Source organism: Hylobates moloch, unplaced genomic scaffold, assembly GCF_009828535.3.
Source record: "Hylobates moloch isolate HMO894 unplaced genomic scaffold, HMol_V3 SCAFFOLD_23, whole genome shotgun sequence".
Lineage (NCBI taxonomy): Eukaryota > Metazoa > Chordata > Mammalia > Primates > Hylobatidae > Hylobates > Hylobates moloch.
In genome coordinates, this window is record NW_026652298.1 from 33395138 (window position 1) to 33533224 (window position 138087).

The 138087-nt window shown below is 47.3% G+C and overlaps 3 protein-coding genes and 1 non-coding gene across 11 annotated transcripts in view; 2 read left to right on the plus strand and 2 right to left on the minus strand.

Moving 5' to 3' along the window:
• PMM2 (phosphomannomutase 2) overlaps nucleotides 1-7287 on the minus strand; it is a 55874-nt gene extending 48587 nt beyond the window's left edge. For all 5 annotated transcript variants that reach the window (XM_032145337.2, XM_058433790.1, XM_058433789.1 and 2 more), the window contains exons 1-3: nucleotides 7176-7287; nucleotides 3218-3329; nucleotides 296-372 (exon numbers count right to left, since the gene is read on the minus strand). In XM_032145337.2, the coding sequence (XP_032001228.1) occupies nucleotides 296-372; nucleotides 3218-3329; nucleotides 7176-7241 (255 nt within the window). In that variant the 5' untranslated portion in view covers nucleotides 7242-7287. The remainder of the gene's footprint in view (nucleotides 1-295; nucleotides 373-3217; nucleotides 3330-7175) is intronic.
• A 197-nt stretch (nucleotides 7288-7484) lies between these two features.
• TMEM186 (transmembrane protein 186) lies at nucleotides 7485-11031 on the plus strand. Its single transcript, XM_032145141.2, has 2 exons — nucleotides 7485-7512; nucleotides 8529-11031. The coding sequence occupies exons 1-2, from the start codon at nucleotides 7510-7512 to the stop codon at nucleotides 9165-9167; spliced, it is 642 nt and encodes a 213-aa protein (XP_032001032.1). The 5' UTR covers nucleotides 7485-7509; the 3' UTR covers nucleotides 9168-11031.
• Nucleotides 11032-17621: 6590 nt separating this feature from the next.
• On the minus strand, nucleotides 17622-117456 carry ABAT (4-aminobutyrate aminotransferase). 4 transcript variants are annotated; one of them, XM_032144645.2, is made up of 17 exons: nucleotides 83665-83682; nucleotides 82704-82911; nucleotides 61610-61720; nucleotides 50840-50937; nucleotides 48942-48971; nucleotides 46875-46992; nucleotides 41676-41725; nucleotides 35027-35107; nucleotides 34356-34448; nucleotides 32981-33043; nucleotides 30121-30184; nucleotides 29405-29553; nucleotides 25972-26109; nucleotides 23874-24041; nucleotides 22643-22789; nucleotides 19532-19643; nucleotides 17622-17844 (listed from the first exon to the last, which is right to left on the minus strand). In XM_032144645.2, the coding sequence occupies exons 3-17, from the start codon at nucleotides 61677-61679 to the stop codon at nucleotides 17723-17725; spliced, it is 1503 nt and encodes a 500-aa protein (XP_032000536.1). In that variant the 5' UTR covers nucleotides 61680-61720; nucleotides 82704-82911; nucleotides 83665-83682; the 3' UTR covers nucleotides 17622-17722. The 4 variants fall into 4 exon arrangements, with proteins under 4 accessions (XP_032000536.1, XP_032000533.1, XP_032000535.1 ...); XM_032144642.2 differs by lacking the exons at nucleotides 82704-82911; nucleotides 83665-83682 and adding an exon at nucleotides 117345-117456; XM_032144644.2 differs by lacking the exon at nucleotides 83665-83682 and having other exon boundaries at nucleotides 82704-83579.
• On the plus strand, nucleotides 86591-86652 carry LOC116462811 (U7 small nuclear RNA). The gene has a single exon (XR_004246466.1). It is a non-coding gene; the product is annotated as a U7 small nuclear RNA (small nuclear RNA).
• Nucleotides 117457-138087: the final 20631 nt, after the last annotated feature.

Sequence of the window (138087 nt, forward strand, 5' to 3'; positions counted from 1 at the left end):
GCCGAGATCGTGCCGCTGCACTCCAGTTCCAGCCTGGGTGACAGAGCAAGACTCCGTCTCAGAAACAAACAAAACAAAATAAGAAAAGAGAGAAATATTAGATTTAAAAAGTATAAAAATTTAGTTATCAATTTAGAATATGTAATAGTCACATGGTTCAAAATGCAAAACAAAAAATACAGAGTAAAGATTCATTTCTACCCGTTCCTCATCTTCCTAGAGGCATTCATTGTGAAATGCCCTTTTAGAAAACACTTTTAATAGTATATAGTAATTCAGATACTCAAGAACCTACCTGTTTACACAAGAGTTTCCCATCTTTGTATGCTACCAAGCCATTTTCTGGAAACACATAATCGTATTTTTCAACCACTACAATCAAAACCAAAAAAACACTTAGAATGCAAAGAATCAAAACCTGTGTTTTTACTCCTTGATTAACAATGACCACCAATAAAACTGCTAAACTCCAGCAAGGACTGTGAAAGACTATCTCATCTTATACACTAACAGAAGAGTATGGAAAAAAGTTCCTTGTTTTTTTAATGGCTCTTTGTGGTTACACATTTAAATGATGATGACTGGGCAGGAGATTAGGGACTTGGTGACAGGTTATCTTATGTCCCTGACTTCAGCCTGCCTGTAGAGGAAGATGCTCGTTCATGATGCTGATGGTTCACCAGCAGCAACCAGCGCAGTGTGAAAATGCAGATTTCCAAGCTTTGCTCTCTCACTTAATGAATCAGAATTGCTGAGGGACAGCCTAATATATTTTTAAAAAGCTCTTTGGGCTGGGTGCGGTGTGGCTCACGCCTGCAATCCTAGCACATTGGGAGGCTGAGGCTGGCGGGGTTTTACCAGGTCTGGAGTTCCAGACCAGCCTGGCCAACATAGTGAAACCCCCATCTCTACTAAAAATAAAGAAAGTAGCCGGGCGTGGTGGTGGGCGCCTGTAACTCCAGCTACTTGGGAGGCTGAGGCAGGAGAATTGCTTGAATCCAGGAGGCAGAGGTTGCAGTAAGCCAAGATCGTGCCACTGCACTCCAGCCTGGGCAACGGTGCAAGACTCCATCTAATGTCAAAAAAACAAAACAAAACAAAACAAAACAAAACAAAACAAAAAACCAAAAACCAAAAACCAAAAAACAAAGCACTAAAAGACCTTTGGTGGCCAGGCACGGTGACTCACGCCTGTAATCCCAGCACTCTGGGAGGCCGAGGTGGGCAGATCACCTGAGGTCGCAAGTTCAAGACCAGCCTGGCCAACATGGTAAAAGCCCATCTCTACTAAAAATGCAAAAATTAGCCGGGCGTGCTGGTGGGTGCCTGCAGTCCCAGCTACTTGGGAGGCTGAGGCACAAGAATCACTTGAACCCAGGATGCAGAGGTTACAGTGAGCCAAGATTGTGCCACTGCACCAGAGAACAAGACTGTCTCAAAAAAATAAATAAATAAAATAAATTTAAAAAGCTCTTCAGTGATTCTTATAATCAGTTTGGTTTGGAAACTATCCATGTTGTCAACCTTAATGAACGGATTATCAAACTTCAGGTACCTGTTAAAATACAGATCCCCTATGTGTTGGGTGGGGACCCCACACTCGTATTTTAATAAGCTTCCCAGGTGATTCTGATACAGGTGGGCCTTCAACTGTCTTTTGGCTTGTGAATGTTTTGATTCTATTGTTGTATGTCTCTGACAGGTGCAGACACTATGCTACACTACACAAAACTTCTCTGAGCAAGTGGTTAAATACACAACTAGACACAGAAAGGGCGATCATGAGCAGGTAACAGGATTTTCAGGTCTTCATGATCCCCAGTATGTGGTTTATAGCATTTCTAAGTAGGAGATCTACCAGGAAAATGAAGAGAGAGTTTTAAAGAGATTGCAGAAATTACTCTTCTAGTAATGGTGAGCCAATAAATACAGTCCATACAGATTTGGACTGTAAGATATTACATCTTTGAGAACAGTAGTTCTCAAATGGGGGTGATTTTACACAGAGGTCATTTGGCAATGTCTGGAGACATTTCTGGTTATCATAGCTGTATGTGTGCGTGTGCGTATGCTGCGGGCATCTAGTGGGTAGAGGCCTGGGATGTTGCTAAATACCCTACAATGCACAGGACAGCCTTCATAATGGAGAACTAATTGGTCCAAAATATCAATACTGCGAAGGTGAGAAATCTTGCTGTAGAGGAGCTGGTTCCAAGATATGAGGACTCTGGGGACAATAGGGGTTAAAAGAACAATCAATTCATCCACCTCTCCACTTATAATTTTTTCTTTCTCCAAGACGGAGTTTCGTTCTTATTGCCCAGGCTGGAGTGCAATGGTGTGATCTTGGCTCACTGCAACCTCTGCCTCCTGGGTTCAAGCAATTCTCCTGCCTCAGCCTCCCTAGTTAGCTGGGATTACAGGTGCCCGTCACCACTCCCAGCTAATTTTTTGTATTTTTAGTAGAGATGGGGTTTGATCATGTTGGCCAGGCTAGTCTCAAACTCCTGACCTCAGGTGATCCATCCGCCTCGGCCTCCCCAAGTGCCGGGATTATAAGCGTGAGCCACCGCGCCTGGCATCCACTTACAATTTCTTACAGGCCAGGAGGCCCTGGGGTTATGTAGATGAATAACCCATACTCCTGCTCTTCAAAAACATATAATTGGATAGTTTACAATAATTACAGAATGCTACATTAGCAAGGTTGTACACTAGAATCTCTCGGAGGTACTTACTAAAATAGGATTCCCAAGCTCCGTAGACCTATCAAGTCAGACTCTCCAGTGAAGGGGCCAATAAGCCTCTCTGGTTTTTCGGGGTCCTGTGCTGGACATTCTGTTTCAGTGATGGGGAGGTGAGGGGGGCTGTCAGAGGGACAATATGAAGAACAGTCTGACTGGGACTAGAAGGGCAGTGAACGGCTACAAGCAAGAAGTATTCCAGGCAGAGAGATTACCATGTGCAGACACAGCCACTGATCTTTCTAGGTGAATCTGCTCACACATCTGAGTACCCAGTTCTCCATCAGTAACTCCAGAAATGTACTGGATTAAAACCAGAGGAAAAATAAAGGCCAAGAAAATGTTTCCCAAACAAGGAAGCAGAAAGTCTGCCACATGGGGACAAGGTTTTAGGGCAGCCTATGATACTTGGCAACAATATCCTCATAAGAAGTTAATCTTTTAAAAGATATAATTAGCAACTTATCATTTACCATCATTTCCCAGTTGCTCCTGCACTTTCTCAAAGTCCGATCCGCCTACCACTCCGATTTTGATCTTCTGCCTCAATTTTTGCAGGAAGTCATCCATTTCTTTGGTAATTTTCTAAATTTCAAGAAGGAAAATACAACAGTCATCAGCCACAAAATAATCAGGAGACTAAAACTCTAAGGGTAACACAAGTACACAAGTCTTATTTTCTTATTTAAAAATTAAAGAAAAAAAATTTTTTCGAGATAGGGTCTCACCCGTCACCCAAGCTGGAGTGCAGTGGCATGGTCATAGCTCACCATAGCCTCCAACTCCCTGGGCTCCAGTGATCCTCCTGACCTCAGCCTCTTGAGTAGCTGGGACCATAGTTATGCGCCAGCACACCTGGCTAATTTTTTTATATTTTGTAGAGACAAAGTTTTGCCATGTTGCCCAGGCCAGTCTGGAACTCCTGGGTTCAGGAGATCCACCAGCCTTGGCCTCCCAAAGTGCTGAGATTACAGGCATAAGCCAGGCCTATAAGCCTTATTTTCATACATGCCAATTAAGTTACCAGCTCTGTAGATAGTTCAAATATTTTAGTTGTAATTGGGGGGGCATCTTTACCAGAATAAACTTAAGTGTTATTTTTACCAAATTTTAAACACAGGTAATATATTAGTCGCTGTTGTGCACTGTCCCAGCTATTTTTCTATGCATTTATACACCCATCTATGGGTACATACACAAATAGGTCTTATTTTTGAAACACAAATGGAATCATGTCCTGCGCAGGGACTTTGCTTTTTCAGCACTATGCTGTGGTGATCTTTTCATGCCAACACAGATCTAGCTCATCATTCCTTTTAAACGCTACAATATACTCCATTTATGGATTTAAGTTGTTGATTTTAAAACAAAACAACATAATGAAATTAAAGAGGAAGCTCAGAGCCAGGCATGGCGGCTCATGCCTGTAATCCCAGCACTTTCGGAGGCCAAGGCAGGTGGATCACCTGAGGTCAGAGTTCGAGACCAGCATGGCCAACGTGGCGAAACCCCGTCTCCATTAAAAATACAAAAATTAGCCGGGCACGGTGGCGGGCGCCTGTAGTCCCAGCTACTCGGGAGGCTGAGGCAGGAGAATCACTTGAACCCGGGAGGCAGAGGTTGCAGTGAGCCGAGATCGCACCATTCCACTCCAGCCTGGGTCACAGAGCGAGACTTTGTCTCAAAACAAAACAAAACAAAAAAAACAAAAAACAAAACAAAACAAAAAAAGCTTAGAATTGATTTTATTGCAATTACCCAAAACAAAACAAAAATGTAAAAGAGTAAGATGACTAGATTTTTTAGTCTCTTCTAAAAGCAAAGCTCCTATCTAGAAAGAGTGGTCTTAGTGGTATAATCTTACGGTAAATTCCAAACTGTGTGATAATTTTTAAAAAGTTATAAACCAAGATGAAAAAATAGCCCTACATTAAGATACATCACAATGTATTTTTACAAGTCTTATAACTCAGCACTTTGAGCAATCTTAGTTGTACATTTACACTGAATGTCTTTTTTTTTTTTTTTTTTTGACATGAAGTCCTACTCTGTCACCCAGGCTGGAGTGCAGTGGTGTGGTCTCGGCTCATTGCAATCTCCACCTCCTGGGTTTAAGCGATTCTCCTGTCTCAGCCTCCCAGGTAGCCAGGATTACAGGCGCCCGCCATTACGCTCGGCTAATTTTTTTGCATTTTTAGTAGAGACAGGGTTTCACCATGTTGGCCAGGCTGGTCTTGAACTCCTGACCTCAAGTGATCTGCCCGCCTCGGCCTCCCCAAGTGCTGGGATTATAGGCGTGAGCTACCATGCCCGGCTGAATATCTTTTTTAAAAAGTTACTAGAAATTTAGAAAATACAAAAAACCATTTAATTCAACCTCAGTATATAAACACTTGGAGTTCAATGATTTTTCTTTAAAAAAATTTTTTAGAGTAATACATGAATCTGATTAAAATTGTACAGAGAGGTTTGTAATAGAGTGCAATCTTTTCTACTCTCACAGTGGAATCTGGACCTATTAGATAAAATCTAGAATTGCAGGAGCGGCCTTTAAAAGTCAGAATGCGGTGGCTCACGCCTGTAATCCCAGCATTTTGGGAGGCCGAGGCGGGTGGATCACGAGGTCCAGAGATAGAGACCATCTTGGCCAACACGGTGAAACCCCGTCTCTACTAAAACTACAAAAATTAGCCAGGCGTGGTGGTGCGCACCTGTGGTCCTAGCTACTCGGTTGCCTGAGGCAGGAGAATGGCTTGAACCTGGAAGGTGGAGGTTGCAGTGAACAGAGACTGCGCCACTACACTCCAGTACACTCCAGTCTGGTGACAGAGTGAGACTCTGTCTCAAAAAAAAAAGAGAACTGAAAATCAGAAGCACTTTCCTGAATGGCATACCCAGAACAGCTTCCACCTTAGCACAGATAGGAAATGGCAAACTTGACAGGAACCAATGTCCTAAGGCCCAGAGACTTGTACCAGGTTGTCTGTGTGAAACTGAGGAGGTTGGTTCTTCACTGAGTGTGTTTCCTTATGTTTAAAACGGTAATAACAACTATTCTACCTGGGAAGAAAGATGGAGGAAGGTTGACAGGGTCCAGTGATATCATGATGAAAAAGGGTGGCAATGTAAACCCTACACCGCTATGGCCCACAGACCACACTGGGCAGCTATTTGTTTTTGTAATAAATAAATAGAATTTTATTGGTACACAGCCACTCTGTATTTATACAGGGTTTATGGCTGGTTTTGCACTAAAGTTGAGTGGTTACTATAGACTATACGGTCTGCAAAGACAGAAGTATCTGCTATATGGCCCTTTACAAAAAATGAATTGGGGACCAATTGAATTGGGGGCTTTTAACAGCCCCCAAATGTGTGATCACTGAATTTCAGAATCAGAAAAAGCCTTTGAAGAACTTGGAAGTTGACTGTCATCACTAGGTAGATCAAACCTGTGGCTGAGAAGGGCAAAATGATACGTCTAAGGTCACACGCATTTGACGTGGACTTCTGGAGCACACTATTGTTAGCACCAAGCGAAAACTACGAGGGGTGAGGGTAGAAGTTGAGGATAGTGAGACCATTGGGGTCCAGTCTCAAGTTGAAATGGCCACTGTTCCGTGGCCAATTTCTGAAAAAGGGACAGGAGAGCCTCATCTCAAGGCTGATCGTAACTGAAACTTATCTTAGCAGCAAAATCTGAAAGTGGAAAGCAAGTTTCCAAGGGCCCAAAGAGGCTCTCAGCGGGCAGCCTGTAAAAACCTAGGGCTCCTCCATCTCCCTAGTCCATTGCAGGGGCTGGAGATGGGTGCGGTGGAGGTGGCTATTATTTATTGAGGCCTAGTGTGTTGTGCGCAACATACTTTCAAGAACTTACACAATCTCATTTGATCCTCGTAGACACCATATGGAACAGGTAATATCCCCATTTAAAGCTGTAGATGCTGAGGCTCAGAGAGGTTAATGATTCGCTCAAGGTCACACAGATGTCAAGAGGTGAACATGAGACTCCACTAGGTGGGTTTGACCTGGAAACCTATTTTTAATATCATGACTCACGGCACAGCCCATTGGTTACAGGATTGGGGCCGACACATAGCCGATAAGGGGGCCTGATCTCGGGTTCAAATCCTGGTCTATCAGTCCCGAGGACTAGAGTGAGTCCAGATTACACTTTCCAACCTAGCACAAGTTTCCTGCTCTTAAGAGTTCTTCAGCCCCGTCTCATCTTTCCAAGCACCAGAGCTCTTGAAGAGCTGGTTAGGGCCTCCCTCTCATTCCTCCAGGGCACCCAGAATAGGGTTCAGCCCCCGTAAGGACGTAGGCGGTCCTTAGCCACCCCTTGGCGCCTATCCTGGGTGGTCGATAGCCCCAACTGGGAACAGCACGGACTCCGCGTCCGCGGCCACCAGCCCGCCGGGCGCCACTTACCTGCCGCGGGGCGGTGAGGGTCCCATCCACGTCGAAGAGGCAGAGCGCTGGGCCAGGCGCTGCCATGTCCTCAGTGTCTAGCCGCACCTTACAAGACTCGTTGGCACCAGGAACTCGGCCCGGAACTTCCGGGTTCGGCCCCCGAGCCGCACGGCACGTCGGGAAGAGGCGGGGACTCCGTTGCCACAACGCCTGTGACTAGCGCCAGCCACGGTTCCTGAACCGCAACTCCCAGGGTGCAACGCAGATCACGCCCGCCTTGTACATTCGAGCATGCGCTCTTAGAGGTTCCGGGGGCCGGTGGGATTTACTTCCGGCAGCAGGCGGTAGGGCCATGGTAAGGAGGCGGGTGGCGACCCTTGAGGGGGTGATGCTCTTTGCGGGTCGGGGTCAGGGCTGGGATGGGCAGGCCCGACGCCCGGGTTTCGGACTCGGAGAATCCGTGGGAGGAAGCTCTGGCATGGGTTACAGTTCGCCTTTCCCGGGCTTTCTCTGCCCTCGTTGGGTCACATGCGTACAGTAGTAATAGCTAAAACTCGCCGAGCTCTCACAGTGCATTAGGTACTAAGTTGAGGGCTCTGAAACCATCTTCTGGTTCACTGTGTTCTGAGTCCCCATTTTGAAAGGCGAAGAAACCGAATCTCAGGGGTGTGGAGTAATTTGCTCACAAATTACTGTTGGAGCTAGAATTGAAATAAGAGGTTTTACTGCTTCACTACCCACCTAATAATATCCCTGTGCTACGTGTTGGGGCCTCCCTGCCTCGCTGCTTCTCCTCCGCTGTTTCCCCTTCCCCAGACTAGGCTAAGAGAAAGCAGCAGTTCCCTCCAGCACCCAAGATAACATATGAATCAAACAGAATTAGAAAGTTTATTGGAATAAATATCTCACAGATTTGTTGCTCGAGTTCCCCACCAAGATATTGATTATTTAGTTTCCTGCTGGGGGAAATGTTCACACCCCCTTGTGGATACATTGTCCAGCCCGGAGTTTGTCCTCTCTAGATACGTTTTGAATTAATGAAGGCCGCACCTCCTTTCCTGTATTTATTTGGAATTGCCTGGTGGAAGGAGGACTCTGCTGCACTCACTGACTGTGTGTTCTCTGGTAAATATCTTACCCTCTCTGGGCTTAGTTTCCCTAGTGGTAAAGTGGAAATAGTGATAACTATCTTAGATAGCTGTTGTGATGCCCACATGAGATAGCATCTGGCTTTACCTTTCCCACTTCTGGCAATAATGGTGACCTTGCAGGATTGGCAGAAGCCTTGGAGTATGGTGCTTTGCAGATGTTCACCGTGTGATTAATGTGGTTGAGTTCCATGAGAGAAATGGTCTACTGTCTCCCTTTCAGGCTGCCCTTCTGCGAGCTGTGCCTAGGTTTTGGGGAAAAGCTGTGTGGGAAAGGCCTCTCCATAGGCTGTGGTGCTGCAGTGGGCAGGAGGATCCTAAGAGGTGGGTGGGCAGCAGGTCACCCATCTCGAAGGAGAAACCACCGAACGCAGAGACTGAGAAATTCTGGATGTTTTACCGTTTTGATGCCATCACAACCTTCGGGTTCCTGTCTCGACTGAAGTTGGTACAGACTGCCCTGACAGTGGTAGCTTTGCCACCAGGCTATTACGGGTACTCCCAGGGCCTCCTCACTCTCAACACCGTGTGCCTCATGAGTGGGATATCGGGCCTTGCCCTGACCATGCTGTGCTGGATGAGCTACTTCTTACGGAGACTGGTTGGTATCCTGTATCTGAATGAGTCTGGCACCATGCTGCGGGTGGCCCATCTGAACTTCTGGGGCTGGCGGCAGGACACATACTGTCCCATGGCAGATGTGATTCCCCTGACGGAAACCAAGGACCGGCCTCAGGAGGTGTTCGTGCGTATCCAGCGGTACAGTGGGAAACAGGCCTTCTACGTCACCCTGCGCTATGGACGCATCCTGGACAGAGAGCGTTTCACACAGGTGTTTGGGACACATCAGATGCTCAAGTGAACAACTGGGACCTGGACCTCTGGGTAACCCTGGGTTGCCTGGATTAACAGGAAGGCTGAGGGTGTGGACAAGGCTGAAGAAAGGGGATTGGGTACTTGGAGACTTTGCCTGGGCCCCTGGGAACATATGTTTTGTAGTGAAGAAATTCACAAGGCAAGAGCTGGTGTCCAGCTTTAGGAAAAAGGCTCTAAGCAAGTTCTTATAGCACTTGTTTGTGACATTGAGTCAGATAATGGCCAGAAGTTTTTGTTAAGAGCCAGTTCTTAGAAGAACCTATGCCAAGGTCACCCAGAGAGTCCATTGGTGTGAAATCGAAAGGCAAGAGGTGTGGCGGGGGAGCGTAGGATTTGGAGTCAGAAGTCTCAGTTCTGTCACTTGTCCTGGGGCAGGTTACTGAGTCTCTTTGAGCCTTGGTTTTCACATCTGTAAAATGGAAAGTCCTGCTTGTTTCATGGGATGGGTGTGGGAATAAACAATAAATGTCAAACGTGTGGCAGACTCAACAGCCTAGAGCAGATATTATTAAGCATTTGGTCAGAGGTTTTAGCATGGAGAAAGGCTTCGAGCCGTCAGCGGGGACTTCCAGAGCCCTGTGCTGTGCCCCTCACATACCCAGCGGCAGAAAGGTCTGCCAGGATGTTAACTACACATCGACAAGCAGAGATGTCGTCCAGGTGAGCACGAAACCCCAGTTGAGATTTGTTCACCACCCAGAGGTCTAGAGGCTCTTGCTGTGGATGGCCCTGCAGTGTAATAAAGCCAAATGGACCGGATGCTGGTACATTATTTTAGAAACGTAAGCCAGTTTTATACATTGCCCCACATAATTAATACTATATGTTCATTATACAATTTGTAACACAGTAAAGAGGAAGGAAGGCATGATCTTTATTATTTTGCCACTCGAAAGTCAATAAGAATGTTTTATCGCTGGGGGTGGTGGCTCACACCTGTAATCCCAGCATGCTGGGAGACCAAGGCAGGCAGATCACGAGGTCAGAACGAGACCATCCTGACTGACAGGGTGAAACCCTGTCTCCACTAAAAATGACAAAAAAATTAGCCGGGCGTGGTGGCAGGCGCCTGTAGTCCCAGCTACTTGGGAGGCTGAGGCAGGACAATGGTGTGAACCTGGGAGGCAGAGCTTGCAGTGAGCCGAGATCGCGCCACTGCACTCCAGCCTAGGCAACAGGCTGCACTCGTGCCACTGCACTCCAGCCTAGGTGACAATTAAAAAAAAAAAATGTTTTATTGTGTAGCCTTCCATTTTTCTTAAGCGTACCAAGATACACCTAACAAATTTATCCTTTTAATCATTTTTAAGTATGCAATTCAGGGACATTAAGTATATTAACAGTGTTGTACAGGCTGGGCACACTGCCTCATGCCTGTAATCCCAGCACTTTGGGAGGCTGAGGCGTGTGGATCACTTGAAGTCAGGAGTTCAAGACCAGCCTGGCCAACATGGCGAAACCCTGTCTCTACTAAAAATACAAAAATTAGCGGGGCATGGTGGTGGGCACTTGTATTCTCAGCTAGTTGAGAAGCTTGAACCCGGGAGGCAGAGGTTGCAGTGAGCCGAGATTGCACCCCTGCACTCCAGCCTGGGAGACAGAGCCAGACTATCTCAAAAACAAAACAAAAAATGTACAACCATCACCACCATCTATTTCCAGAACATTTTCATTATCCCAAACAGAACTAATATACCCATTGAACAATGATTTCTTTCTTTTTCCAGCCCTTGGCAACCACTAACCAGCTTTCTGTCCCTCTGGATTCACCTATTCTGGATATTTCATATAAATGGAATCATACAATATGTGACCCTTTGTATCTGGCTCTTTTTTTTTTTGTTTTGTTTTTTTTTGAGATGAAGTCTCACTCTGTTTCCCAGGCTGGAGAGCAGTGGCGCGATGTCCGCTCACTGCAACCTCCGCCTCACCAGTTCAAATGATTCTCCTGCCTCAGCCTCCCAAGTAGCTGGGATTATAGGTGCCTGACACTAAGCCTGGCTAATTTTTGTATTTTTAGTAGAGGTGGGGTTTCACCACGTTGTCCAAGCTGACCTGGAATTTCTGACCTCAAGTGATCCACCCACCTCGGCCTCCCACAGTGCTGGGATTATAGGCGTGAGCCAGCGTGGCTGGCCTGTATCTGGCTTCTTTGACTTGGTGTAGTGTTTTCAAGGTGCGTCCGTGTTGTAGCGTGTGTCAGTGCTATTTCTTTTTTATGGTTAAATATATCTATGGTTGCAGTGTATATTGTCTGTATATGCCACATTTTGTTTGTCCATTCATCTGTTGATGGACATTTGAGTTGTCGTCACCTTTTGACGATTAATGAATGAACATTTGGCTATTGCTGTGAACACTGGTACACCAGTATGTTTGAGTCCCTGCTTTCAATTGTTTTGGGTACATACTGAGAAGTGGATTAACTGGATCCTGTGCTAATTATGTTTATTTTTGAGGACCTGCCACTTTTCCACAGCAGCTGTGCCATTTTACATTCTCACCAGCAATGGACAAGGGTTCCTGTTTCTCTACATTCTTGTCAACAGTGGTTACTTTTCCTTTTTTTTTAAATTTGAGATGGAGTCTTGCTCTGTCACCCAGACTGGGTTGCAGTGGTGTGATCTTGGCTCACTGCAGACTCCGCCTCTCACGTTCAAGCGATTCTCCTGCCTCAGCCTCCTGAGTAGCTGGGATTATAGGCACCCACCACCACGCTCAGCTCATTTTTGTATTTTTAGTAGAGACAGGGTTTCACCATGTTGGCCAGGATGGTTTCAAACTCCTGGCCTCAAGTGATCTGCCCACCTTGGCCTCCCAAAGGGTGGGGATTACAGGCATGAGCCACTACGCCCGGCCACATGTCAGTTTTCATATGGCCACCGTCCACACATGAGGTCTGCATCAACTGGGGACCTGGTGACGACGCTCCCAGTGTGCACTTGGGAAGCACAGCCCAGTGGTAGCTGTTGTCCTCCTTCCTATGCTGGTTACCAAAAATGAGACTTACCTTGTCATAGGGCCAGATGTCTATGGCATCCCCCACCCCATCATTACAGAACCGTGTTTAATGCGCTCCCCGAAGCAGATCTGGTGGGCTGAGCAGCTTGCAGGGGACAGCCTGGATGAATTGCCCGAAGAGCTAGAGTTGGGAGCATGCTTTATGTTGCTGCTTTATGACTGCAAGGCTCGTGAGTTCCTAAATAGAAGGCAACAGGGTCCCTTTGAACTCCAGGCAGAGTCCAACTTTTAATGGCCTTGTTTTGATCCTGCGCCATTCAACTGTAAAATCTTGCCTGATTAGAGTCCATCAGGCGAGGCCAATACCATCTGGCCATGTTCATACCAACTCTAAGGACAAAAACATTCATTTTACTGATTAACAGTTGAAATACACTCTCAGATTCAGTTGGGCTTGCACCTATGGTGTGAAGTAGATTTAATATTTACCAGTGGGAAGTTAACTCTCACAGAAATATAATATTGCCTTTTAGAACTATATATGAGACACACTCAGCTATTCATGGAGAAGAAGCAGTAAAACACACCAGCATGTATTAAACGCCTACTGTGTGCTGGGCAATTACTATATGATTTCATTTAATCTGCCAGCAACACTTTGAGTTGGAGAACCCCAGAGAGGTGGTAGTGTTCGGGTGAAGCATATGGCTTCTGAAGCCAAACTTCTCACCTGCTTGAATTCCAGCCCTGCCAATTCCCAGCTGTGTAACCTCTTTCTGTGCCTCAGTTTCTTCCTCTGTGAAGTGAAGATAATAACACCACCTACCCAGGATTGTGGGGAGGATTAAATGACTTACTACATGAAAAGCACTTAAAATAGTGCTCAGTCCAGGTAAGCACTCAGTAAATGTTAGCTAGCAATACTATAATCATCCTTATTTTGCAGAGTAAGGTTCAGAGAACTGAAGTGACTTGCCCACGATCACCCATCTAGAAAACAGTAGAGCTGGGTCATTCCACTGCCTCCCCAGGGGAAGGACAGAATATAGAAAACAGGCCGGGCACAGTGGTTCATGCCTGTAATCCCAGCACTTTGGGAGGCCAAGGCAGGCGGATCACCTGAGCTCAGGAGTCCGAGGCCGGCCTGTCCAACATGGTGAAACCCCATCTCTACTAGAAATACAAAAATTAGCTGGGATTGGTGGTGCATGCCTGTAATCCCAGTCACTGGGGAGACTGAGGCAGGACAATCACTTGAACCCGGGAGGTGGAGGTTGCTGCAAGTCACGATTGCACCACTGCACTCCAGCCTGGGTGACAGAGTGGACTCTGTTGCAAAAAAAAAGAAAGAAAAAGAAAACTATGACTCTTTTAATTTTGTTTTGTTTTGTTTTGTTTTTTTGAGACGGAGTCTCACTCTGTCACCCAGGCTGGAGTGCAGTGGTACGATCTCAGCTCACTGCAACCTCCGCCTCCCGAGTTCGGGAGATTCTCGTGCCTCAGCCTCCTAAGTAGCTGAGACTACAGGCATGTGCCACCACACCAGGCTAATTTATATGTTTTTAGTAGAGATGGGGTTTCACCATGTTGGTCAGGCTGGTCTCAAACGCCTGGCTCAAGTGATCCACCCGCCTCGGCCTCCCCAAGTGCTGGGATTACAGGAGTGAGCCACTATGCCCGGCCAGTGCTTTATAATTTTTACGACAGATGGGTGAGGTAGGTACAGTAAATCCTCATTTAATGTCATCAGTAAGTTTTGGGAAACTAATTATAAGTTAAATGACATACAATGAAACCAGTATTTTTTCCTCATCATCATAAGATGTTGAAAGAAACAATGTTATAACAAGACACCTTTGAATGAAATGATGGTATTTGAGGACCTACCATCCATTTCCAAGAACCTGCCCATGACATTAAGTGAAGACTCACTATTTGTATACTTTTTTCTTTTAGAGACAAGGTCTCACTCTCGCCCAGGCTGGAGTGCAGTGGTGCAATCATAGTTCACTGCAGCCTCAATCTCTTGGGCTCAGGCAATCCTCCCACCTTAGCCTCCCAACTAGGCACATGCCACCATGCCAATAAAATTTTTAAAATTTTATTCTTAGTAGAGACAGGGTCTTGCTGTGTTGCTGAAGCAACATTCACTCATGTTTCTATTATAATTTTATTTAAGAATACACAGGAAACAGATTTAATTCATGGAATTGTGCATATGGTCATCAGTTATATTGTGACAAGTTAATTTTTTTATCATTTATTGGCACTGTCAACAGATTACTCATAAACAAGACCACTTTGTATGCATAAGTCTGCGATGCTACTTAGCTATGGTTTTCTACCATGAGCTGATATATAGATAGGTATAGGTATATAGATACATTAATGCTATACACAATTTTGCATGGTTACTGAGCGTCAGTAAAAATTATAAAAAAACACCCATTTATAATAAAAGTGAGGATGTACTAAGACTTGCTATTACTGGACCTTGTTTTCTGTAAAAGTGACGACACTTGCTGGACAGTTACTAAACTCTATGGCACTAATGTATGATGGATTCATTTCCAGACTGTCGGCCACGGAAGCACTTCTTCATAGCCTCAGCCCTGGGCAGCAACCTGTCCTCCGGGCTCCCCATGTTTTTACCAGCTTCTGCTGAGTTTCTACAATCTTGAGCTCTGCTGAGAATTCTTTTCCTTGAAATTCTTCTAGCTAAAGCCCCACCCCCCAAAAGAGGATGTCTCAGGAACTCATTATGCCCTGAGTCAACAAGAACTTGTTGATAAATGGCTTAAAAGTTTTTACAAGAAGTAACTTCCCTTGGTAAGGAGTAAATAATAAATCTGGAATTTTCCAGATAAAACGATTTCTTTTCTCTGTCAGTGCCCCATGGGGAGAGAATGAAAATATTGGAGCCCCTCTCCCTACCAAAGAGAGCCAATTTGCTGGTCGTGCCCTGGCTGAAAACCCTTTGGACTCCGAGAACCATACTGAATATTTGCACCCAATGCTAAAGTTTTCAGGAGAAAGCATACTCAAGCCAACAAATGAATAATGGTTTGGCTGGCATTTTGCTTGCTTGTTAAATAAGGCCTTATTGAACCTTGGGATACTGCCTGTGGAATCTGGCTCCCCAGTGAAAGATGTGATGCCATGAACTGATATGCCTTTGCATATGCTGTTCCCTCTCTGCAACACCCTTCCTTGCCTTGTCTGCTTGGTGAACTCTGGCTCATTCTGCAAAACACTGCTCCAATGATACCTTTTCTCTGAAACCTCCTCTGACCCTTGGGTGAATTGTGGTACCCCCTCCGATTTCCTGATGCTCTTACGCGCACCTCTGTCATAGCACTTGGCGCCTGCTTGAATTGTTAGTTTAAAAAGAGTCTGTTGTTTCCAGTGGCATGTGAGCCCCCGGGGGCAGGGACAATGTTTTATCTCATCTTTGTATTCCTGATGCTCAGCACAGGGCCTGGGATGGTGCAGGTATTTAATGAAAGTTAGGTGAATGAGGCCGGGCGCAGTGGCTCACGCTTGTAATCCCAGCACTTTGGGAGGCCGAGGCGGGCGGATCACGAGGTCAGGAGATCGAGACCACGGTGAAACCCCGTCTCTACTAAAAATACAAAAAATTAGCCGGGCGTGGTGGCGGGCGCCTGTAGTCCCAGCTACTCGGAGAGGCTGAGGCAGGAGAATGGTGTGAACCCGGGAGGCGGAGCTTGCAGTGAGCCGAGATCGCGCCACTGCACTCCAGCCTGGGCGACAGAGCGAGACTCCGTCTCAAAAAAAAAAAAAAAAAGAAAGTTAGGTGAATGAATGAATGGTGAATAAATGAATATAAAAATGAGGAAAACCTTGCAGAGAGTGGGAGGCATACATCACCACTTAGCTGGGAGTGCAGGTGACCTTAAACCTGGCAGAACTCCTGATTAAGAACAACAGATTAGCACTGACTGCAGGAATGCAAAATGAACAAGAATTCACGAATTTGTATATGTTAAACTTGTCATTGCCTTTCATTCCTCAACAAAAATAGGTCGATGACCAAGTCTGCGGAAGAGTGGAAGCTAAAAAAAAAACCCTACTTTGAGATCTTTGGACGATTTGTTATTAAAAGAGCAAAGTGCTGAATCAGGAACCTTGATACGCCTATTTCCAAAATAGTCAACCAAGGCACCAGGAGATGAAGAGGCTTCCTTTTGGACAGATAATACAAGCTAGGCTTTCTCCGACTCCCCACCAAATAATACTTCATTGCTGTCAGGCTATCACATTCTCTCTTAGGAGCATTTGAGGTCAAATCAGTTCCCAGTGTCTCACCTCCAGCAGAGATGCTACAGCCTCAGCCACAGCCCTGTTAAGCATTTCGGTATCATCTGCCTGGTAATCTCCATACTCAGTCATCTCAGGAAAATCTCTCATTTCAGGAGGATCAAGTACAAGGAAACCACGTTGAACCAACAGGCCACTTTTCCATGCATGGAGCTCTGGCACCTTTAATTCATGGTGCTTCCCTCCAGGAGAAATCCAGTCCAGCAATGATTCCCTCTGCTCTGGTGGAACAGCCAAGCTGTTCCTGGGGGTCTGCTCAGAAGTGGTGTGAAGGTGGATGAGCAAAAAAGAGGAAGAGCCTCTCAGGGCGAGGGAGCCAAAAGTCAGACCTCAAGGTGCCCTGGGAAACATGATGCAATGGCTCTGCTGCCCCAGACCCTGGGCTTTTCCTCCTGGGGTGACAGGCCTGTGCTTCTAGCCCTGGGGTTCATGTGTCCCTGTGGGCACTCAGGCTACGGTTTCCTCCCACCCAGGTCCAGGTCTAGGTTGACATTTAACAGGGAGGAGGGAGTTTGGGGAATGGAGGATGCCGAGTAAGAACCACGGGTGATGCCACCTGGGGATCCTCCAAGGGCAAAGCCCTGTCCAGGGCAGAATTCACAGTTTAGGGGGATCCCCAGGTGCACTGAGAGGGATGATTCTCATCTTCAGGGGGCCAGAGGGCCTCTTCCCTTATCCCTGAGCTGAATCCTCCTGTCCCCACTTTACGGCCTTCCTCAAATCTGTCCAGTCCCTCCCTGCACCATGCGTGGGGCGTGCTCAGAGCTCCGGGGTCTGGGAGAGGAGGTGAGAGTGTGTTTGCACAGGGCGAGGGGGAGCCAACATCCGTGATCACAGAATATGGCACTTGAGATGGACTGGCACCCAGGAGGCCCAGCTGCCAGTCCCAGGAACAAATGTAATGCCCTTGACTGGCTTTTGGAAAAATTGCTGGGGTTGGTCAAGGTTGGACAGAACTCTAGCCAGGACCTCCCATGGCCCTTCCCAAGATGAGTCCAGGGCTCAAGCAGGATCTCTGGGCTTAAACCAATGTGCACCACTGGCTCTGCAGGGAGGAAAATCAACACCAGCCCTTCCCTCCCTCCCCTCCCCTGAGACCACCAAAAATGTTCCCTCCCCACAAATCACCCTTCACTGTGCATTCACCTCTGATACTTTTAAGTGAAAACATGAATTAGGCAAACTAATCAATTTGACAATTGTTGAGATCGGGGCTTTCTCACTGTAGTGGAAATGGCTTCTTTACTTGAAGTCTGCTAAGATGTCACTGAAAATATTGAGGAACAGGTGAGCGTGGTGATCCCTGAAGACCAGCGTGGGACGGAAACGAATGGATTTGTCACCGCAGCCACCCAACACCACACCTGTGAGAAGAGGCAGGAGGTAGGTGAGGAGCGTGGTTTCTCAAAGTCACGTGCTGGGAGAGCTAGGGGGAAAGTGATGCCCATTGGCGACGCTCATCCATCCATCCATCCATCATCATCCATCATGGAAGCCCAGGCTTCCATCTGTCCTTCCTACCACCCACCCATCCAGCCTTCATTTCCTTTCTCTCTCCGCTCATTCATCTCCTCCATCATTCTCTTCTTTCCTTCCCTCCACCCTCTCTCCTTTGAGTGCCTGCTTTGCTGCCCCTGAACTAGGTCTGGTGATAGAGAAATCCTGAGATAAAGTCCTTGCCTTCCAGAAAGTCGTGGAAGAGTGGGAAAAGAAAATAGGTAAGCAAATAAGTTGCAAAAGCACAGGCTGAATCGGAAGCACGTGTGAGGTGCTGAGCTATCACGGAGGAGGGACAGGCTCTGCTTATTTTAAAGGGTGACTTCACCAGTTACAGCTGGTGTCCTTTCCTTGTCGACGCTGTTTATGCTTTTTTTTTTTTTTAAGAGATGGAGTCTCACTCTGTCACCCAGTCCGGAGTGCAGTGGGCAATCTCACTCACTGCAACCTCCACCTCCCGGGTTCAAGCCATTCTCCTGCCTCAGTCTCCCAAGTAGCTGGGATTACAGGTGCCACCACCATGGCCAGCTAATTTTTGTAATTTTAGTAGAGATGAGGTTTTGCCGTGTTGGCCAGGCTGGTCTTGAACTCCTGACTTCAGCTGATCTGCCCACCTCGGCCTCCCAAAGTGCTGGGATTACAGGCATGAGCCACCACACCCGGCCTGTTTATGCCTTTGAGACCACGTCTTCTCATTTTTAAAATGGAGGTTGATTATCCCTGCCCTTCTGAGGCTGCTGCAAGGATTCTATAAGATGGCACAAGAAGAACTGACAATGTGCCTGACATAGAGTACATGCTCTGATCTCACCACAGCATCTGCCCTTACTCCTGCCACACATGTCCTCAGTGGCTTCCCACAGCTCCTAGGATGAAGTCTGGAGTGCTAAGCCTGATCTGCAGGCCCATGCCACCCGGGCCTGGCCTGTCCTCGCCTAGCTTCATCCCCTCCCAACCATTCGCCTTCACCCCCCCTTCTTTCCCTTTTACCACCTCTGTAAGCTCCATCCCACCTCAGGCCATCACATGCACCCTTCCCTCCGCCCAGAATGCTCTTCCTTACCTTCTTCACATGGTCAATCCCTGTTCATCAACACTTAGGGTAAAATGCTACTTCCTCAAGGGAGCCTTCCCTGATTTCCTACCCTCACCAACTGCTGCAGCTATTTGCTCTCTTAGCCGCGTTTTCTCCTTCCCAGGACTTAAAATTGCAATGGATTGTTTGTGAAATGCCATGTGGAAAGCCATGCCTTCCTGCTACACTGCATGCTTCCTGAAGGAAGGGGCTCTGATGGTGTTCATCATCACTGTAACTATCTCCAGTGTCCACTTACAACTCACCTCCTCAGTGAACACTTGCTGAGTAAATAAATGGATAAAGAAATCCCATTCATAATGTTCTCTTCTTTGGAGAAAGAGCATTCAGGCTATTTTCAGACCTGTGTACCACCTGCCCCCTACACAAAATACTGCTGAGTACCTAGCAACATTTTGCAGCTACAGCAGGAAAAACTGGATGCTGATGAAACTCAGCAGCCACTCCTGGCCCCTTACCTTTGTTCCTGGCAGTTAAAATGAGCTTATTCCGTATGGAATCATCGGGAGTATCGAAGGAGCAAAAGGTGCCTCGTCCTCTCACCCTGCTGATGTACTGGGGGTACCGGGCCTGCAGTGGGGGGAGACAAGGCTGGCGTCAAAGCCCATCACCTGTGTACCAGCTGGGCTTAATGGCTATGCTTCGTCAAAGGCCTCCCATGGTCCAGCCTTGGCCTGTGCATGGACTGGCAGGACCTCCAGGGGGTTAACAGCTCTGGTGACATTCAGGCCTGGGTTCAAAGCCCAGCTGTGCACATCTGTGTTGTGTGGAGGAAAAAAAACCACCACCACCACCAACAACAACAACCAAGCCCAGCTCTGTCTCTTTCTCACTGGATAACCTTGGGCCACTCAAGTGCCTCTGTTTACCCTGCTATAAACGGAAGGATTTAAATGCTGTTGACCCCAGTGGGGCTGTGGTGGGACTTTAGCAAGATAAGGTTCACATGTTAAGTCCTAAGCCCGGGGCTGGGCACTTGGTGGGTGCTCCACAGGTGTTACTCATCTCTATTGTCAGCTCTTCTAGAAAGGTGGTGGTTCTTCTAGGAGAAGAAATGTCTGTCCTCCCTCAGGGCTTTGAGATTGGGAGCTATCCTGGATTCAACAGTTTCCTCCCACTGCCCCTGAAATTCGTGTTTATCTGGAACCTGTGACTAGGACCTAATTTGGAAATAAGGTCTTCACAGAAATAGTTAGGTTAAGATGAGGTCTTCCTGCATTAGAATGGCCCCTAATGCAATGACTTTTTTTTTTTTTTTTTTTTTTTTTTTTTTTTTTTTTTTTTGAGATGGAGTCTCACTCTGTTGCCCAGGCTGGAGCTCAGTGGCACCATCTCGGCTCACTGCAACCTCCGCCTCCCGGGTTCAAAGATTCTTGTGCCTCAGCCTCCTGACTAGCTGGGATTACAGGCACCTGCCATCACACCTGGCTAATTTTTTTTTTTTTTTTTTTGTAGTTTTAGTAGAGACGGGGTTTCACAGTGTAGGCCAGGCTGGTTTCGAACTCCTGACCTCAAGTGATCCCCCTGCCTTGGCCTCCCAAAGTGCTGGGATTACAGGTGTGAGCCACAGCGCCTGGCTCAATGACTGGTATCTTTATAAGAAGAAGACAATTTGGAGACAGACACAGGCACAGTGGGGAGAACGCCAAGTGATGCCAGAAGCAGAGTGAAGCCTCCACAGGTCAAGGAACATGAAGGATTCCCGGCAGCCACGAGGTGGAGAGGGGCATGGAACAGATTCTCCCCCAGAGCCTCCAGAAGGAGCCAACTCTGCTGAAATCTTAATTTCAGACCCTGGCCTCCAAACTGTGAGAGAATAAATTCTTGTTTTAACCCACGCAGTTTGTCGTGATTTTTTACAGCAGACAAGGAAACAAATGCAGGTGCCTAGTCTGGAGGACTCTGATTTCACCTTACTCTCTGCTATCCATATGAAGGACAGCAAACAAGGGCTTGGAAAACCCCAAATAATTTCAGGGTACTGGGGGCTGAGTTGGGGGAGCAAGTCTTATTTCACGGCAGCTCCTGGGTAGAAACTGGAGACATGGTCCTATTCTGGGGGTGACAGAGCCGGGCACTGTGTTAGACACTTACATGCACAATTTGTTTCTTTCTTTTCGTGGAGGATGGGTTCTCACCGTGTTGCCCAGGCTGGTCTCAAACTCAGCTGAGCTGAAGGCAATCCTCCTGCTTCTGCCTCCCTAAGTGCTGGGGTTACAGGCATGAGCCCCTGTGCCTGGCAGTGGGCACACTCTTGAATCCCCTGCCAGTGAAGAAGGGCTCACTTTGGTCTATACAGATAAGGAAACTGAGGCTCAGAAGTCCTTCCGGCACTTATTCTAGCATGTTCCTTGCACTTGTCGACTGCTGGGGAGCTGGCAGTTTGAACACACCCCTCCATCTCCCACCAGAGTGTGTCCCTGGGGTGATTTAGAATAGTCTCTTCCATTTAGACACCCCTTCAGGCCTGCGTGCCACACTCACACACACACATCCACACACCTCCTTACGGTTAGGAGTGACCACGTGACTGGCTCTTAGTCAAGTGTTAGAAGTGTTATGTGAGATTTCTGGGAAGGCTGCTAAAGACAAGAAGGGGACCACTCTGTCCTTCCCTTCTTTTTCCTTCCTATTGCCTGGAATTGAGATGCAACGGCTGGAGCTGCAGGAGTCATTTTGGCCCATGATGAAAGCTTGAGGGTAGTGAGTAATCCAGTCCCAGCAGTGGAGGGCAGTGCTGCCGAGTGGTGAGTATGCAACAGGTTGCACAGAGGAGGGAATAATGAACACACCAGAGGGGGTGAGAGAGGGAGTGCTTGGGGGCCTCTCAAAGGGGGGATGTCTGAATTTGGTGTCAAAACATAACGAGGGCCGGGCACGGTGGCCCATGCTCGTAAATCCCAGCACTTTGGGAGGCTGAGGCAAGCGGATCACCTAAGGCCCGGAGTTTGAGACCAGCCTGGCCAACATGGTGAAACCCCGTCTCTACTCAAAATACAAAACAATCAGTAGGGCGTAATGGCACATGCCTGTAATCCGAGCTACTCGGGAGGCTGAGGCCGGAGAATCTCTTGAACCCAGGAGGCAGCGGTTGCAGTGAGCCGAGATTGCGCCACTGCACTCCAGCCTGGGTACAGAGCAAGACTTGGTCTCAAGAAATAAATAAGTTAACAAATAAAATAAAATAAAATAAATGAAAAAGATAACCAGTGCCGGCAGGTGCTGCCCAGCACTTTGGGATGCTGAGGTGGAAGGACTGCTTGAGGCCAGGAGTTCAAGGCCAGACTGGCTAACATAGCTTGACCATGTCTCAATATTAAAAAAATTAAAAAAAAAAATAAAAAAGAAAACCAGGAGTTCAGGAACAGGGGTTGGAATGCGATGGAGGGTTGGGGAGGCATCCCCCGCAGAGGACACGCACGTGCAAAGCCGCCGAGGCTAGAAGCAGCACAGCCCATGATGAATTGCTGGAACAGCAGGCCGAACACCTTGCTGAAGAGCTCCAGTGTCACCCTGGAGGCTGCGGAGAGCCATGGGTGGTGGGGGCGGGGCAAGGGAGGGGGTGTTACCTGGAGGTCCAGCAGTCCTGTGAGCAGGGCCTTCCCGGCATGGGCTGCGTTATTTAGCAGGTCCTCCCGCTTGATGATGTTGATGACCTCAGCCAGCAACAGGTTCTTGGACGGGTCCCCCAGCCAGGTGTTGAAGATCCGGTAAGGCTGGAATGAGGAACGGGTGTTGGAAGGGTTCACGCACATGCACACCCTGCAGGGGTCACTTCCCCCAGGCCCAGGAAACCAAGACAGTCGGTTCCTTAACTCCTATAACCCTCATTTTATACAGGGGGAAGCTGAGGTTCTGGGAGGCTAAGTGATTTGTCCAAGGCAAAAGTAACATACAAGTGGAGTTGGAACTGGATTGCCAGCAGTGACTCTCAAAGATCACCCACTTTACCCCTCCATGAATGATTCAGGGTGGCCATGCGGCCAACTAAAACACCCTTCCCAGCCTCCCTTATGGCTAGAGGTGGCCATGTGACTGGGTCTTAGTCGAGTATTGGAAATAGACATATTATGTGAGATTTCTAGAAAGGCTGCTAAAGACAAGAAGGGGGCCACTTTTTCCTTCCCTTCTTTTTCTTTCCTACTGCCTAGAATTGAGATGTGATGGCTGGAGCACCAAAAGCCATTTTGGACCATGAGGCAACCTTGAGGGTAGAAACTACATGTAGGAATGGTGAAAGGACGTTGGCCCCTGATGGCTGTGTGTGTGTGTGTGTGTGTGTGTGTGTGTGTGTGTAAATCTGTATGCACATATGGCAGTACACAGTGTAGTGGGTAAGAGTATGGGCTCTGGGTTGGAATCCCAGCTTTGTCACTTAACAGGCTGTGTGACCTTTGACAAACTACTTAACCTCTCTGTGCCTGATTCCTCATTAGTAAAATGGGGACAAAAATAACACCGACTTGGTTAGATTGTTCTCAGGATTAAAAGTATTATGAGAAACACTTAGAACTAGGCACAGAGCAAATGCTCAGTCTGCTGCGGCAGCTGTTGATATTATTGTGTGCACACAGAGAGAAATCAGGAAAAGGCTGATGGTGGACTGTTCCAGAGTCGGCCTTACAGAGAGAGCTGGGAGGGCACACCACTGCTAACTGCATTGATAAGAACTGGGCCTTAGAAAACCTGCGACCCAGTAGGTGCCCACCCAGCTCCTCGATGGTGAGAAAGGAACAGTTAGGAGAAGAGGATGCTCCCTTCTCTGCCCTGGATGTAGAGAGAAGGCTGGCTCCAACTCACGGCATTAGGTCTGAACTCCTCCTTGTGGAAGAAACCCCCAGTCATCATCTTCTTGCTGAAGGTCATCACGTCTGCTGGGTCATCCAAGCCCCAGTGCTCATGGGCCCAGAACTTGCCCGTGCAGCCTCCTCCGGTCTGGACCTCGTCCACCAAGAAGGCGCAGCCATGCTGGCCGGAGAAGAGCGAGGAGGGAGAAATAAACACCCGTGGGAGGCCAGAAACTCATGCCCTCCACAGCCAGCCAACTGCCAAACCCTGGGTCCACACACATCGTGCTTGTTTTCTGAATAGCAAACCAGCCCCACGTTCTTGAGCTGTGCACAAAAAAACTAATCAAAACACTTAAGATGAGTAGTTCCAACCAGAGCTATATCTGAGTGTTTCCTAAAACTGCTGCGCTGGAACAAAAAAAACCCAGAACATTAAATACTCCCTGCACCAACACAGAGCAGCATGTCATCTGGCTTCAGTGTCGGGTCTCGACCTCGTCAGAGGCAGCTGTGTCCAACAGTGAGGCCTCGAATGTGCTTCCCAGACTTCAGCTGCCATGTTCTGCTTGTCACCAGGGCTATTTCTAACTCAGCATCTGTGTTAAGCCAACTCACGTCTTATAACTTTTATCTCTGAACTTCTCGGTTAGATTGCCAGTTATATATGCAGAAGACATTAAAACAAACACACAATATAAAGAAAGGAAATCAGTGTTCAAAGAGATACCTGCACTCTCAGGTGTATTGCAGCACTGATCACCATAGCCAAGATACGGAATCAATCTGTCCATCAGTGGATGAATGGATAAAGTAAATATGGTACATATACACAATTGGCCAGGCGTGGTTGCTCTCGCCCGTAATTCCAGCACTTTGGGAGGCTGAGGCGGGCAGATCACCAAAGGCCAGGAGTCCGAGGCCAGCTTGGCCAACATGGCGAAACCCCATCTCTACTAAAAATACAAAAATTAGTTGGGTGCGGTGTCGTCCACCTGTAATCTCAGCTACTTGGGAGACTGAGGCAGGAGAATCACTTGGACCCAGGAGGCAGAGGCTACAGTGAGCCAAGATCATGCCACTGCACTCCAGCCTGGGCAAGAGTGAGACTGTCTCAAAAAAAAAGAAAAAGAAAATATGGTACATATACACAATGGGATACCATTCAGCTGGAAAAAGAATGAAATTATGTCATTAGCAATGACGTAGATGGAACTACAGGACATTATGTTAAGTGACATAAGCCAGACACAGACAAATGTTGCATGTTCTCATGTGGGGACTAAAAACATTTCCCTTATGAAGAATAGAGTTGAATGACGGCTATCAGAGGCTGGCAAGGCTAATGGGGAGGTGGAGATAAATAGGGGTTGGTTAATGGATACAAAAGTACAGTTAGATAGAAGAATAAGATCTAGTGTCCAGTAGCACAATAGGGTGATTATAAATTTATTGCATATTTCAAAATAACTAGGAATGGATTTGGAATATTCCCAATACAAAGAGATGATAAATGTTTTAGATGATGGATATCCAATTACCCAGATTTGACCATTATGCATCACAACTATTATGTATCCATAAAGATTTTTTAAAAAGATTTTAAGGCCAAGCGCAGTGGCTCAGGCTTGTAGTCCCAGCACTTTGGGAGGCAGAGGCAGGCAGATCACCTGAGGTCAGGAGTTTGAGACCAGCCTGGCCAACATGGCGAAACCTCATCTCTACCGGAAATACAAAAATTAGTTGGGTCTGGTGACGTGTGCCTGTAGTCCCAGCTACTTGGGAGGCTGAGGTGGGAGAATCGTTTGAACCTGGGAGGTGGGGGTTGCAGGTAGCTGAGATTGCACCACTGCACTCCAGCCTGGGCAACAAAAAAAAAAAAAAAAAAAAAAAAAAAATATATATATATATATATAAAATATAGTAGTTTTAGGGAAGAATCCCCATCCTTTCGCCAACCCCAACTTCTCCACCCCTAATGCTGACAGACAGCCTCTGCAGGTCTGGAGGTTGACAGAAACTCCAAGGCAGAGGTGCTGCTGGCCCTTTACTCTGGGAACTCAACCCAGAAAGCCCAATGGCTCCATCCAACCTCAGCCCCGTCCACTGACCTTCCTGGCGATGTCTCTCAGCTTCCGAAAGAAGTCATCGGACGCGTGGTTGTCTCCACCCTCGGACTGGATGGGCTCCACGATGATCCCGACCACCGTCTTCTTCTTTTTCCGATATTTCACAATCAGATCCTCCACCTGGATCCCAAAGGGGAAAGTGACCACCGCTGGCAGAGGCTTGTGACCAGTATCCGTGGGTGGGAATCTGGGGTTCGATGAGCCCCCGTGCAATTTTATTGGAAATGTGTTTGTGTGCATTTCCTAAGACCAGTGAAGCCTCTGTTAGAAGCTATGTGTGTGGATGGGAATGTATCCTACTTGAGATCGGTGCTAGCACCTGGGTGGATACAAACGAATAACTTGGGGCAAGGAATTTAGCTTCAGAAGCCTCACTTTCCTGTTGTGTTATATGGGCACCCTGACAGAATCCACCTTCCAGGGACGTGGAGAGGACTGAATGACAAAATATAGCACTACGAGTTGATTGCTGGGCCAGATGTTTTAGCTGTGGTTCTGCCTCTGTTTTACATGGAACATGCACCTGTCGCTTAACCTTGTTATGTGGGAAATAGCTATATCACAGGTATACTGAGAGAAATAAAGGTGAGAGCATTCACACACACACACACACACACACACAGAGAGAGAGAGAGAGAAAATACAGCACAGAGTCTGGCACACATAAAGTGGTGGCTGCTACTATTACATTAGCACGACTATATTATTATTGATTATTATTGTTCCTATTCTTACAGTATTATTGCTATTACTGGTGTGAGAATCCTTTTGGGGCAGAATCGGAGATATATCCTTGGTTAAAAAACTGTTCTAAGGGCCAGGTGTGGTGGCTCACACCTGCAATCCCAGCACTTTGGGAGGCTGAGGCAGGAGGATAGCTTGAGGCCAGGAGTTTGAGACCAGCCTGTGCAACACAGTGTGGTTCATCTCTGCAAAACATTTAAAAATTAGCTGGGCATGGTGGCTGCGTGCTTGTAGTCTCAGCTACTTGAGAGGCTGAGGTGGGAGGACCCCTTGAACCAGGACTGTGAGATCGCAGTGAGCTATGACCACACCACTGCACTCCAGCCTGTGCAAGACAGCAAGATCGTGTCTTTATTAAAAAGAAAGAGGCTGGGCACGGTGGCTCACAGCTGTAATCCCAGCACTTTGGGAGGCTAAGGCGGGCAGATCACTTGAGGTCAGGAGTTCCAGACCAGCCTGGCTACCATGGTGAAGCCTCATCTCTACTAAAAGTACAGAAATTAGTTGGGCATGGTGGCACACGCCTGTACTCCCAGCTACTCCAGTGGCTGACGCACGAGAATCGCTTGAACCCAGGAGGCAGAGGTTGCAATGAGCCGAGATATCGTGCCACTGCACTCCAGCCTGGGCAACAGAGTGAAACTCTGTCTCAAAAAAAAAAAAAAAAGAAAGAAAAAAAAAAAGAAAAAGAAAAACCCCAAACCGTACATCTAGATAGACTAACAAGTGAAAGCTTTCTTTGTTATGTACAATTAAGGAAAAGCCTCTGTGTGGGTGATAAGATTTTGACCTTGGTTTCCACCAGTCACCCCAAGGAAGCTCTGAGATACTTTTCTTTCTTTTTCTTTTTCTTTTTTGACATGGAGTTTCACTCTTGTTGCCCAGGGTGGAGTGCAATGGCGCGATCTTGGCTCACCACAACCACTGCCTCCCTGGTTCAAGTGATTCTCCTGCTTTGGCCGCCGGAGTAGCTGGGATTACAGGCATGCACCACCATGCCCGGCTAATTTTGTATTTTTAGTAGAGACGGGGTTTCTCCATGTTAGTCAGGCTGGTCTTGAACTCTCGACCTTAGGTGATCCGCCCACCTCAGCCTCCCGAAGTGTTGCAATTACAGGCATGAGCTGCCATGCCCCGTTTTTCTTTGTTTTCAGAGCATTGTGCTGTAAGTGTAAAATACACACGGTGTTTCAAAAACTGAATACCAAGGCCGGGCGCGGTGGCTCATGCCTGTAATCCCAGCACTTTGGGAGGCCGAGGCGGGCGGATCAAGAGGTCAGGAGATCGAGACCATCCTGGCTAACACGGTGAAACCCTGTCTCTACTAAAAATACAAAAAATTGGCCGGGTGTGGTGGTGGGTGCCTGTAGTCCCAGCTACTCGGGAGGCTGAGGCAGGAAAAAGGCATGAACCCGCGAGGCGGAGCTTGCAGTGAGCCAAGATCTAGCCACTGCACTCCAGCCTGGGCGACAGAGCGAGACTCTATCTCAAAAACAAAGCAAAACAAAACAAAACAAATGTGACTCCTTGGCAGTTTCCAGACAGGGTGTAAAAATGAAAAAAAAAAAAGGTAACTATTGGAAAAGCTATAATTACATATGTAGCTTGCATTATATTTCTATTGGACAGCGCTGTACGTGATGCCATTATCTTGTCTCTTCTATTTACCACTGAATACCCAGCACCTAGCACCTTGATTGACATCTAGTAGGTGCTCAATAAATATGAACTGATTGAACATGATGATGTGCCTAAGAAAAGCCAGCAGCCTTATTTGAGCTCAAATCTATACCCAAAAAGTGATATTTTTTTTTCCAGCTGCAGATTACTTCTAATGTCTTCCCTGGAACCCCCATATACTGAGTGGATCTAAAGAGGGCTGCGCTGGATGATGTGGAAACGTGGGGTGGGAGGGTGCTGCCTGTCCTCAGCCTCTCCCATAGCATCCCCCGACCCACAGCAACTCAAAGCCCCAAGACTTGGGAGAAGACAAAACCAGTGGTTTAGAGGATCCTGTGGAACCATTTTTTCCTGTGGGATATCCCATAATCTTTCTTTCTGTCTGTCTCTTTTTTTTTTTTTTTGAGACAGAGTCTCACTCCATTACCCAGGCTGGAGTGCAGTGGTGCAATCTCGGCTCACTGCAACCTCTGCCTCACGGGTCCAAGGGATTCTTGTGCCTCAGCCTCCCTAGTAGCTGGGATTACAGGCATGTGCCACCACACCCGGCTAATTTTTAGTAGAGATGGGGTTTCACCATGTTGGCCAGGCTGGTCTCGAACTCCTGGCCTGAGGTGATCCACCCGTCTCGGCCTCCCGAAGTTTTGGGATTACAGGCAGAGCCACTGCGCCTAGCCCCATATTCTTTCAACAGACCTATTTTCTCTTATTTTAGGGTGATTGACTCTTATCTTCCAAGAAACTTAAGTGATACAGAAATTGGTATCAGAGTTGGGTGATGGATGCTGTGACAGAAACAGTGTGTCTCACACAAACTCTCCCAATATGGAACATTTGGGACGCAAGGACTCTGTGTCCCTGCTTCCCCCTGGGGGAGCACTGCACAGATCCCCAGATAAACCCTTCGTCTGTTTCTCTACTCCCCAAGTCTTGGGGCGGCAAGAGCAACGGGACTGGTGGGTGGGGAGGATCCGGAGGGTATGAGCATTACCTCTTCCAGACAGCGCGCCTCCTCCTGTTGGTTCTCTTTCACAAACTCTTCCAGAGGGTATTTCAGCCTTGGGAACGGTGCAATGGGCCAGTCAAAGGAAGGGATGTCGATCTTGTGAATGGCTTTAGAGTGCGTGGTCGCTAAGCAACCTGAGTTCAGCAAAACAGAAAAGCAGCCGCTTGGCTTGGGGAAGCAGGCAGTACTGTCTTTGTAAAGGAGACGATAGGCTTTTCAGCGTAAGGCTGTCAATGGGCAGGGAGACCTGTTGCCTGGGAGACCCCAGTTGTTTTTATCGTTTAATTTTTAATTTTTCTGGGTGCATAGTAGGTGTATATACTTGGGGAGTACATGAGATGTTTTGATAGTGAACCCCAGTTCTCATCCAGAAGCTGAAGGGGAACACTCGAACCCTTAATTGGCATGCGTGCGTGGGTATGTGTTTGCATTGCGATTAATCACAGACGCAGCGCAGGCTTTGAAGACAGAGTCAAGAGTTCCAGTCCCGGCTCTGTCACTGAATAGCCTTGGAAATTCTTCCTCTTCCTGAACCCTGATTCTCACATCTGCAAAGCAGGAATAATAATCCCCACTCTGCAGGGGATTGTGTGCAATCGGTGAGACAATATGTGTAAACTGCTAATGTCAGCCGCCGCTATTGTTGCTGTTATTATTATTATTCTAAACGCCACCTTGGGAGCACACTGGTTCCTCCTTACCCATGGTCCTCCCGTGGAACGCGCCCATGAAGGAGAGGATGCTGTAGTCAGGGCAGCCAGGGGCCTAAAACCAAGAAATATGAGTCATTAGTCATAGTTGTAAGGATGAGGGAACTGTATTATTGCCCCTGCAAGTCTAGAGGGACACAGAAATCTATCAGAAGAACCAGGAATCCTTCTCAGGCAAAAGTTACACATGGGACCACTGGGGTCTATATCCAAGGCACACGTTTTATTTGCATACATACTTAAATTTTTTAAGTCACAAAATTTAGGCCGGGCGCAGTGGCTCATGCCTGTAATCCCAGCACTTTGGAAGGCTGAGGCAGGCGGATCATTGGAGGTCAGGAGTTTGGGATCAGACTGGCCAACAAGGTGAAACCCCGTCTCTACTAAAAATACAAAAATTAGCCAGGCGTGGTGTTGGGGGCCTGTAAACCTAGCTACTTGGGAGGCTGAGACAGGAGAATCGCTTGAACCCGGGAGGCAGAGGTTGCAGTGAGCCGAGTTCGTGCCACCGCATCCCAGCCTGGTCAACAAGAGCGAGACTCTGTCTCAAAAAAAGTTGCAAAATTTAAAATCAAGAAATTTCACATGAAGACCTGAACTTCTGGCTTCTAACCAGTGCTGCACCGTTTGGACCCATTTTCCTCCTGTGGCAGCTGTAGGTGGCCAAGCAGCACCCACTGCCCGCCTACCTCCGGCTGCTGGGGACTCCTGGGTTTTCAGCCCCTGTTCTACAGGCTCTTCAACTTCCTCCCCATCCCCTGGCTCCCTACTATTCAGGCCCCCACAGGTGTCAGGTGGGTCAGGTGCTGATGGGTGCACGCCTGCATCCCAGGGTGACCAAGGCAAGGGGCTGAGCTAGGTACCTTGCAGGAAACCCCCCAGGCCTTTGGAAGGGGTCTGTGGTGCTAGAAAGCGGGCGAGGGGAGGCCCCCACCGGGCGCTCTCCCATGGCAGCTGTGCCTTGGGTTCAGGAGGGGTGCATGGATGCCCTGTTCCTTCCCAGCCCCAAGCAAATGGCACAGCTGCAACTCCTTGCATTGTTTTCTGACTCTCCACCCAGCAAGGAAATCCAAACACGTTTCCAACTGACTCAGGCAGAACTGCTGGAGGTGCCTCAGAGGCAACTGTGGGGGCCCCCAAGTCTCTAGGAGGTTGGCATTTTCTCAGGCTGATTGAGCACCAATTCCCTGAGACTTCCGGGAAAAACCCTAAGACCTCCTCCCACAAATTCCAGAAACCCTCTTGTCATTTGTTTGTTCGTTTGTTTGTTTGTTTTTGAGAAGGAGTCTTGCTTTGTCACCAGGCTGGAGTGCAGTGGTGCGATCTCGGCCTACTGCAACCTCCGCTCCCCCTGGGTTCAAGCGATTCTCCTGCCTCAGCCTCCTGAGTAGCTGGGATTACAGGTACCCGCCACCATGTCCAGCTAATTTTTGTATTTTTAGTAGAGAGAGGGTTTCACCATGTTGGCCAGGCTGGTCTGGAACTCCTGACCTCAGGTGATCCACCCACCTTGGCCTCCCAAAGTGCTGGGATTATAGGCATAAGCCACTGTGCCTGGCCTCTTGTCATTTTTTTTATTTGTCTTCTGATTGTACATGTAATTAATATATACACATCATTTTGCATATTTGCATTCAGCCATGAATGATGAGGAGATCCAAAAATGTTGATGGTCTAGGATGCCCATGGATATCAAATGAGAAAAGCAGAGTTAGAGAAAGAGGGGTGTCCTAAGACACTGGTGAAGGCTGATCAGAGAGATCTCCACTCAGCCTTTTTTTGTGAGACAGGTCTCATTCTGTCACTCAGGATGGAATACAGTGGCTCAATCTCTGCTTACTGCAACCTCCGCCTCCCAAGTTCAGGGGATTCTCTTGCCTCAGCCTCCCGAGTAGCTGGGATTAAAAGCCTGTGCCATCATGCTCAGCTAATTTTTGTATTTTAAGTAGAGACGGGGTTTCACCATGTTGGCCAGGCTGATCTCGAACTCCTGACCTCAAGTGATCCTCCTGCCTTGGCCTCCCAAAGTGCCGGGATTACAGGTGTGAGCCACTGCGCCCAGCCTCCACTCAGCCTTGATACCCAGGGAACAGACTTGAGACTGGGAACAACACCTCAGGAGCCCTTCCTTTTTTGTTGTTGTTGTGTTTTGTTTTGTTTTGAGATGGAGTCTTGCTCTGTTGCCCAGGCTGGAGGGCAGTGGTGCGATCTCGGCTCACTAAAACTCTGCCTCCTGGGTTCAAGCAATTCTCCTGCCTCAGCCTCCTGAGTGGCTAGGATTACAAGCACCCGTCATCACACCTGGCTAATTTTTGTATTTTTAGTAGAGACGGGGTTTTGCCATGTTGGCCAGGCTAGTCTGGAACTCCTGACCTTGGGAGATCCACCTGACTTGGCCTCCCAAAGTGCTGGGATTACAGGCGTGAACCCCAGCAGCTGCCCTTTTGTTTTTGTTTGTTTGTTTTGAGAGGAGTCTTGCTCTGTCACCCAGGCTGGAGTGTAGTGGTGTGATCTCGGCTCACTGCAACCTCCACCTCCCAAGTTCAAGTGATTCTCCTGCCTCAGCCTCCCGAGAAGCTGGGATTACATGCGTGTGCCACCATGCCCAGGTAATTTTTGTCTTTTTAGTAGAGATGGGGTTTCACCATATTAGCCAGGCTGGTCTCGAACTCCTGACCTCAGGTGATCCACCTGGCTCAGCCTCCCAAAATGCTGGGATTACAGGCATGAGCCACTGTGCCCAGCCTGGCCCTTCCTAATTGAGAAGGACAGTGCCAGCCAGCCAGCAACAGCCCGGGAGAGGCTGTGCAGCTTCCCCAGATATACGTGGTGCAAGCCCAGCTGCACTCACCTGGTTAATCATGCATGTCTCCAGCTCCTCCTGGGAGAAGCCCCTCTGCCCTCTTTCCTTACTCTGAAACAATAGAACAGAACAAAATCTCAGAGACGCTCTGGGGTAGTTAGGGCTTCAACTTTCCAATCAAACCGATATTCAGTCCAAACAAGTAGAAACTGCTTTCTCAGGAGTGATCTCATGTATTAATTGTTGCAGGTCTGTACTGAAACATGAGGCTACCAATTGTGCTTGCAACAAAAGAAACTAACACACATAATACATTAAGCACCATCAGCAATGATGAAGATCTGTTGGATTAACATCTGCTGAGAGAGTATATGTTTTGCCAGCAAGAATGGAGGCCAGGTGTGCTGGCTCAAATCTGTAATGCTAGCACTTTGGGTGGCTAACACAGGAGGATTACTTGAGGCCAAGAGTTTGAGACCATGCTGGGTAACAAAGTGGGACTCTGTCTCTGCAATTTAGAATACTTAAATAAAATTAAATTTAAATATTTAAATAAAATAACCCAGAGGCACAACCCAGAGACCTTGGCTTGCCTGGAAGGGCTTTTTTTTTTTTTTTTTTTAACAGGGTCTTGCTCTTGCTCTGTCTCTCAGGTTGGAGTGCAATAGCGTGATATCAGCTTACTGCAGCCTCGACCTCCCAGGCTCAAGTGATCCTCCCACCTCAGCCTTCCAAGTAGCTGGGACTACAGGCACGTGCCACCATGCCCAGCTAATTTGTTGTATTTTTTATAGAGATGGGGTTTCGCCATGTTGCCCAGGCTGGTTTTGAACTCTTGGACTCAAGTGATCTGCCTGCCTCAGACAATGTGACCACCCCAAATTGAGGGACTTTAAGAACTTTCTTTTTGGGTCTTACTCTGTCACCCAGGCTGAAATGCAGTGGCACGACCATGGCTCACTGCAGCCTTGACCTCCCAGGCTCCAGCAATCCTTCCACCTTAGCCTCCAGAATAGTTGGGACTACAGCCACACGCCATCATGCCTGGCCAATTTTTGAATTTTTTTTTTTAGTAGAGATGGGGTTTTGTCATGTTGCCCCGGCTGGTCTTGAGCTCCTGGGCTCAAGTGATCTGCCCGCCTTTGCCTCTCAGAGTGTTGGGATTACAGGTGTGAACCACTGTGCCCAGCCCACATTGCATAGTTTTGATGCCAAAGCCTCAGCCCTTTGCACCATACCCCACTGGGCTGTCTGGAAAGTGCCATCCAGCAGTGGCCCTCCCTGTATTTTAACCCTGGTACTGATGTCTAATACTCCAGCCCATTGGAATGAACAGTCAGACAAGGGGTGAGCATGTGGCTGGGTGCTGGGGAGCCTGTGTGTGTGTGTGTGTGTGTGTGTGTGTGTGTGCCCCAAACCTCACCCGGTACCACATGAAGACGGTCTTGAAGGCGTTTTCATTGGAGCAGGAGCCGCAGGCCATGGTGATGAGCTGGGACATCCCTTTGGGAGCCACCTGCGGGGAGGGAAACTGCCGTGAGCCCAGGCTCACCATGACTCCTGTACTCCCGCTTCCCCTGGCTGGAGCTGAACCTTCACAGGGGCCGTACCGGGGACAGACGGAACCAGGGCTGTCCTGGAAGGTGTCGGACTGGGAGGGTGGGCTCAGGCTTTTCCAAGGGTGGCGGAGAAGCCCAAGGAGGCCCTGAGGCTGGCAGAGAGGAAACAAGGGGGGCAAAAGCCCACTCCTGATGCACCCGCCACTGTCTAAGACACCTAAACGTTCCAGGTGGGACATTGAGGTTCCCAATGGCTTTGTTTGTAGTAACTAAAACCGAGAAGTGGGGGCAGGATTGAATGACATATGCAAGGCTCCTATCATGTGACACATATTCATTTTGTCCTTTTGTCCTGCACACGAAGAATCCCTTCTGTCCTTTAAAAGAAAAATTTAAAATACTCTGCATGGAAGAATAAGCTCAGAGAGAAAGATTTCTATAGCAACACCTTATTCTTCATTGTCACCATCTCCGCTTTTCCCTTCCCCTGCCAGTACCGCGTCTGAAGACAGTGGGACTGCTTCTCCGAACTCACCGACAGCAAGGACTCCCGGAGCTTCTCCACAAAGTTCTCTGGAGGCAGGATTCCGAGGGCGGGTCTGTTGACAAACATGCTCTGCAAAAGGGCAAGAGACAAATGGTGACTTCTGGGGGCCTCACCCAGCTCCCTGCCCACAAACGGTGCTTTTCATAGCCCGTGTTCAAAAAGCCTCCAAATGGGATTGCAGGATGATGACGTTCTGTCAGTGTGGGGCATGGCAGATTTCCTTAAACCTTTAGAGAAATCCACTAGGATTGCTGTGGATGTTTTAAAAAAGGGTCAGTGTCCTAGTTGCAATATTGCATTGGCATTTTATAGGATGCTACTGCCGCTGGGGAAAACTGAGCGAAGGGTACATGGGGCTCTTTGTACTGGTTTTTGCAACTTCCTGTAAGTCTCTTTCTTTATGTATTTAACCATTAGAATGGCTAAAAAACAGGCAGAGTGCAGTGCCTCATGCCTATAATCCCTGAATTTTGGGAGGCCGAGGCGGGTGGATTGCTTGAGGCCAGGAGCTCGAGACCAGCCTGGCCAACATGGTGAAACCTTTTCTCTACTAAAAATACAAAAAGGGACTTTTGGAGTAGAGAAAGAGTCTCTTGGGCAAAATCAGTGTAACGTACTCAGTGCAAATCCAAAAAGCAGCATCACTGTGTAGGAGGAGACCCAAGGGCAGAGGGTTCCCCAGAGATGATTCTCCCAGTAGCTTTAGGACTTGGCTCGTGCTGCTAGAAACTGGCAGATTCCTACCTCGTGCTTTTTCTGTTTTGCGATCACTCAGTTGGGTCTAGGATAAGTAGTGAGGGAAGTTAATCATCCTCATTGTAGAGTTGGGGAAACTGAGGACCAGAGAGGTCAAGCAACTTGCCCAAGTCACACAGCAAAAAAGCAGCAGAACCACAACTCGGATCTAGGTTTACTGACTTTAGATGCCACTCTCTGTTAGATACTCCAGGTAGCCTCCACCTGAAAATGCTTATGCTTGGCACAACCCAATACCCATAAATGCTTATGCCTGGCTTGCCTGGAAGAGCTTTTTTTTTTTTTTTTTTTAACAGGGTCTTGCTCTCTCAGGTTGGAGTGCAGTAGCGTGATATCAGCTTACTGTAGCCTCGACCTCCCAGGCTCAAGTGATCCTCCCACCTCAGCCTTCCAAGTAGCTGGGACTACAGGTACATGCCGCCGCACCCAGCTAATTTTTTTGTATTTTTCAAAGAGACGGGGTTTCGCCATGTTGCCCAGGCTGGTCTTGAACTCTTGGACTCAAGAGTGATCTGTCTGTCTCAGCTTCCCAAAGTGCTGGGATTACAAGTGTGAGCCACTGTGCCCAACCCTGGAGGGGACTTTAAGGATTATTTCCTTCTGGCTCTGACCTGTTAGTGGGGCTCCTAAGAAATCACATCATGAGAATAGGGTGGAAGCAAGCTGGCCCTCACTGGCAGCAGGGAAATGGCTCCCAGAAGGGGACAGCAGGGCTGGCTGGCAGCTTGACAGCCTATCTGGGTCTAGGAACGATGTGGGGGTGATGTTCTTCCTCGAGAAAGCGTGACATTAAGAACAGAAGATATCTGGGACATCGGGTATCAGGATCAAATGACGATAGGTTTCTAAACCCTTGCAGTCAGCTCAGCAGGCTTAGGGTGCAGCATGAAGAGAATTGGCTTTGGCTTGAGTGGCTGTGCAACCTTGGGCAACTCACTTAACCTCTCTGAGCTTTGGGTTTCTCATCTGCCAAACTGGAGACTCTTCGCTAGGTGCTTGTAAGGAGCCAGTGAGATGATATGGCATACAGAGGATGCAGGAGTTCAGTCTCAAAGGAAGAGTCACGCAGAGGGAAAGACCCAGAGGTCATAGGATGGCAGGTGTCTCACTTGGTCAGGCCTGCTGTGCTAAGTGCATTCACTGCAACGTGACTGTGGCACATGCAATGTCCATGATTATTGTATAACTTGTTGGCAATGTCATGAGATGGTCCCAGTGACATAAGAAATAGTAACTGGAGGTCGGGCACAGTGGTTCATGCCTATAATCCCAGTCACTTAGGAGGCTGAGGTGGGAGGATCTTTTGAATCCAGGAGTTCGAGGCTGCAATGAACTATGATCAAGCCACTCCACTCTACCCTGGGTGACAGAGAGAGAAAGAAGAAAGAAGAAGAAAGAGAAGAAGGAGAAGGAGAAGGAACAAGAAGGAAGAAAGAAGAAAAAAGAAATCATAATTGGAATCCAGATATTAGATCTAAGGGACATGGTTTCATTTTTAGGAAATCACATGAAGTAATTATGGTGGAGTTTCAGGGTGGTTTGGTTTGGGTGCAAAAGGGTTGATAAACCCCTTCTTGGGACTTTGGTGACCTGGCAGGAACCTGCCCTGTACAAGCAGAATACCATCGCCAACACCTGAGGGCATCGCCAGCCCCAAATTTGGAAGACCCAAGATGTCAGCCAGTAGTGCCTCAGCCTACTGCCCTGGGCATGTCCTGCTGAAAACCTTTTAGCCCATGGAGGTCAGCTGCCACCTCTCTAAGACTGCGTCAGGGTGCTCTTTTCATCAAGCCCCAAACCCAGTTCCTCTGCAGAACAACTCAACCCAGACTGGGATGGAGAACGTGGATTCACCATCAAATCCCAGCACCAAAAAGAGTGCTCGGCACATTGGAAGCCTTCAGTCAATAACCAATTAATGAGCAAATGTCAAGCAATAAGGCTAAAGAAGAAAGTGGGAGGCAGCACTCCAAGGACTTAGCATTTGAGGTGGTGGAGATCGGGACACAGCCGGGAGGCAGTAAGTACCGGGAAAGGGTTCCACACGCGGCACAGTTTGGAGGATGGTTTGGAGGGGGTGAGAAAGGAGGTGGGAGGGATCGATGGGGAGAGGTTGCTGGCAGAAAGCCAGGTGGGGGACATGAGGGTTAGGACCAGTCCCTGACTAGGTGAGAGGGGAGAGAGAAGTGAAAGGTGATGGGGAGATAGGGAAAGTGGGGGAAGCTCCTGGCACGGACAGGGTAGTACTGTCCCCTGAAATCAGAATCCCTGGGCCTTTGTTTTTTGGGATATGTTTTTGTTTTGTTTTGTTTTAGAGGCAAGGTCTCGCTCTGTCACCCAGGCTGGAGTGCAGTGGCGAGATCACAGCTCACTGCAATGACTTCCTGGGCTCAAGTAATCCTCCCACCTCAGCCCCCTGAGTAGCTGGGACTACAGGTATGCACCACCACACCCGGCTAATTTTTTAAAAACAGTTTTCGTAGAGACAAGGTCTCATTATGTTGCCCAGGCTGGTCTCCAACTCTTGGCCTCAGGGATCCTTCTGCCTCAGCCTCCCAGAGTGCTGAGATTACAGGCATAAGCCACCACACCCAGCTGGAATCTCTGGGCCTTGACGTCATGTGTTGTTGAGGACGATTCAGCCTCTGGAGGCGGTTGACATTGCAAATGTGTCTGACATGTTTGTTGACACATTTTTTTTCAGCACCAACTGCCAAAGCATCTGGGATTCGCACAACATTTCAAAACAAAGCCAGGCTTTAGATGTAAACACATTCGGGAACCTCCGGCCGCAGCGGGTCTCATCAGACACCTTCAGGAGGACACCAGTTCCCTCTACAGCAGCCCCTAAACCTGTCAACTAATTGGAGGCAAGAGTGTCCCCTGGCCCCTCCCACACAGGGCACACCCATTCAGACGGAAGAAAATGTGGTTCTTTCCCATTAGCTCCAACTCTGTTTATTTAAAGCGAAGAACATTTGAGGGCTAGGGGTCCCTTTTCTGACCAGGACTGGGTCTTTGTTCCTCCTGCCTTTCTTAGATTTCTTTTTGGGATCAAGTTCCTTGTCATATGTGGATAAGTATGTTACTCTCTGAGTCAAAGAAAAACCCTCCAGTGATACCCCGTGTTGGCGAGGATGTGGCGAGACTGGAACCCTGCCCCGGCTGTGGGAGTGGAGTTGGTGTGATCAGTTTGGAGAACTGTCTGGCAGGATCTGCAGCAGATGTACACGGCCAGCAGTTCCACTCCGAGCTTCGTATCTAACAGAAACACATAAATGTGTACAGCAAAAGACACACACGCAACCGTCCACAGCAGCGGTCTTCATAAGCGCCCTGAACTGGAACTACGCAAATACCCACGGACAGTAGGATTACAGGATATCCGCAGAGGGGAACGCTCTAAAGCCGTGAGGATAGACAGTCTGCGATTACACACACCAGGAGGAATCACCCAGACATAATTTTGAATGAAATAAGCCAGACAAGGTGAAGATACACACTGCAAAGCTCCATTTACATGGCAATAAAGAACTGGAGAAATACAACTGGGTGTGGTGGCTCACACCTGTAATCCCAGGACTTTGGGAGACCGAGGCAGGAGGATTACTTGAGCCCAGGAGTTTGAGACCAGCCTGGGCAACATGGTGAAACCCCATCTCTACCAAGAAAACAAAACAAAACAAAAAACAAACAAAAAAACAAAAATTAGCTGGGCATGGTGGTGGGCACCTGTAGTCCCAGCTACTCAGGATGCTGAGGTGGGAGGATCGCTTGAGCCTGGGAGGTCAAGGCTGCAGTGAGTCATGATTGCACCCCTGCACTCCAGCCTGGGCAGCGGAGCAAGACTCTGTCTCAAGAAAAAAACAAGCAAACAAAACTGGAGAAATGCAGCAATCTGTTAAAAGTAAGGGGAGGGGTCTACTTAATTTGGGTGGAAGGAATAATAACCAGGTGGGGCACGTTCTGATTCCTCATCACAACTCATACATTCTCAATGGGACTAAAAAAAAAATCTTACTCTGTTCCATGTAAAGCACAGACATAAATACAACACATAGATACACTCCATATGTACTGAATTTTTGTATTACAATTTCATGATAGGGAACAACTAGGAAAATAACGTCTAAAAGCTCCTTAAGGGGATGTTCCAATAACAAGAGTTGTGAAACGCTGGTTACGTGGGAAATTCATTGAGTAGTGCGTTTAGGCTGTACGCATGCCTGCATGGGTGTTATACTTTTTATTTTTTTTTGAGACAGAGTCTCGCTCTATTGCCCAGGCTGGAGTGCAGTGGTGCAATCTCGGCTCACTGCAAGCTCCGCCTCCCGGGTTCACGCCATTCTCCTGCCTCAGCCTCTCCGAGTAGCTGGGACTACAGGCGCCCGCCACTACGCCCGGCTAATTTTTTTGCATTTTTATTAGAGACGGGGTTTCACCGTGGTCTCGATCTCCTGACCTCATGATCCGCCTGCCTCGGCCTCCCAAAGTGCTGGGATTACAAGCGTGAGCCACCGCGCCCGGCCTATACTTTTTATTTTATTATTATTATTATTTTGAGATAAAGTCTCCCTCTGTCGCCCAAGCTGGAATGCAGTGGCACCGTCTCAGCTCACTGCAACCTCCACCTCCTGGATTCAAGCAATTCTCCTGCCTCAGCCTCCCAAGTAGCTGAGATTACAGACTCGCACCACCACACCTGGCTAATTGTTATATTTTTACCAGAGACGGGGTTTCACCATGCTGGCCAGGCTGGTCTCGAACTCCTGACCTCCCTCAAGTGCTCTGCCCGCCTCAGCCTCCCAAAGTGCTGGGATTACAGACATGAGCCACTGCGCCCAGCCATATTCTTTAGTATAAATGTGCAATGGCTTTCCACCTCTCTTAGGATAGAGACAGGTGTCTTCTATTGCAGGGGTTCTCACGTGGGGTGACTGTATCCATCAGGGGACATCTGGTCATGTCTGCAGACATTTTTCGGTTATCACAACCTCAGGAGGGAGGTGCTACTGGCATTTAGTGGGTAGAGTCCAGGGATGCTGCTCAATGTCTCAATGCACAGGACAGCCCCCCACAACACAGAATTATCTGGCTACGAATGTCAACAGTGCAAGAGTTCTGAACCCCTAGTCTAGGTGGCATCTGAAAACCCAGTGCCCTGCTGCTACTCCAGTCCTCCTCGGGTCCCTCCCCACTCTCTCTGCTCCAGCCACGCTGCTGCCCTCACCGTTGCCCTCTTCTCCCTGCTGTGACCATTCCTCCCGACTCATGACCTGCTAGACCTTCCTCTCCTTCAGATCTCAGCTGAAAAGTCATTTCCCTGGGAAGCCTCCCTGACACCCACCCTCTCCATCCCCAAATAGCTCAGCTCCTGTGGGTTTATTCTCAGCGCCTCCACTAGCTGTGTGACCTTGGGCAAATACTTAAGCACTCTGTGCCTCAGTTTCTGCATCTGAAAAATGGGGATAACAAGAGTACCTGCTTCACAGACTTGTCAATATTATAGCTATAAAGTGCTGAACACAGTGTTTGGTACAAATTACGCTCTCCATAAACATTAACTATTAGCATCATTCTTTTATGCCCACAAAGCACTGCCTACCTTACTCTGTAGCACTTAATATGGTTGCAATTGTCTATACATGTGCGTGGTTAATAATTGACTGCCTCCACAGTCAATTAACCATCCCTCCACAGTGGGAATGTGGGCACTACGTTTTCATTCATCAAGGCATTCCACATACCTGGCACATAGTATGGGCTCAATACATATTTATGGAATGAATGAATGAAAGGACTATTGCCAAAGTCTGCCTAGTGATTCTGTGAATGGCCATGAACACATTTTATCTTTATTCTGTGTAACCCCAAGACCTACCGCATTTTGAGGCTGCTGGATGAGTTTCAGCAGGGCAGGGTGGCTGTAACCTGAGGGCAGGAGAGTATTGTTAGAGATCTCATTGCATCCAAGGGTTCCCCATGCCCCTCCCACCTCTCCTTTCCTCTCCCTTCCTTTCCAACCCCGCAACTCTCTTTAAACACCAAAGGGTCTTTTATCCTTTGTTGACAAAAAGAGATTCCTGGGGCCCCACCTAACATCCCTGACTCAGAATCTCTCAAGGGGCAGCCTAGAAATCCAACAAATTCTCTAGGAGATTCTGATGCTTGTTCAGATCTGAGACCTACTGGACTACATAAACATAAGGTGAGATCAACGCGCCAGGTGTGGTGGCTCACGCCTGTAATCCCAGCACTTCGGAAGGCCGAGGCGGGGGGATCACCTGAAGTCAGGAGTTCCAGACCAGCCTGGCCAACATGGCGAATCCCCCGTCTCTACTAAAAATACAAAAATTAGCTGGGCGAGGTAGCACGTGCCTGTAATCCCAGCTACTCGGGAGGCTGAGGCAGAAGAATCGCTTGAACCCGAGAGGCGGAGGTTGCAGTGAGTTGAGATCAGGCCACTGCACTCCAGCCTCGGTGACAGTGGGACTCTATTTAAATAAATAAATAAATAAATAAATAAATAAATAAATAAATAAATAAATAAATAAATAAAAAGGGAGATAAATGCAAGAAAATTTCAAGCCTGGGGCTGGCTGGGGAGTGTGGTTCAACAGGCCCGAGTGCTGGATCGCAGACAGGATCCTCACCTTCCTTCCCAGCGCCCATGGGCTGAGTCAAATCTCGACAAATGTTTGCTCAGGGACTGAGCGAGTAGTGATGCCACCTGCTATCTGTGACCCGCATGCCTCGTCCTGCCTTCATACATCTGCTTATTCCCAGAGTCCCACGGCATTTACCATCCAGACTGGGCCTGACATTGCACGACAAGGATTAGCACACTCGGATTCAGCAATTGCTCTTCTATGAATTTATCCTACCAGTGTGTATAACGATCAATGAGCATGGATCTTAATTGTGACACTCTGATATCTCAAGACTTGAAAGCAACCTAACATCCATCAATAGTGCGTCAGGGAAATAAGCCTTCTAATATAACGAATCAGCTGTAGAAAAGGGTGAGAGAGATTTATTTGTGCTGAGTTAGAATAATCTCTGAGATCTGCTAAGTGAAGAAGGAGAGACACAGGATATGTGTGTTCTTACCCACGCACTGAATATCTCTCTAGAAGAAGCAGGTTGCTTCTGGGAGAGGAATTGAGATGGGGCTCAGGCTTAGGAAAGACCCTGGTCCCCACTCTATTAAAATTAAAATAATGAGACAATAGGTGCAGCAAACAATAGGTGCAGTATCCCATTTTTTTAAAAAGAAATAAAAAAAGAAAAAAATTAAAATAAAAATGTTTGAAGTTAATTAATAAGGATTACACTGTAGTTATGTTAGACTCAAGCAAGACTTGTAATTTTCTAGGGCTTTTTGAAAGACATTCTTCACCATTCTATTGCATGTTGGCCTCCCCTAACAAGTCAAGCTCCCCTCCCCTCCCCTCCTCTCCCCTCCCCTCTTCTTTTCAGCAGAGTCTTGCCTCCTTGCCCAGGCTGGAGTGCAGTGGCACAATCTTGGCTCGTTGCGACCTTTGCCTCCCAGGTTCAAGCAATTCTCGTGTCTCGTGCCTCAGCCTCCGGAGTAGCTGGGTTTATAGGTATGTGCCACCATGCCCGGCAAATTTTTTTTTTTTTTTTTTGAGACAGAGTCTCACTCTGTTGCCCAGGCTGGAGTGCAGGGGCGCAATCTCGGCTCACTGCAAGCTCCACCTCCTGGGTTCACGCCATTCTCCTGCCTCAGCCTCCCAAGTAGCTGGGACTACAGGCGCCCGCCACCATGCCTGGCTAATTTTTTGTATTTTTAGTAGAGAGGGATTTCGCCGTGTTAGCCAGGATGGTCTCAATCTGCTGACCTCGTGATCCGCCCACCTCGGCGGGCGGATCACGAGGTCAGGAGATCAAGACCACGGTGAAACCCCGACTCTACTAAAAATACAAAAAAATTAGCCGGGCATGGTGGCGGGCGCTTGTAGTCCCAGCTACTCGGAGAGGCTGAGGCGGGAGAACGGCGTGAACCCAGGAGGCGGAGCTTGCAGTGAGCCGAGATCGCGCCCCTGCACTCCAGCCTGGGCCACAGAGCGAGACTCCGTCTCAAAAAAAAAAAAAAAAGAGATGAAAGCAAAGCTGGTCCCTCTGATCAGGGAAATCCTGCCTTGGGCTTTCGATGCTGTGGGACCCCCACATTTCAGGGCAGGACAGGGGCAGGCGCCTGCAAGGCAGCTACCATAGAAATAAGCTTGGGACGGCCAGGCACGGTGGCTCACGCCTGTAATCCTAGCACTTTGGGAGGCCGAGGCGGGTGGATCACGAGGTCAGAAGATCGAGACCATCCTGGCTAACGCAGTGAAACCTCGTCTCTACTAAAAATACAAAAAAAATTAGCCAGGCATGATGGTGTGCGCCTGTAGTCCCAGCTAGGTGGGAGGCTGAGGCAGGAGAATGGCGTGAACCCGGGAGGCAGAGCTTGCAGTGAGCCGAGATCGTGCCATGACACTCCAGCCTGGGCGACAGAGCAAGACTCCGTCTAAAAAAAAAAAAGGAATAAGCTTGGGAGGCAGAGAGTTGTTTGTTCACAGCCTGGCTTAGCCTTGGACTCCCTGTGTATGCCAGGAAAATCCTGCAAGCTCTTGAGACTTGGGCCCATCAGTCAACTGGAGGTGATGTTAAAAGACCCTACTCTAAGGCAGTTGTAGCCATTTAATGGGATAACATATAAGGCACTTCGCAATATGCCAGGCACATAGTAAATTCTCTATAAGCATTAACTTAAAAAAATCTTTTCAAAGACTACAGATATGGGAGGACAGGTGGCCAGACAGAGAACTTTTAGAACTTCTAGAATTTTTCTGTTTTTTTTTTTTACTGAGTCAGGGTCTTGCACTGTTGCCTCAGGCTGGAGTGCAGTGGTGTGATCACAGCCCACTGCAGCCTCAAACTCCTCGGTTCCAGAGATCCTCCTGACTGAGCCTCCAGAGTAGCTGGGACTACAGGCATGCAGCAGCATGCCTAGCTAATTTTTAAAATTTTTTTGTAGACATTGGGGTTGGGTCTCACTATATTGCCCAGATTGGTCTTCAACTCCTGGCCTCAAGCAATCCTCTTCCCTTGGCCTCCCAAAGTGCTGGGATTACCAGCATGCACCACTGTGCCCGACCAAACTTCTAGTTTTTTAAACAAATGCTGCTAATCTGATTCCCTGACCTTCATGCACACAGTGGCTAGCTGGGCATTCACACTGAGGGAGTCCTGGGGGGTGGGTCACAATCCCACAGCTAATACAGAGTCAGGATTTGAAGCCAGGACAACTCAAGAGCCCATCCCTTCCACTCCCACACAAAGGGGAGATGGGGTTTTTTAACTCTTGTCTCCAAAATGCCTTCCATAGCTGAGGCATTCCTGAATGATGGACTTCCCCAAAAGAATGAGTCATCCGCTTACTGTCTAATCTCATGTTAGTGGGAAATAAACAGGTGTGAGGAAATGAGCAGGGGAAGAAGACGAGGAGTGACAGCCAAGGCTGGGTCTCAGGGAAAGGCTCCAGGCTGCTGAGCAGGGTCCAAAGGGAGGTGCTGACAGCGAGCGGAGGATGCCCCGGGTTCCTCTGCAGCAGAAGAACCAGCATCAGATAATGTGAAGGGACAGGCTTCATCAGACACAGCCTATGGACTACTAAATGCAGCCAGGAATCCATCAGCCAAAGAAACATTAACCATCCAAGCTGCAAATAGTAGCTACCTGCATTTCCAATTTAGCCCTGTCCATCCTGCTGTGTGCCCTTTTACACAGCGAGTCACACTCTATGTGGCTGGGAGGTGAGCCTGGGGAGGCAGACGCTGTGGGCATCCCACCGAGGTCACTTTTACTGGGCAGGTCACCGTTTCCCAGCTGCTGTGTGTGTTGGTTGATAATAACTCCAGCTGCCTCCTTGCCTGGAAAATTGCCCTTGGCAAATGGAAGCCACTTTGCCGAGATTATACAAGTTCTCCCCTCTGGCATCTGATGGGCGATGACTGGCTGGTGAAGGGGCATAAAAAGCCAGGCCCTTTGCTTCAGTCTGAGACCAACTCTGGGGTGTGGTGTATGCTCCAGAGCCCCAAGTGGGGTCAGGCTGTGGATAGTTCTAGCTGAGACCTCATCCCTCTTAGCTTCTTCCCCCTGCCCCAGGCTGTTTCCTTTCCTCCCCTTTCTCCTGAGAGCTCTCCCTCAATCAATAACCTGCCCAAGAATCCCTACCTCTGGCTGGGTTCAGTGGCTCACACCTGAAATCCTAGCACTTTGGGAGGCCGAGGCAGGAGGATCACTTGAGTCCAGGAGTTCGAGACCAGACTGGGCAGCATAGTGAGACCCCGTCTCTACAAAAAATAAAAAAATTAGGCTGGGCGTAGTGGCTCACACCTGAAATCCCAGCAGTGTGGGAGGCTGAGGCAGGCAGATCACTTGTGGTCAGGAGTTCTAGACTACCCTGGTCAACATGGTAAAACCCCGTCTCTACTAAAAATACAAAAATTAGATAGGCGTGGTGGCGTGCGCCTGTAATCCCAGCTACTCAGGAGGCTGAGGCACGAGAATCGCTTGAACCTGGGAGGTAGAGGTTGCAGTGAGCCAAGATCATGCAACTTCACTCCAGCCTGGTCGACAGAACAAGACTTCGTCTGAAAAAAAAAAAAAGCAGGGAAAAAGGAAATCTTCACCTCAGGCTCTTCTTCGAGGAAACTCAACCTAAGACGCCTACCTGGGGGCCACTGTGGTCACACAGATGGGTTTGCATTCTAGCTATGATTCCTACGCAAGGTACCAAACCTTTCTATGCTTTGTTTACCTACCTGCAAAATGGGGATATTAATACATACTTACCTTGTGGAATTTGGGGAAGGAATAGATGAAAGAGGACATATAATATGTCTAATAATATACCCTTTACACATTATTTATTTTTTTCCTACCCCTGGGTGAAGTGTCAGCAACACTTTGGGATGTGCCTGCTGGAAGCCACATCCTAATACCTGGATAGCCACAACTAGGAGAGACAGAAACAGAGGTTATATCCAAGGAGTGATTTCCCAGCTCTTACCTATGGGGACAGAGGAGATCTGGCAATAAAGATCCAGCATGCGGTTGCCGTCCACATCAACCAGGTAATTGCCTCGGCTCTCTTCGAAATTGCAGAAAAAATGCACAGCCTCTGCATTCTTGGAGAAAGAAAAGACCAACTCAGGCTCACTGCCACTCCCTAGATTCTTGGCCTTTCAGGATTAAGCTTGAATCAGTGAAGTACACCATATCGTGACTATCTGTGGACACACAGAGGCATCTGTGGGTGCCGGCAATGTATTTCTTGTTTTGGCTAAGTGCATGGGTGGTTTGCTTTACAATAGTTCAGTAAGCTATGATTTTATATTTTATGAATTTTTCTGTATGTGTTTTATACATCAGAACAAAAAAAGAGATACAAATCTGAAGTTGATTCTGTTAAGATATGTATCGTAAACCTTAGAGCAAACTCAAAGAAAACTAAAATATGTAGTAATCATTAAAGAAATAAAAATGTTACACTGGAAAGTACTCAATGCAAAATGAGTAACATTACAAGAGGGCTGAGCGCAGTGCCTGATGCCTGTAATCCCAGTACTTTGGGAGGCCGAGGCAGGTGGATCATTTGAAGTCAGGAGTTCGAGACCAGTGTGGGCAACATGGTGAAACCCTGTCTCTACTAAAAAATACAAAAATTAGCCAGGCTTGGTGGTGCATGCCTGTGATCCCAGCTATGCAGGAGACTGAGGGAGGAGAATCACTGCACCCGGGAGGCGGAGGTTGCAGTGAGCTTAGATTGTGCCACTACACTCCAGCCTGGGGTGACAGAGAGACTCCATCTCAAATAAAAAACAAAAACATTACAAGAGGAACAAAAGGGCTGGGTGCAGTGGCTCACGCCTGTAATCCCAGCACTTTGGGAGGCTGAGGCAGGTGGATTACCTGAGGTCAGGAGTTCGAAACCAGCCTCAACATGTTGAAATCTTGTCTCTACCGGGCATAGTGGCGGGCACCTGTAATCCCGGCTACTTGGGACGCTGAGGCAGGAGAATCACTTGAACCCAGGAGGCGGATGTTGCAGTGAGCCAAGATTGCACCACTGCACTCTAGCCTGGGCAATAAGAGCAAAACTCCCTCTAACAAAAAAAAAAAAAAAAAAGAGGAACAAAAGAAAGAAGACATATAGAGAATAACAAAAAATGGCAGCTGTAAACACAACCATATGAATAATAACATTAACTATGAATGGATGAAACAATCCAATCAAAAGGCAGAGATTGTCAGACTGGCTAAAAAGAACCAACTCTATGCTGTTTACAGCAGACACTTTAGATTCAAGAACACAAATAGTTTGAAAGTAAAAAGATGGAGAAATGTATCTGATGCACACAGCAACCATAAGAAAGCTAGAAGGAGTTGTACTCATATCAGAAAAAATAGACTATAAAAAATATTACTAGAGAGAAAGAGAGAATATTATAAAGGGTCAATCCACTAAGAAGATATGACAATAATGAATGTATTTGCACCTAACAACAGAGCCCTGAATACATAGAGCAAAAACAGAATCAAAGGGAAAAACAATTTTATAATAATAGTTGGAGATGTCAACATCTGGCACTCCATAATGGATAGGACAACTAGGCAGAAGATTAGCAAGGAAATAGAAGACTTGAACAATATTCTAAAAGCAACCAGACCTAAGAAACATCTATAGAACACTCTGCCCAGCAACAGCAGAATACAGATTCTTCTCAAGTACATATGGAATATTCTCCAGGCTAGACCATACTCTAGGCCATTAAAAAAAGGCTCAATAAATTTAACAGGATTGAAATCACAAAAATGTGTTTCCAACCATAACGAAATGAAACTAGAAATCAATGACAGAAATAAATTTGGGAAATTTACCAAAGCGTAGAAATTAAACATGATGTAAATATCCAACAGGTCAAAGAAGAAATCACAAATGAAATGAGAAAAAATGTTTAGAACAAAAGCCAACTACATTTTTTTTAAAAAAGAGCCAGAACAGATTAAGCATCTGTCTTTTAGCTCAATTTTGATAAAGAAGCAACAGAAGGAACTTTACCTCATTCTCACTTACCTGAATTATATTCAGCTGTTTCATTAACTCCTGCAGGCAAGAAGAACAAAAGCATTATAGCAAGTCCACACTCTTGCCAAAATAGCTTAAAATCTTTCATGTTTTCCCAAGTCTTGGCATTTTTTTCTTTTGCCAATAACTTAATATTTTATTAGTCAACAATATTACTTTAAAAATTACTTGATATAAATAGTTGGCAGGAAACTATTCCATTACACACTTAAATTACTAGTATAATAGACAGGCTGGAAATTCAGACACCTGAAAGGTAAAAATAAACTAAAAGATAAAATAAACTAAAATATTCAGCAAGAAAATCCTAAGCTGAAGGTGTTTATCTAGTGTCCATAAAAACATAGATTCTCTGTTATATGGGGAAAAAAGGTGTTAACACCTCATTAAGAATATAAATAACTGGAAATATTAACTTGCATATCAAATAACCATTTATAATCATAATCCAAACACTCACTCCATAAACCACTTGTACTTTATAAAGAAACAGGGAATTAGAAACTAGCTGCTTTGATATTACAAAGATTTCAACTCCAAAAGTAATTCAACATAAAATAGATGTTAGCAGTTAGTGTCATAAAATTATATACTTCCACATAAAAACACAGGATAATATTCATGACAAGAATATGAAAAGGTATTCCAAGAATTTTACTACTACTGGATTAAAATCTATTTCCCCAATAGAAATATGCATTTAAAATATCTCCTATTTTGTTAGCAAAACACTATCCAAAATAACTACAATCACTTACATTAGTACAAAGATTTCTGGATTTATAAAATAGTTGCAATGACAAAAGAAGTATGTTTTGACAGTTAAAAAAAGACATTATGGATAAAATATGCAAAATATACAAAGAAAAAATAAATTTGCATTAGAAAGTTTTCAAGATCAAGTTCAAGGGCATTTGATCTCTGAGCCCTGTGCCATGTAACATTGCCATGTTCTTCCACTGTTGTTTGGATGTTGTACCCCAGCCCTTGACTCTGGACTTAAGGCAAGCTGTGACTTGCTTTGGCCAGCAGAAGGAGGCAGCAGTGATGGCGGATCCATGCGGAGCCCAGGCCTCAGTAGAACTATAGCATGTTCTCCTCTTGCTTTTGTACACCTTTGCCATTGCCATGAGGACAAGCCCCGTCTAGGCTTCTGGAGCATGGCAGACACATGGAGCAGAATCAAATCACTGCAGTGATTCAAGCCACGCCTAACCTAGATCAACTGACAGCCAGCTGTCCCCCAGGCATGGAGGTGAGCCCAACGGAGCTGCCTACGCAACTCCCAATGAACCTTAAATGCATGAGCAATTGGCTTGCTCTAGGCTAGCAGGATTTTCGTGACTGTTTGTTATGAAGCATTGTTGTGGTAACAGAAAACTGATACATCTCCTCTGTGATGCCTTCATTGGCTTTTTTTTTTTTTTTTTTGAGATGGAGTCTCGCTCTGTTGCCCAGGTTGGAGTGCAGAGGCACCATCTCGGCTCACTGCAATCTCAGCCTCCCAGATTCAAGCGATTCCCCTGCCTCAGCCTCCCGAGTAGCTGGGACTACAGGTGCCCGCCACCACTCCGGGCCAATTTTTGTATTTTGAATAGAGACAGGGTTTCACTATGTTGGCCAGGCTGGTCTTGAACTCCTGCCCTCAAGTGATCCGCCCACCTCAACCTCTCAAAGTGTTGGGATTACAGGCATGAGCCACCGCGCCCAGCCCTTCTTTGGCTTCTTATGGCAAAATGGCCTAATTGAACATCTGGGATCTCTGGTGATGAACTCTCTGAAAGCAGCTGACAATCAATACAGGTTCCTAAGCTTGGCTGTGCTCTTGCTTCTTAGGCGCCCTTCTCCCTTTTCCAAAATACCCCACTCAGGTGTGCTCAACTCACCCGAGATCTAGGCCCTGGGACTTCCGTCTTCATCAGAGGCCCATCATAATCAAATTCAACGTCGACTTTGGCTGCGGCTTGACTAATGTATCTGGATCCTGCAGTAAACAAAGACAATGAGAAATCCCGAAATCCCTGGTGACAGCAGAGATCATGAGGATTCTGCCTTGACAGATGCCCCATGTCCCTAACAGAGGTAGTGCCAGGACCTTAGCCCCATCCCAGCCAGACTACTCCAGAACACTGCGTCTGGACAGACCAACTGGGTCACCACAAGGACACTGTAGATTTTAAAAACGGGAAAACCCAGTGTCAGCAAAGTTGCAGGCAAATAGGCATGCTCCTGTTTTACTGGCATGAGTACAAGCTGATGCCAGCTTTCTTTGCATTTATTCATTCATTTATTTTTTTGAGACAGGGTCCTGCTCTATTGCCCAGCCTGGAATGCATTGGCCCCAACAAGGCTCACTGCAGCCCTGACCTTCCAAGGCTCAGGTGATCCTTCTGCCTCAGCCTCCTGAGTAGCTGGGACTACAGGTGTGCACCACCACACCCAGCTAATTTTGGTATTTTTAGTAGAGATGGAGTTTCACCACGTTGCCCAGGCTGGCCTCAAACTCCTGGTCTCAAGCAATCCACCTGCCTTGACTTCCCAAAGCACTGGGATTACAGGTGTGAGCCACCATGCCTGATCTGATGCCAGCTTTCTATTTCTTTCAACTGAGCAATCTCATTTTTTATGATTCATCCTTAGAAAATAATGGGACCAGTACACAAAGATGGAGGTAAACAATATTCATCATATGTTGTCTATTTAACAGCAAAGAGGGCCAGATGCAGTCGCTCATGCCGGTAATCCCAGAACTCTGGGGGTCGAAGGTGGGTGGATCCCTTGAGCTCAGAAGTTCAAGACCAGCTTAGGCAACATGGTGAAACCCCATCTCTACCAAAAAACCCAAAAAACAAAAATTAGCTGGGCGTGGTGTTACATGCCTTTAGTTCCAGCTACTTGGGAGGCTGAGGTGGCAGGATTGCTTCAGCCTGGGAGGTTGAGGCTGCAGTGAGCCATGATTGCAGCACTTCAGCCTGGGCAACAGAGTGAGACGCTGTCTCAACAAACAAACAAAAAACAAAGGGAAAACAACCTAAATGTCCAGCACCGGAAGTCAGCTAAGTAGAATGTGGCATAGTCAACCATTTCATGGAATATTATGCACCCATCAATTGTTTTGAGGTTGACATTTTAAATATTTATGGATATGGAAAGATGCCCGTGGTATTAGCATGTGAAAGGTCAGATTCTAAAAATTAACCAAATTTTGTAAAAATGTAATCTACATCCAAATATATAGAGACCAAAGTTTCTCAGCCTTGACAATATTAACATTTTGGGCCGGATAATCCTCTGTTGTGGGGCGCTGTCCTGTGTATTATAGAATGCTTAGCAGCATCCCTGGCCTCTACCCACCAGAGGCCAGGAGCACCCATCCCCAGTTGTGCCAATCAAAATTACCTAGGAAGGAATCATCACATTTCTAAATTCAGATGGTCCCATTTAATAAATGGTTTCTGCTTTAAAAATAAAGTTTTGGTCTGACATGGTTGAGATCTATGTCCCTGCCCAAATCTCATGTTGAAATGTAATTCCTAATGCTGGAGGTGGGGTCTTGTGGGAGGTGACTGGATTATGGGGACAGTTTCTCATGGCATAACACCATCCCGCTTTGTGCTGTCATGGAGAAAGTAAGTTCTCACGAGATCTGGTTGTTTATTTATTTATTTATTTATTTATTTATTTATTTATTTATTTATTTATGAGACAGAGTGTCACTCTGTTGCCCAGGCTGGAGTGCAGAGACACCATCCCGGCTCACTGCAACCTCTGCCTCCCAGGTTCAAGTGATTCTCCTGCTTCAGCCTCCCAAGTAGCTGGGATTACAGGTACCTACCACTACGCCCTGCTAATTTTTGTATTTTTAGCCTGGCTGAGGTCTGGTTGTTTAGAAGTGTGTGGCTGGCCGGGCACAGTTGCTCATGCCTGTAATCCCAGCGCTTTGGGAGGTTGAGGCAGGTGGATCACCTGAGGTCAGGAGTTCAAGACCAGCCTGGCCAACATGGCGAAATCCTGTCTCTAACAAAAATACACAAATTAGCCGGGTCTGGTGGCAGGCACCTGTAATCCCAGCTACTAGGGAGGCTGAGGCATGAGAATCGCTTGAACCCAGGAGGCAGAGTCTGCAGTGAGCCAAGATTGTGCCACTGCACTTCAGACTGGGTGACAAAGCAAGACTCCGTCTCAAAAGCAAAAAAGAAACGTGTGGCTCCTCCCTACTTGCTCTCTTGCTCCTATTCCTACCGTGTGAGGTGCCTCGCCCACCCTTTGCCTTCCACCACGATTGGAAGTTTCCTGAGGCCTCCCCAGAAGCTGAGCAGATGCCAGCATCATGCTTCCTGTACAGCCTGCAGAACCATGAGCCAATCAAACCTCTTTTCTTTAAAAATTACCCAATCCCAGGTATTTTTTTTTGTAGCATTGCGAGAACAGACTAATACCTGGTCACGCATCATTTGTTTGAAACGCATTTCACATTTTCCACATAATGTATAATGAATTTACAGAGGGTGTTTGATTTCCCGGCTTAATCCCACAAATCTTTTTAGCTCCACATGTTGCTGAAACACAAAGGGTAGCTCAAGCCCAAGCCTTGCTGATCCCTGAGTGAAAGACAGGTGCGGTGAATCCAAGACAAGTGTGTGAGGGTTTACTGTCAGGAACCCCTAGAAATCCCTTTAGTGTTACTGTTGATTTTTCACTTTCCTGGTACTATTTGGTGGTCGGGAAATGTTAGTTCCTCTTACTGGGGTTGCCATAATTATACCAAACTAGGCAATCAGTGGGCACTTTATATAAATTACATAAATAATCTAATTTCATCTTCATATATATAATAAACAAAAATATATATTATATAACAATATATATTATATATTATAACTAAAATATATTATATATTATAACTAAATAGATATTATATATTACAACTAAAATATATATTATATAACTAAAATATATACTATATATTATAACCAAAATATATATTATATAATATAACTAAAATATATATTATATAATATATTATAAATAAAATATATATTACATAACATATTATAACTAAAATATATATTATATATTATATTATAAAATATATATAATATATAGATATATACAGATATATAAAACTGTTTCCATTACACAAGAGGGGACTCTAAAGCTCAGAGAAGTTAAGAAATGTGCCAAGATCTCCCGTGACACACACAAACACACACACACACACACACACACACACCCAGACACACACACAGATAGCTTGTCGAACTATAGAAAGCTATGAGATTTGGAAACGTATTTAAATTCACTCTTAATTTTCCATAATTGCTTTTGTTATCAAAGAAGGTTTCTGAATTAATTATGTAACATCATGCTGTCTTTCGAACATAAGGTACTGTTAAAATACAGCACTACATTTATATAAGGATGAAGAAAAACAGCTTTTATTTTCTTCTCTTTGATCTGAAAAAGGGAATTCCTAAAAGTACTTCATTAGAAGAGAGCTATAGGTCCTAGAACATATCAATGACTTTTTTTTTTTTTAAAGAAATGAGGTCTCGCTATGTTGCCCAGCCTGGCTTTGAACTCCTGGGCTCAAGCGATCCTCCTGCCTCAGCCTCCCATGTAGCTAGGACTACAGGCACACAACACTGTGTCCGGCTCCTTTTTTTTTTTTTGAGACAGGGTCTCACTCTGTCGCCCAGGCTGGAATGCAGTGGTGCGATCTCAGCTCACTGCAACCTCTGCATCCCGGTTTCAAGCAATCCTCTCACCTTAGCCCCCTGAGTAGCTGGGATCACAGGCATGCGCCACCATGCCCGGCTAATTTTTTGCATTTTTGGCAGAGAAGGGGTTTTGCCATGTTTCCCAGGCTGGTCTCAAACTCCTGAGCTCAGGCAGTCCACCCGCCTCGGCCCCCCAAAGTGCTGGGATTACAGGCATAAGCCACCGTACCTGGCCCTACTTTTTTACACTAAACTATTTATCTTTTCTTTCGCTAGAACTCAGGATTACTGGAGAGCATTGATTCCAACTAGATCTTCAGGGATGCATATTTTGATAAAAATAGCTCTTCACCGGTGCAGATCTTGCTTTATTTCCAGCAAAGTGGGAAAATGAAAAATTAGAAATTAGCAAGCTGTTCTTAAATGAGGACACACACGTCCTCCTTTCTTTTCTCCAGAAAGTGTCTTGACATTGCATTGTAGCAATCAGATTTCTTGGGAACTGGAGTGTGCAAATACTGGGAATGGGAGCAGTTCACAGGGGGAGCTGCGGCTGAATGGATCCAGAGAGAAATGACTGGAGAGCGTGGGATCAACTGGAGCTGCAATAGTGAGGATGTCAAGGCCATGGGGAAACAGGAGCTGGGAGACGTGGTGAAGAAAGGGTGAGAACTGGCCCACTGGGAGCTATGGGGCACAAGCCAGAGATGCTGAGGACAGGTGCAAGGCAGATGGGTCTGTTCCAACAACTGTATCAGTTCCTATCATGTTTTCCATTAAGTTTGTTTGCAACTGCGCTATCAGAAAGGTGGGGAATGGGGAAATTAACACATATTCAGTCTTTACTAAAATGCTAGGCTGGCCCTATTTAGGCAAACTCCCATCTATTTTAAGTAATCCACAATTAAATACAACAATATAGATAGGTATTGTTGTTCACAGTTTACAGATGAGGATCAGAGATGTTAAGTGACCTTCCCAATGTCACACAGCTAGTGAGTTGAAGAGTCAGTATCGGAACCCAGGTTCTTGCAATCCCAATACTACTGCTTTTCCTTCTATATCTCAATGTTGGCATTTTTAAAAGAGGAAAATCACCAAAGACTATTATTGAATATTCTATTAATGATGACATATAACACCATACACCACAAGAGAACAGAACAAAAATTGAAGGGACAAGTAAACCTTGTCTTGGATCTCATCTATGAAGACATACAAGCAGATTCAAGTGTGTATTGAGCACTTAGGGTGAACAAACCAGGAATCATCCGGAGCAATTTACATGGCTTATCTCATTTAATTCTCACAAACCCCTATGAGGTAAATGTTATTATTCTTACATTACAGAAGAAGACACTGAGGCTCAGAGAGGTTAATTAATTTGCCCAAGATCACACAGCTAGCAAGTGGTTAGCAGGAAACTTGCCCATCTGACCTGTTTCCTAGAAGCTATGAATGGAACTGAGGCTATCTTTGATTTCATCTAGTGCTAGCCTTTGAATGAAACATTTGCAGCAAAACCACACACTTCTCCCAAAGGCAAATTTTGATCATGATCACAAAGATGCAAAAAACCAGTTTCAATTAATACTGAATGATCAAGCATTTTCATTCATGAATAAAATAACACATCCAGAAGGCAAGAGTGTGTTATTGACACACAAGACCAGACACAGTGGGTGAATGGTCCATCCAGCCTGGCCCTCTGGGGCTCACAGCCCTCAATGGCCATGCCAAGCCAGAGTCCATTTTTAGCTTCAAACTATACAGCAGCCAGCAAACATTTTTAATGTTCTCTTGATCTTTAGACCGAGAGTGATAAACGAATGTCGTGTTCCCAAACGGCCAAAGCTCTGTATGTGAGCCTGGCCAGAATGAAGGTTAAGTCCAACTGGAGTTGTTTGCTCTGCTTTTCTGTTAAATTTTTTTTGTATCTGCTCCTGCAACTGTCCACCCCACTTATTTTGTGATAAAATGCTTATTGAGGAAGATACCAATAAGCAACATGGAAAAAAGAAAACACATTTAATTTTCCACCCAGCGATAACAATTTTGATGTGGTCTCCCACTCTCTGTATGCTATTTACCAACATAAGATGATTAATTTTGGGGAGGCATAAAATGATGCCATTGGGAACACCATGTCAGATCGTTAACTATCGTCACTTTAATGGCCTCACAGTGACCTGGTGGAGACACCATGGAGAAGCAGGAAAATGCAGTGGATATGGTTGCAGGCTGAGGCTTCCATTTTTGGCACCCTCTCTTGCTTTGAGGGAGCAGTTGCCACATTGTAAGCGGCTCTGTGAAGAGGTCCACATACCGAGGAACTGAGAGTGGCTTCTGGCTGACAGCCTCCAAAAAGCTGAATCCAGCCACAACCCTGTAAGTGGGACTGCCAGTGGATCCTCCAGCCGCCAAGTTGAGCCATCAGATGAGACCACAGCCCCAGCTGACAGCTCCATTACACCCTCATGACAGACCTTGAGCCACAGGATCTAGCTAAGTTACCCCTGGATTCCCAACCCACAGAAACTGTGAGATAATAAACATAGGATCCCAATGTGCTAAATTTGGAGGCATGTGTTATGTGGCAGCAGATAACCAATACAGTGGCTCGGGTCCTGGAGCCAACTGGGCTTAGCTCAAAAGCCTGGCTCAGCCGCTTATCAGCTCTGTGGCTCTGGCAACTTAATTTCCCTGACTTGAAGTTTCCTTTACCTTAAGGAGTGGTGGTGAGGGCTAAATGGGTTAAAAGTAAGCTGTAATCCCTGTCATTTTTTAATCCTTCCCCTGGTTGCTACTTGCCTAATAGCAGTGTACGAGAGTACACATATTCGTGTATCTTTGCCAACACTGTGTTTTAGTATTCTTAAAAAACCATATTCTGGCTTACTAGATACCCCAAATCGATAAGTCAAAGGAAAAGACAAAATCTCACCATATGGTTTTCTAAATCATAAATGTGCCAGAAAAGATTCAGCTCCAGCCAAGAAAATGCAGAAGAGGTAAAGGTAAGGAACTCTGTGATTTAGCCATTTCTATTTTTTTTTTTCATTGTGCCTGTATTTCCATGCTTGTAAAATGGGAGTTAGGACCCACCTTACTGTAAATACAAATAAAGTGCTTTCACATGAACCATAACCTCTGCCTCCTGGGTTCTAAGCGATTCTCCTGCCTCAGCCTCCCAAGTAGCTGGGATTATGGGTGTGCACCACCATGCCCAGCTAATTTTTGTATTTTTAGTAGAGACAGGGTTTCATCATGTTGGCCAGGCTGGTCCTGAACTCCTGACCTCAGGTGATCCACCCGCCTCAGCCTCCCAAAGTGTTGGTATTATAGGTGTGAGCCACTGTGCCTGGCCCATATGAACCATTTCTTCTAACGCAAGACATTTGTGAAATAGGAAGGATACGATTATTAGACCCATTTTCCTGATGAGAAAACTGAGGCTTGGATAAGGTCTATCGGTTAGGCTCACTTGGTTAATGTGTGGTGAAGCCGGCAACCCAACCACATGAATCTTGATCTACTGCTCTTCCCATGGTGTCTCCTTAGGAAGGCTCAGGTGTTCTTGAGAATGACCTTTAAAGATGGTGCCACATGCGCCACTAGGCTAGAGCTCCAAAAAAGCCACATCTCTTTCTTCACTGCCACATCCTCCATACCCAGCACAGCACTTGGCGTGCAGTAGGTGCCCAATAGCTTTAGTTATGGAATGAATGAATCGTCTGTACCAGACTCTCTTTCTGACTTGGAACCCTCCATACCTACATCTTTCTGATTTGTTTTAGCATAATTATGGGTAAACATTAATATGCCTCTCTTATAAATAAACAAACAAACAAATAAATAAATAAATAAAGCAAAACCTCGGCTGGGTGCAATGGCTCACGCCAGTAACCCCAACACTTTGGGAGGCCAAGATGGGTGGATCACTTGAGGTCAGGAGTTGGAGACTAGCCTGGCCAACATGGTAAAACCCTGTCTCTACAAAAAATATAAAAATTAGCCAGGCATGGTGGCAGGTGCCTGTAATTCCAGCTACTTGGGAGGCTGAGGCAGGAGGATCACTTGAATCCGGGATGTGGAGGTTGCAGTGAGTCGAGATTGCACCACGGCACCACTCTAGCCTGGCCAAGAGAGCGAGACTCCATCTCAAAAACACAGACACACACGCGCACACACACACACACACACACACACACACACATACAAAAGAAAAAAGGAAAAGCAAAACCTCAAAAGCCACTGATAACTTCTTAAAACTATCAAGGTCAAGAAGAATAAGGAAAAGACTGAGAAACTGTCACAGACCAGAGGAGGCCATGGAAGATGAGACAAGTCAATGCAATGTGTGTACCTGCACTGGATCCTGGAGCAGAAAAAGACATTAAAGGAAAAATGAGTGAAAGCCAAATAAAAGTCTGGAGTCTGGTTAATGGTAACATACCAAGGTCAGTTTCTTAGTGTCTTTAAAAATTTATTTATCTATTATTATTATTTGAAGACAAGGCCACCCAGGCTGGAGTGCTGTGGCATGATCACGGCTCACTGCAGCCTTGATCTCCCAGGCTCAAGCAATCCTCCCGCTTCAGCCTCCCCAGTAGCTGAGACTACAAGCACATGTCACCATGCCCAGTTAAGTTTTGTATTTTTCATAGAGACAGGGTCTCCCTATGTTGCCCAGGCTGGTCTCAAACCCCTGGGCTCAAGCGATCCTCCTGCTTCAGCCTCCCAAATTGCTGGGGTTACAGGTGTGAGCCACTGTGCCCAGCTAGTCAGCTAGTTTCTTTCTTTCTTTTTTTTTTTTTTTTGATATGGAATCTCAGTCTCTCACCCAGGCTGAAGTACAGTGGCTCAATCTCAGCTTACTGCAACCTCTGCCTTCTGGGTTCAAGTGCTTCTTCTGCCTCAGCCTCCCAAGTAGCTGGGATTACAGGTGCCTGCCACCACACCCGGCTATTTTTTTTTTTTTTTGTATTTTTAGTAGAGACAAGGTTTCACCATGTTGGCCAGGCTGGTCTCGAACTCCTGACCTCAGGTGATCCTCCTGCCTCGGCCTCCCAAAGTGCTGGGATTACAGGCGTGAGCCACCACGCCTGGCCAGATAGTTTCTTAGTGTTGACAACTGCATCTTGATGATGTAAGATGTTAACAAAGGAGGAAACTGGTGAGGGCCATATGGGGTCTCCCTGTAATATCTTTGTAACTTCTCTGTAAATCTAAAATTATTAAAAACTAAGATGTTTATTTATTTATTTTTTATTTTTTTGAGACAGAGCCTTGCTATTGCCCAGGCTGGAGTGCAGGGGCACGATCCAGCTCACTGCTATCTCCACCTCCTGGGTTCAAACGATTCTCCTGCCTCAGCCTCCTTAGTAGTTGGGATTACAGGCGTCCACCACCACGCCTGGCTAATTTTTGTATTTTTGGTAGAGACGGCGTTTCACCATGTTGGCCAGGCTGCTCTCGAACTCCTGACCTCAGGTGATCTGCCCACCTTGCTTCCCAAAGTGCTGGGATTACAGTTGTGAGCCACTGCGCCCGGCCAAGATGTTTATTTTAAAATAAAGCCTACTAATACTCCTTGGGGAGGGGTGAACACTCCTACTGTTTATCCCACCCGGGACATACACACCAGCATTCAACATGCAGACCAAGGACACGGCTAGCAGTTTGTCTTCAGAAGGCAGTAAGTCCTGACGACAAGGGACACCGTGATGACAAACACAGGCGCTCTGAGAGAGCTGGGGACAGACTGGAGGCTCATTGGTCTTTCTGAACCTATTTCATGGCCAGGCCCGAGGCAGGCAGTTTATATCTCTGCAGGAGGCCAATCGCGGGGCATCTAAAGGGAGGCTCCTGCTGGCGGCTCTGTCTCCAGAGCCACGTGGAGGCACATGGAGGAGTACTTAGCATCGGAGCCGGACAGAGTTACTTGCAAGTGGCTGCGTGACCTTGGGCAAATGGCTTTGCTTCTCTAAGCCTCAGTTCTCTTACCTATAAAATGGGATTGACTTGAGCCTGCCTCGTGGGACTATTGGGAGGGAGGTCTCAAAGAGGTCAAACAGAAGGAAGGAGGAGCCTGTGCAGGTGGCCATGGGTGTGGGGTGGAGTGGGGGTGAGACATTCCTAAGATGGTGCCTCCCATCCAGTGATCCAGTGACCTTGAAGCACAGCTGGCCTTTAGGTCAATTTCAAAGTCGTTTATGGCTTTCTTTGTTCCTTAGCAGCAACCCCAGTTGTGTGTTTTCCCCAGCGGTCCCTGCAGAGATGGCCTGGGACCGTCTGGCTGTGGAGGCCATCGCCTACCTGCAGGCAGAGTGGCTCCAGGGTGGATCTCATCCCGTCAGAATGAGGCGCTTGGGACACGATTATATGACAGAGATGGGAGAGGGAAAGGAGGTGGTGATGGTGATAGTTTTATAGATAGTGGGTGATGTGGTCTGGCTGTGTCGGCATTCGAATCTCATCTTGAATCGTAGCTCCCATAATTCCCACATGTCATGGGAGGGACCCAGTGGGAGGTAATTGAATCATGGAGGTGGGTCTTTCCCATGCTATTCTCATGATAGTGAATAAGTCTCACATGATCTGATGGTTTTATAAAGGGCAGTACCCCTGCACACGCTCTCTTGCCTGTCACCATGTAAGACATGCCTTTGTTCCTCCTTCACCTTCTGCCATGATTGTGAGGCCTCCCCAGCCATGTGAAACTGTGAGACCATTAAACCTCATTTTCTTCATAAAATACCCAGTCTCGGGTGTGTCTTTATTAGCAGCATAAGAACAGACTAATAGAGTGGGACAGTCCCAGAAACACTCACTGGCTGGTCCCTGTATCCCCAAGGGCTCTTTCAGCCCAGGAATCCCTAGTCTGGATGGTGTCTTCCATTAGTACCAGTTTTTATCAAGACCCCCGGGGCTTACCAGGCACCAGCAGGCGGTAGCTGTGCTGGAAGCTGCAGGCCAGGCGCTGGGCGAGCAACATGGAGGCCATGACCCCTTGAGGGACAGGGATGCCCTTTGCGTGCTGCCACCCTGAAAGAAATCAGAAATGCAGGCTTAGGCCCATGAAGACCACTCCCCTCTCAGCCAAAGATCCCATCCCCACCACTTCCCACTTAGCGGAGAAGGTTCTTCTGACATTGTCAAATGCTTGGGTTTTATACTGAACGTGCACTTTATATATTAGGCCAGGCAAGGTGGCTCACACCTGTCATCTCAGCACATTGGGAGACCAAGGATTTCTTCAGGCCAGGAGTTCCAGACTAGTCTGGACAGCATAGCAAGATCCCATCTTCACAAAAACTTTAAAAATTAGCTGGGTGTGGTGGTGCATGCCTATACTCCCAGCTACTCAGGAGGCTGAGGTGGGAGGATTGCTTGAGCCCAGGAATTTGAGGCTGCAGTGAGCCATAATCATGCCACTGCTCTCCAGCCTGGGTGACAAAGTGAGACCCTGTCTCAAAAACAAAAACAAAAAAACCAAAAACTATATTATACTGAATGCATACTTTAATTCACTTTTTTTTTTTTTTTTTTTTTTTTTGAGATGGAGTCTCATTCTATCGCCCAGGCTGGAGTGCAGTGGCTCGATCTCGGTTCACTGCAACATCAGCCTCCCGAGTAGCTGGGACTACAGGCATATGCTACCACACTCAGCTATGTTTTCTTTTTTTTTTTTTTTTTTTTTTTAGTAGAGACAGGCTTTCACTATGTTGGCTAGTCTGGTGTCGAACTTCTGACCTCCAGTAATCTGCCTGCCTTGGCCTCCCAAAGTGCTGGGATTACAGGTATTACAGGTATGAACCACCGTGTCCAGCCCTGATTGCCACTCTTATTGGGAGCCTGGAGCACCCCCTATCCCCTAGTTTGTTTCCTTTTATCATCTCTCCTTGCTCCCTGTTCCCTCTCCCCAGAACATCATTTAAATGTGTTTTGTGTGCATCCTTCTGTCTGTAGATCTTTCTGCTAAAAACCTGTTTTGTTAATTGGTACGTGTATTTTTTACATAAACGGTATTGTGTCTCAGAAGAAAATTTGTATCTCAGAACAGCAACAGCACCATTCATGTGTCATTCCTCTTCATGGACCCCGTTTTCTGAGTCCTTTCTGTGTGACGCATGCTGCACAAAAAGCTTTATATACAGTACGATTAATATTTGTTACTATTATTAACATGTACAACCATGCTCCACGGTCTTTTTACAGAGGAGGAAATTGAGGCACAGAGAGGTTAAGTGGTGGATCTGAAAGCAGAACTCAGATGTGTGTGACCCCAGAGTCAGCAAACCTCACAGTCATGCAACACTTAGCCCAAACACTCCATCAAAATCCCTCTATTTATTTTACAACAAGTACTCCATTGAGTGCTGACTTTGTACCAAGTACTCTTTCTCAGACTGGACATACAGGGACGAATGAGGCAGGCCTGGAGCTTACATCCTCATGAGGAACAAAGAAAATGAAATGAATCATAACATAAACAGGGGCGTCATTATAATGGAGAGAAGCGCCTTGAAGGAAAAGTGAAAGGTGCTAGGAGCATGATTCATCAGGCTTCTTTCACATGCCAGCAACAATGGGGCAGGCGTGATTATCCCCATTTTACAGATGAGGAAACTGAGGCTCCAGATGTGATGTATTTTAACCCACGTTCACTGTAGCATTTTCACAAAAGCCAAGAGGTGGAAGCAACCTAGACATTCAGTGACAGATGAATGGGAAAAAATATGCCGTATCCACACAGTGGAATATTATGCAGCCTTAAAAAAGGAGGAAATCCTGTTATATGCTGCAACATGGATGAGGCTGGAAGACATTATGCTAGGTGAAATAAGCCAGTCACAAAAGGTCACATACTGCATGATTCCTGTCATATGAAACAACTAAAGTAGTCAACCTCGTAGAAACAGAAAGAGGGTCTGGGCATGGTGGCTCATGCCTGTAATCCCAGCACTCTGGGAGGCCAAGGTGGGTGGATCACTTGAGGTCAGGAGTTCAAGACCAGCCTGGCCAACATGGTGAAACCCCGTCTCTACCAAAAATATAAAAAACTATCCGGGCATGGATGCGAGCCCCTGTAATCCCAGCTAGTTGGGAGGCTGAGGCAGGAGAATCACTTCAGCTTGGAAGGCAGAGGTTGCAGTGAGCTGAGATCGCACCACTGCACTCCAGCCTGGGTGACAGAGCAAGACTCTGTCTCAAGGGAGGAAAAAAAGAGAAACAGAAAAAGAGGAATGGTGGTTGCCAAGGGCTGGGGGAAGGGAAAAAAGGAGGTTGTTTAGTGTGTTTGGAGTTTCAGTTTGCAGGACGAAGTAGTTCTGGAGCTTCACTATACAACAAATAGTGCTTATAATACTGTACTGTATACTTAAAAATGGTGAAGATGGTAAATTTTATGTTATGTGTGTGATTTTTAAAATAACAATTTAAAAAAAAAAAAAGAAAAGTGATCCAGGAAAGACATTGGTGTTGAGGTTGACATACCTATCAAGGACAACTACCAGGGCTTCCAGTGCTTTGACAAAACTCAGGTGTGTGGCCTTCTGGTCCAGTGTCTGCGATTTCGCGTTATTGGAGCAGTCATTCTATCCCTGAGCGTTGCAGCTCTCTATAAGTTTGCTGTGGCTGAACCAACAAAGAAGGCATATGTAGAAGCGATGCGGACGGCCGTGATTGTTCAGAGTGCAAAGTGATTTTGGAATATAAAGAATTTCTTTGGGTTGAGTTACCTAGAAGTTTATCACTGACCTGTGTTCCTGAACTATGAAACATGAATATGGGGGCTAAGAAATAGTTTCTCTTTGGGCCGGCATGGTGGCTCACTCCTGTAATCCCAGAATTTTGGGAGGCCAAGGCAGGTGAATCACTTGAGGTCAGGAGGTCGAGATCAGCCTGGCCAACATGGTAAAACTGTCTCTACTAAAAACACAAAAATTAGCTGGGTGTGGTGTCGCACGCCTGTAATCCCAGCTACTCAGGAGTCTGAGGCACAAGAATTGCTTGAACCTGGGAGGCGGAGATGGCAGTGAGGCGAGATCACACCACCGCACTCCAGTCCGGGCGATAGAGTGAGACACCGTCTCACACACAAAAAATTAGAAATATTTTCTCTTGATAAACAATTAATGAGTACTTTGGACAGTAAACAAAGTCAAACAATTTATTTTTTAAAAAGAAGCCATGTGATTTACCCAGGACACAGCAAGTTGGTGGTGGAGCCAGCGTTGGGGTTGAGAGATGTCTGGCTCAGGATTCCTGGCTTGTGCCTAATGCATGGATTTATTGCGAGTTGTAACACCTGAAACTTACTCTGTGACAGACCCTGGGGACGCAGCCCTCTCCTCATGCAGCCCTGGCTTGGGCTGCCTGACTCCACCCAGCCCCACGATGGACAGAAATTCCATCCTAGACCTGGATGAAGACCAAGAGGCTTCTCCCACCCCTCTGCTCCTGTGATGACAGCATACAGGAAGTGCCAACCAGAGGTGATAAATACAGACCTAGAGAGATCCCACAGCTGGAGGGGGGGCCTGAATCCAAGGAGACAGAGCAGGGCAAGGAGGAACGACAGGCGGATTCAGATTACAGATGCAGGTGCTGGGAAATACGTGAGCTCAGCAGCACAGGGCAGGAATAGTGTGGAGAATGAGGCACCGAGCCCAGGATGGCAAGTTGGCAGCACGCTCTGGCTGCCCATAGAGCTAATAGAATGTTGACTGTATTATTAGAAGGAAAGAGTGAATGAAGGAGGGAGGTGGTTGCCATTGATGCATTTGTGCTACGAACATTCATGGTACCCCTACCATGTGCCGGACCTTCCACTGGGCACAAGGGCACACAAAAATCAATTAGAGGCCGTCCTTGCCCTCTAATTATTATCAAGTACTGGGCACTTGCTCTGTGCAGGCTCTCAGCTGGTGCTGTAGAGCCATCTCATTTCATCCCCAGAGCCCTAGGAGGTAGCTCCTAGAAGACAGAGATAGGTCATTATCCTGTCTTCAGGCAACTGACGTACTATCACGGGTGGGGTGGGATTGGGTTGGTGCAGGAAGTATCCTCTGGGGTGTCTGCTCTGCACTTCATTCTTCCCGATTCTCAGATACTTCCCCATTCCTCTACAGGGACGTAGACCTGGCCCTATTGGCCATGGTTGACTAGACAGGGCTGGCCCAGAGTCCTGACACCCTCTACCCACTGAGATGATCCAGCATTCAAACAGGGTCTTTTTTTTTTTTTTTTTTTCTTTAAGACAAAAAAGGGCTAGAGAAAAGAAAGACTAGAGTGCAGTGGCGTGATCATTGCTCACTGCAGCCTTGAACTCCTGGGCTCAAGAGATCCTTCCACCTTAGACCCCCCCAAGTAGCTGGGACCACAGGCATGCACCACCATGCCCAGCTAATTTTTAAACACATTTTTTGAGAGACAGATGTCTCGCTATGTTGCCTAGGCTGGTCTCAAACTCCTGGGCTCAAGTGATCCTCCCATCTTGGCTCCTAAAGTGCTGGGATTATAGGCATGAGCCATGGTGCCTGGTCTGTGTGAGACATTCTGAAGGGTACATTACTCCCTTCACTTTGCTCAACCATCTATAGGAGTAGGGTAATCTCCCTGTTCAGAGACGATAAAAGGGAGGCTCAGAGAGGTTATGACATTTGGCCTCGGTCATAGGCTTACCTGAGACTGTCTGACCCCAAAGCCCCTGCCTCTATGCATTGTAACATCAGTTAATCCAGCTAATAACAAAACACCTGGCTGTTTTTGTTTTTGGTTTTTATTGAGACAGGATCTGGCTCTGTCACTCAGGCCGGAGTGCAGTGGTGTAATCTCGGCTCACTGCAACCTCTGCCTCCCCCAGGCTCAGGCCATCCTGCCACCTCCCAAGTGCCTGGAACTACAGGCGAACGCCACCACACCCAGCTAATTTTTGTATTTTCAGTGAACCCAGGTTTTTATCATGTTGTGAAGGCTGGTCTTGAACTCCTGAGCTCAAGTGATCTGCCTGCCTTGGCCTCCCAAGGTGCTGAGATTACAGGCGTGAGCCACCGTGCCCGGCCCCCAGCTATTGTTGATATGAGGCTTCATGAATAAAAATGACCTAGTTCACAGAATAAATTTTATTGCTTTTCACCACAGGAAACTTTTTGAGAAAGTGTGGGCTTGGCAAGTGTGGCCGTGAATTAACTGAGAAACCAAACTCTTATTTTTTGAGACGGAGTCTCGCTCTGTTGCCAGGCTGGAGTGCAGTGGCGTGATCTGGGCTCACGGCAACCTCTGACTCCCTGGTTCAAGCCATTCTCCTGCCTCAGCCTCCTGAGTAGCTGGGATTATAGGCACACGCCACCACACCCAGCTAATTTGTGTATTTTTAGTAGAGATGGGGTTTCACCATGTTGGCCAGGAGGTTCTCGGTCTCCTGACCTTGTGGTCCACCCGCCTCGGCCTCCCACAGTGCTGGAATTACAGGTGTGAGCCACCGTGCACGGCCCAAACTCTTTTCTTAATAACTCAATGGATTTTTTTTTTCTATTCTAGGATATCTGACTCAATGCCAGCCTATTAATTTAGCAACACAGTAACTATGTAGATTTTGTTTTCTATTCCAGCATATCCAACTCAATGTAAGCCTATTAATTTAGCAACACAGTAACTATGTAGAAAGTGCAGTTGATGTCTTTCGCTTAAAACCACTTGTCTCAAACAGGGAGCACTGAGGCGTCACACAATTCAATTTCCATTAAACATGTTTTTGAAACTCCGAGTATCTCAGAGAACTCAACATGTGAATATTCTGCAAAAGTGAGAGCCAAACCCACATGCTTTCAATTACAAAATGTCACATAGGAAAATACACCGTGGTGACATTTTGGTGGCCCGCAGTTGAAAATTGACCTTATAACAAAATCTGATCTCTGTTAGACATTAATTCTTAGCACAATATATTTCAAACAATTGGAAGTTAATGTCATTCATTCACTCCCTCTCACCCACTAATTCAATCAATAAAAGTTAATCAGGCACCTGTTATCAGCAAGGCACTGCATCATTTAGATATAATCTCTCTCTCTCTCTCTCTCTCTGACAGGGTCTCACTCTGTCGCCCAGGCTGGAGTGCAGTGGGGCGATCAGGGCTCACTGTAGCCTCTATCACCCGGGATCTAGCAATCTTCCCATCTCAGCTGTCCAAGTAGCTGGGACTACAGGCATGTGCCATCATGCCTGGCTAATTTTTTAAAATTTTTAGTAGAGATGAGGTCTTGCTATGTTGCCCAGGCTGGTCTCGAACTCCTGAGCTCAAGTGATCCTCCCATCTTGGACTCCCAAAGGGTTGGGATTACCAGCATGAGCACCGCTCCTGGCCAAGGCATCATTTCTCTTAGGAGAAACTAAGATGGATAAATTGCTTTCTTTCTGAAGCTCATCATTTAGTGGCAGAGAACTATGAGCGGAAAGAAAATGGAAGAATTTAATGTACTAGGCTGCTTTACCCATCATGTGAATAATTTCTTAAAATAACCCAGCATGATATGTACATAAAAATTTTCCAGTTCACTGTCAACAACAAATTTTGCATAAGATAGAACGGAATCACGACTATTTTGCTGGTGTGAGTGAGGTGCTAAGGGAACATGGGGAGATTCATTCTGGCTAGGGTGACAATGTCAGGGACGTGTTGCCTGAGCTGCGTCTTCAAAAGTTAGGAGATTTCAGAAGGCAAAGAAGAAAGCAGGGATAAGGCAAGTGCTCAGAGGTGTATGATGACGCAGAGTAGCTAAGGATCCTGGTGCACAGTGAGAGTGGCTGTGGTATGAAATCATAGAGCACTGGGAGGGAAGGTGAGGGTGTGGTCAGCTGGAGCCAACTCCCAGCAACAATTTCTAGGCTGATCTTGATGGATAGGACCCTCTGGAGACCCTGTCAAAGGGAGGAGCAAGCCCAGCTGCTCTAGTTGCATCCAGAACAGTCTGTGCTCCAGCAAAGGATACAATCAACAAAGTGAAGAAGCAACCCACAGAACAAGAGAAAATATTTACAAACTACTCCTCTGACAAGGGATTAATAACCAGAATATACAAAGGAGCTCAAACAACTCTATAGAAAAAAATCTCATAATTTGATCAAAAAACAGACAAAAGATTTGAATAGATATTTCTCAAAAGAAGACATACAAATGGCAAACAAGCATATGAAAAGGTGCTTGACATCACTGATCATCAGAGAAGGCAAATCAAAACTACAAAGATTTGCCATCTCACCCCAGTTGAAATGGCTTATATCCAAAAGACAGGCAATAACAAATGCTGGAGAGGATGCGGAGCAAAGGGAACCCTGGTACATTGTTAATGGGAATGTAAACTAGTACAACCACTATGGAGAACAGTTGGAGGTTCCTCAGAAAACTAAAAATTGAGCTACGATATGATCCAGGAATCCCACTGCTGGGTAAATACACAAAAGAAAGGAACTCAGTGTATCGAAGAGTTATCTACACTCCTACGTTTGTTGCAGCACTGCTTACAATAGCTAAGATTTGGAAGCAACCCGAGTGTCCAATAACAGATGAATGGATAAAGAAAATGTGGTTCATACATGCAACGGAGTACTATTCAGCGCAGTGGCTCACACCTGTAATCCCAGCACTTTGGGAGGCTGAGGCAGGTGGATCACCTGAGGCCAGCTTGGCGAACACGGCGAAACCCCATCTCTACAAAAACCAAACATCGGCTGGGTGTGGTGGCCCATGCCTGTAGTCCTAGCTACTAGGGAGGCTGAGGCAGGAGAATCGCTTGAACCCGGGAGGCGGAGGTTGCAGTGAGCCGAGATGGCACCACTGCACTCCAGCCTGGGCGACAGATCGAGACTCCGTCTCAAAAAAAAAAAAAAAAAAAAAAAGATCTAGTCATTTGCAACAACACGGATGGAACTGGAGATCATCATGTTAAGTGAAATAAGCCAGGCACACAAAGACAAGCGGCGTGTGTTCTCACTTATCTGTGGGATGTAAAAATCAAATCAATTGAAGTCATGGGCATAGAGAGAAGAAGGATGGTTACCAGAGGCTGGGAAGGGTGGCGGGGGGTTGAATGGGAGGTGCATAGTTAATGGGTACAAAAAAATTAGAAAGAATAGAAGGGTCTGTGTTTAGGCAGGCTCCCAGGGAGGGGCGGGGAGCATGTACTTAGCGTGTCAATGAGATGCTGGGGTCACTGAGCTGGGGAGGGGGTTCTCAAGGCAGGTATGTTGGAGGGCATCCACTGGGGTGGCAGTTACCCCCCAAGTATTAGGTGGGTACAAAAGGAAATGACTTTTGCATCAACTCAAAGAACTGAAAACAGAGACTCAAACAAATACACATAGCAGCATTATTCGCAATCGCCGAAAGGTAGAAAAAGCCCATATGTCCATCAATGGATGAATGAATAAACAAAACGTGGTCTATCCTTACAACGAAATACTATTAAGTCATAAAAAGGAATGAAGTTCTGACACATGCTACAACATGGATAAATCTTAAAATATTTTTATGCCATATGAATGAATGCAGAGGTAAAAGGCCCCATAGTCTATGAATCCATTTATAGGAACCTTCAAGAGTAGGTAAATCTATAAAGACAGAAAATAAATTAATGGTTGCCAGGGTCCTGGGAGGAATAAGAGGTAACTGCTTAATGGGTACAAGGGTCTCTGGGGTGATGAAAAAGATCTGGAATTAGATAGTGGTGGTGGCTGCATAGCATTGTAGATGTTCTAAAACGGTCTGAATTTTCACTTAAAAAGGTTCATGTTATGTTTATCATAATAAAAATGAAAAACAGCCAGGCATGGTGGCTCACGTCTATAATCCTAGCACTTTGGGAGGCCGAGATGGGTAGATCACCTGAGGTCAGGAGTTCGAGACCAGCCTGACCAATGTGGAGAAACCCCGTCTTTACTAAAAATACAAAATTAGCCGGGCGCGGTGGTGGGCACCTGTAATCCCAGCTACTTTGGAGGCTGAGGCAGGAGAATCACTTCGACCCAGGCGGCAGAGGTTGCAGTGAGCCGAGATGGCGCCAATGCACTCCAGCCTGGGCGACAGAGTGAGATTCCATCTCAAAAAAAAAAAAAAGAAGAAGAGAAAAAAGAAAAACAGATTATGGAGTTGGCTGTCTTTTGTAGATGAGAAGAAGAGAGAGGACCAAAGACGTGCGTGTAATGACACACTCTGATCACACAGACTTAGTCTTCAATTTCCACCTGCTACAGGCTGTGTGACCCCAAGCTTGCCACTTGTTTGTTTTTTTTCTCCTGAGACAAGGTCTGGCTCTATTGACCAAGCTGGAGTGCAGTGGTGCCATCTCGGCAACCTCTGGCTCCCAGGCTCAAGTGATCCTCCCATCTCAGCCTACCGAGCAGCTGGGACTATAGGCACATGCCACCACAACTGGCTAATTTTTGTATTTCTTTTTTGGAGAAATGGGGTTTCACCATGTTGCCCAGGCTGATCTTGAACTCCTGGGCTCAAGCAATCCTCCCACCTTGGCCTCCCAAAGTGCTGGGATTACAGGTGTGAACCACCATGCCTAGCCAAGAGAAGCTAATTTTCTGTGCAGTATTGAAATGGCAAATAAATGTTACAACATGTGCCAGTGCTGGCCAATGAGAGTATTGCCTATTTGGAGCAGCCAACATAAAGATTTCACAGCCGCTTTTAGGTTTACTTAATTTAGTTTTTATTTTTCATTATTTTTTGACCCGTTAGCAGGAAGCACTCTTTTAGGTTTTCAGGAGAAAAAAATGTGATAGCTTAGTGATGTCTGTTACGTGCACCATAATAGATAATTAAGATATGTGGGTTGTGCATGGAGGTGGCATTTGGAATTTAGAATATAAAGCTTGGGGCTGGGCGCAGTGGCTCACACTTGGAATCCTAGCACTTTGGGAGGCTGAGGTGGACGGATCACCTGAGGTCAGGAGTTCAAGACCAACCTGGCCAAAATGATGAAATCCTGTCTCTACTAAAAATATAAAAATTAGCCGTGCGTGGTGGCATGCGTGCCTGTAATCCCAGCTACTGGGGAGGCTGAGACAGGAGAATTGCTTGAACCTGGGAGGTGGAGGTTGCAGTGAGCCTAGATCGTGCCACTGCACTCCAGCCCGGGTGACAGAGCAAGACTCTGTCTCAGAGTAGAGGCATGTGCTACCATGCAATAAATATATATATATATATATATATATATAAAGCTTGAATCCAAACCACCGCCCTATCTTAGGTACTTGTATAACAGAGTGAAACTTACACAAATGCTCTGAGCCTCAGTTTCCTGATTTGTAGATTGCAGATAGTGATGCTTCTTTCACTGCAGGGTTGCACTGGGAATTAGGGATAATAGATGAACACATCCTGGACAATCATAGGCACACAAGTCATTTGCGTTTACCCTGTCCCTGACTTGCTCCTGTCTTATATTTTCTGCTGAAGATGTAGTCATTGATTCTAGAGCCCCATGGTCTGAGATCCCTGGAGATTTCTGGAGTTGCCAAGGAAAGAGGCCCCACAGATAGGTAGACTTTCCCTGCAGGCTTGCCCTGGAAACCCCAGACGCAGGCTGCCACAAGGGAAGGCTCTCTTTCTCCGTACAGATGCCTGAAGCATCAACGATGATAGAAGGGAGCTGGGTGACCAGGGTTCCAGCATATCCCTGCTTGTGGGCAAGTCTCCAACATGCTCTGGTCCAACTTGCCATCATCCTTCTCCTGGATGAAGGCAATGATATCCTAAATGGCCTCTGGGCTTCCTCTCTTGCTTTTATTTTATTTTTTTGAGAGACACGGTCTTACTCTGTCACCTAGGCTGGAGTGCACTGGTGTGATCTTGGCTCACTGCAACCTCTGACTCCTGGGTTCAAGTGATCCTCCTGCCTCAGCTTCCTGAGCAGCTGGGATTACAGGTGTGCACCACCACACCTGGCTAATTTTTGTATGTTTCGTAGAGACAGGGTTTCACCATGTTGACTAGGCTGGTCTTGAACTCTTGACCTCAAGTGATCCCTCGGCCTCCCAGAGTGCTGGGATTAAGGCATGAGCCACCTTGCCTGGCTGGATCACATTGTTTCTAAGGCCCGTTCGGACTCTCAGAAACACCTGGCAAGCGTGCTACGAGTTCCATATTACTGAGAATTTGCCACATTTTCCCCAAGCCTTGCTGCTACCTGGAAGCGGCATTAGCACATCCCTCTTTGATTCTACCAGGCCCTTTGCAATCTGCTAGACCCTGGATGTGCACATCTGGGGAAAGAAGCAGGTGAAGGATTCCTGGTTGAGAAGGGACGTGCTTTCAGAGCACTGCCACGCCATGAAGTTGTGACCAAGGAGGTTGGAGAAATCTGAAAATCTGAAGTGACAGCAGGCTGGTTGCTGGCCCTCCTGGTCTCTGAGACCCCCATGCATTTCCCGAACCTCAGTTCTTAGCACACTACCCTTCCTTTGAGCTCTTATTTCTCATATGACTTGTGTTTACTTAACATTTTTCTGGAAATCAACTTGATTTTTCAATTTAACAAAGTAATTTTCCTAGAATCCTTTCCAATTACTACCTTCTGCCCAGGTGCGGTGGCTCATGCCTGTAATCCCAGAATTTTGAGAGGCCGAGGCAGATGGATCAGTTGAGGCCAGGCGTTTGAGACTAGCCTGGCTAACATGGTGAAACCCTCGTCTCCACAAAGAAAAATATAATAAATAAAAAAACCTAATTGCTACCTTCCCCTGTCAAGTTTTATTTGCTACAAAGGTGATGGGAAAATAACATAATAAAATCAAAGCAAGTTATTTAATTAAAAGCCGGACAGAGTTGACTGCCCAAAACTACAGCCCCAGGCCTGGCCCCCTCCTTTCCCTAGAGACTGGCAGAGAGCGGACAGGTGTTAAAGGCAGGCTGGCATCGCATGGGGACCTTTTCCTTGACATGATCAGAACTGAAAGAGAAATTTAAATCAATCAGTAAATCAGACAGAATAGGAATTGTCAGGGTACACAGCAAACGCTGGTAAATTTTGTTTCAGCTGTGCAGTGGGCCCGAAGTAAGTTCTATTCCTTACTCTGTGTCTCAGTCCAAACAAGTCAAAACCCTGGTCTAGCCAGATAGTGAGCTCTTCAGTCCCACCCACCTCTCCTCGTCCTTTTTCTTTTGATTAAAATGCTAATTAGCTCTCTCTGCTTCCTTCGTGTGTCTGGTGCATTGCGGGGAGGGGCGAGATGAGCTAAGAGGCCGAGTTCAATGTTTAAATCAGTAAAAGTGAGAGGAATTCAGGTGAAAGTGGAAACAAATGCTTCCAATTTGCTCTGGAGAAAGAATAATCATAGTAAAAGTACCAGCTCCCATTTATTTACTTACTGTTCACTTACTACATGCAAAAGACCTTCCATATTTCCTTCGGGTAATCCGCAGGATTGGCCTTCTAAAACTGGTTCAGAAGCCTAAAAGGCTTGTTCAAGGTCTCAGAGCTCAAAAGCCAGAAATTTCTAGTGTTGGCTGCACCTGACGCTCGCTCACTGGAAGCTTACACTTGTGTCAAAGCCCCACCCAGACCAAGTAGGTCTGAGTCTCACAGGTGTGACCTGGGTACTGCGGGAGCTCTGGAGGCTCGGAGGCTGAGAACTACTGTTAATTACCATAAAGGGTGGACGGTGGGCCCTGCATATGACCACAGGTCTTCATGATCCTCAAATCCCTGGAATTGGAGGTCAAACATCCCAGGGATACAGGGAGAAAAAAGCCTGTGGAGGCAGAGTGCGAGGTGCTGGATATGAAACTGCTTCTTCCCTGCATCTCCCCAATCTTGCATCCTTCAAAACGATCTTACCCCCAGACTAGCCATCCCTGGCCTCTCACTGACCTGCCGTATAACCTCAGGCACATTTAGTAACCTCTCTGTGCCTCAGTTTCCCGATCTGTGAAATGAGAGTAATAGCAATTGAAATTACTTTGTGGGCTAGCAGAAGTCCTTAGTGTTTCCCCGGCCCCAGAGCAGTACCTGGCTGCAAACAATCACTGAGTTAACAGTAAATGCTGAACAAGCAGCCTACGAAGATGGCGTCTGACTCACCTTTCTACTCCGCTGCTTCCCAGGTCCTGTGAACACGAACTCTTTGCATGCATCATTGGCTAGAAATGGACTCCCCAGATCTCTCTAGAAAAGACCCTCCCTCTCATTTTCCTATCAGCCGTTGGGACCAAGACAAAAGTGCTGGCAGACGCTGGGGACATTCCTTTCCCGTCTGCAGCCCCAGCTGCTGGCTTCTCTGCAGACTCAACGGGACACAAAGACACACTCAGCCAAGTGCACTTCAGTTGTCAAGGCCAGGGGTCGCCATGGCAACCCATAAAGCCGGAGCCCTGGGCCTCTGCAGATGGGGCTAACAGGGCCCCATTCAGGGGCGGTGGCACAGGGCCAGAGGCTTTATCTCACATCCACCTTTCTCCTCCGACTTCAGCTGCAACAGCCTCTTCTGACTTTCCCCTCGGCATGGGCTCCAGCCCTCTCTCCCTGCAGGCAGGACTTCCCATCACCTGCCTCTTGGGCATCATAAAATTATCAATGACTTGTATAGGGAGACAGGAATACCGTTCTTGACAACAGGGAAGTGTCCATTCCTAACAAAGACTGAGAATGACGTTGGGAAAGTCACATGAGCCAGAAATTGGGTCTAAAGGGGGGCTGGGCCATATATATTATCTAGGCAAGTTGCTGAACTCATCAGGGCCTTAGTGTCTGCATCTGTAAAATGGGAAGAACGAAATCTACTTGTGAGGTCACGAGGCACTCAACTGGGTTAGGGTCAATTGAAGAAAGTACACAGGATGTAGACGAGATGCCTGTTGCGGGCCATTTTCTGTTTTCAAAGAGCTCTTTAAAATTGTGCATTTTGGCTGGGCACGATGGCTCACGCCTGTAATCCCAGCACTTTGGGAGGCCGAGGCAGGCAGATCACCTGAGGTCAAAAGTTCGAGACCAGCCTGGCCAGCATGGTGAAGTCCCAACTCTACAAAAAAATACAGAAATCAGCTGGGCGTGGTGGCAGGTGCCTGTAGTCCCAGCTACTTGGGAGGCTGAGGCAGGAGAATTGCTTAAACCTGGGAAGCGAATGTTGCAGTGAGTCGAGATCGTGCCACTGGTCTCCAGCCTGGCGACAAGAGTGAAACTTCATCTCAAAAATAAGTAAACGAGTAAACAAAAATTGTGAACAACTTCTTCTTCTCCTTCTCCTCCTCTTCCTCCTCCTCCTCCTTCTTCTTCTTTCTTCTTTCTTTTTTTAGACAGGGAGAGACAAGGTCTCACTATGTTTCCCAGGCTGGACTTGAAGTTAGTAAAGGCACTTCTTCTATGGCTTGATGAGCTGCTAAAGACTATTGGCACATGCGGTGGTCCTGCTACCAGCCTGAACATCCAGATTTCATGAGAAAGAAGCTGGTCTACCTCAACCTCTTTCATCCTCATGCCCCTGTCTCAGAGTCCTCTCTGCCCACCTCAATCAGGAATTCAGGGAGCACGAACACACTGTTGCTAGCAGGCAGGTGGTTACCCAGCCTCTGAAAAAATTGGAGAGAAAAATGAACAGACAGGGCTTCAAATCCAAGCCTCCGAATGTGAGACATTTGTTCTGAAGGTAGGAAATAATATGGAAAGAAACATCTGCAAAAGGATAAGCTAGCTTTGGATTCCTGATCCTACAAGGGAGGAGGAGTGAAAGAATGGAATTGGCTTAGAAAGGATGCTTGTACCCACGCTGAAGTAGCTACCGGGGCCAACGCCACAGAAGGTCCGGCTTGTAAAATCTGTTTGTTCAGTTCAATAAATGCTTTCTGCACACCTGTGCTGAGCCCCAGAGATTCCTCAGTAAACAAGGACACATCCTGCTGTGTTCTGTGGGACCTTGTGTTCCCGTGGGGAGGCCCAACAAGCAACAAACAAATCAGGTCAGAGTGATTGCCACTTCCCGTTTAGAGAAAACAGATCACTTTCACAGACTCCAAAAATGGCTAAGTACCCAAAAATCACAGCATATAACAAGTGAAACATTTATATCTCCTTCAAGGACCACACAGCTCCAGACTTGGAAACACTTTGTTGGTGGCTGTAGTCACGCTGTGTGCCTGGCAGCATTCCTACATTCACTTGCAAAGACTTAACTTTTCTGTAATTCAAAGTATCTTTCATTTATGCCTGTGTGTGTAGGTATCTGCTCTGATTTTATGAATGAATGCCAACCATGTCAAGGTTTCACATACACCATCTTATCTACTCCTGGGAGGCAAATACTTCTATTCCCATTGTTCAAGGTGGCTTAAGGAGGCCTCTAAAACCTTGCCCCCTGACTGAGGCTGCCATTTAGGGGTCATCTTCCCAGAGGCAGGGGCTGGCTCAGGGGACCTCAGAGACCAGCTCTGGGAAGCATGTACCTGGAGGGTGCCCTCCGTTTCCAGGGTCCAGAATGGTGCCTGGCTATCGTAGGTGCTCAGAAACACTTGTTGAATTCAATCATGGAGTTTCGGCCCTATACTCCGACGACCACAGGAATTGAACTGAAAAGCAACCTCTGAGTCTCATCCGTCAGATTAATACAATGTTTCTCAAACTTTTTTTCATTGCCATTCTCCTAAAGATTCTTTATTAGCTACATACCCCATGAAATTTTAATTCCACGGATAAATTGTACATCTGCTTATGTATTGTATTTTATGTCTGTACTTTATTCATAAAGAGTAAGATTTCTTTCCTTCCCCATAAATGTTCACTCTCTTGGGAATGCTGATCCCACTAAGAATGCAGGGATTAAGGGCACACCTGCCATGTGCCAGTTGCTGAGCTAGACATTTGTTCTGCTTCATCTTATTCCATTCTTGCAACAGTATTACACAGTATGCATCATCAACCCTATGAGACTGAGGTTCAGAGAGGGTTGTGGCTTATCCTGTGTCACACAGCTTGTCAATGGCAGAGCCAGTCTTCAAACTCGGGTCTGTGGGGCTTTAAAGCTAGTGCTGTTCTGTTTCCTTGCACAGAGAAATAACATGCCCAAGCTCACCTCATGGAGAAGAGGTGATCTGGGATCAGATGCGTAATCCCAGCACTTTGGGAGGCCAAGGTGAGAGGATCACTTGAGCCCAGGAGATTGAGATCAGCCTGGGTGACAGAGCGAGACCCCATCTCTAAAAGAAAAAAAAAAAGAGGTGATTTGGGATTTTAATTTAATCCTTAAATTAGTTCTTCTGATTCCAACTTCAGTTTCTTTTTACCCAATACATTGCCTCAAAAATATCTTTAGGCTACTTGAGAAACTCACTGGGTATAAAAATCAGTGTCTTGGACTGTCTTAAGAGAGAAAGGAATAGAAAAGAAGGAACAGAAAGAGGTGCCTGATGGATTGATTGGGAGACTCTGGTCTAAGCTAGAGCACCAGGGCCAGAGTGTAGTTAACGTAACTTAGAAATCAATTCACTGGGCTGTCACCTGCTGGTCTGGTTTGGTTTGGAGTGACAATGAAGGCACAGGTAGTTTGGTCTAAGACAGTACTGCCCAACAGAAATATAACACAAGCTTTCAGTGCAAACCACATAGGTAATTTTACATTTTGTGGTAGCCACATGAAAAAAGCAAAAACAGCTAAAACCAATTTTATTCATGTATCTTATTTAACGCATTGTATCTAAAATGTAATAATTTTGATACATAATCAATATAGTTATTATTATTATTTTTGAGATAGAGTTTTGCTCTTGTTGCCCAGGCTGAAGTGCAGTGGCACAATCTCGGCTCACTGCAACCTCCGCCTCCCAAGTTCAAGCGATTCTCCTGCCTCAGCCTCCCGAGTAGCTGGGATTACAGGTGTGTGCCATCACTCCTGGCTAATTTTTGTACTTTTAGTAGAGACAAAGTTTCACCATGTTGGTCAGGCTGGTCTCAGACTCCTGACCTCAGGTGATCCACCCGCCTTGGCCTCCCAAAGTGCTGGGATTACAGACGCGAGCTACCATGCCTGGCCATCAATATAGTTATTAATAAGATATTGTGCCGTGGCTCACGCTTGTAATCCCAGCACTTTGAGAGGCCGAGGCGGGCAGATCACGAGGTCAGGAGATTGAGACCACGGTGAAACCCCGTCTCCACTAAAAATACAAAAAAATTAGCGGGGCGTGGTGGCGGGCGCCTGTAGTCCCAGCTACTCGGAGAGGCTGAGGCAGGAGGATGGTGTGAACCCGTGAGGCGGAGCTTGCAGTGACCTGAGATTGCACCACTGCACTCCAGCCTGGGCGACAGAGCGAGACTCCGTCTCAAAAAAAAAAAAAAAAAAAAAAAGATATTGTGCATTTCTTTTTCGGATGTGTGCTAAGTCTTCAGAATCTGGTGTGAATTTCACACTCACAGCACATCACAGTTTGGAATAGCCACGTCTCAGATGCTCAATGACCAGATGTGATGAACGGCTACTGTACCGGCCTGTGCGGGCTGATGCATTGCATCAGGATTGGAGTGTGCTCACAGGAACATACAATCTGATCTGCTGATATGCCACGGCCTGCCTGGGCCTGTCTGCTGCGATGACGCAGGAACAAGTAGTTTAGTTTAGGAGAGACTCTCAACGGGATCCAATAAAAAGAGAGGGCAGACAGGGCTGGCTACATGATGTGTGGGACCCAGCGCATAAAATAAATATTCGAGGCCCCTTAGTGAGAAAATGGTTACAAATTGCAAGCCAGTGACACGGGGGGATCTTCTGAACACAGGACCCTGTGTGACCATATAGATCACAAACCCATGAAGCAGGCCCTGGGTACAGAAGAAAAAACACCCTCCATCACTGGCCAAGGCGAGGGTGCTGGGATCACAATTGCAGCAACAAATACAATTAGCAGCAGCAACAGCAGACACTTGCTCATCACTTACTTTAGGCCAAACCCTGTTCTAAGTTCTTTATATATCATAATACCGATCAGAACAACCTTCTGATATTATAATTATCCACTCGTAGCAAAAAAAAAAAAAAAAAGAAGGAAACAGATCACAGAGAGGTTAAGTGATTTGCCGAACATCACACAGCCATGTATTATCTTTAGTACTAAATTTCACAAAACAGGGGGTGGGGGCATAATGTGGCCTGGGCTTACATCTGGTTCTGCCTCTGTTTTGTCCACTGGAAAATGGGTGTGATAGAGCGCTTCCAACCCCAAGCTGCTCTGAGGATGAAATGAGATAATCCACACACAAAGCTAAGCAGAGTGTTCAGCCTGGGCACTGGAAAATCTTCAAACCCACATAAAAGTTATGAACATAGTTCCATAACCGCCTGTAATCCTCGAAACTGTTAACGTTTTGCCACACTTGTGCCCACCCTATTATCTATCTTCTGAATTACTTGAGTTAGTTGTGGACATTGTGAGATTTCATACTTAAATCCTTCAGCCTGTATCTTCTAAGAACAAGAACGTTCTCTTATATAACCTCAGTACAACTGATCTGAGATACAAAGTCACTCTCATGAAGGTATCATTAATAAAATACTAGGCCGGGCGCGGTGGCTCACGCTTGTAATCCCAGCACTTTGGGAGGCCGAGGCGGGCGGATCACGAGGTCAGGAGATCGAGACCACGGTGAAACCCCACCTCTACTAAAAATACAAAAAATTAGCCGGGCATGGTGGCGGGCGCCTGTAGTCCCAGCTACTCGGAGAGGTTGAGGCAGGAGAATGGCGTGAACCCGGGAGGCGGAGCTTGCAGTGAGCCGAGATCGCGCCACTGCACTCCAGCCTGGGCGACAGAGCGAGACTCCATCTCAAAAAAAACCAAAATAAAATAAAATACTATTATCTTTTATTTATTTATTATTGGCATATTCATGACATTAAAATACTGTAAATACTATTATCTAACATACAATCTATATTCAGATATTCCCACTTATCCCTAAAATGTCTTTAATTTTTTTTTTTTTTTTTTTTTTAGAGTGCAATGGCATGATCATGGCTCATGGCTCACTGCAGCCTCGAACTCTTGGGCTCAGGTGATCCTCTTGCCTCAGCCTCCTGAATACCTGGGATCACAGGCACTCACCACTATGTCTGGCTAGTTTATTTTTATACTTATTTTTTGTAGAGATGGGGTCTCGCTATATTCCTGAGGCTAGTCTCTAACTCTTGACTTCAAGTGATCCTCCTCCCTTGGCCTCCCAAAGCACTGGGATTACAGGTATGAGCCACTGAGCCCAGCCCACAAGTGTTTTCTGTTCCCCTGATCCAGGCTTCATCCTAGGATCAAACATTGCATTTGGGCTCATGGCTCTTTAATCTCTTTTAACCTGGAACCATTTCTCAGCCCTTTTGCCTTTTTTTTTTTTTTTTTTTCTGAGACGGAGTCTCGCTCTGTCGCCCAGGCTGGAGGGCAGTGGCGCGATCTTGGCTCACTGCAAGCTCCGCCTCCCGGGTTCAAGCCATTTTCCTGCCTCAGCCTCCCGAGTAGCTGGGACTACAGGCGCCCGCCACCACGCCCAGCTAATTTTTTTGTATTTTTAGTAGAGACGGGGTTTCACCGTGTTAGTCAGGGTGGTCTCGATCTCTTGACCTCGTGATCCACCCGCCTCGGCCTCCCAAATTGCTGGGATTACAGGCTTGAGCCACCGCGCCTGGCCAAAAGGCATTGGCATTTTAAGAATCCTAGCCAGTCATTTTGCATGTAGTTGCGTGAATAGTTTTCTTTACGTCCTTGCAAAATGAAGTGCAGCTCACGGGCAAGTGTGGGGAAACAGGTTGGTTGGACACGTGATGTCAGAGGCTGCAAGTGATTTCTGCAGGTAGAGGATGGCATATAGTGTTAGCTGTTCTTGGGTGGAAGTTAAAGATTTCCAGGAAGCGGTGACAGGGGATGTTTAACGATGATTAGAGCTTGGCAGGTAGACAAGGACGGCCGTGGCAGACAGAGGCCAGGGCAGGGGAAGGGGGATGGCAGCCCGGAGGAAATGCAGGCAGCAGCAATGTGTCTGAGTGTGAGGGTATCACGTGTGATTGGGTCTGTTCCTACTTGAACTGGAAACTCCCTGAGGCCAGTCCTTGTCTCCGGCTCTGTCTTCTCTGCCAGGGTGCCCAGGGCAGTGCCTACTCCAGAGTCAGGGTTCACTTAGAGCAACTGGCTGCCAAGTTTCCCAAATACCCAGGGACATGCAAAGCACAGAGGACCCCCTTCCTCCGGCAGCGGCCTGGCTGCCAGCTTGCACACACCAACTGCCGGATCTTCAGCGGCAACCTGTCAGGATTCCCACATCTTGCCCTGCAAATGAAATTGCATTTTCTAAAATTGCTTTCTTCTGGTTGCCTCTTGGGGCATAGGCTGCTTCTGGGAAAAAATTCAAAATGAACTTCTAATCAGCCACAAGATGTGAAGAGAGTGGCTGTCCAGATCTTCCTGACATCTACTCTTGGCGTGAGCCGCCCTGGCTGTCAACTGAGACTCTCACTGCAAACTCCATCTGAAATGCCCAGTGACAGCGCCCCCTGAGCCTTCCATTCCCCTGAGTTTCAAAGAGAAAGGGGTGTGTGTGTTTGTGCTGTTCTTGTCCTTAGAACGAAGGGAAAAGATTTATTTTGTAGCTTGAACAAAAATGCCTTTTCAAGGTGACCCTCACTTCATTTCCTAGGACCAGATGCAGGCAGACTGTGGTGTTGCAAGTCTACTGATAAAAGCAATTCCTTATCTCATCATTTCTATATCCATCTTTCATTATTTTGTCCCCACTTTAAAGGGTCTCCTCCTGCTGTGTTCACAAAGCGTCCTTGAAAAATTTGTTACGTACATTTGTGTGTCCTTCATGCAGAGAGCCAGGCATATGTGCACACATGTACACAGGTGCATAAGGGTGCATGCCCACACACTTGCACACCCCAACACCACAGATAACAGGCACTAACAGACACTGGCACCACCTCCCCATGCCAGCAGATACATACACACATAAGGATGCACACACAGACACACATACACATTTGCACTCACGGTGCCTGGTAGTCGGAGTCCTGCAGCGAGCTCAGCTCGCGTGTTTAAAATGCCTTCCGTATGTCATTCTGCAGAGACCAGGAACGCAGCTGGCTGGGTTCATCCTAAGAGGTGCCGTTGGGCACCAGCTCCCTCCTCAGGAGGGTGTCCAGGATTTCCAGGCAGTCCCCAAAACATGGGCACAGGCGGAGGAGACAGAAAAGGGCCCCTTGGAAAAAGAGCAGGTTTGGGAAAAGGATGCACTCAGCTGGTACCCGGCAAGTGTGCAAGGGAGAGGGATGGAGGGAAGGTGAAGGAGGAGGGGAAAGACAGAACGTGAGAGACTGAAAGATGGATTCAGAAAGAGAAGGGTTTTCAGACAGAAACAGGATACAACTACACAGAAACAAAGATTAACAGAGGCAGAAAGAGAGCGATAAACAGAGAGAAAAAAATAGAATACAGATTTTTTTAAAAAGATGTTTTAAGCCCAGCTCGGTTTAAGCCAGAAGGATAAGCCACATCATTTCAGACCTTGTAAAATAGGCTATCTCCCTCCCCTTTTTCCTTCCAGGGCCTCTTCCTAGATTTTTTTTTTTTTTTTTTTTTTAAAGGCTCAGGAACCCCTGAAGGGACAAAGCAGTAATCCAGGGCTTCAGATTCCTAAATGGCTTGCCCAGGACTCTGCTGTTGCAGTGCTGTGGATGCAGCCACGGCCATGACGGGGCTCCGGGGGCGCCAAGTCATCTCCAAGACACGCAAGGCAGAGGGGCTGCTCTGGCTCCCATGCTCCACCTGACCCCGTCTGGGGGGTTGGGGAGGAACCTATCGGGAGCAATTATCCAACTCCCCCATTGTAGCCCATGCTGGGTCAACGCAGGTCCACACGGGGCCCAGAAGAGGTAATGAGGATGATCACAAGATGGGGAGGGGGTATGGGGGGGGGCAGAGAGCTTTCGGTCACATGCTGCTCATCAGTTACCATGACGACGGCAAGGGGGTGAAGGCACCCAGAATGGAGGCTGCAGGAGAGACACACTGGTTCTAAATTACCGTGACAGCGCTTCGGTTGAGCTATTACGCCGTTGCTGAGGCAACCAATGGGATCAAATCGCAGAGGAAATCTATAATTATTACAAGCCAGATACTGGCATCCTCGGTGCAGTAATCAGCACGTTAGGGCAATTCAACCTGAACTCTGAGAGGGAGAAACGTCAGCCCCCAGCCCCCAAACCGGGGCAGAACAAGGGCCAAAAGGGACTCCACAAAGCAGATCTGTTGATGCTACAGATTGGGAACCCGGAAGGATCTTTTTGGCCAAATAAAACATAAATTGAGGGGAACCACATGAAATTGACAATATTCACCAGTGAGCCACCGCGCCTAGCCCATTTCCCATGAATTTTTCTTTTTTTTTTTTTTTTGAGACAGAGTCTCGCGCTGTCACCCAGGCTGGAGTGCAGTGGCGAGATCTCGGCTCACTGCAACCTCCGCCTCCCGAGCTCACGCCATTCTCCTGCCTCAGCCTCCCGAGTAGCTGGGATTACAGGCACCCGCCACCATGCCTGGCTAATTTTTTGTATTTTTAGTAGAGATGGGGTTTCACCGTGTTAACCAGGATGGTCTCGATCTCCTGACCTTGTGATCTGCCCGCCTTGGCCTCCCAAAGTTCTGGGATTACAGGCATGAGCCACTGCGCCCAGCCTCCCATGATTTTTTATGAAACTTCCCAATGCACAGCAAAGCCGAAAGAATTTTACAGGAAATACCTATATACTTACTACTAGCCTCTACCATTAATATGATTACCACGTGCTTTGTCACATCCTATTTTTGATGCATTTCAAAGTTAACTGTAGACATCAGTATCCTTCCCCCCAAAATATTTCAACCTGCATAAAATTAAGCACTTGGTAATTTTTAAAACAAAAATAGTAATTTCTTTCTTTTCTTTTTTTATGAGATGGAGTCTTGCTCTGTCACCCAGGCTGGAGTGCAGTGGTACCATTGTGGCTCACCGCAACCTCAGCCTCCCAGGTTCAAGTGATTCTCCTGCCTCAGCCTCCCAAGTAGCTGGGATTACAAGTACAACCTGTACAACAGGTACGACCACGCCCAGCTAAGTTCTGTATTTTTAGTAGACACGGTGTTTCACCATGTTGGCCAGGCTGGTCCCGAACTACTGACCTCAAGTGATCTGCCCCTCCCCCCTGGCCTCCCAAAGTGCTGGGATTACAGGCATGAGCCACCGCACCTGGCCAAAAATAGTAATTTCATATGGTTCAGTCTAAAGACAATAAAGTCTAGGTTTCTGTTTTTTGTCTGTCTATTCATTCATCCATCTAGCCTTCTCTCCCTCCATCTCTCCATCCATTTTCTCTTCCTACCCATCCATTTTACCATCCATCCATCCATCCATCCATCTTCCCATCCATCCACCCATCCATCCATCTTCCCATCCATCCATCCATCCATCTTCCCATCCATCCATCCATCCATCCATCCATCCATCCATCCATCCATCCATCTATCCAATCATCATCCATCCATCCTTCCACCCACCCATCTCTGAGAGAGCTCATGTACGCTCATGGTTTCCACAAATGATTCACTATCCCCAAATCCTCTCCCTGGTTCAGCAGGATGTCCTGCATATCAAGTGGAATATGTTCTCACACTCATCATCTTCTCTTCACTACACCTATCTCCTTTCCTATGTTGAGCATCTCCACTAACGGACCCACTGCCTACTCATTTGTTCAAGCCAGAAACTCAAGAAATCTGATTCCTCCTTCCTGTTATCTTCCTTCACCACCATGCCACGGAATTGGACTTCCACAGTAGCTCTGGGCTCCACCCTCTCCCTCCTTACTTTGTCCTTGCTCAGGTACCCATCATTTCCTACCTAGACAGCTGCCCCCACCTCCTGACGGCCTCCCAGCTGCTATCTCACCTTTCCTCTGCCTTCTCCACACTGACTTTTTATCATGAAATATTTGGCCATATTCATGATGCAGGGGAACTGGCACTTCATTCATTGCTGGCAGGAGAGGAAATTCATACAAATGGCTTGGAGAGCAATTTGTCAAAATCTGTAAAATTGTAAATGCACAAACCATTTATCCCTAGCATAATTCTACTTGAAGGAATTTGTCTCACTGATATTAACTGAAAATAACCTAATTGTCCATCGTGGGAACTGGTTAAAATAAACTTAGGTACATCCATCATGCAGAATAACCTGCATTCAACAAAAAGAATGTGATGGCGCTTTATGCACTGATGTGGGCAAGTGATTAATGTTGGTTGCTTCTTGTAATAAATGTCAGTCTTCTCTCTTGTTCTAAAAACTCCTGTAGAAACCACGTAACCAGAGAGTGAAGTAAACACAGAAACACACTTTGGAGGTTTGGAAAGTTGAGAGATTACAGAGGGTTGGTACAAGAAGGCCTAGTTCTAGTTCCTGCTCAGAACTATAAAACAAATTTTTGCAATTCCACTCTGTGCAAATTCATAATCCAAGGGCACTGAGGCTCTACCAAGAAATGTGGGCTAATGTCTGGTGCACAATTATACTCAAGCAATAGCATCATTTGGACTGTGAAACCTGACTTCCCTCTTAGCTGATTTGTGAAACTGAGGATGTGCGTTAGGTGTGGAGTCAATCTGCTCTCTTTGAAATGAGATTCAGAACAAAAAAACAACCAACCTAGCAAAAAACCAACCACCAACGAACCAGCTGCCTGGGAGTTCAGCTATCTGCCTGTATGATCTCAGGTCTGAAAGCCAGACCATCACCCCTGGCTCTCTCTCTCCCAACAGACACTGCTGGAGAGTATCTGAATCCAGCCCTTTTGGAAAACAACATAAAGAGATATTAAATATTTTGACCTCAAGAAATCCCAACTCAGGGTTATAGCTTTTTTAGAATTTGTCTAGCAGGCTTTCCAGTAAAGACTGGAAAGCCCCTGATATGGTTTGGCTCTGTGTCCCCACCCAAATTTCATCTTGAATCGTAATCCCCATGTGTCAAGGGAGGGATCTGGTGGGAGGTGACTGGATTATGAGGGCAGATCCCCCCAATACTGTTCTCATGACAGTGAGTTCTCATGAGATCTGATGGTTTTAAAGTGGCAGTTTTCCCTGTGTGCTCTCTCTCTCTCCTGCCGCCTTGTGAAGAAGGTGCCTGCTTCCCCTTCACTTTCTGCTATGATTGTAAATTTCCTGAGGCCCCCCCAGCCATGTGGAACTGTGAGTCAATTAAGCCTCTTTTGTTTATAAATTACCCAGTCTCAGGTAGTATCTTTATAGTAGTGTGAAAATGGACTAATACAGCACCCCATCAAAAAAAAAATCCCAACTCTAGAAATTTAGCTAATGCAAGCAATATTATATGAAGGAATAGTTCTATGCTCAGAGATGTTCAGAGCAGTGTAATTTAAAGAGCCACAGGCACAGTGTCTCATGCCTATAATCTCAGCACTTTGGGAGGCCGAGGTGGAAGGATTGCTTGAGGCCAGGAGTTCGAGACCAGCCTGGGCAACATAGTGAGACCCCATTTGTAAAAAAATTTGGAAAAATTTTTTTAAAAAAGAAGCTTGCTGAGTTGAAAACAATGTAAATGACCAATGGTAGAGGATTGCTCAAATAAGTTGTGGTACAACAACTTGATTATATGACATTTACTGAAAACTGTGTAAAAAGACAGGGAAGTGATTTTTGAAGCCATGTAATGAGAGAAAAAAAGAACATAAAATTTTATATGCAGTCTGGCTATAATTTTTTACAGGCACAAAAAAACAAAATCATAAACTGCTACGCAATAAAGGAAGGCTGGAAAGAAATGTGTTTTCTGTTTAACCCCGTTGCATTTTGGATATGAGCCTATGGCGTGGCCATTTGTTTCCGCCTTTCTGTAGTTTCTGATTCTTCATTAATAAGCTGTATTATTAATTTTATCAAATGTTTGGAGAAAAGAAGCCTCTCTAGCATTCTCAAATAATATGCACAGAGATACTTCACCATGCCATGAGAGTACCTTCAGTGGATGGCAGCCCAATGTGTCCAGATATTTAATTATAGGAAAACAACTATTGAGTAACTCGACGTGGCATTAACAGAGAGCCCCAGAGGCGCTTGGAAATTGATCTGTGTTCAGTTTGGTTTCCGAAGGTGTGGAAAGAGGAGATGAGCTTCCAAACAGACTATAAAAAGGACATTAGCTTTCTAGCATTGAACCAGTCAAATTGGATTCTAGTTCCCAGGTGGAAATACTTAAAGTTGAAAGTAGGTCAGCACATTCAGGGAGTTTAGTGCATTTGCAGTTGACACAGAGGGAAACTTCTCAACTCCTCCCAAGATAGTGGAAGAAAGGAAAGCTTGGAGTTAAGAAGTCTCAGATTTATGGAAGGCCAGGCAAGAGGATGTTCTTGAGGCTCTGTGCTCTGGGATGCAGACTGTAGGCTAAAGATCCACAACTATGGCCACTGGCCTGCTTTTTTAAATAAAGCTTTATTGAAACACAGCTACACTCATTCATTCATGGCTGCTTTGCGCTACAGCGGCAGAGTTGAATAGTGGCCAGAGAAACCACATGGCTCACATGCCAAAAATATTTACTGTCTGGCCGTTTACAGAAACAGTTTGCTGGTCCCTCATGTAGGCATTCCAAGCCTTCAAACTATAGGTCTTTCCTATCTTCCCAATAACAAACTGATGATCCATTTCACTCAATTTCAAGCAGAGTTCAGTTTTTAGAGAACGGACACAGACCCAAGAGGGTCACTTTTGCCCTCAGACACCGTCTTCTTTTTCTGCTAACATGTCAGCAATACACAAAGTGTATGCTTTTCCTAAGTCGCCATTTGCCATCCACCTAAATGTTCTATTATTTACCAACATTTGTAAAGCTTTTGCTTGAAACTATCTTGCTTTTTAACAGCAGTAATTTTTTGTTTGTTTGTTTGTTTTTTGAGACAGAGTCTCACTCTGTCACCCAGGCTGGAAAACAATGGCACGATTTTGCCTCACTGAAACCTCCGCCTTCCAGGTTCAAGCTATTCTCCTGCCTCAGCCTCCCAAGTAGCTGAGACTACAGGTGCACACCACCAGGCCTGGCTAATTTTTTGTATTTTTAGTAGAGATGGAGTTTCGCCACGTTGGCCGAAACTCCAGGCTGGTCTTGAACTCCTGACCTCAGGTGATCCACCCACCTCGGCCTCCCAAAGTGCTGGGATTACAGGTGTGAACCACTGCACCCAGCCCTTAACAGCAGCAATTTAAGTGGAAACTTTTATATCATTACTGTGTCTAGAAAGCCAGTATCCTTTCGTATAAATATAAGGTACCCGTAAAAAAAATGCATTGACAATAGAGAGGTGTTCGTCAACTCTACCTGGATCTCGGTGCTTGCACAGGGCTCTCTAAGTCACTGCATCTTCCTGGCACCCTCTCATGCATCACATCTAGACCATCCGTCAATCCTGTTGGCTCCACCTTGAAAACAGATTCAGAATCTGCCCACTTTCCTGCCTCCATCATTTCCCCTGTGATCCAAGCCCCAGGGTTCCCGCAGTGTCCTAACCATCAACGTGCTCCTGTCATTGGCTGTGGTCTGTGTGCAACCGACATAGGAGCCAGAGCAGTCCTTTGCAAAAGTTAGGTCAGGTCACACCAGTCCTCCCTCTGGTGAAAACCTTCCAATGGTCCTCTGATATGGTTTGGATCCATGTCCCCACCCAAATCTCACGTTGAAACGTAATCCCCAATGTTGGAGGAGGGGCCTGGTGGGAGGGGACTGGATCATGGCAGTGGGCTTCTCATGAATAATTTAGCACCATCGGTTTGGTGCTGTTCTTCTGATAGAGTTCTCATGAGATCTGGTTGTTTAAAAGAGTGTAGCCAGGTGCGGTGGCTCCGGCCTATAATCCCAGCACTTTGGGAGGCAGAAGTGGGAGGATTACTTGAGGTCAGGAGTTCAAGACCAGCCTGGCCAACAGGGTGAAATCTTGTCTCTACTAAAAATATAAACATTAGCTGGGCGTGGTGATGCATGCCTGTAATCTCAGCTACTTGGGAGGCTGAGGCAGGAGAATTGCTTGAACCCAGGAGGTGGAGGTTGCAGTGAGCCGAGATCATGCCATTGCACTCCAGCCTGGGCAACAGACCAAAAAAAAAAGAGTGCAGCACCTCTCTGCTCTCTCTCTTCCTCCTGCTCTGGCCATGTAAGATGGCTGCTCCCCCTTCACCTCCTGCCATGATTGTAAGTTTCCTGAGGTCTCCCCACAAACAGAAGCTGCTATATTTCCTGTACAGGCTGCAGAACCATGAGCCAATGAAACCTCCTTTCTTTATAAATTAATCAGTCTCAGGTATTTCTTTATAGCAGTTTGAGAACGAACCAATACACCCCCATCCCGGAGTGACAGCCAATGCCATCAGAGTGGCTTCCAGGAGGCCTGCAGGACCCCCCTACACCTATACCTCCATGTCCCTCCCCTCCGTGCCACCCCCTCCTGCTCTGCTCCATCCACACTGGCCCCCTCGTGGTTCCTTGAACATGCCAGGTGAGCCTGACCCAAGAGCCTGCTCCTGCCCATTCCACTCCCCAAAAATCTCTTCCACAGAGAGCCAAGGGCTCCCATCCTGTCTTCCTCAGGTCTTGGCTGTCTGATTTTCAATTGCACCCCTGCCCTCCCTCTCCCCTTCCCTCCCCTCTTCCTGCCTAACAGGTATCTCCTATTTTACCTCTATCTCCTCAGCAACCCCAGAACAACGCAAGCTCCCTGATTACAGAGCTGCATGTTTATTGATCATTGAGGTTTGTGGAATAATGCAGTAACCATCAGTATTTTAATTATACAAAAGGAAAAACTGAGGCACAGCGAAGTGAAGTCACCTGCTCAGTCACATCAGATAGTGAAGAGCAGAGGTGGGGTCCAATCCATCAGGGACTGTTCCAGAGCTTGTGGCCTCTGGCCAGGCAGGTCCCATCCTCTCCTTCTAAGGGCAGGGCCTGGCCAACAGTGCATGCTTAGTAAGGGTGAGTGCTTCTCTTCCCAGTGTTCACGTTATTCCCTCCAGATTTGATTACAGCTCACTACTATATGCTCCTGTGGCACAGAACATGTTTCCTTCACAGTCCATATTGCTGTTGTTAAAGAATTAAGGTCAAGACTGGTACAGTGGCTCATGCCTACAATCTCAGCACTTTGGGAAGCCCAGGTGGATCACTTTAGTTCAGGAGTTTGAGGCCAGCCTGGCCAACAGGGTGAAACCCCATCTCTACTAAAAATACAAAAATTAGCCAGTTGTGGTGGTGCGCGCCTGTAGTCCCAGCTACTTGGGAGGCGGAGGCAAGATAATTGCTTGAATCTGGGTAGCAGAGGTTGCCGTGAGCCGAGATTGCAGCACTGAACTGCAGCCTGTGTGACAGAGTGAGACTCCATCTCAAAGAGAAAAAACAAAACAAAGCCAAAAAAAAAAAGAATGAAGGCCAGCAAGGTGGCTCATGCCTGTAATCGCAGCACTTTGGGAGGCTGAGGCAGGAGGACTGCTTGAGTCGGGGAGCTCAAGACCAGCCTGAGCGACATAGTGAGACCCTGTCTCTAAAAAAAAAAAAAAAAAAAAAAATTGTTTTAAAATTAGCCAGGTGTAGTGGTGCACACCTGTAGTTCCAGTAACTTGGGAAGCTGAAGTGGGAAGATTGCTTGATTCCAGGAGTTCAAGGCTGCAGGGGAGCTATGATCAAGCCACAGCACTCCAGCCTGGGTGACAGCAAGTCAATGTCTTTTTAAAAAAGGGATTAATTGTGGGATTTCACAAACAGTGCGGAGGGAGACGCCTGACACCAAGGAGTAGCTACTGTATGATTTCATTTATAAAGTTCTAAAATAGGCACAGCTAATCTATGGTGAAGATGTTAAATAGCAGTTATCCACTGGGGTATGAGGGAACTTTCTAGGGACTGGGGATATTGTAGATCTTGATCTAGGTGCTGGTTACATGGTTGTATTCACAGGTAAAAATTCACGGAGCCGTGTATGTAAGTTTAGTGCAGTTTGCTATGTTAAGTTATTCATCAACTTAAAGATAAAAGGAGGAAGAGAATATTAGGAAAGTCCAGCCCCCTTTCCCCAAAATTAATTTTGCAATTTTAGTTAATGGCTGTTCTCCAAGTAACCACAAGCTGTGAGAGGGTAAAAACCACACGTGCAATACTCATGTCTGTATCCTACACCCAGCACAGCGTGTGTACAGGGCAAGCATCAAGAAGTATTCACGGCCGGGCGCGGTGGCTCACGCTTGTAATCCCAGCACTTTGGGAGGCCGAGGCGGGCGGATCACGAGGTCAGGAGATCGAGACCACGGTGAAACCCCGTCTCTACTAAAAATACAAAAAATTAGCCGGGCGTGGTGGCGGGCGCCTGTAGTCCCAGCTACTGGGAGAGGCTGAGGCAGGAGAATGGCGTGAACCCGGGAGGCGGAGCTTGCAGTGAGCCGAGATGGTGCCACTGCACTCCAGCCTGGGCGACAGAGCAAGACTCCGTCTCAAAAAAAAAAAAAAAAAAAAAAGAAGTATTCACTGCAGGCTGGGCATGGTGGCTCACACCTGTAATCCCAGCACTTTGGGAGGCAGAGGTGGGTGGATCACTTGAGCCTAGGAGTTTGAGACCAGCCTGGGCAACATGGTACAACTCAGTCTCTACAAAAATTACAAAAAAATACAAAATACACAAATTAGCCAGGTGGCACATGCCTATAGTCACAGCTACTTGGAAGGCTGACGTGGGAGAATCACCTGAGCCCAGGAGGTCGAGGTTGCAGTGAGCCGTGATCATGCCACTGCACTCCAGCCTGGGTGTCAGAGTGAGGCTCTGTCTCAAAAAAAAAAAAAAGAAAGAAAGGAGGAAAGAAGGAAAGAAAGAGAAGAAGGAAGGAAGGAAGGAAAGAAAGAAAGAAAAAGAAAGAGAAATATTCACTGCCACTGCACTCCAGCCTGGGTGACAGAGCGAGGCTCTGTCTCGAAAGAAAGAAAGAGAGAAAGAGAGAAAGAGAGAGAAGAGAAGAGAAGAGAAGAGGAAATATTCACTGCACCAGCCTGGGCAACGTGGCAAAACCCTGTCTCTACAAAAAATACCAAAAAAAATTAGCCAGGTGTGGTCGTGCACACCTGTAGTCCCAGCTACTCAGGAGGATGGGGTGGGAGGATTGTTTAAGCCCAGGAGGCCAAGGTTGCAGTGAGCCGAGATCACATCACTGCACTCCAGCCTGGGTGACAGGGTGAGGCCCTGTTTTATTTTATTTTATTATTATTTTTGAGAAGGAGTCTCACTCAGTCGCCCAGGCTGGAGTGCAATGGCATGATCTCCGCTCACTGCAACCTCCGATTCCCAGATTCCCGGGTTCAAGTGATTCTCCTGCCTCAGCCTCCTAAGTACCTGGAATTACAGGCACCTGCTATCATGCCTGGCTAATTTTTGTAGAGATAGGGTTTCACCATGTTGGCCAGGCTGGTCTTGAACCCCTGACCTTAGGTGATCCGAGGCCCTTTAAAAAAAATTCCCTGCAAAAATAAATAAATGAAGTAATCACTACTCAAGTGGCCGTTTGTACATTCCAAAGATGGCCACAACAGCATCTCCCCTCCCCAATCTCTTCCCTCTGTGACCTAGTAGCCCCTCACTGGGAGGTGGCATCTATCTCTCCCCACATTCAATCTGGGGCGGTTCTGTAACTACTTCAACCAAAACTTGTGGCACAGAGCGGAAAACAGGCAATTCCTCAAAAAGTTACACACAGAATCAACATATGACCCAGCAATTCCACCCCTAGGTACATACCCCAAAGACTGAGAGCAAGGACGCGAACAGATACTTATCTGCTGCTGTTCGTTGCAGCACTACTTATTTTTTGTTTGTTTGTTTTTTTCTTTTTGAGACAGAGTTTCACTCTATTGCCCAGGCTGGAGCGCAGTGGTGCAATCTTGGCTCACTTCAACCTCCACCTCCTTGGTTCAAGTGATTCTTGTGCCTTAGCCTCTCGAGTAGCTGAGATTACAGGTGTGTGCCACCACGCCTGGTTAATTTTTGTATTTTTTTAGTAGAGATGGGGTTTCATTGTGTTAGCCAGGCTGGTCTTGAACTCTTGACCTCAGGTGATCTGCCCACCTTGGCCTCCCAAGTGCTGGGATTACAGGCATGAGCCACCGCGCCCTGCCAATTGCGACACCATTCACAAGAGCCAGAAGGCCGGGCGCGGTAGCTCACACCTGTGATCCCAGCACTTTGAGAGGCTGAGGCAGGTGGATCACCTGAGGCCAGGAGTTGGCGACCAGCCTGGCCAACATGGTGAAACCCCTTCTCTACTAAAACTACAAAAAATTAGCCGGGTGTGGTCGCTTGTACCTGTAATCCCAGCTACTCGGGAGGCTGAGGCAGGAGAATCTCTTGAACCTGGGAGGCGGAGGTTGCAGTGAGCTGCGTTCACGCCAGTCTACTCCAGCCTGGGTGACAGAGCAAGACCCCGTCTCCAAAAAAAAAAAAAAAAAAAACTTGCACAGGAGGAAAGGGAGGTTCAAATTCATACATTATTACAGGGCTTGGATGTGAATCCAGGCACTGACTGCAATTACTCATGTCTGGACTGTTCCCGGCATTTCCAGGTCATCCTCTCTTCCTGTCTCCACCTGAATCCAAGCCACTTCCACTTGTAATTGACTGTGGCAGCCGCCTAAGTGGTCTCTCTGATCCCATCGAGGTCTTCTTCAATCCACTTTGCACAGAGCAGCCATAGGGATTATTTCAAAGTGAAACACATCATGTCACTCCCTAGTTAATAACCTACCAAAGATCTCTAATTGCAGAGAGAATAAAACCCAACCTTCTAATGATGATCTCAAGTCCTCCCAACGTGGGACCTGCCATGCATCTGCTGTGTCCCTGCCGGGAATGAGCTTCCCCCAGGCCCGAAATGACTGTCTCATTCTTCAGCCCAAATACCACCTGCTCAGAACAGCCTTCCTTGACCCCAACTTAAAGTAGTCCCACTGCTTTCAGATCGACACATTTTATTTTTGTCACCCTTGTCTGTCTCTTTCTCATTCGTTCATGATTCATCGGTCTCTCTGCCAGCACACAAGCTCCTCGTCTCTTGTTCTCCTTGATTTCACAGTCGATGCGCAATGTAAGTTACATGTTGAGTGTTGGTAATTCCCTGGGACATGGATGCCTCTGGGGATGGGAGCGGCAGGCCAGTTTTCCAGGAGGAAAAATTAAAATCAACGGATGATCGTTCAACCTGAGGAGCTTCCTCCACAGGGGAAGTGGATGCCCTGGGGTCAGCTTGAAGAGGCCTGTCCAAGACCAGCCTTCTCCGATCTGCCCCGCCGGGCACCCGGCTGCTGGGAACACTTCCTATTCACTCCTGTGCTGGTCCCACGGGCCTATCAGCATCTATAGGCCAGAAGAAGGGCTGGCCAGAGCTCAGGGACCACAGTCAGGTTGCTGATACCAAACTTCTCTATTTTTTTGTGAGACAGAGTCTTGCTGTGTCACCCAGGCTGGAGTACAGTGGCTCCACGATCTCGGCTCACTGCAACCTCTCCCTCCTTTCAGGTGATTCTCCTGCCTCTGCCTCCTGAGTAGCTGGGATTACAGGCGTGCACCATACACAGCCAATTTTTGTATTTTTAGTAGAGACGGGGTTTCACCATGTTGGCCATGCTAGCCTTGAACTCCTGACCTCAAGTGATCTGTCCACCTCAGCCTCCCAAAGTGTTGGGATTACAGGAGTGAGCCACCACACCCAGCCTGATCCCAAAATTTTTGAGAGGTCCCGACCAGAGGTCAGCCTTCTTCCCCAAGGTCCCCCTGCATGGTCACCCTGGCCCTTCTTTAATCCTGCTGGGTTCCCAGTGCTGTGCTGAGTCCTGGACAGAATGGAGTGCAACAGTAGGAAGCTTGGATTACAGAGGCAATGGGGCCCAGGTGTTAGGGTCATGGGCTATGCACTCAGACCTGGGTTGGAGTCCCAGCTCTGTCCTGTACTATGGCTGCAATCTTCAATAAGTTACAAAATGGAAGGTGGATTTTGGCTCAATAACTAAGAAAGGTCCTTGCCTTGGAGTGGGATCCACTCTGGAGGCTGGACGCCTTCTTGTCTAAGATGCAGGAGAGAGGCTTTAAGCATCAGGCAAAGGGACTTGGTTTAGACCCAATCACCTCAGCGATCCCTCATGGTCCCAGGTTCTAAGGTTCTGTGCATTGTTTAATTTTCCAACCCCACGGGTCAACTGCTCCGCCCCAAGAACTGGCATTGAGCTGGTGTACTGGAGTCAAACCACTGTTCAGTTACCACTAAAAACTGCTCTGTATCTCTGCTGACTTCGGGTGCTATGCATTTTGAGACTTAACACCACTCCAGTGCAAGGAAAATTTTTTTCCACTTAGCAGATGAGAAAACGGAGGCAAAGAAAGCCAAAAGGCCCTGCAGTGGATTAGGCTTTATCTACACTCACCCTATGCTAACTGATTTCCAGACATCACTGATGCTCTTAAACATCTTGTGATGTAGTGGAGTAGTGCCAGTTTGCAGACTGAGAAGCTGAGGCTGAGATAAGGTTGAGCAAAACTCATCCTATTCTTGCCACAAGCAAGTGGCAGCTGGGATTTGAGCCGGGTCTGTCTGGCTGCCTGGTTTTTCTGCAGAATCATGAATGCAGTGCTTAGGGGTGATTCTGCAGAGGTGGAGAAACACAATCTTTACAATCATTTGGATCCTGCGGAAGATTAAAACTACAGCAAGGCGCTGGCCTCTTATCTCAACCAGTATGAACCATCTGCTTCTCATTCCAGTTTTTTAACAGAAATCTCTGAAGAGTTCTCCTCTCTCTCCCACAGTGCCAGCTCCAGTGGGGAGGTGTCTTGTAGACTCAGCACTTTCTCCCAAAACCGTGTAGCTTTCACATGCTGCTCTTACTTCCAAAGGACGTCCCCAAGCAAAGCTGGGGCTCTCCAGACTCGAGACCCAGAACAAAGAACTGAGCTCATAGGGACAGTCACTTGTCAGACAACGGCGAATGCCCGTGTCCCGAGGTACTAAAGGGTCATCACCTCTCAGGCTTGCTGGCCCAGTGGCTCCAGCAGAATGCTGCCAGCTGGGCCTGACAATCAAGTGAAACTTCTGGAATGGGGAGGAAGTCGGGGAAGGCAGAGTGCAGGCAGAGCACAGAGTTCTCCGTGTGTCCCAAACCGGAACTCAGGTGTTAGGATGTGGCAGCCTGCCTTCCTTCTCTGCCAGTACACAGCCCAGGACAGACATCTAAAGTTACTCCAGGGGTGTCTCAGCCTTGGGAATGCACCCATCACGACTGACTCCACACTCCACTGGAATTTGAGCCCCTTTTTTCAGCAAAGTGGCAATGGAAACTGCGAACCTCAAATCAAAATCTTTCAAAGCTGGCCCCAGGTGCGGTGGCTCATGCCTGTAATCCCAGCACTTTGGGAGGTTGAGGTGGGAGGATGGCTTGAGCCCAGGAGTTCCAGACCAGCTTGGGCAATATAGTGAGACCCCATCTCTACAAAAAATAAAAAAGGTAGCCAGGCATGGTGGCACGTGCCTGTGGTTCCAGCTGCTCGGGAGAATTGCTGAAGTCCAGGAGCTCAAGGCTACTGTGAGCCGTTGATTGCACCACTGCACTCCAGTCTGGGTGACACAGCAAGACTCTGTCTCAAAAACAAAACAAAACAAACAAACAAACAAAAAACGTGCAAGGTGAATGCATGTAAAGCTGGGGAAATCTGAATAAAATGGATGGACTGGGCCGGGTGCGGTGGCTCACGCCTGTAATCCCAGCACTTTGGATGGCCGAGGCGGGCGGATCACAAGGCCAGAAGATCGAGACCATCCTGGCTAACATGGTGAAACCCTGTCTCTACTGAAGAAAAAAAAAAAAAAAAATAGCCGGGCGTGGTGGCGGGCGCCTGTAGTCCCAGCTACTAGGGAAGCTGAGGCAGGAGAATGGCGTGAACCTGGGAGGCAGAGCTTGCAGTGAGCGGAGATCATGCCACTGTACTCTAGCCTGGGTGACAGTGCGAGACTCTCTCAAAAAATAAACAAATAAATAAAAATAAAGAATAAAAAAATTAAAATTAAAATGGATGGACAGTATCAATGTCAGTATCTTGGTTGTGATATTGTACTCTATGGGTTAGTAAGATGGTGCCATTGGGGAAAACAGGAGGAAGGACCCGTAGGATCTCTCTGTATCATTTCTTACGACTGTGTGTGAATCTACACTAATCTCAAAACAAAAAATTTACTTAAAAGAATGGGCGGCCGGGCGCGGTGGCTCACGCTTGTAATCCCAGCACTTTGGGAGACCGAGGCGGGTGAATCATGAGGTCAGGAGATCGAGACCAAAGTGAAACCCCGTCTTTACTACAAATACAAAAAAAATTAGCCGGGCGTGGTGGTGGGCGCCTGTAGTCCCAGCTACTCGGAGAGGCTGAGGCAGGAGAATGGCGTGAACCCAGGAGGCGGAGCTTGCAGTGAGCCAAGATTGCACCACTGCACTCCAGCATGGGCGACACAGCGAGACTCCGTCTCAAAAAAAAAAAAAAAAAAAAAAGAATGGGCAAAGTGAATGCGCAAAGTGAAACAAAATAAAACCCTCCAAGCAAATTCAAGACCTAAAAACAAGCTGGCCATGGTGGCTTATACCCGTAATCCCAGCACTTTGGGAAGCTGAGGCGGGCAGATCACTTGAGGTCAGGAGTTCAAGATCAGCCTGGCCAACATGGCAAAACCCAGTCTCTACTAAACTTACCAAAATTAGCCCAGTATGATGGCACATGCCTGTAATCCCAGCTACTCAAGAGGCCGAGGCATGAGGATCACGTGAACCTGGGAGGCGGAGGTTGCAGTGAGCTGAGATTGCACCACTGCACTCCAGTCTGGGTGACAGAGCGACACTCAGAATCTGTCTCAAAAAAATAAAAATAAAAAGACCTAAACAGACTATTCCCTTCAATAACATGGATTTGAAATGCATGGGTCCACTAATATGTGGGGTTTTCTCAATAAATATATTGGAATTTTTTTGGAGATTTGTGACAATTAGAAACACTCAAAGATAAACGGTGTAGCCTAGAAACATTGAAAAAAATTAAGAAAAAGCTAGGTATGTCATGGATGCCTAAAATAAGTGTAGAGGCTAATCTTGTAATTAACTGTTTATGTTACTAGTAGGCTTCAGGTTAGCAGGAGGCTATTAGTAGTAAAGTTCTGGGGGAGTTAAAATTACACAAGGAGGCTGGGCATGGTGGCTCACGCCTGTAATCCCAGCAATTTGGGAGTCTGAGGCAGGCGCATCACCAGTGGTCAGGAGTTCGAGACAGCTTGCCCAACATGGTAAAACCCCATTCTCTACTAAAAATGCAAAAATTAGCCAGATGTGGTGGTGTGCACCTGTAATCCCAGCTACTCAGGAGGCTGAGGCAGGAGAATCGCTTGAATCTGGGAGGTGGAGATTGCAGTGAGCTGAGATTGCACCACTGCACTCCAACCTGGGTGACAGAGTGAGGCTCCACCTCAAAAAAAAAAAAAAAAAGTACCTTTGGATACTTCAAAGGTCTGAGCCAAGCAAAGTTCCCCTTAAATGTAGTAGGGGAAGTGTTCTTTCAATCAGCCAGGTAGCCAAACCCCCGCACAAAGGGCAAGAGATTTGCATGTTTGCTTGCTCCTTCAAGATAGAAACGCAGATAGCTAGCCCAGCAGAGTGCAGTGACCTTTGGCATACCATGTTCAGCAGCAAAGGTGTGAATTTATGAGCATGCTCCACTCCTATTAGGAAGAAAAGAATATGACATGGCAGGTGCTAAGAGCTTCAGGCCCTTTTGGGGGGATTTTCCTCTCAATCCCCCCAGCAAAAAAGGTATGAGTCTGCAGTACTGAAATGTCCTAGAATGCAGCTTCCAAGAGGCGAACCTCACCTGCTCAACTGCCTCCTTCTTGGCCATGTTGCCGAAAGCATGTTATGGACTCTATTTATTTATTTACTTATTTATTAATTATTATGTATTTTTTTTGAGATAGGGTCTTGCTTTGTCGCCCAAGCTGGAGGGCAGTGGTGTGATCACAGCTCACTGCAGCCTTGACTTCCTGCCCTTATCCTCCCAACTCAGTCTCCCAGGTAGCTGGGACCACAGGCATGAACCACCATGCCTGGCTAATGTTTTTATTTTTTGTAGAGACAAAGTCTCACTATGTTGCCCAGGCTGGTCTCTAACTCCTGGCCTCAAGCGATCCTCCCACCTTGGCCTCCCAAAGTTCTGAGATTACAGACATGAGCCACGGCGACCAGCCCACGTTTTACTGAGTCTAACATGGAGCCCAGGTCCTGCCACCCTACTGGAAGGAAAGCCCAGAAACCCGATAAGAACCAGTCACCAGGGACAAGGTACTGAAAACAGGTGTGGTTCGTAACAGAAACTTCCTGTGAAAACACTGGAAGGGGTATAGAAAAGTTGTGCTCTTTTATTCAGGGTTTCGCACCCTCAGCACTGTTGACTTTTGGGGCCAGGTAATTCTTTGTTGCGGAGGGAGGGGTTAGAATGGTTAGCAGCATCCCTGGCCTCTGCCCACCAGAGGCCAGTAGCATTCTTCCTTCCCGCACCAGTTGTAACAACCAAAAGCATCTCCAGACCTTGCCAAAAGTCCCTTGGCACTGGGTGTGGTGGCTCACACCTGTAATCCCAGCACTTTGGGAGGCTGAGGCCAGAGGATCACCGGAGATCAGGAGTTTGAGACCTGCCTGGCTAATATGGCGAAACCCCGTCTCTATTAAAAATACAAAAATTAGCCTAGTGTGGTGGTGCACGACTGTAATTCCAGCTACTCGGGAGGCGGAGGCAGGAGAATCGCTTGAACCCAGGACGCAGAGATTGCAGTGAGCCAAGATTGTGCCACTGCACTCCAGCCTAGGCGACAGAGCAAGACTCTGTCTTGAAAAAAAAAAAAAAAGTTCTCTGGGGAGCACAGTTGCAGCAGCTGAGAACCCTGCTCTTCAGCAACAGCGGCAGCCTATCTCCTCCAAGGTGATGCATTAACCACAGGCAGGTGCAAGCCTTCAGGTGAAGGGGTTCAGTTTTGTAATAGCCCCTCGTCTGTAAAATGGGTTTGAAATCACATCAAAGGGTTATTGTGGGGTTCCCGGAGATGGTACTCATAGTACACAGTATATTACCAAGCACTAAGTAGATACTCAATAAACAGAGGAGATGTGGCTGTAGCAATAAGCTGTGCGCCAATATGGGCAAGTATGGTTTGACAAAGGGAGTGCTTAACTGAAATCTGTATTCTATTTTTCAGGTTTGTTTTTTTTTCCCTAACGCACTGCCAATACTTACTCTAAAACTCCATTATTTCCCCCAGGCTCTAAAACCTCCCCGAAGCAGCGTTACTCCTGGCTTCTTCATTCGTTCCTTTGCCAACAACTTCCCACCTTGAAAACCCACAAAGAACACAGCGGCCACCTACATTCAAGAAAACAACATCAATCCCATCCGCTATGTTTGGTTCTCCTGTCCTGGAACAAGGGGCAGGCCCATTTAATGAGATTTTGAGTGCTGGTGTATATTCACCTCCCTCCTCACAATTCTATAGAAACCCAGCAGATATTTACCTTGATGAAAACCTTCTTAATTACTCCACTTGGTGCAGAAAGAACCAAAACCCCACGTCGGCTGCCAAATTTAAAAGGCGCTGCCGAGAATGAGATGAGGGTCTTCAATCTGGATAAGGCATCGGATCCGCTCAAGGCACAGATTGGAAACATCTCAGAATCCTGTCCTACTACCCAGAAATGTTGTCATTCTGTAGGTAAAATTCCTGATGAGTATGACTCACTCTATATTTTGAAAAGGAAAAAACTACCACAAAAAATGTAGAAAATTATAGAGTTGGAGACTTTTATATTTGCCCTTTGGAAGCTGTGTGGTCTTAGGCAAGTGACTTAAGCTCTCTAAGCTTCTGTGTTCTTATCCATAGAGCGAGAATCATGCCTCCACGAGTGAGAAGTAGAGATGATGGTGAATGAGGAGAAACAGTTCAAGTTCACAGCACTGTGGCTGGCACCAGGTCCACCTTAAGGGACACTCTAGCAGGCAAGACACTCACCAGGCTGGGGAGAAAAGAGTTCCAGACCTGAGATGGTGCCAGGCAGATGCTGCTGCTGCCAGAACTCGGGCTGACTGCACAGTAAAACTGTTGCTTCCACTGCTAGCAGAAATGAAATATTCACTGCCAGGAGCTGGGGGGATGAAGCTTAATAAAACTGATGTGTCACTCCAGGGGTTGCCATACACATTCTTCTCCTGCCAAGAAGCAACCCTAGTTGTGCTGAAAAGGCTCTTGGAACTACCCTAAATCTGGAATATTCAAGGTGACTCTTGTTATTGTTCTTAGGATAGTTGTTCTAGGTATAAAACCCAGCTGTTGAATGTAGTTTAAAGGCCTTGAGGTCTGGTCCCTATCACTGTTCCAATTTCTGTGCACACCACCTTCCTGACTCTGGGTTTCACCACGAGGATCTAGTGTTTGTCCTGGGAAGGCTTCTACTCAGTCTTTGCAGATGTTGTTCCCACCACCCAAAATGCTTTTCCCTTGCTTCGGATTCCTTCATTTCTACTCACACTTTTGACATCAGTTCATGACTCACTTTCTCAGAGAAGACTTTCCCTGAACCTCTCCCACCAGATCAAATCTTTCTCTTAGCACAGAATCCTACATGGCTCCCCTTTGTGGCCCCATCACATTCACATGTTACCTCTATTTGTGTAATTATTTGGTTCATGTCTTGTCACTTATAAGACTACACACTTTAAGGTAGAAGCTGTGCATATGATTAAACTTGAATTCCCATCATGATACCATCTGGCACTGTATTGGAAGCCCAATATATTTTTGTTGAATTGTTAGTAAGTCTTGATTGGTGCAGTCTCTTTAGAGGGCAACGAAGCAATGCCTATCATATTCTAAGGCTACAGCAGTCAAGATGTGGTATGGCGGCAAAGATTAAACACATGGATTAATAGAACTGAACAGAGAATAGAAACACATACATGCATATATGGACACTTGATTTTTGACAATGGAGGCAGTGATACTGGGCCAAATGAACTATCTATGTGGGAAAAAATTAGTCATGATTCTACCTAATACAATACATAAAAACCAACCCCAGGTGGATGCTAGAGATAAATATGAAAGGCAAAACATGAAAGCTTCCAGAAGATAATAGAAGAAACAATACAAATGACCTTGGACTTTATTTTTTTTTTTTTTTGAGACAGGGTCTCACTCTGTCACCCAGGCTGGAGTGCAGTGGTGCAATCTCGGCTCACTGCAACCTCCGCCTCCCGGGTTCAAGTGATTCTCCCGCCTCAGCCTCCCAAGTAGCTGGGACTACAGGCACCTGCTACCACGACCGGCTAATTTTTTTGTGTATTTTTAGTACAGATGGAGTTTCACTATGGTGGCCAGGCTGGTCTCGAACTCCTGACCTCGTGATCCACCTGCCTTGGCCTCCCAAAGTGTTGGGATTACAGGCGTGAGATACCATGCCCAGCAGGACTTCTTAAATAGGACACAAAAAGCATTAACCATAAAGGAAGACCAGGCTTGGTGGCTCATGCCTGTAATCCCGGCACTTCAGGAGGCTGAGATGGGAGGATCACTTGAGGCCAAGAGTTTGAGACTAGCCTGGGCAACATAGTAAGACCCTGGACTTGGTGACTATTTGCCTCTAATGAGGCAAAGGGGTCCACAGGATGGGGATGAGGGAGAAAAATTTACTTTTTTTTCTGTAGATTGAGTTGCAGTGTTTGAGTGTTTTACCACGTGCCATGATTGCCTATTCAAAAAGTAAGTTGTTAAGATAACAGAGTAAGTCTATACAGACTTGAGGAATAAAGGTACAGGAAGGGAAGGAGGAGGGCTTCTAAGTCCTTGGCCCTGGGAGGTCCTCCAATAACCCCATGTTTGAAGACTTAGGTTTTGGAGTCAGGCAGATCCTAGTTCAAGTCCCGTTTCAAGTTCTTGCTACCTCTGTGACCTTGGTGAAGAAGCTTAAAGGAAGAGGAGCTTTCCCGCCTTATTGAGAGGTTAAAAATGAGATAGTTCAAGTAGTACTCAGTGTTAGCCAGTGTCTTGTAGGTAGGAAGCATTCAACTTCTGGCCGGGTGCGGTGGCTCACACCTACAATCCCAGCACTTTGGGAGGATTGCTTGAGGCCAGGAGTTTGAGACCAGCCTTGGCAACACAGCAAGACCTCGTCTCTACAAAAAAATAAAAATTAGGTAAAACAGGGGGGCGAGGAATGTGCCTATAGTTCCAGCTACTGGGGAGGCTGAGGCAGGAGGATCCCTTGAGCCCAGAGGCCAAGGCTGCAGTAAGCCATGATGGTGCCAGTGCACTCCAGCTTGAGCAACAGAGTAAGACCCCTGTCTGTTAAAAAAAAAAAAAGAGCATTCAACTCTTATTATCCACTTTTCCAATTTAACAACCATTCATATAATGTTTCAAAAGGTAGTTTTGTTGTTGCCATTTTACAGATGAGGAAACTGAGGTCTGGAAAGAAGTCACTGGCTCCTGGGCACTCAGGGAGCCAGCAGCACAGCTGCTTTCCAGGCTCAGGACTTTCCCCTGATCTCACAGGTCTAAGACACAGGCCTCAGCCCAAGCCCCACCACAGGCCTTTCAGGGGATGCACTGCGTGGGACCTGATGGATCACCTGCAAATGATCTGATTCATTGGCAGGTGGCTGCTGCTGGAAGGACTGCTCAGTCCAAACAAACAGCAAGCTGCTCAGCTTCTGTTTTTGTTTTTTTGTGTGTGTTTTGAGACGGAGTCTCACTCTGTCACCAGGCTGGAGTGCGGTGGCGCGATCTCGGCTCACTGCAACCTCCGATTCCCTGGTTCAAGCTATTCTTCTGCCTCAGCCTCCCGCATAGCTGGGATTACAGGCATGCGCCACAACACCCAGCTAATTTTTTTTGTATTTCTAGTAGAGACGGGGTTTCACCATGTTGACCAGGATGGTCTCCATCTCCTGAACTCGTGATTCGCCTGCCTCAGCCTCCCAAAGTGCTGGGATTACAGACCGGAGCTCAGCTTCTGAAGAACCCGAAAAAGTGAGACCCAAGACTAGCACCTGCTCCGTGGGAGGGCAGGTGGCCAAGTGCTCTTGGCAAACACTTTGTATCCAGATGTGTGTCCCCAACTCAGGGTCACTGTTTCCCACTCTCTCTGCAATGCACCCACCATCTCTTCCTCTCAAGGGAAAAAAACAGACTAGACCCAACCTGGCTCACCTATGATCCGGGAGTGGTTCAGCAAGCTTCGGCATGCCTTCACCTCCACCCATCCAAGGCCACTCTGCACTTCCAAAGCCCCTGAGTACAAACAAGGTTGGCCTTGCACTCCACACCATCTCTGGGGGCTAAGGAAAGCACTTTCAGACTTTCTCCACATACCACCAGTTCATATTCAGCATTTATGACTTTTCAAGCCTTTCTCATTTGCAGTGGTAGTTCATCTTCCCAAACTCTGCAGTGATCATTAGGTGCAGAGACATTATTGCACCCATTGACGGGTGAGTAAACTGAGGTCAGAGACAGCAGTGGGCATATGCAGAGGTGTCCATGTGGGTCAGTCCTAGACACCAGGGCTCCAGCGTCTTCAAGCCTCGGTTTCTCACTAGCAATGCTCTTTCAGTAGGAGACCCTGGGCGAGTCAGTCATCCTTTCTGAGCTTCCATTTCCTGTCTCTGAAATCTGATCAGCCTTTCCTCATAGGGCTGTTATGAGCGACAAGGTGAGCAAGTACACACAAATACACAGCCAATGTGAGTGGCCACTACTCATGGGTCATTGTCATTATCATGGGTAAAGCTGGAGCCAAAACTCTGTCCAGAGTTCTCTGCATGTCTTCTCCCACTCACCCTGCCAGCCTGCCTCTGAATCCCTCCTGGAACCTGTGCCCAGGTCAGAATGGCCACACTCTTCTGTGTGTGGCTGTTTTTTGAACCCTGCTTCCAGCCCCTTGCAGGACTGGACACTTGGGGCTGGGGCAGGACGCCAGGCATGCAAATCTGCATGCAGGCATTCATTTGCACAAATGCGCCTTGGTGTGTGTGCATTTCCAGCCTGTCCCCAGATCAGCGCTCAGCCTGGGAAGCCAGCAGAGTGCTATTTACAGCTCTGGGCAGAGAGAGGAGGCAGGCTTTGTTCCCATGCACAAAACAGCCCTGTCCTGCCGGGGTGGTGCCTTGCTCTTTTGGCTGGTGTTTGGCCAACCTTGCCCTGAGGGAGCTTCCAGGTTCTAAAACCTTTTGCAGGAAGGTCAGCAATCTGCCCCTGGGATTGGCTGTTTCCCTAATGAAACCTGAGCTCAAAGGCTAGCGGGAGAAGGTGTCTGTCTACTCGCCATTCAGCTTCCAGGAAGATTTTTCTCAAGTGATAACAAAATCACATCACTGCCTTGCTTAAATCTGTTCCATGGTTCCCTATGGGTCTCTGAGTCAAGTCCAAATTCACAAGCATGGGTCACCTGGTGGGACATGATCTACTCTTCCTACAGCCACCACTTCCCACTCCTCATCCACCCATGCCTCTCCATCACTTGAACATTGGTGGTTTTTTTTTTTTTTGGTTGTTGCTGTTGTTTTTTTTGTTTTTGTTTTGAGACAGAGTTTCGCTCTGTTGCCCAGGCTGGAGTGCAGCGGCGCAACCTTGGCTCACTGCAACCTCCACCTCCCGGGTTCAAGCGATTCTCCTGCCTCAGCCTCCCAAGTAGTTGGGACTACAGGCGCAGGCTGCCATGCCAGGCTAATTTTTTTTTTTGTATTTTTAGTAGAGACAGCGATTCACTGTGTTGCCCAAGCTGGTCGTGAACTCCTGAGCTCAGGCAATCCACCTGCCTTGCCCTCCCAAAGTGCTGGATTACAGGCGTGAGCCACCGCGCCCAGCCGAACATTGGTTTTACAGAAAAGGAATTATGAACTACCTACTTACAACACAAATTTTTGGATTATCTGATTCTAGGCTTGTTCACTTGTTCATTATTATTGTTATTTTGAGACAGGTTCTCCGTTGGTCATGCTGGAGTGCAACGGCGTGATCTTGGCTCACTGCACCCTCCACTTCCCAGGCTCAAGCGATTCTTGTGCCTCAGCCTCCTGAGTAGTTGGGACTATAGGCACGCGCCACCATGCTTGACCAATTTTTTGTATTTTTGGTAGAGACAGGGTTTCACCATGTTGCCCAAGGTGGTCTTGAACTCCTGAGCTCAAGCAATCTGTCCACCTTGGCCTCCCAAAGTGCTAGGATTGCAGGAATGAGCCGCCGTGCCTGGCCTTGTTCATTATTTTCAAACTATTTTGCTGACTCCTTTCTAAGTTGCAGAAAACTGATAGACAAGCAAATTCTGCCTTGTCCAACCATGTTTGCCTCTGTTTCAAATCTATTTAGACATCCCTTTACTCTTTACGTATTTGTGCTTTATTTGACTTTTCCTTTGAACTGGTTGTAATGTCTGCCTGGTTCCCTCATTGAATGAACCTAATAAAATCGTTGAGTGTTTGTTTTTGTATCTGTATGAGATTCACGATTTTACCCTCCACCTTTTTTTTTTTTTTGAGACAGGATCTCGCTCGTTGCCCAGGCTGGAGTGCAGGGGCATGATTATGGTTCAATGCAGCCTTGGCCTCCTTGACTAAAGTGACCCTCCTGCCTCAGCCTCCTGAGCAGCTGGGACTACAGATGCACGTCACCACACCTGGCTAATTTTTAAATTTTTTTGTAGAGAAGGAGTCTTCAGGGGTCTTGCTATGTTGCCTAGGCTGGTCTCAAACTCCTGGGCTCAAGTAATCCTCCTGCCTCAGCTTCCTGAGTAGCTGGGACTACAAGCATGCATCACCATATCTGGCTAATTTTAGCATTTTTTGTAGAGGCGGGGTTTGGCCATGTTGGCCAGGCTGGTCTTGAACTCCTGGGTTCAAGTGATCCACCCGCCTCGGCCTCCCAAAGCGCTGGGATTGCAGGAGTGAGCCACCGTGCCTGGTCTATCCTTCTTTTTTCCCCTGCAATTTTCTTGGAACGGCTTCCTATGAACTCTCTGGGCCCGTTCATGATGCTCTCCCTGCACAGTCTCTTTCTCTTCTTTTCTGCCTTTTCCTCCCGAAATTTCTTCCCCAGAATCCCCAGGAACAGGGAGTGGTAACCTCTTTCTACTTTGAGCTTGAACCTGTATTCACTCCCACACACCTTCGGCACTCTCCTCACTCGGTGGTCCTTGTTTTGGGGCCTGTTTCCGCATGGCTAGTCTACAAGAGGCGCTGGTGTAGCAGCTGAGTTTTTGTCTCTCCCTCCATCTCTCTCTCTCTCTGTCTCTCTCACACACACAGACACATAGACACACACACCCCCCTACTACTGTACACAGCAGAGGGAAATCATTCAATAAATGAATACACTCATTGACAAATGAATGAATGCCAGATGGCTACATCTGTCCACTCCAGATAAGCCACCAAAAGGGAGGCCTGGCTTTCCTTGTTCAATACTATGGATACCAGACAACCATGGCTGGAGTCTAGTAAGTACCCAATAAATACTGGTTGGATGAACAAAAGAATACAACTTAAGTTCTTGTTCTTTCATCACTTTTAAGTCATCTCTCCTTTCTCCACTTTCAGAGGACAGACCTAAGTAGCTTCAGAATGCTCCCCCTCCACCCCATATTTTCATTATTGCAGCATTTCAGTTCTTTTCTCTCTCTCTCTCTCTTTTTTTTAGAAACAGGGTCTCGCTATGTTGCCCAGGCTGGAGTGCAGTAGCTATTACAGGCATAATTCCACTACCGATCAGCACAGGAGTTTTGACCTGCTCTGTTTCTGACCTGGGCTGGTTCGCCCCTTGGGCAACCTGGCGGTCCTCCACTCCCAGGAGGTCACCATATTGATGCCGAACTAATGCAGACACCTGATTGGCATAGTACACTACAGCTCAGAACTCCTGGGTTCAAGCAATCCTTTTGCCTCAGCCTCCGGAGTAGCTGGGACTACAGGCATGTGCCACCCTGCTCAGTGGATACAGCATTTCAATCCTCTTGATCCCATTCCCTTTAAGGAGTGGAGGGTGATCTCCACTCTGCTTTCATGGTCATCATGTGACCTTGGGCAAGGCACTGCTCCTCTGGGCTTCTGTTTTCCCATGGGTAAAGCGAGGCCACTGTAGACATTTCAAGAGATAACGTCAGGCAAAGATACAAATGGCCAGTAACGCCTGAAAGATGTTTCAGCTCAGGCACCAATCACATGGTAATACACGCTGTCAATGTAACTTATCAGCAAAGCTATCCCTAGCTTAGCACTGAGTGTGGGGGTTACAGATCTGTCTAAAATAGCCCTCTCAAACTTAAAAGTGCACACAAATCACCCCGGGGGATATCGTTAAAACGCAGATTCACATTCTGCAGTTTTGGGTGGGGCCCAAGATTCTGCATTTCTGGCTAGCTCCTAGATGATGCAATGCTGCTAGCCGCTGGACCACACTTTCAGTAGTAAGGTACTAGAATACAGTGGGTCCCACCTTTGAAGGAATTCTCAGTGCAGCCCAGGGACAGACTGCTGGCAAGTTGCCGGTATCCAAGATAATAGATGTTAGCACCTAAATGGGAGATGCCGGCAGGGAAGATTACGGGACCCCTGGACAAGGACAAGGTTGGCAGGGGTCGGGGGCTGGTCCAGGATTCCTAGAGAACACGGAAATAGAGGTGGGAGCATTCTGCCCACCGGTGATTCTACTAAATCATAATTCTGGTGGGCAGGGGCATCAATCTGTGTTTTAACAAGCTCTTGAGGGGATTCTGATGCTAAAGTTTGAAAAACACTGTGCTAGACAGAGATAAAGGGGTAGGCTACTCTGGCTGGAAGAACAGCGTTCTGTTTTCCCACAGTAGAATTTGTAAATTGGATTCATTTATTCATCCACTCATTCACACATGCATCCATCAATCTAGCCAACCAACAAAGTGGTTGTGTCTGTCCATCCATGCATCCATCCACACCCCCAGCCATCCAACATCCAACAAATACATCCTGAATGCCTCGTGTGTGTGTGTGTGTGTGTGTGTGTGTGTGTGTGTGTGTGTATCCTGTTAGGCACAAGCAATCTGATTGAAATTGTAGATACACACAGCTGTCTTAGCCTCTAACCAGTGATTCTCAACCACGGGCAATCTGGTTCCCCAGGGGACACTTCATAATGCCTGGAGACATTTCCAGCTGTCACAATTTGGAGGAAGGTATGTTGCCAGCATCTCGTGGGTGGAGGCCAAGAATGCTGCTAAACATCCGGCACAGGACAGCCTTGCTTCCACGTCAGTAGTACAGAGGTGGGCCAGGAGCAGTGGCTCATGCCTGTAATCCCAGCACTTTGGGAGGCTGAGGCGGGTGGATCACCTGAGGTCACAAGTTCAAGACCAGCCTGGCCAACATGGTGAAACCCTGTCTCTACTAAAAATACAAAAATTAGCCGGGTGTGGTGGTGGGTGCCTGTAATCCCAGCTACTCAGGAGGCTGAGACAGGAGAATCGCTTGTACCTGGGAGGCAGAAGTTGCAGTGAGCTGAGATTGCACCAGTGCACTCCAGCCTGGGCAACAGAGCGAGACTCCATCTCAAAAAAAAAAAAAAGGATACCAGTCATTGGATTAGGGGCCACTCTAACGCAGGAAGACCTCATTTTAAGCTAACTATTTCTGCAAAGGCTCTGTTTCCAAATTAGGTCCTATTCATAGGTTCCGGGTAAACATGATCATGACACTGCGCTCCAGCCTGGGCAACAGAGCAAGACTCCCTCTCAAAAAAAAAAAAAAAAAGTGTAGAGGCTGAGAAACTTTGCAGTAGACTGTGAGTTCCTGATAGGCAGGAACTGGTGATATTCCCAGGATCACAAGACAGTGTGTGACCTACAGAAGCGGAGCAAATATTTAAGTGGATGAAGAAATAGTGACACAAAGAAACATTTATTTATATAAAGAACTCTGGGCCAGGCGAGGCGGTTCACACTTGTAATCCCAGCAGTTTGGGAGGCTGAGGTGGGAGAATCGCTTGATCCTAGGAGTTCAAAACCAGCCTGGGCTACATGGGGAGACTTCATCTCAACAACAACAAAAAAAAGCTTTTAAAAAAATTAGCCAGGTGTGGCGGCACCTGTTGTCCCAGCTTCTTGGAAGACTGAGGCAGAAGGATCGTTTGAGCTTGGGAAGTCAAGGCTGCAGTAAGCTATGATCATGCCACTGCACTCCAGCTTGGGTGACAGGGTGAGACTCTGTCTCAAAAAAAAAGAAAAAAGAAAAAGAAAAAGAAAAAAGAAGAACTCTTACAGCTCAAGAACAAAAAGACAAAAAGACAACTCAATTCAAAAATGGGCAAAGAACTTGAGTAGACATTTCCCTAAAGATAATATACAAATAACCAGCAAACACATAAGATGCTCAATGGCATCAGTCATTAGGGAAACGCAAATCAAAACCACAATGTGGTACTGCTTCACACCTGCCACAGTGACCCCAATAATAATAATCAAAAAATGGAGGTCGGGCGCAGCGGCTCATGCCTGTAATCCCAGCACTTTGGGAGGCCGAGGCAGGTGGATCACTTGAGGTCAGTAGTTCAAGACCAGGCTGGCCAACATGGTGAAACCCTGTCTCTACTAAAAATACAAAAAAATTAGCCAGGCGTGGTGGTGGCCCATGTGTGTAATCCCAGCTACTTGGGAGGCTGAGTCAGAATTGCCTGAACCCAGGAGGCAGAGGTTGCAGTGAGCCGAGATCACACCACTGCACTCCAGCCTGGGTGACAGAGCAAGACTCCCCCTGGCCCCCCCAAAAATAAATAAAAATAAAATGGTGAAAATGGTCAATTTCATGTTATGTGTATTTTACCCCAATTTAAAAAATACATTTCTGCATTCAGTCAATGCTCCTTGAATATCTGCTGTGTGCACAGGGAAGTGTGCTATGCATTTGAGACACAAGAATAAATGTGATGGATGTGATGGCTGCTTCCAGGCAATTATGGATTGGGAGGAAATCCAGCAAACAGTGATGGACCCAAGAAATCTAGGATGTGATGGACCCAGGAAGAATAGGATATGGCAGACCCAGGAAGTCTAGGATGTGGATGACAGGAGTTGGGAGGAGGAGAAATGGTTTTCCTGGCTGGAGGTAGGGGAGGGTCGGGGAAGACTACCTATAAAAGATGCAATGTGAGACAGCTTTTGAAGGAGGAGGAAAACTTGCCCTTGGAGAGTCAATCTTATTATTGAAGGGATGTATAATTAGAGGCCACATGATGCCATCCCATCCCTGCAACGGGTAAGACAGTTTAATGTGTGGAGTGCCTAGAGAAAGCAAGGATGGTTAGACCCCAGGGAGGAGGAGCTATAGCACAGACCCCCTCAGAATGCTCCCCCAGGCTTTTTGTTAAAAGCTCCTGCAGCGGAGTGGTCATGGTGGATCCGAGGGCAGAGTGAAGAAGTGAGGACAACTGATTCAGCCTGCTAAGCACTCTTGGGGCCTCAGGAGCCCCCACTGTCCTTTCTGAGGCTTTTGTCTTCTGCCTTCTGGCAAGGAGTAGGCAAGCAGAGAAAAAGGCAGGAGAGACCAGGGCTCGTGTTAATTAAGCACCTACTAAGTACTGGGGGTCGGAACACATGGTTTTATGTAATCCTCACAGCGGCCCAATGAGGGAGGTTCTAATATTGCCTCCTCCTTCTACCTTTCTTCTTTTTTTTTTTTTTTTTTGGCTTTCATGTTTTTTTCCTTTGTCTTTTAGGTATTTTAAAGATAGAGAAATGAGGCACTGAGAGTTAAAGTGGCTGGCCTGAGGTCATCATGCGGGTGGAAGCCTGATTCAGGTGAGGTCAGTCTGACACCAGGATCCCTGTAGGTGCTCAGAGAAGGAACTCCCCCACAGTAAGGAAGGAGGCTTGGCCTGCTGAGATGAGCCTCAGATTCCTGTCTCTTGGCCCCATAACTATCAGCAAACTCAAAGCTGAATTTCACCACTGGCAACTTCTGGTGTGAGCAAGTATCTCAACCTCTGTGGGTTGTGCTCTACTCATTTTAATTTTTATTTTATGATTAATTATTTAGAGTCTCCCTTTGTTGCCCAGGTTGGAGTGCAGTGGCTCACTCACAACTCACTGCAGCCTCAAACTCCTGGGCTCAAGTGATTCTCCCGCCTCAGCCTCCCAAAGTGCTGGGATCACAGATGTGAGCCAAGGTGGCCAGCCCACTTTGCTCATTTTTAAGCATGGGAAGCTGGTGGAGATTTATTTTCTTCTTCTTCCCCCAGGAATATGTTCTCATACATATATACTATCTAGGTCCCTTTAATTCCCACTTTCCTAACTATCCATGTTCATGCATATTTACATTTAAAAAAAATAGGATCATATTGGCTACGCTGATTCTGTGACTTTATCTTTTTCACTAAATCATATGCCTCAGGAACCTTTCAAGGTCAGGAATGTGGATCCACCTCATTCATCTAAAGTCTACTCATTCTCTCACATGAATGCATATACTGTAATCCCTTCCCATACTGGTGTTGCAAGCTCTGCCACGGACATTTTTATGTTATGTCAGTGCAAGTGTGAGCATTTCTGTGCGAGATTTTTCAAAGTGGGATTGCTGGACCAAACAGCATGCCACTGAAGTTTTGAAAGACCCTGATAACTAATCTGAAGAAGGCCCAGAACTCAGTTGTTTCTCAAACAATTTCTGGCAGGGATGTTTCTTTGATGCGTGGTGGAGAAGCGGGTGATGGTCTTAGACAAGTCTTTTAACTTTTGTGAGCCTTAGTTTGCTTATCTGTAGAGTGAGAAACAGTGTCATAGACACAACAGTGCTTTGGAGATGATAAGGTCCTGTGTAGGTTGGGTGCTGTGGCTTATTCCTGTAACTTACACTTGTAACCCCAGCGCTTTGGAAAGCCAAGGTGGGAGGATCGCTTAAGCCTAGGAGTTAGAGACCACCCGACTCTGTCTCTACTAAAAAGAAAAACAAAAACCAGACAAGAAAGTCTTGTGTAAATGTGAGAAATTAAAAATTGTTATTAATATTGGAAGGCTCCGTGGCTGGACACATCTCCTTCTCCTCATTACACAGAAACCAAAACGAGGAGCTTGTGCAAGAAAGAAGCTGTTTTTGGTTTTGTTTTCTTGGAGACAGGGTCTCACTCTCTCACCCAGGCTGGAATGCAGTGGTGTGATCACGGCTCACTGCAGCTTCAACCTCTCTGGGCTCAAGCAATCCCCCCACCTCAGCCTCCCAGGTTGCTAGGACTACAGGCACATGCCACCATGCCCAGCTAATTTTTTTTCCTGTATTTTACAGAGATGGGGTTTTGCCATGTTGCCCACGCTGGTCTCAAACTCCTGGGCTCAAGCCATCCACCCGCCTCAGCTAGGAAGCTGTTTCATATTAAGTATCAACTATGTTTAAGGCCATGTATTAGACCAGCACTTCTCAATAGAGAAGGAAAAGGATGATTTTGCTCCCCAGGGCACATCTGGCAATGTCTGCAGACATTTCTGATGGACATGACTCATGGGGTAGGGAGTGTCACTGGCATCTAGTGGGTAGAGACCAGAGGCGCTGCTGAATATCCTACAATACACAGGGGAGTCTCACAACAAAGAATCCTCCGACCCAAACGTCAACAGTGCCCAAAATGAGAACCCCTTATCTAGACCTGTCTCTTTTCTGATGTCCAGCCCCAACAAACCTCATTCAAAGACGAGGAACTGAGGCTCAGAGACATGAATGACTTGCCTAAGCTTCCACAGACAGCCACTACCAGTGGTCAACACTCTACTCCATCTGGCTTCAGGGTCTGCGGTCCATTCCACACACTACACTGTCTCTCTGGGAAGACATCCCCTTGTCCCCAAGCGCCTTGGCCCTGGCAGATTATCTACAGCAAGGGTTACAAGTTTTGCCTTAAGGCATAAGCACCTCCCCACTTCATGATTAGAGGTTTTATGACTTTGCACTTGTAATCATTGTTTCTGCTCATTTTGCTGTGTGCTAAACATTTTATGAGGATTAATTCATTTTACCCCAAGGATATGTCACAGAGAGGTTAAGATCAGACAGTAAGGGGCAGATTTGTGCTCTAGAGCCAGATAAGAGGTCTCCAGGGACCAACCTCTTGGCCTCTCTACCATGGTCCTCCTCATGCTTTGAACTTTGCCTTGGCAAATTTGGGGCACAACAACCAATCCTTTAGCTGGGAACTGGGTGGGGGCAGAAACAGAGACAGCCTCTACTCAGACTCTCTCATTTGTAGGGACCCAGTCCCTGCTGCCCAGCTGGGTGGTCCTAGAGAATCTGCCAGAATTTCAGCTCTTTTCCCATGCAATGCCCCAGGAGAAAAGACGCAGGCCTCTGACCAGAGATGAGACAATGTGCAGGGAACTCAAAGCCAGAGGGCATGGGCAGGGGCTAAGAGAAAGGGGACCTTGGAGGGAAGGAATATGACATCCTCAGGGCCTGTCCAAAGTTCTTGGAGCAGATCCAGCTATGCAACTGAGGTTCCTGCAGTACCCTCCACTCCAGCATCTGATTCTCATTAGCTGCAACTGATCTTATTAGCTATCCTGGGTCAGTTTGGATTTTCACAAGCCTAGATTTGGCAATGGCCTCAATACAAAGATCGCACGGGGTAGGCAGGGATGCGCTGACACCCAGGAATGGATTCCACGAGGCAGCCTGCGGGGGGACGGCATTGAGTTCCAGCTCTGCCCCTTCCTGGCTTCATGACCTTCGCAGAGCCTTGGCGCTTCCTCTGACAAGTGGGGACTTGGGACCCAGCGGTCCCCAAGTCCCCATTGTAAATGTAAGGACTGGGGCTTGTGTCAGGGATCCTAGCACCCTAAGGGTCCTGGAGGGGTTGGGGCCAGCAGTCACCCACAGGCTGGGTGACCTTGAGCAAGTCTCTTCCCCTTTTGTGCCTCTGTGTGTTTAACTGTCAAATGAAGGGGCCATGTCTTTAATGTAGAAGCCCTTTTAGATCTTAGGAATCCAGACTGGACCATTTACCTCTCCCCGTGGCTAACCTCTTTGGGCCTCGAGAAAACACATTTCTCTATGATTCCACGCCGCAACACAGGCTCCAAAGAGCAAGACACGACTCACTGCCTCCCTCTCTCCTGCCTCCCAACCTGACCCACCAGAGAAGAGCTCTTCCCACCCCCTCCCCACCCCCAGGTCACCAACATCCTGTCCCTTAGTCTAGCTTCATCAAAGCAGCAAAGCCAACACTGTCTCCTCCCCAGTGGATGGGCCCAGCAGCACCCATTTCTCTTGGCTGAGTGCCCAGGGAATTCCACCAGGCAATGTCCACAGGCGCTTGCGGGGGTGCACAGTTTAGGGGGGAAATGGGGGCCCTCTTGGAAGAGGGCCAGCTGTCCTCCCAGACTGCAAGAGAGAATGCACTGAACACAGCCCTTTGTGCGTGTGTTGGGGCGGGGAGTGGGGGAGAGGTGGCGGGTGGTCTCTGCCGGTCCTGCTGCCTCAGAGGCCATCTCTGCTGTCAGAGTTTGAAGACTCCTGGAAGGGCCTCTAGGCCCCGGATCCCAGTTTTAAGAGCTCCAGTCTTACTAAATCTCACTGAACCCCCTCTAGTCTTACCTTGGTCAGGGTGGGTGAGGAAAGGTGAGAGGATGTGAAATAGGTGGGGCAGCCAGGTATGGGAGTGGAGTTGGGGTGAGGTGGAGAAGGATGGGATTGGGAGCGGTGGGAGGATGGCGCAGGGCCTTACTAGGATGGGGTTTGTGTGAAAGGGCTTGGGAGGAGTGGAGGGGGGTGGATGACTTGGAGGGGTGACCAGACCTTTGCCCTGCTGCTGAGTATGAAGGTCCCTCATTTTACATCTTCACTGGGGAGGAGAGGGGAAATCCCCAAAAGCCTTTAATGTGGTGGTGTCAGAGGCTACCCTGCCTCTCTGACCGGTAGGGAGGGGGTCTCCGGCAGGGCTAAGGTGAATTATCTGTCTCTCCAGAGCACAGTATCTGGGGTGGGAGGGTGACTTGCAGAGTCTCTGCTCCGGGCTTTCCTCGTCTTATGATGGGGGGAGAGCTTCCATTTGTCATGGAGGGGGAGGTCACTGTAATTTATGAGCTGAGAAGACCCCCATTATTCCGAGAGAGAGGGGAGAAGGAAGACATCCAAACTTAGTTTTTTAAGGATGGGGAAGGAGCATCAGTCTCCCAAGAGGTGAGGGGGATCTAGAGACCTGGGGACCACTTTTTGGGGCCACATTCTATTTCAAGGGGTAAAAGGGAGAGGACTTCTGTCTAGAGCTGGAGCCAGGAGGAAGGGCCCATTTCTGAAGGAGAAAGGAAGGTATTTTGCTCTCTGGGGGGTGGGAGCCCCTGTCTTTTCGGGGGAGGGCCCCGCGTCTTGGAAAGATGAGGGCTCCGTTTCTAGGAGAAGATGCCCAGGTTTTGCTCCCTGGGGGCAGGGCAGAAGGACCTCCTCTCGGCTCCCCTCGGAAGGGCCCGTCCCAAGCCACCCGGCGCCTCGCGCTCACCTCCAGGCCCCGGCTCCGATCTGCGGGATCCGATCCGCCGGGTTCCGACTTGCGGGATGCGCGCCCCGAGTTCCGGCAGCGCTGGGTGTCTGCTCGGCTTCCCCCAGCGACTCGCCAGACTCCTTGGCTCCGCTGAGCGTCCCGGCCAATCAGCGCCGCCAGCCCCGGCCCTCGCTTTCGCCGCAGCCAATGGGTGCGCCGGCCACGGGCCACCGCCCCCGGGAGGGAGGGGGCAGGCGGGGCGGGGGCAGAGTCCAGCCTCCGGGGGCGGGGGAGACGGGGGCTGGGGCGGGACCCACCAGAGGGACCGCGAGGGCTGGGAGGGAGTGCTGGGGCTGGGGAGGAGACGGCTGAGGACCCCCGTCAAGTTGTGGGGACGCTGACCCTCTGGCGGGCAGCTCCATAGGTTGATTTAATCTGGATCTTAATGGGCCTTTTACACCCTCAGGGCTGCAGGCGAGTGTAACTCCACCTCCACCCGCGTCTGGGATCCGGTCTCTGGAGCTCTAGAATCGGAATCAGAAGGGTTCCCTTTGCGGAGGAGGGAAGGAGCATCCCGACCTCCCCACCTCACCCCCCATCTCGGCGCTCAGGGCCCTGCCAGCCCTTCTTGCTCCCAGCGACTTTCCTCCGCCTGGCCCCAGCGCTCCGGAGGACAAACAGGGCGCTGGGAGTCAGAGGTGGTTCCTTCTGCATGACCTGGGGCAGGTAACTGCGCCTCCTGATCCTCAATTTCCTGAAATTGGGACAACAGAGATTGTACCTCCTTCGTGGGTATAAACGAGGCCCTAGATATGATGAAGGTGCCTTTCTACCGTTGTATAAAATGCTGGGTGGAAGCTAGTTAACACTGAGGTGTGACGGATGGCTAGCCCCCACAGCTTTCGAGAGGTATTTGGAAAGAGGATGCAATCTTTCAGTGACAAAATCAAAGACACAAAGAACTGCTCATCAAGACAACAGGCGATCACCAAGTCCTCATAATGAATGAATGGATGGATGGAGATTACAGACCTTAAAGGTGGAGAAAGGGTTCAGCTTGGTTCTCCCCACTCAGCTTGATCACTGATAACTTGGTCTGCTGAAGTCTTGTAGAACCCTGAGGTCTCTCCTGCTGTTCAGGAATCCAGGCTGCCCTATCTCTGATTACACAAGAGCTATAGTCCTTGAAATTAAAGAATTAAGACAAAGTAAACACACAGATAAATAGAAAGCTGCCAAACAAATCATTCACCTCCCAGTGTCACCTCTGGGGACTCTCCCTCCCAACACACACACACACACACACACACACACACACACACACACACACACAGCAGTAAATAAGAATAATTGAGGCCTGGCACAGTGGCTTACGCCTGTAATTCCAGCACTTTGGGAGGCTGAGGCAGGCAGATCATTTGATGCCCAGAGCTCGAGGCCAGCCTGGCCATCATGGGGAAACCCCCCCTTTCTATTAAAAATACAAAAATTAGCCCGGCATGGTGGCACATGCCTGTAATCCCAGCTACCTGGGAGGCTGAGACATGAGAATCGCTTGAACGGAGAGGCAGAGGTTGCAGTAAGGTGAGATGGCACCACTGCACTCTAGCCTGGGTGATTGTCACCTTGCTTGAAGAAATTGCTGGGGCCTGTGTTGAAAATCTAGCAATTTTTTCTTAAAACCAAAGCCATGAAGATAATCCCCTTTACTACCCTTGAACTGCCCAAAGAAATACAATGGCCAATAAACATGGGAGATGACATTTTGCAAAGGAAAGGCAAGTTAAAACCAAAAGAGGGAAACAGTTTACCTACCAAAATGACCTTGTTTTTATTATTATAATTACTATTCTTTGCAAAGACTTCAAGGAGTTTCATGTATTGCTGATGGCAGTAGAATCACAGCCTTTCTGGAGGGAAATCGGGTATCTCTATTTTAAAAATCTTAAAAGTAAGTTGACCCTTTGATCTAGCAATCCAATCCCTATGAACTTATCTGAAAACAATTAAAGGAACAAAGATTTAATGATAAAGTAGCTTACTACCATTTTGTTTACCATAGGGAAAAACTGGGAACAACTTAAATGCACAACAGCAGGGACTCAGAGGGAAATTGTTGCATGAAATTGAACAATAAACATAGGTATGAAATATTGAGTGGGGCTGGGTGTGGTACACACACCTGTAATTCCAGCACTTTGAGAAGCCAAGGCAAGAGGATCGCATGAGCCAAGGAGTTCGAGACCAGCCTGGGTAACATAGTGAAACCCCGTGTCTACAAAAAATACAAAATTTATCCGGGCGATATGGCGCATGCCTGTAGTCCCAGCTACTCAGGAGACTAAGGCAGCCTTGAGCCTTATCAAGCCTTGAGGCTACTGTGGGCCAAGATTACACCACTGTACCCCAGCTGGGTGACAGAGTGAGACCCTGTCTCAAAAATAAAACATATCTCAAAATGTTAAGTTATTTGCAAAAACAGTATATTTGGTATTGTCTTACCTTTTGTTAAATGTCTTACTTTTTAAAAAATCTGCTGAGTAGAGCTAGATCAATGCTGTGTAATATAACTTTCTATGATGCTCTGTATCTGTGCCGTCCCATGTGGTAGCCACTAGCGCCACATGGAGGTGTCGAACACCTGAAATGACTCATCTTGGTATCCAAGATGTTTAAAAAGAAAGAAAGAAAGAATTGAAAAAGGAAAAGGGAAAAATAAATTTAAAATTTTGAAAAAAGCAATGACTAGTCAACTGAATAACTGTATTTTAATTGTACCTATTTATTTACTTTTTTAGAGATGGAGTCTCGCTCTGACACCCAGGCTGGAGGGCAGTGGTGCGATCTCAGCTCGCTGCAACCTCTGCCTCCCAGGTTCAAGCAATTCTCCTGCCTAAGCTTCCTGAGTAGTTGGGATTACAAGCGTGAGCCACCACGCCTGGCTAATTGTTTAATTTTTTAATTTTTAGTGGACAGGGTTTCGTCATGTTGGCCAGGTTGGTCTCAAACTTCTGGCCTCCAGTGATCTGCCTGCCTCAGCCTCCCAAAGTGCTGGGATTACAGGTGTGAACCACCACATCCGGCCTCTATCTAATTTTAATTTAAAGTGTAATAGTAACAGGTAGCTAGTGGCTATCATATTGAAAAGCACCGATATAGCTAGCTAGCAATGCTGAGTGAAAAACTATGTGTTCAGTAGAAGAAATCGTTATTTTTGTATATTGAAATTATAGATTATTCTAATATTACTTTGTTTGCATGTCCATGTCAGTAATTTCTTTTTATCCCCTTTGGTTTATTTTTAATAGAGGATAAACTCTACGATGTCACCACTTTCTAATTATTCTATAATGAATATATATTACTCTGGTACTAAGAAGACAATATTTAAAATGAAAAACAGAAAGGAAAAGTCTAAACCAAAGGGCCTGGAGTGGTGGCTCATGCCTGTAATCCCAGTACTCTGGGAGGCTGAGGCGGGCAGATCACTTGAGGCCAGGGGTTTGAGACCAGCCTGGCCAACATGGTGAAACCCCATCTCTATTTATAAATAATTTTTTTTAAAAGAGTCTAAGCCAAAGTTTGACAAACTATAGCTCATAGACCAAATGTAGTTCATCATGTTTTCCTATGACCATGAGCTAAGCTTGGTTTTACATATTAAATGGTTAAAAAAAATTCAAAAGAAGAATAATGTTATGTGACACATAGAAACTACATAAAATTCAAATTTTACTGTGCATGAATAAAATTTTATGGGAACACAGCCAGGAACATTTATTTATGAATTGTCTATGGCTGTCTGTGAGCTACAACAGCAGAGCTGAGTAGTTGTGACAGAGACTCTGTGACCTGAAAAGACAACAATATTTACCTTCTGGCCCTTTGCAGAAAAATCTGCCGTGTCCTGGTCTAAGGCAATCAAGAGAAATAAGAAGTGCGTGTAGCCATCTTCATTCATCTGTTCATTCATTCATTCAACTAGGTATCGAGCACCCATTTGTGGGTCAGGCCCTGGGAAACGGCACTTCTAGAGGATGAAAGGAGGTGCTTTGTCTCTACTTAAGGACTGGGGAGAGAAGGCTATTTAGAGCCAGGTGCTTTGCAAGCTGATTCTCAAATAGCTTCATTGTGATACTTGTGAAGAAAACTGTCAGCATGTGGAAAAAGCCCTTTCCATATTGGCTTCCCTTGCATTTTCTGCCGTTCTGCAGTTTTCCTATGGAGCTGCTTGGGGTTGCAGGTGTCTGCCAGGGAATGCAGAGTGTTTCCCAGAGTTTGGCTGAGGCCTGGGAGGAAGACTCACCCATGCTCTGTGCCTATCAATAAGCTCCTTCCAGAAGTGCAGCTCTAGCTGGGAGGGCCCCCACTGCACTCTGGAGAGGAGAAATGAAAATGAAGGCAATGGTAAATGAGGCTCGAAGGGTACCAGTGGTCTCCACAGGACAGACTCTTAGAGATCAGCAGCCCATTGTACAGAAGAGGAGACTGAGGCCCAGAGAGGAGGAAGAACTTGTCCTGAGCCAGATTAAAGCACATATTTTATTGACTAGGCCTGTGATTTCCACATCCCTGGTCACAAAATAATAAAGAGATATCATCTATCCAAAATAATAAAGGGCATTTTGATGTGGTGGAAAGGGGATCAACTTGGGAGTCAGACCTAATATTGAATTCTAGTTCCAACTCCCAATGGCTATGTGACTCTGGACACGTCATTTACTCCCTCTCAGTCTCTATGTTCTAATCTGTAAATTGAATAAAGTATCTACCACATTTTCACATGTGAAAGAATGAAGATAGACCCTTACCTCACACCATATAAAAAAACTAACTCAACATTGGATCAAAGACCTAAATAAGTGTAAGACCTAATGCTATAAAATTCTTAGAAGAAAACACGGGAAGGGGGAACAGGTGCGATGGCTCATGCCTGTAATCCTAGCACTTTGGGAGCTCCAAGGCTGCCAGATCACTTGAGCCCAGGAATTTGAGACCAGTCTGGGAAACCTGGCAAAACCCCACTGTTAGAAAAAATACAAAAATTAACCAGGTGTGGTGGTGTGTGGCTGTGGTCTCAGCTACTTAAGAGGCAGAGGTGGGAGGACTGCCTGAGCCTGGGAGGCAGAGGTTGCAGTGAGCCAAGATTGTGCCATTGCACTCCACCTAGCCTGGGAGACAGAGCAAGACCCCATCGAAAAAACAACAGCAACAAAAAAGCACTTTGATTGTACTTAATGCCATTTAATTGTACACTCTAAAATAGTAAAAACTGGTGAATTTTGTGCAATGTGTATTTTACCATAATAAGGAAAAAAGTACATACCACAGTAGGTCATTGGGTGGGGGAAGTAAAGGAAGTTTGCTCCTGGTCTCTGCTGGGCACCGTGCATTGGCCGTGTATGTAGTTGTACTAGTTTCAGCAAACTATCTGCTTGATTGTGAGAGGTGGGCCAGAGCTCATTCGTTCATTTAGTAATTTTTCCACTAATTTGTTCAGTCAACAAATACACATTTAGCACCTACTGCGTGCCAGGTGCTACACTGTTCTAGGCATAGGTGATTGTGGTCCTGCCCCCATGGAACTTCCACTCTGCAGCTGGTAGACAGTGTATAAGAAGGTGAATGTGTAACTAAGAAAGCTCTTCTCTTTTTTCTTTTCTTTTCTTCTTTCTTTCTCTTTCTTTCTTTCTCTTTCTTTCTTTCTTTCATTTTCTTTCTTTCTTTTTCTGTCTCTCTTTTTTTTTCTCTCTCTCTTTCATTCTTTCTTTTTTTTCTTTTTTTTTGAGACAGAGTCTTGCTCTGTCACCCAGGCTGGAGTGCAGTGGCGCTATCTTGGCTCACTGCAACCTCTGCCTCCCCAGTTCAAGCGATTCTTGTGTCTCAGCCTCCCGATAAGCTGGGATTACAGACGTGTGCCACCACACCCAGCTAGTTTTTGTATTTTAAGTAGAAACGTGGTTTTGCCATGTTGGCCAGGCTGGTCTCAAACTCCTGGTCTTAAGTGATCTTCCCACCTCGGCCTCCCAAAGTGCTGGGATTGCAGGTATGATCTACTGTGCCCAGCCTGAGAAGCTAATTTTGATAATAAGTGCTCTAGGGAAATGCAAAATAAGATGATGTTCCTGGGATCAGGGTGGGTACACCAGCCATGATGGTCAGGGAGTTGTCCACGAGGCTGTGACATTTAATTTGAGGCCTGAATGCTAAGAGGAAGGCTTCTGTGGGATTATCTTGTGCTTGTTCTCATGCATTTTGGCCCTCGTGCTAGGCTCCTAGAAGACCCAAGGGCTGCCTCCAGCTTTCCTCCTCTGAACATCTCAGGTAACATGGGGAAAGCATGAGAAAGTGAGCCAGGCCCGACAGGCAGCTGCTGCATCTGACATGTCACACACATGTCAGGGCTTTGCTCTGCTGTCATTGTGACGACTGGAACCGCCAGCACTGCCAGCCCAAAGGACGCACGGCAGTGCAGTCTCCCTTCTGGCTCAAAACATAGTGAAATGACAGGGGAGCTGGGTCATACTGCCACCCCCATGCTCTGCAGGACTTCCTAAAGGCAGAAAGTGAACAACAGACAATTCTCATGCTCAAGACGTCAGTGGTGCCGAGCTTGAGAAACCCTGCCTGAGTTAATGTGTATGTAGTTCCAAGAATATAGAAGGAGCTTAGTATATCCTGGGTCCGTTCCTCCTGTGGCTAGAGATGCCCTGCCTATTCACCCCATTCTTCTTGACAATACATGGCTGTGGTATCTCCAGGGGTCAGTTGGAGTGTAGCTCCCAAATCGAGATTGATGGAGAAAATAGCTGAACATGTACGTCTTTTCTGAGATCTTTGATGACGACTTCTGACAGTGCTTGGCATGCAGTAGGTGTTCTAGGAATATGTCAAATATCTGTCCTATGGGAAAAGGCTTTGTGAAATGAATCTTGGGAATCCTGGAAGTTTTTAGACATGAATTATATGCAAACGCTCAGTCTCCTGCTGAATTCAGAGGCAGCAGAGGGAGGGGCTTTGCCTGGAAGGTGCCAGGCTGTATGCTGGGTCCTGGAGGCTGCTCCTGACTTAGAGTCACCAGGGTTCAAGGTCAGACCCAGTGCTCCTTCTTGGACATTTGCCTCTCTGAGCCTCAGCTATTTTTGTTTTATTTTGTTTTGAGAAAGAGTCTCACTCTTATCATCCAGGCTGCAGTGCAGTCTTGGCTCACTGCACCCTCCATCTCTTTAACTCAAGTGATTCTCCCACTTCAGCCTATTGAGCAGCTAGGTCTACAGATGTGCACCACTATGCCTGTTTTTGTTTGTTTGTTTGTTTGTTTTTGTTTGTTTGTTTTGTATTTTTAGTAGATACAGGGTTTCACCATGTTGCCCAGGCTGGTCTCAAACTCCTTAGAGGCTACCGTGGAAACTCCTGCCCGAGAGTCAGGCCCATCAGGGCTCCCACAGCTTTCTAGCTTACAGGCTGTTGGACCCCTAGTGGGTCCCTCCTCCCCAGGGACCCTCAGTTTCTGTGCCTTTAAAACAGGGTGATACAGTGGGACGTGCTGGACAACCAAGCAGGTGAGATGATTTTCATCCTGATTTCCTGAGCACCTGGCTCAGGTGCTGGGCTGCTCTAGGGCCCTGGACAAGGATCTTTGCATGAAAGACCTCAATGTCACATGACCACACATGGATCACAGGAGATGGGTCCTGGGAAAGAGCTTTAGAGTGGGCCAGACGCGGTGGCTCATGCCTGTCATCCCAGCACTTTGGGAGGCTGAGGTGGGAAGAAGATCACCTGAGCCCAGGAATTTATACCAGCCCAGGCAACATAAGGAGACCCCATCTTTACAAAAATACAAAAAATAAATAAATTAGCCTGGTGTGGTGATGTGTGCCCAGGTCCTAGCTACTCGGGAGGCCAAGGTGGGAGTATTGCTTGAGCCTGAGAGGCTGAGGCTGCAGTGAGCCGTGATAGCATCACTGCACTCCAGGCTGGGTGGCAGAGCAAGACCCCATCTCAAAAGAATAAATACATAAATAAAATGTAGGCTGGGCGCGGTGGCTCACGCCTGTAATCCCAACACTTTGGGAGGCTGAGGTGGGTGGATCACCTGAGGTCAGGAGTTCAAGACCAGCCTGGCCAACATGGTGAAACTCTGTCTCTACTAAAAATACAAAAATTAGCTGGGCATGGTGGCACAGGTGAACAGGCAGGTTAACTTGCAAATAAATAAAAAATGCTGGCAAAGAAATAGAAAATGTCTGTGGTCGCAGTTACTTGGGAGCCTGAGGCAGGAGAATCGCCTGAGTCCAGGAGCCGGAGGATGCAGTGAGCCGAGATCACGCCACTGCACTTCAGCCTGGGAAACAGAGCGAGAATCCATCTAAAAAAAAAAAAAAATTAAAAAACTTAGAATGCACAAGTATAAGGAAAGATTATTGCCTAGCCCAGTGGTTATTAACTGGGGCCATCTAGCCACATCTGGAGACAGTTTTGGTTGTCATGACTGTCGTGGGGGGTGGGAGATGGGGAGGTGCTCCTGGCATCCAGTGGGTAGAGGCCGAGGGGGCTGCTGAATGCTCTACAATGCATAGGACAGTCTCCTATGACATGGGATTACTGAGCCCAACACGTTGGCAGTGCTGAGACTGAGAAACCTCACTCTAGTGTAACTCCTCTAGTCTGACAAATGAAACCCAGAAAGGTCTAAGATGATCCAAGATGTGATTAGCAGACTGACCTTGGACAAGCTTTAATTTCTCCAAGCCTCAGTTGCTTCATCCGTAAAATGGACATAAGAATAATAGTCTTTACCCTACAGGGCTGTGAAGAGGTTTAAAAGGGATACAGAGTCAGGGCTGGGAAAACGCAAGCAGAAAAATAGGAGGAGTGGGAGGACCTCCCCCAGCCTCCAGGTGGGGTCCCCACCTGGGTGGGGCCCCCTCTTGATTTTAGCTCTGAACTCTTCCCCAGGTGACCCTCCCACTGGAACATCCAGGTATGTGTTGTCATAGAAACCTTTCAGGGACGGTGCACTCGAGAGCTTCACTGATTTTTTTTCTCCCCAAAATAACCCACCCTGTCATTTAAGTAACACTTAGGCGAAGTGGTTAGGCAAGTGAGACTGTTTTACCATCATTAACTGTTGAGCAGGCCGCCTACTTGGAGAATTTCCATTCTCCCAAGACAGACAGTTAATAGAAATGCAACAGAGATTAATAATAATAGGGAGATGATGATGATGATGGCATGGCTACCACTTTTTTTTTTTTTTTTTTGAGACGGAGTTTTGCTCTTGTCACCCATGCTGGAGTGCAGTGGTGTAATCTTGGCTCACTGTAACCTCTGCCTCCCGGGTTCAAGTGATTCTCCTACCTCAGCCTCCCAAGTAGCTGATTATAGGTGCTTGCCACCATGCCCTGTAAACTTTTGTATTTTTAGTAGAGACGGGGTTTCACCATGTTGGCCATGTTGGTCTCAAACTCCTGACCTCAGGTGATCCACCTGCCTCGGCCTCCCAAAGTGCTGGGGTTACAGGTGTGAGCCACCACGCCTGGTGATGGCTACCATTGTTTGAGCTTTTCTTCCTTGCCCGGTTATATGCTAGGTGCTTGACAGATGTTACCAAGCCCAACTTTGAGAAGTAAGCACTAGTAGTGTGCGCATTTTACAGACCAGGATTCTGAGGCTCAGAGAGGTGAGTGTTGGGGCTGGTTTGAGTTCAGATGCCAGGTGCCATGTTCTAACCATCAAGCTTTATTGCCTCTGATGAAACTCCAGTGGAAAGGGGTGCTGGGAGAAGGCTCTGTTCCTTTGTCCCTGTCTCCAGCACCCAAACCATCAGCTTCATGCTCTTTCTTGGTGAGCTCTGAAGCTGGAAACTCCACCACCAGTCCATGCATCCCAATATGAAGGTTGTCACCTTCCTGGTCTAGGAGAAACGCTCCCACATGGCTCTAATAGCAGTTGGTTCCTGAAGCCTGAGGCAGGCAGAATAAGACTGTGATCATTTCCCAGCCCTGGCACGTCAAACCCTTCGATCCATCCAAAGACAATGGCACAGCATAAGCTCCAATCCACAGGGCTCCTGGATTCCTTCAGACAAACAATACTCACCCTGGGCAGGGGTTATGGAAGGAGCTCTGGGTTTCCAATGGAAAGACAGAACTAGTGTTAGATCCCACCTCTTGTTACTTCTTTGCTATTTTTATTTTTAGAAACAGAGTCTCACTCTATTGCCCAGGCTGGAGTGCAGTGCAGTCATAGTTCACTGTAACTTCAAATTCCTGGGCTCAAACGATTCTCTTGCCTTGGCCTCTTGAGTAGCTGGGACTACAGGCACGTGCCACCACCCCCAGCTGATTGTTTTTCTTTTGGTAGAGACAGTCTTGGTATGTTGTGCAGGCTGGTCTTGAACTCCTGGACTCAAGTGATCTTCCCACCTCTGTCTCTCAAAGTATTGGGATTACAGGCATGAGCCACCATGCCAAGCCCATTCTTGCTACTTCTGAGTCCTGTGACCTTGGACAGCCTCTGTAAAGATTCGAGCCTTAGCTCACGTGTCTCTAAAATGGGTACAGGAGGCTGGGCGCAGTGGCTTATGCCTGTAATTCCAGCATTTTGAGAGGCCGAAGTGGAAGGATTGCTTGAGGCCAGGAGTGCGAAATCATCCTGGTCAATATAGTGAGACCTTGTCTCTACAAAAATATAAAAATAATAGTGATAAAATAAAATAGAATAAAATAATATGTGTACAAATTGTTGGGCAGATAAATGAGATCAATTTTAAGTTCTTTTTTTTTTTTCTTTTTTTTTTTGAGACAGAGTCTTGCTCTGTCGCCCAGGCTGGAGTGCAGTGGCTCAATGTCGGCTCACTGCAAGCTGCGCCTCCTGGGTTCACGCCATTTTCCTCCTCAGCCTCCCGAGTAGCTGGCACTACAGGCGGCCGCCACTACGCCCGGCTAATATTTTTAGTAGAAACGGGGTTTCGCAATTTTAGCCAGGATAGTCTCGATCTTCTGACCTCATGATCCGCCCGCCTCGGCCTCCCAAAGTGCTGGGATTACAGGCATGAGCCACTGCGCCCGGCCAATGGTAAGTTCTTAACAAAGGTGGGTTTTATTTGAATTCGGTTTTGGGGCTAGCTGGATACTGGCGCTCTCAGAACTCATGTGCTGCTGTACAATGTATAGCAGGTTAGTTAGGGTCCCCCGAGAGTCACTGTAGACCCACACTTTGGCATGGCCGCCAAGACTGATGATTACCTTGGATTCCTTTCCGGCACGTCTGGCCCTGGATTCATGAGGCTGGGGCACCACCTTGTGGTGAGAATCCTGCCAGGGGCCAGCGGGGACGCAAGGTGCCTGACGGCCCTGCTCCCCTCAAGCCGTGGAACCTGGGGGAGGAGAACATGACCTCCAGACCCTTTGGGAGACTTGAAGCCAAGACCAAACTACTCACCTGTCTTCCCCACTGGTTGGGCCAGAGTCCGGAGCCCTGGTAGCTCTGGGTTTCCGTTCACTCATCTGCTCACTCACTCAGCACAGCTGCTCCTCCACCTCCTCCTCCTCCTCCAAGACTTGCCCACTTGCCGGCCCAATCTCCCCACCTGAAGCAGCTACCGCCCTCATTCACGCTCTTCCAGCCCTCGATGGCTCTGTTATGTTATTCTTTCCAGTATTTACCAACACTGCCAAGGCTATAATTCTCAAACCATTAAAACATAATTATCTTAAAGTCAATAGTGAGTATGTATTTTTTTTTTTTTTTTTTTGAGACGGTGTCTCGCTCTGTCGCGCAGGCTGGAGTGCAGTGGCGCAATCTCGGCTCACTGCAAGCTCCACCTCCCGGGTTCACGCCATTCTCCAGCCTCAGCTTCTCCGAGTAGCTGGGACTACAGGCGCCCGCCACCACGCCCGGCTAATTTTTTTTGTATTTTTAGTAGAGACGGGGTTTCACCATGGTCTCGATCTCCTGACCTCGTGATCCGCCCGCCTCGGCCTCCCAAAGTGCTGGGATTACAAGCGTGAGCCACCGCGCCCAGCCTAGTGAGTATGTATTAAAAGTCTTATTTACTTTACTAATCAGGGCCTAGGCACAATGACAAAGCTGGCTCCAATGAGAATTCGAAAAACAGGGATTCTTCTAGTAAGTAGGAAAAATGAGGAGATAAAATTGCCATATTACGCTGGGTGCAGTGGGTCACACCTGTAATCCCAGCACTTTGGGAGGCCGAGGCAGGCCGATCACTTGAGGTCAGGAGTTCGAGACCAGCCTGGCCAACATTGTGAAACCCCATCTCTTACTAAAAAAATACAAAAATTAGCCAGCTGTGGTGGTGTGCGCTTGTAGTCCCAGGCTGAGGCACGAGAATTGCTTGAATCCAGATGGCGGAGGTTGCAGTGAGCTGAGATTGCCCCACTGCACTCCAGCCTGGGCAACAGAGCGAGACTCCATCTCAAAACAAATGAACAAAAAAGCAAAAACATGCCATGTTACACATAAAGTCGGTTAATGTCCTATAGGGCAAAATCACCGTACCCCTTGGGGTGATCTTCCTACTAGACAGAAAAGAAAAGCATCACATGATTTCAGTTCAACAGAAATGAAAAATGTGGCCAGGTGTGGTGGCTCACACTTATAATCCTAGCAGTTTGTGAGCCTGAGGTGGCAGGATGGCTTGTGCTCAGGAGTTTGAGACCAGCCTGGGCAACATAGTGAGACCCTGTCTCTACAAGAAGTAGAAAAAATTAGCTGGATATGGTGACATGTGCCTGTAATCCCAGCTCCTTGGGGGTGCTGAGGTGGGAGGATCGCTTGAGCCCAGGAGGTCAAGGCTGCAGTGAGCCAAGACTGCGCCACTGCACTCCAGCCTGGGTAACAAGGTAAGACGCTGTCTGGAAAAAAAAAAAAGAAAGCGAAGTCCTTGCACCCTAATCAATTTAATCAATTGTATACACAAGTGCTGCACTGTCCTGAGGGCTCTAGCATGCAGTCACCTTTTTGCCTCACTTGTAGCTTTTGGATTGTGGTTCTTTACACTACCTGACATTATATTTTGCATTTATTTGTTTATTGCAGGTTGCCTCCTCTAGAATGTAGGCTCCGTGAGGGCAGACAGGTGGAATCCCTGGCTCCCTGCTGCCTCCCAATACCTCATAAATATCCAGCATGTGGACAGTGCTTGGTAGATATTTGCAGAATGGCTGGGAGGGTCAGGCTGGGCAATTCATATGATGTCGGCCCTGTCATTCCAGAACTCATGATCTGGTGAAGGATGGATGATTATCATACCAAGTTTTTTTTGTTCGTTTTTGTTTTTTCCTTCTCATTCTGTTGCCCAGGCTAGAGTAAAGTGGTGCAATCTTGGCTCACTGCAACCTCTGCCTCCCAGGTTCAAGCGATTCTCCCTTCTTAGCCTCACAAGTAGCTGGGACTACAGGGGCGCACCACTGTGCCCAACTAATTTTTTATATTTTTAGTACACATGGGGTTTCACCATGTTGGCCAGGCTGGTCTCGAACTCCTGACCTCAAGTGATCTGCCCACCTCGGCCTCCCAAAGTGCTGGGATTACAGGTGTGAGCCACCGTGCCCGGCCAATTATCACACCAAGTTTTAAATGGGCCGTGGACACCGGGGAAGGCTTTGTGGAAGAAGGGGCAGGGGAGAGGGGCTGGGTGGGTGGTTTCAGAGGGTCGGAGGGGGTGCATTAAGGCACATGCCCAAGAGAGTGGTGCATTCTAGGAGTGGGGAGGATTCAATATGGTGGGTGAGATGGGGCTGGGAAGGGAGGCAGGGGACAGGACTTGGAGGGCCTTGTGGGCCTTGCAAAGGGATTTGGGCTTTGTGCAATGACCTCTCAGAGTGGGTGTCTACAGTAGAGCCTTGACTTGCACTCTGGTCATATCTGGCCTGAAAAGCCAAGTCCCCCGCCCTCACAAAGACGGAGATATGTTCATAGCAGGAAGATCTTTCAGTATATTTACAAGCTGGAGAGTAAACATTTTCAAAGATCCCTCACAGCAGCTCAGGATATCCTTCTGACCGATGCCAAGTATTCACCTGGGGATATGAGGCATGCCATGTCCACCCAGCTCTTCTGGAACCGAGGAGCAACCATGGTACTGCTGGGCTTCAGCCGAGATCTTTGAGATTGAGCCTGGGGACTCCTCCCCATTCCCTGTCTCCTTCAGCTTTGCAGTGGCTTGTAATGTTTCTCTACCACTGGGTGCACATTTCTGAGACTATATCCCTTGGGTTCTGGATGAGTTTGCTTCGGTAACAAATGACCACAAACTGGGGGATTAAAACAGCAGAAATGGATTATTTCAGTTCTGTAAACCAGAACTCCGCAATCAAGGTGTCAGCAGGGACTCACTCCTCCAAAGTCTCGAGGGGAGGGTTCTTCTTTGCTTCTTCCAGTTTCTGGTGATCTCAGGTGCTCCTTCATGTGGCAGCATCACTCTGATCTCTGCCTTCATAGGCCATCTTCGCTGTGGTTCTGAAATCTCCCTCTCCTTTCTCTTACAAAGACATCAGGGCAGAGCACGGTGGCTCATGCCTATAATCCCAGCACTTTGGGAGGCCAAGGTGGGAGGATTGCTTGAACTCGGGAGTTTGAGACCAGCCTGAGCAACATGGTGAAACCCCGTCTCTACTAAAAACAGACAAAATTAGCCAGGCATGGTGGCACACGCCTGTATCCCAGCTACTCAGGAGACTGAGACGGGAGGCTAGCTTGAGTCCAGAAGGTTGAGGCTGCACTGAGCTATGATCACACCACTGAACTCCAGCCTGGGTGACAGAGTGAAACCTTGCCTCAAAAAAAAAAAAAAAAGAAAGAAAGAAAAGAAAAAAGGACACCAGTCATTGAATTTAGGACCCACCCTAAGTCCAGGATGACTTTCCGTCAAGATCCTTAATTACATCTGCAAAGATCCCTTTCTCAAATAAGTTTCCAAGTTTCCCATTCATAGGTTCTGGGGTTTAGAGCGTGGACATAGCTTTTTTAGGGCCACCATTCAACCCACTATAGTTTCAAAAAGGTGGAAAACATCCTTTGTCTTCCGTTTCTCAAGAATGACTGAAATTGTTTTGAACTCTATATAGTAGACGAAAAGGAACCTGGTTTCACAGGGGACATGTCTTCCTGCCTTTAGTTAAAGAGGGACAGGACAAAGGCTGAAACCACAGGCAAAGCTATTGTTGGTGTTTTGCAAACTTCAGCCCCCAAGATCACCATCTTCGTGACATTTGCTATTCCCGCTTCTCACTTACATTATTATTTACTTAATATTGTATTTAACTACTCACAAATTATTAACTTAGTCTCAACCGAGCAATAATATCCTTGATGTCCCTGGTTTTCAAATGCTACGTACATTTTTCTCCCAGAATACACAAAACAGGGCATGATGGTGTGTTCAACAGCTGGACCAGCTTGGAGGGTGACCTTAAACAGGTTTTGTGAGGTCTTGTAATGACATCGATCCTCCCTGAAGTGACATCTTCCTCCCTTGTCTTGCTGTAAAAAGGGCCCAGCTGTGGTTTGGATGTTTGTTCCCTCCCAAACAACTCATGTTGAAATGTATTCCTATGGTAACAGTATTAAGAGGTGGGACTTTTAAGAGGTGATTAGGGCAAGAGGACTCTGTGGATTAATCTTGTTATCACCAGAGTGGGTTTGTCATCTCGGGAGTGGGTTCCTTATAAAAGGATGAGTTTGGTCCACATTTGCTTCTCTCTCGTTCTCATCCTCTTTTTGCTGTTCTACCATGTTGGCCTTCTGCTGTGCTATCATGCAGCAAGAAGGTCCTTGCCAGATGCTGGCCCTTAGCTCTTGGACTTCCCAGCCTCAGAACTGTGAGCCAATAAATTTCTTTTTTTTTTTTGAGACGGAGTCCCGCTCTGTTGCTCGGGCTGGAGTGCAGTGGCACGATCTCGGCTTACTGCAAGCTCCGCCTCCCGGGTTCACGCCATTCTCCTGCCTCAGCCTCCTGAGTAGCTAGGACTACAGGCGCCCGCCACCACACCCAGCTAATTTTTTGTATTTTTAGTAGATACGGGTTTTCACCATGTTAGCCAGGATGGTCTCGATCTCCTGATCTCATGATCTGCCTGCCTTGGCCCCCGAAAGTGCTAGGATTACAGGTATGAGCCACTGCGCCCAGCCCATTTAGTATGATCTTTACAGTAACTCTGTGAAGAAAGAAGTCTTACCCTTTTTTCCATTTATTTATTTATATTATTTTTTGAGATGGAGTCTGGCACTGTTGCCCAGGCTGGAGTGCAATGGTGCAATCTTAGCTCACTGCAACCTCCACCTCTCAGCTTCCGATTCTCCTGCCTCAGCCTCCCGAGTAGCTGGGATTACAGGCGCGCCACCCGGCCCAGCTATTTTTTTGTATTTTTAGTAGAGACGGGGTTTTGTCATGTTGGCCAGGCTGGTCTCGAACTCCTGACCTCAGGTGATCCGCTTGCCTTGGCAAGTAATCCCAAAGTGCCGGGATTACATGCAAGAGCCACCACATCTGGCTTTTTTCATTTATTGATGCATGAAATTTTGCATATTATGGGGTGCATGTGAATGTGTTTTACATACACAGAATGTGTAATTATCAAGCCAGGTTATTTCAGGTATCCACCACCTTGAGAATTTATCATTTCTCTGTGTTGGGAACATTTCAAGTTCTCTCTTCTAGCGACTTTGAAATACACAATATATCGTTGCTAACTGTAGCCACCCTAGTCTGCTACCAAACATTAGAAGGTATTTCTTCCCTAAGTTTGTACCCATTCACCAACCTATCAAGAAGTTTTACTATTTTACAGGTGAGGAAACTCAGGTTCAGAGACGCTAGGTCATTTGTCCAAGGTCATTGCTGTTACACAGCAGAGGCAGGATTTAAACCCTGGCTTGCTCAACTCCAGAGTTGGTGGGGGTTTTTTTTGTTTTGTTTTTTTCTTCTTAAGAAATCGGGTCTCTGTCTGTAAGGCTGTGAGGGTGTAGTGCAGTGGCACAATCACAGTTCACTGCAGCCTAGCATTCCTTCGCTTATGCGATCCTCCCGCCCCAGCCTCCTGAGTAGCTGGGAGTACAGGTGTATGCCACCACATCTGGCTAATTGAAAACAACTGTTTTTAGAGATAGGGTCTCTGTATGTTGCCCAGGCTGATCTCAAACACCTGTCCTGAAGTAATCCTCCTGCCTTTGCCTCCCAAAGTGTTGGGATCACAGGTATGAGCCACCACATCCGACAGAGTTTGTGCTCTTAACCAGGGATGACATGTTGCAACTTCACTCCTCACAGTGTGGCCCATAGACCAGCACCATCAGCATCACCGGGGAGCTTGTTAAACTGCAGCATCAGGCCACACCCAGGGCCTGGGTCAGAATCTCTATTTTGACAAGATCCCAAGTGATTAGTTTGAGAAGTTTGGGGACCACAGTGTCACTATTTTTTTTTTTTAATTTTTTTTGAGATGGAGTTTCATTCTTGTTGCCCAGGCTGGAGTGCAGTGGCACAGTCTCGGCTCACTGCAACCTCCACCTCCCGGGTTCAAGAGATTCTCCTGCCTCAGCCTCCCAAGTAGCTGGGATTACAGGCGACCGCCACCACGCCCAGCTAAGTTTTTTTTTTTTTTTTTTGGATTTTTAGTAGAGACGGGTTTCACCATGTTGGCCAGGCTGGTCTCAAACTCCTGACCTTAGGTGATCCACCCACCTCGGCCTCCCACAGTGCTGGAATTACAGGTGTGAGCCACTGTGCCCGGCCTTGTTGGTTTTAACAGTTCTTTCCCGTGCAGGCTGCAGCTGAACAGCCAAGTCCCCTCCTTGGGCCATATATTTTTCTGAAAATGTTAGAATGTGTCAAAAAAAAAAAAATTGAGTCCACTGGCCTGGGCTAATTACCTAGCAGAACATCCCCATGGTTTGGTGATTCTGAAACATTGCTGCCAAACAAGCACTTGTAGAGGCTCAAAGAAGGCCATAAAACATGGCATTGGGGGCGCGCTTTCACTCTGGGAAATGAAAATCTGATGATACTTTGAATTACGGTGGATCAAGATTAATTCCAGGCTCTACTTAGAAGAAGCTTTCAGGCTGAGTGGTTTAGACATAAAAGCAGTTTGCCCTAATGCGGCAGGTGAAAGCTGTGACAACTCTATTGCTTGGTGCCAATTACACTTATGGGCTTGTCCCCAGGAGTGCTAGGAAATTGTCACCGTTAGTGCTGACGTACTGCCAGCTGGTGGCTCTGTCTAGTGGGGTTCTGATTTGAAGACTCATTATTAATATTCCCTGTCGTGATCTGCAACTCTGCTCCATTATGGCAAGTCTGTCAGGAATGCAGTTTCTGCAGGAATTTTAGAAAACAGCAAGAGGTTGAGGGCTATGCAGTAGGCCCCAGAGCTTCTCAAACTACCGTGCACACAAATCACCCAGTGTCTTGCCGAGATGCAGACTCGGAATCAGGTCCCGAGCTGAGGCCTGATACTTTTTTCTTTTTTGGAGACAGGATCTCTCTCTGCTGCCCAGGCCAGAGTGCAATGGTGCAGTCATGGCTCACTGCAGCCTCAAATTCAAGCAGTCCTCTCACCTTGCCTTCCGAGTAGCTGGGACTACAGGCGTGAGCCACTACGCCTGGGTTTTTTTTTTTTTTTGAGATAGAGTTTTGCTCCTGTTGCCCAGGCTGAAGTGCAATGGCATGATCTTGGCTCACTGCAACCTCTGCCTCCTGGGTTCAAGTGATTCTCCTGCCTCAGCCTCCCAAGTAGCTGGGATTACAGGCATGAGCCACCACACCAGGCTAATTTTGTATTTTTAGTAGAGGCAGGGTTTCACCATGTTGGCCAGGCTGATCTTGAACTCCTGACTTCGGGTGATCCACCCGCCTCGGCCTCCCAAAGTGCTGGGATGACAGGCATAAGCCACCACGCCTGGCACCTTGCCTGGCTTTTTTTTTTTTTTTTTTTTTTTTGAGATGGAGTCTTGCTTTGTCACCCAGGCTGGTGTGCAGTGTTGCGATCTTGGCTCACTGCAACCTTTGCCTCCCAGGTTCAAGCGATTCTCCTGCCCCGGCCTCCCAAGTAGCTGGGATTGCAGGCACACACCACCATGCCAGATTAATTGGCTGTTTAATTTTTAATAGAGATGGGGTCTTGCTTTGTTGTCCAGGCTGCTTGAACTCCTGGCCTCAATTGATCCTCCTGCCTTGGCCTCCCAAAGTATTGGGATTGCAGGACTGAGCCAACACGCTCAGCCTGATGTTGCATTTCTAACCAGCATCCACGTGATGCCACAGATGCTGCTGCTCCAGGGACTACACAGTGGGAGTGTGGGAGAAGCACAGGCTCGGGAGTCAGATGGACATGGGTGGACATGGGCTCTAAACCTAACTCTGCCCTTGGTGGCTGTGCGATGTTGGGCAAGTTGCTTAACCTCTCTGAATTTTGGATTTCTCGTATGTAAAATAGGGATCACTTCTGCCTTTTAGGTTCTTTGAAGATTTATAAAAACGTACATGCATAGGTTTTCTTCTTGCTCCCAGAGGGGCAGGGTGAGGTCACTCTCCTGGGGGCAGCGTGAGATCATTCTCCTGGGGGCAGGGTGAGGTCACTGTCCTGCCTGCTCTCACTACAGGTTCGGCCGAGACCGTTTTTCTTCCCTAAAGTACTTGGCTTTCTTCTTCCAAGTCAGGATTTCTCTGCCTCGGCGCTACTCACATTTTGGGCTGGATCATTTTGTGTTGTGGGGGCTGTTCCGTGCATTAGCACATTATAGGATGTTTAGCAGCATCCCTGGTCTCACCCACTGGATACTGGTGGCAGCCGTTTTCCCTACTTGTGACGACCAAAAATGTCTCCAGGCACTGCCAAATGTTCCTGGAGGCAAAATCACTCACAAATAGGAAATAATGTCCTAAATAGTAACTTATATTAGCAATTCATTCAACAATATGTGTTGAGCATCTACTATTTGCCAGACCATACACCAGGGATGTAGTGATATTTAAGACAAACAAGGTCCCTGACCTCATGGAGACTTTTTCCTTTTTGGACCTCAGTCTTCTCCACTGTAATGTGGGTATCACAAGGCTGCGGACCTCCTAAATTTGTTGGGAAGATGAAGTTAGACTTGCAAGTGCCTGGCCCCCAGCATGAGGGATTAGCCAATGCCAGGGGTATGATGGGCCTAGGGATGGAACCTGGGTGCTTGGGGAGAAGCGAGCGTGGGCAGGGACAGTGCATGGAGAAGCCAGGAAACCTGAGCTGCGAGGGAGGCGGAAAGGGGCCATGCAAGGCCCTGGTGCAAAGTGTGCAGCAGGAGCAAGGCAGGGGGAAGGGGCCGTAGGAAGGGCCAAGGGTAGCAGCAAGATGGAACAGAAACTGGAGAGAAGGAGAGAGACAGTGGGACATAGAGGATGACAGGAAGGGGTCAAGATGGGAGGAGAGAGGCACAGACGGAGAAGATAAAAAGCCAGACAGACAGACTCGTGCACACGTGATAAGATGGAGAGACCAAGGGGCAGAGGGAAAATGAGTCCAGGCTGAAGGGATCACCTCTGAGGAAGATCACTACACAAACCCTGGCAGCTGCATGTGACCCCAAAGAGTGGCTCTTAGGTTTATTCCAAATGTACCTGATTTGAGTGATAAACAATTAAAATTAAATACAAAGGCCAATGCCAGTCCACTGCTGGCACCAGCTCCTGCCTCTTCCTTCTCATGGGGCCCTCACCAGAGGGATGGGGTGAAGCATACCCAACCGT

What these genes read in the sequence shown, in the direction of transcription:
- ABAT (XM_032144642.2), bottom strand. Translation starts at nt 61,679, where the DNA reads ATGGCCTCCATGTTGCTCGCCCAGCGCCTGGCCTGCAGCTTCCAGCAC. An exon ending in GATCTCCTCTGTCCCCATAG is followed by an intron (nt 41,726 to 46,874) that starts GTAAGAGCTGGG and finishes TCCTGCCCTCAG; the next exon opens with GTTACAGCCACCCTGCCCTG. An exon ending in TCCAGCAGCCTCAAAATGCG is followed by an intron (nt 35,108 to 41,675) that starts GTAGGTCTTGGG and finishes GCCCTTTTGCAG; the next exon opens with AGCATGTTTGTCAACAGACC.